The following is a 144179-nucleotide window of genomic DNA, read 5'->3' as shown; positions in this document are numbered from 1 at the left end:
CAGTACTTGTGGCCCATGGTTGAGGCCCACTTTGATTTATATGTAATGCCCATGGGTCGAGGCCCATTTGATGCATTAGGGGCCCATGGGTCGAGGCCCATTAAGATGTAATGGGGCCTATGGGTTGAGGCCCATTTGATGTACATATGGAGGCCCAATTGGCAAGGCCCATTTGACACATATAAGGCCCATAAGATTAGGCCCATTTGATACGTTCTAAAGCCCACGGGTTATGGCCCATTGCAATGCACATAAGGCCCATATAATACGGCCCATTTGATGTATTGAAGGCCCAATGGGATATACCTAAGGTCCATTGCAATGTGCAATCCCAACATGATTTATGTAATGATATTTATGACAGCCGTGCCTTGGGAGCAATGTTGGTTTGACGTCCACATTGCAAGTATAATGTTGGTTAAATGTCCGCATTATGCCTTTCCCTAGGACCCATTGTTGGGCCCATGCGTGTAATGTGTAGGCCGTCTAGGCCCATCTTCGTTATGAATATCATCTATCCCATATAACATGTTTAGTTCCATGATTCATGATCATATGCATCATATGTATGCTCGATATGAGAAATGACTGATCATAGCATATGCCTTTGGGCAGATTGTTTAGGGGCTCCCGTACAGGGGGTGTTGCCCTACATGAGCGCACGATACGAGCAGGATTGCTATATGACTGGATAGTGTGGTTCATGCATTTGCATTGTGTGATATGGTTACTGTACGCCCTAGCGACATCAGGGCCATAGCCTCCACAGACGCATCCTGGTTGGCAGGATTGGATACCGAAAATACTGTTCTACATGGGGTGCGATAGATATCCCTGGGTGAAAGTCCCTAAATCCTTATGGTACTAAGAGGTTGCTCCAACGTCTAGACCGAGTGGGTGCATGAGCGCTGAGTGCCGATTACCAGACGGTTGCGCTTTCCACTGTGTCATGGTCGGTTGGAAGGGGGTGCGGCCTTACCCGCCCGAGAGTAGGGGGCAATGCTAGGCTGAGTCTGACCAGCTCGAGGAATGGGTCCGCTATTGACGAGCCCGATATTGGCAGGCGGATAGTGAGGTCTTTTCCACTCACCTTATTGCGCACTATAAGGCGGCAATCTGACTTGGAGTATACTAGACCCCGGTGATATTCCAGATTTTAAGTTGTATTGATATGTGGACTTAGATGAGGATCTGTATGCTTGAGTTGCATTTCGCATTGCATGGCCTTGGTATGGCCGACATCATTCTTTGCACCGCATGGCCTTGGTACGGCTAATGGGATTCTTGGCATTCATCAGCATATTCCGCATTACTCTGATACTGCATAACTACATTACCACCTTGAGCATACACTTTCACCACCCTCTAAGCTTTCTATAAGCTTATGCATGACTGTTGCGTGCAGGTGACGTTGGATTGCAGCAGCGTTGAGGCTTGGACACGTGGCTGATCATTTTGGAGTTTTTGTTCATCATCATTGTATTTCCCTTTGTGCTCATTGTACTTGTAAAGTTTTTTATCATAGTGAAAATGTGATGGAGTTTTTGGGTTGTTGTTTGTGGGTTATGCCTTTGGTTATGCTTATTATGAATCAAACTAATGTTGAAAATCCTCCTTGTAGCATCCCAGGATCGGAACCTGGCGAATGGACGCTGGGAGTTGAGAATGGGGTTCTATGGAGGCTGTCGGTGCCGGATTCGGGGATCGAGAATTTTGTGAGCCCGGTTTCTGAGTTTGGGGCGTGACACTATAGATATCCCTAGGTGAAATTTCCTAAACTCTTATGGTACCAAGAGGTTGCTCCAACGTCTAGACCGAGTGGGTGCATGAGCGCTGAGTGCCGATTACCAGATGCCGCGCTTTTCATTGTGTCATGGTCGGTTGGAAGGGGGTGCGGCCTTACCAGCCCGAGAGGAGGGGGCAAAGCTAGGCTGAGTTTGACCAGCTCAAGGAATGGGTCCGCTATCGACAAGCCGAGCCCGATATTGGCAGGCGGATAGTGAGGTCTTTTCCACTTACTTTATTGCGCACGATGGGGTGGCAATCTGGCTTGGAGTGTACTAGACCTCGGTGATATTACAGAGTTGACCTATATTGATATGTGAACTTAAATGAGGATTCGCATGCTTGAGCTACATTTCGCACCGTATGGCCTTGGTATGGCCGACATCATTCATGTCTTGCACCGCATGGCCTTGGTATGGCTAATAGCATTCATGGATTCATCAGCATGTTTCACATTGCTCTGATACTGCATAATTATATTACTACCTTACGCACATACTTACATCACCCTCTAAGCTTTTCATAAGGTTATGCACGACTATTGCGTGCAGGTGACATTAGACCACAGCAGCGCTGAGGAAGGAGCGCATAGCAGATCATTTTGGAGTTTTTTATCCATTATCATTGTATTTCCCTTTATACTCATTGTACTTGTAAAGTTTCTGATCATAGTGGCAATGTGATGGAGTTTTTGGTTGTTGTTTGTGGGTTACACCTTTGGTTATGCTTATTATGAATCAAACTGGTTTTGAAAATCCTCCTCGTAGCATCTCAGGATCGGAACTTGGCGAATGGGTGTTGAGAGCCAAGAATGGGGTTCTACGGAGGCTATCGGTGCCGGATTCAGTGATCGAAAATTTTGTGAGCCCGATTTCTGAGTTTAGGGCGTGAGATTAATTGATCTTGAAGATTTGAACTTTTGAGTAGATAATTGCCAATATTTTGAAGGCATTTGCTGTCGCTGTAATTTGAACTTGATTCAAGATAAACGCATTTTTGCATGTTGTTTACTCAATATTTAAAATTTTTATCAAGCAATTGCATATTTGAGTATACCTAAAGTGAAATATATATTTGCAGCATTCTGAAGGCTACACATAGTTTATGCTTTTTTTACAGTGGAGCTGGTGTACTTTTGACTAACCATACTTTGACTAGACAAGACTAAACTGAACTGAACTTGACTAAACTGGACTAAAACTGGACACAACTTGACTGGACGAGACTTGGGCTCAAAGAGCAATTATAGTTTAGTGTCGATTTCGAGCTGGGCTCAAAGAGCAATTATAGTTTACCGCCGATTTCGGGCTGGGCTCAAAGAGCAATTATAGTTTACCGCCGATTTTCGGCTCTTTAAGTCATTGAAGCTTTGAATGCAGACCTGCTCAAGCGTTCGCTGTTGTCATATATAAACGATGATGATAGTTCTTACGCGTAGTTGGACGCATAGGGCTTGGCTAGGCTGCCTTAAATGATAAGCCACCATCACTGTCATCAACTTTATATGTGGTTAGCCATATAGCTTTATTCCACTGTCAAAAATGATGAATCAATAATTGATATTTCGTCGCTGCTAATAATGTTTAAGATAGTGTATCAGCTTGGCGATTGGCGATGATAGCAATTTCGATAAGATAATCTTTTATGGGTGATTGATGATAACAGCGATAGTTACTAATTTGGGCGATAACCATCGATACTTGACGAATTTGACGAAAATTATCGGCATATGGTGATATAATTATCGGCGCTCGAACAACCATTATCGACGCTATGCTCAATCTTAATATGCCTGATATGCTTGAGAAGCTTTGCTCGAAAATTTGTGCCATTTTTATTCATTCACATAAAAAGGAATACATGACTCTGCCTTTTGTGGTCATTTCATCTTTCTACTTGTCATGCCCCCTTTTGATTAGGAAGTATTATTCTAATAATCTTCGTAATCAAAATCACAATATCGCGATCTTTAAAAAGTATGCTGATGCCACATCACCTCATACCGATCATCCGAGATTAGTATTGCCCCCAGTCTTGAACTAATCAGGTGTATGTAATCTTATTTCTTTTTGTACATAAGCATGATGAACCATTGAGAGATTATCAATGTTTCGGAATCTCCATTCTTCTCTTGCTGTCATATACTTCCATCACAATTTCTCCCCTATTGATCATCTTTTGTAGCTTTTTCCTGAGGGCATTACAATTTTCTGTATGATGTCCAAATGTGCGGTGATAATGATAATAATTCATTCCTTTTGTATTCTCAATTTCTTCGAGATGTCTTAGCCGAGGTAATTCAATACTCTTCATAGTCAAAAATTGTTTCAGCATAGGAAGTATGCCTTTTCTTGCGAACGAATACTTAATATGGTCTTTATTTTGCCTGGACCTTTTATATATCATTGTAACCGCACGACCATTTCCATCTTCCTCATCGCTATCTCTTTCACCATCCTGATAATCTTCTTCATTTTCTTCTTTCCGAGTGATGTGGGTTGATGTTGTCTGAGAAGCCAACACTCTTTCAATCATCTTTTCAAGAGCATAGGCCTTCATAGCAAGATCACGAAATGTTTTCCAATCTTTACTAATCAGGTTGCATGCCAATTCTAGTCTCATGCCTTCTAGACACAGTTTTACTTGTTCTGATTCCTGCAGAGGATGTCGACATGATGCCCCCAAGTCCTTCCATCTGGTGATGAATTCTTCTACTGGTTCATTTTCTTCTTGGCGAATAGATGTCAGCTCGGCCAAACTAACTTCTCTATCAGAAGAGAAAAAGTTTGACATAAAAGCATCCTACATCTGGTCCCAAGTATGAATAGATCCTGAAATTAAACCTGAATATCATCTGAAAGCTCTTCCTGTGAGAGATGATCCAAATAATTGCAGACAATATTGAGAAACCCTAGAGAAATTTCTCATCTTTGTTATGAAATGCATCATATACTCTTTTGATGATCCGCTCCCATTAAATTTTTGAAAATCTGGATGTTTGAAATCGGAGGGAAATGGCATTTCTTCTATTTCACGAGGATACGGTGTCTGGTATCAAAATTTTCTATTCTGACCTTGCCTCTTCTCTAGATGAATGGTTTCGATGACCATCTGTCGAATTTCTTCTTGCGTTATATTCTGAGCAATATTAGGCGCCAATTCTCGAGATGTAACCGCTCGCAATTGTGGCCTTTCTTCTTATGGTTTAATGTTGTTCACAACAGTCACTGATGGAACATTAGGGACTCTTTCAGCTACGTGCTTATCTGGTAAAGGTTGGTGAGACTGATTGATATTTGCCGATAAAATTTCTGTTTTCTTAGTCTCCGACCATCTTGATACTGAAGGACGAAGCGAGTGTCGCACTGCTAACGCTGTTGAAGAAGATGAACTATTGTTTGATTTGAAACCAGTGTACTGTCACTTCGAAGGACTAGCTGACTCAGATCGTGGTATTCTTAATATATGAATTTTCTTGGAATCTTTTGCAGGAGGCGTTGTAATCGTACATTCGCCAATCGCGATGACTTTCTCTTTATTCTTTTGAACCCGTAATGATTCTGTAGAAAATGTCTGTACAGTTCTAGTTAACAATACTGGAAGACCTTTTGGGGTGATGGGCCTTTCTATTTTTCTTGTATGAAATGATTGCATGACCAAGACGGGACTGCATCTCATAGTACTTTGCATAATTAACCCTGTACTTGGCAGGATGATGCTTCTTATAGAGGTAGATCAAACTTTTCATCTTTTGGATATTATTATCCTCCCTCCTCCTTCGTCTTCTTGAGCTACTGGTGAAACAGAAATCATTCCGTCCATTATATGAAATTTTCTATTCTTGATCACAGCGGGTTTTGCTTTCTCGGGTACTTTCTTCTTACCTGTAGACAAAATATAAAATTGCAATTAGTACCCAAGTGATAAAACATTCTATCTTAGAGATGAAGGGGAGGATGTTCTCATTGAGAGTCGCCATTTTGGCGTCCATACAGACGCCAAAAAGTGATAAATGTTCTGTGAATATTTTTTAACTTATCATTAAAAAGTTCCCCAGCAGAGTTGCCATTTTATTTCGACAAGAAACGAATGCGTTTGATTTGGAAATTTTCATTCAATAATAATAAAGAACGAATGAGAGAACAATGATCACAAGATATTTTATTCTGAGTTCGCTTACATCCTTTGATTTCCCTTGATTCTAAGATAGATTATAATGAATGGGTACAATGAATAATGTAGAAAGTAATAGTAATTTTAGCAGCATTTTAATGCTTTTGATGTTCATCATAAGGGCGAATGAGCTCCTCGAAGCTTTTCGATCTTTATTTTCTTTTATTTTTCCTTCTTGCTTCTCTCTCTCACTGCATTTTTAGGGAATATGGAGTACATGAGGCTTATTTTAGGATAAAAACCATGCATCAGGACAAATCTCCTCACAAAGTGGCGCATAGACTTTTGGGTTTGGACATGCTTCTATTCAAAATGGCGTGAAAGCCTTCTCAAGAGGATGTTGCGCGGATGGTGGAACGACTTCTTTAGTTGTGCGGGTTGGTAGAACGACTTCTTCAGTTGTGCGGGTCAATGGAACGACTTCTTCCATTGCACGGGTCGGTGGAACAAATTCTTTCGTTGTGTGGGTCGGTGGAATGACTTCTTCAGTTGCACAGGTCACACAACAGTTTCTTCAGCAGCTTCCTCAGTTGTGCAGGTTGGTGGAACGACTTCTTCTGTTGCGTGGGTCAGTGGAATGACTTCTTCAATTGTGCGGGTCACACAACAGTTTCTTCAGCAGCTTCTTCAGTTGTGCGGGTTGGTGGAACGACTTCTTCCGTTGCATGGGTCGATGGAACGATTTCTTCCATTACGTGGGTCGGTGGAATGACTTCTTCAGTTGCGTGGGTCGGTGGAACGACTTCTTTAGTTGTGCGGGTCGCACAACAGTTTCTTCAGTTGTGCAGGTCGCACAACAGCTTCTTCCTCTCCCTCTCTTACCTTCCTTCCTCCTTGTCTTTTAACCAACCAACCCCTCAAATGTGGCACAGGGAAGGGTATTTATAGGCATTCCTCTCTTACATAGTGGTGTTCACCACCACTTCTTTCTTCATACAACTTCCACCCTCCTTCCTTACATAGTGGTGTTCACCAACCCCTCTCTTAAATAGCAGTGATCACCAACCTCTTCCTTAATACAAGGCAATGTTCATCCACTCTTTTTTACAAAGATAACCCTCTTCACTCCTTTTTTACCAAAATACCCCTCTTTGCTCATTTTTACCAAAATACCTCCATTTACTTATTTTTACCAAAATACCCTCATTCACTCATGTTTACCAAAATAACCCCATTCACTCATTTTTACCAAAATACCCCTCTTCACTCATTTTTACCAAAATAAGGAGCGCACAACCCTGGGAAGGATCTACACCATGGAATTCTTTAACCAATGCAATGGACATGCAATAGAATATTTTTTGTGCCTCAACAGCAAAGGAGTTAACTTTCTTATGACTACTCCTTGTTTATTTTTTGATTTGACATGCGCCACATATTTTATCCATTTTCTTCAATTTGGGTAGACCTCTAATCAGATCGGCCTTGCTCAGTCAATATAAATTTTGATAGTTCACATGTCCAAGGCACTTGTGCCGTAATTCGGTCTCATTGGTTTGGACCATGTAACAAGATAATTTAGACGAGCTAGAATCACTTACAATATATCAATTCTCAGATGTTCTTCGACCATTCATTATCACACAACCTTTCTCATTTGAGATCTCGCATCCTTGATTAGTAAACTTAACACTGTGCTTGTTATCGTAGATTTGAGAAATACTCAAAAGATTGTGCTTAATACCTTCTACAAATAAAACATTTTTAAAAGGAGGAAGGTTAAAAAGTTGAACCGTACCTTGGCCAATTATTTTACAGGTGCTTCCATCACCAAATGTAACTGAGTCATCAGTCATTTCTTTGTAGTTAGTGAATAAATCTTTGTCCCCTGTCATATGTCTTTAGCAACCACTATCTAGGTACCACTTTGATTTACTCGAAGCCTTGAAGGCAGTGTGGGCAACCAGACTAGTAACCTTAGGAACCCATTGCATTGTCATTTAGGGTTTTGGAGTACTGTTGGTTTTCCTTCGCTTATGATTATTATTAACTCTCACATTTGAGTTAGATTTGAGAAGCTCCTTGAGTAAGTCCACAATCTTCTCAACTAAAGGATTATAATTTTGATTTCTAAAGCTAACATTGTTAGCATTAACTTTGGGAGCTTGAAAAGATTTTAGATTTTTAAAGCCGTTTTGATTCAAGCCCTTTCCTTTTGAGTAAGAGGATTCTCCTTTAACAAACCTAGTAGATATAATCTTATTTTTCAGAGGCATGTGTTTATCATAGCCCAGACCCGATCTATCTCCACGGTTTCTAGATGCGGTTAGTAACTTTTCAAGTTTAGGGTCTCTTCGGGCATACCTCCATTTAGCCTTTGAAATCAAGAGGGAAGAAACTTCAAGTTTTAGTTTCTCATTCTCTGATCTTAATTTTTCAAGTTCAAATGTTTTGAAATTCAAGTCACATTTTTCTTTTTCAAAACAGTCAGAAATATGCAACTTTTCTAAAACAGAGTTTTCAAAATCCTCTTTTAATTTTAGAAATTTCTCTTTTTAAAGTTTTAGCTTGACAGCAATCTTACAACTCTCCCCTGATAGGCATCCTGAAGTTCATCTTCATTTTCAGGCTCACTCCTCAAATTTTCATAATCAGATGTATCGCAACTATCTGTGAAAGTGACTCTGGCTAGAGTCATTAAAGCCTTGACTTCACTTGTAGATTCGAGTTCTGAATCTCTGACTCAGAAAAAGCTTCAGAGGAGGACGATTCATCCCATATGGCTAACATGCCTTTTCTCTTTGGCTTGTCCCTTTTTTGAAATTTATTTGCCAAATGCCCATATTCATGACAGTTGAAGCACTGACTACCTTTTAGAGATTTCCAGTTTTTAGATTTATCCTTTTTCTTCTCAGAAGGTTTTTGAAAGTCAACTCTCTTTTTACTTTTAAAATCTTATAAAACTTTTTAGCTAGCAAGGTCATGTCATCTTTTAAGTTTTCACAATCAGAATTATCATTACTATCTTAAGAAATACATTTGGATGATTTAAGGTCTATAGACTTACCTTTTCGAGCTTTGAAATTCAACTCATAAGTTTGAAGTGAACCAACAAGTTCCTCTACCCTCATATTATCAATGTCTCTAAGTTCCTAAATGGCAGTCACCTTGGAATTGAATCTCTCAGGAAGTGATCGCAGTATTTTTGCACAAACTTTGTTTTCTGGGATGCTATCTCCAAGACCCCACATAGAGTTAACTATGTCATTTAGTTTGGTATAGAAGTCCATGAATGATTCATTTTTTTCCATACGAATTTTCTCAAACCTAGTGGTAAGGATCTGAACTTTAGACTCATTTACTATAGTTGTTCCCTCATGTGTCATTTCAAGGATGTCCCAAGCTTGTTTTGCAATATCAAAAGATATAATTCTTTTGAACTCATCAGGTGATAGTGCACAAGTGATTGCATTTAAAGTTTTGGCATTAGTATTGCTCTCATTTTTCTGAGGTGTGGTCCATAAATAATAAGGCGATACTTACATGGACTTGGTTCCATCACTACCTAGAACTTCAATCATTGGTGGTTTCCATCTAGTCATTGTGGCTTGCCACACGCTTTCATCAATAGATCTCAAAAAGATCCTCATCCTAGCTTTCTAATAAGCATAGTTGGAGCCATCAAACGGTGGTGGCCTAGTGATAGAAAGGCTATCAAAATTTGACATATTGAAAGCTCTAGATCGATTAGATCAGGAAATAAATCCAATGCAATGAGCTATTAGGCTTTGATACTACTTGAAAAGGGCGAGCTCTCAGTCTTAGAGGGGGGGTGAATAGGACTATGCCAAAAAAATGCGAAATATAAAAGCAGATAGCTAAAACAAATATCAATCTCAATTGCAACAATATTGAGAGGTTGATACAAACGTTGTTCAAAGGACAACCTTACACCAAAAACCAAAGTTTATGGTAAGACAACCTAATGTCCTGAACTCAGTAAGGATCAAAAACTCAAACCAAAGCAAGAAGCAATAGAAAGAAATCTAACTATTACAACATTCACCACATGTACATGAAAATAAATACAAGCAGTACCACATCACATACATCATCATCATCATCCAAAACTCTGAGAATTATAATGGTTCGTGTGTGTACACCACCTGTTCTCAAACAGCCACACCTACTCCACTCCCAATATCCACACCCACGGGATATTAGCTTTCACTATGAAAGAAGGTTTTCCAAAGTTCACCTTAAAACCTTTACAAATGTGTTTTTCAATTGGGCTTACACAATCAAAAACCCCACGCTGAGATTTTCTGGCTGATCTCAGTCAAAACCAAAAATGAAGATTTTTCTGGCTGAATCTCACAAACCAAATACAAAAATTGTAAAATACTTATCTGAAGATTCTTCTTCAATGTAGCCCGGTAGAACCATTTCTTTGAAGACGTATATGTTCAATGTTCAATCTCACAAATGAACGGGTTCTAGGTTCTAAATGAATTTTAAATTAAATCCAACCTTGGGCTACTTTGATTCAATTCCTTGGATCTCAAAAGGGGTAAAACAAAATTCCCTTTTATCAAATAAGATTGAATAGCAAGAGATCAAGAAATTAAAAACCAAAAAAGTTATATAAAAGAATCTTAATTACCATATAATAGCTTCACAATAGTGGGGACTTAGTTCTCAGAGTGATGGCTTGAATTAGCTTGGAATGAATGAAATAAGCTGAGAACAGTCTTCTATTTATATACTGAAAATCGGTTTCCTCGACTGGTCTAAGCTCTGCCTCGACTGGTCCTGGCAACAACCAAATTTCAAAAATTCTGGCGCGATCGAACAAAACTCATCCCCGACTGGTCGAGTGACTTGTTCGACTGGTCGACTGGCCTGCTCGACTGGTCGAGAATGGTACTCGACTGGTCGAGTAGGGCTCAAAATGGTTGTTGGAGTTTGAGTCGAGCCCTGTTCGACTGGTCGAGCCAGTCTCCACCACTGTTCGAACAGGGTGCTCGACTGGTCGTGACCCAGCCAGAAAATTTTAAAAATTCTTAACAATTCCTGGACTGGTCAAGAAAACCCTGGACTGGTCGAGCCAGTGCCTGGATTATTCGACAATGACTAGGACTAATCGAAGCTAAGCCTATAAAAAGCACAATGACCCAAATAGAGTATGCAACATGAATGACCTAAACCTATGGTCTTTCTAAGGTCAATTGTACCTCAAATGTGAACATTGAACTTGACACTGCAGTGGATTCAGTAGATAGTATCCTTGAAGTACTTGTAGCTTGAACTTGTTTACTTGAAGCTTGTTCTTGACCATGTAATGCACTTGGACTTTGATCTTACATTCAAAGTAGTACTTACAACTTGGTCTATCACTTAAACTTAAAATAGTTCTTAAACTTGAACTTGATCTTGAAGTAGAACTTGAACTCGAACATTAACTTGAACATAACTTGAAATTGATGTAGGACTTGAAGGTGAACTTTCCATCACTTGAAGGTGAACTTTTCATCACTTGAAGAAGTCCATCTTACCAAGGTGGTTTGTCAATACAAAATTTGACAATACAAGGTGCATGATATATATCATAGCACTTACAATAAGCTCAGGAAATAAATCCAATAGAATGAACCACTTGGCTCTGATACCACTTGAAAAGGGCGAGCTCTCGGTCCTAGAGGGGGGGGGTTGAATAGGACTATGCCAAATAAAAAATAAATACGAAATATAAATGCAAATAGCTGAAACAAATAACAACCTTAATTGCAATAGTATTGAGCGATTGATACAAACATTGTTGAAAAGACAACCTTACACCAAAAACCAAAGTTTATAGTAGGACAACCTAATTTCTTAAACTCAGCAAGGATCAAAAACTCAAACTAATACAAGAAACAATTGAAACAAATCTAGCTATTACAACATTCACTACAAGTACATGAAAAAAATTCAAGCATTCACTACACATAAATCATATACATCATCATCCACCAAACTCCAAGAATTATAGTGGTTCGATGTGTACACCAACTGTTCTAAAACAGCCACACCTACTCTACTCCCAATAATCATAACCCACGTGATATTGGCTTTCGCTATGAAAGAAGGTTTTCCAAGGTTCACCTTAAAACCTTTACAATTATGTTTTCAATGGGCTACAACAATTAAAAACCCCACGCTGAGATTTTCTGGCTATCTCAGTCAAAACTACAATAGAGATTTTCTGGCAATCTCAAAAACCAAAAGCTGTAAATCAAATACTTATCTGAAAATTCTCTTTTGATGTAGCCTGGTAGAACCGCTTCTTTGAAGATGAAGATGTCCAATGTTCATTCACACAAAAGGAAGGGTTCTAGGTCTAAATGAATTTTAAACTAATCTAACCTTAGGCTACTTTGATTCAATTTCTTGGATCTCAAAAGGGCTATATCAAAATTCTCTTTTATCAAATCAAATTGAAGTAGCAAGAGATCAACAAATTAGAAATCAAAAGGCTATAAAAAGAATCTTAAATTACCGTACAATAGCTTGACAATCACGGCGACTTATCTCTTAGATTGGTGCCTTGAATTGGCTTCGAATGAATGAAAAAACCTGAGAAAATTCCTCTATTTATAGGTTGTAAAACAGTTCCCTCAACTGGTCTAAGGTTAGCTTCAACTGGTCATGGGAGCAACCAAATTTATAGCAAGATCGAATAAAACTTACCCTCGATGGCACTTGACTAGTCGAGTGGGGCTCAAAATGGTTGTTGGAGTTCGAGTCGAGCCCAGCTCGACTGGTAAAGCCAGTGTTCACGACCGGTCGAGCAGGGTGCTTGACTAGTCGAGGACCTACCAGAAAATTCTAAAATTTTAAATTTAAATCCGGACTAATAGAGAAAAACCCTGGACTGGTCGATCCGGAGCTTGGACTAGTTGAACATTGACTAAGACTAGTCGAAGCAACTCCTATAACAAGCATAATGACCCAAATTAAATGTGCAATATGAATGACCTAAACCTAAGGTCTTTCTAGGGTCATTTATACCTGAAATGTTGAATATTGAACTTGTAGCTTTGGTAGATCCGATAGATCTTCTTCTTGAAGAATTTGAAGTTTGAACTTGTATATTTGAAACTTGATCTTTTTCTTAACTATGAAGTGTACTTGAACTTGATCTTGCATTTGAAGTAGCACTTGAACTTGGTCTAGAACTTGAACATGTAATTAAACTTGGTCTTGAACTTGAAGTTGATGTTAGACATGAAGTTGATGTAAATAGAATAGTCTTCATGACTTGTAACACATCTTCGTATGAAGGTGAACTCTCCACCATGAACAAGTCCATCATTCCAAAGTGGTTTGTCACTACAAAATTTGACAATACAGAGTGCTTAATATATAACATAACACTTACAGGTATACTACCAATTCAAGTATGTATGCCTTGGTCTTCTCCTTCTCTGCATGGTTGAGTGTCTCTATCCAGATTAAGTCATTTTGCCTCGCTTGTTTTCAATCCACCTCAGACCTGAAAACACATGACTGCAGCTACTTACATTCATGCATATATGGCCAACTTTGTAGAATCTTTAGAAAAGAAGTTAAAGCTAATGAAAAGATACTATTTGCATAGTACAATGCAAGGCCAGCATGTCCTAGTCTCTGATGATTGTTAAGGGGCCATTTGGAAACCACAAAATAAGTTAATTTTTCTACTTATAACAGTAAATAAGTGACTTATTTCAAATAAGTAAGTTTGGTGTATGATTAGTTATAAATAACATTTTTACTTAAAAGTACTTAATTTTCAATTTTTTTAACTTTTCTACCTTTCGTAAGTTGCTGAAGAGAGGCATCAGGAGAGATGAAAGAGATAAGAAGCTGAAAAGTATGTTGTTTACCAAACATACTTATCTTCTTAATAAGTAGAAATTAAGATAAGCTATTTGTGGCATAAGTAGCTTACCTTAAGCAACTTATGATCCAAACGTACCCTTAAATATATACTTAAGGGACTTTGACCGTACTAGCATCATGATATTGCCAAATGCCCCAACAATTGGTAGGCTCAAACAAATGCCCTAGCTAGCCTCCTTGCACTTTTTAAAAAAAAAAATAAGATGAATTTACCCTGAAAATTGCCCCCATGCAGAGAGCATTGTGCCCATCAAGGCATTGAAGCGAGAGGGAAGCTGATTACACGTGCTGGGTAAACTCTATGGGGCTCGCTATGGTGTTTGTGAGAAATCCACCTCATCCACATGTTTTGTCAAATCATTTTATGTCATAAGCCCAAAAATGATGCAAATCCAAAGCTCAAGTGGGCCACACAACATAAAACAGTGGATATTGTATGCCCACAATTGAAATATTTATGGGGCCGTAAAAGCTTTGGATCAGGCTAATATATTATTTTTTTCAATCTATCCCAATGATAATGACCTTATGAACATTTGGGCCATTTTATGAATAGTTTGGATTGCATATAAACATTAAGGTTAAGCTCAGAAAGGTTTGAATGGTAGGTAACTCATTTCCATTGTTTCCCATTGTATGGCCTACTTGAGTTTTGGATGTACCTAATTTTTTGTCTCATGTTTTAACATGATCTGAGAAAACAAAATGAACGGAGTGGATTTCTCACAAACATCATGTTGAGCACAGCATAGCTTTCGATGCAAAAAACTTCCTTTGAAAGGCATTAGCTGGAAATCCACGCCCATGTGATGGGACGTGATGCAGATTGGATACCACTATGGGGCCCACTATGATATATATTTTCTCCACACGTCCATGCATTTTGAAATATCATTTTAGGGCACAATCCTAAAAATGGGGCATATCAAAGGCTCAAGTGGACCACACCATAGAAAGTGGTGAGATTGAAAACCTACAGTTGGAAACTTCTTAGGGGCCACAGAATTTTTGGATCAAGATGATATTTATGTTTTCCCTTCATAAAAGTCTACGTGACCTTTATAACGAGTTAGATGGAAAATAGATATCACGATGGGCCCAAGAAGTTTTCGATGGTAGGAGTTTCATCACCATTGTTTCTTGTGGTATAGCCCATTTAAGCCTTTGATCTGCCTCCTTTTGGGGTTCATGCTTTAAATTGTTCTGTCAAAATATATAGATAGCATGGATAAATTATATACATAACAATGGCCTACAACAACCAATAGCGATGGCCAGTGGCCATTCACTCCCAACTATTTCCTTATGGTGGGGTCCACCTTATCTGTGGATGTAACTCATTCTTTGGCCATATAAAGTACTGAGATTGAAAACCTACCATTGAAAACTTCTTTGGGGTCACAGAATTTTTTGATGTAATTTAATCTTTAGCCCATTACATTAAATTAAATTTTGAATGTAATGGACGAAGTAGATTCGACACATATCCCATTGTGGGCTCCACAACCCTTAACACATGACAACCTAGACACTTAACACATAACAATCTCGACCTTAACACATACTCGATAGTGGGTCCCATAGACGATGTCCTTATAGTGTTAAGGGTTAGGGTCAAGGTTGTCATGTGTTAAGAGTCTATGTTATTGTGTGTCAACCTCAATCATTAACACAAAATAACCTCAACTCGTAACACATGACAACCTGGACCTTTGACACATGACAACCATGACCCAAGCCCTAAACACATGATAACATATACCCTTAACATATGACAACCTAGATCCTTAATACATGACAATCATGACCTAAACCCTTAACACATGATAACCTAGACCCTTAACACATGACAACCCAGACTCTTAACACATGACAATCCAGATCCAAATCCTTAACAATGACAACTCATACCCAAATCCTTAACACATGACAACCTAGACCCTTAACACATGGTAATTCAGAACATTAACACATGACAACCACTTCAACCAGGGCAATACATTATAAAATTCAAATTTTATCTCCTTCATTGTCTTTCGCAGGACAACATTCATCATTCTCTACCTCAAATCTCTTCTGACAATAACTTCTCCCCATGACAATAACCATAGCCATCCGTCTCTATCCACAAGTAAAAATGACTTCCATCTTAAAAAGGCCGAGCTAAAAGTCCTAGAGGGGGGGTGAATAGGACTATGCCAAATTAAAATTTAAATGTGAAATTTAAACAAATATAAATAAAGATAGCAATTAAACAATCCCACAATGCATAAATGTAAAACAACCTCAATTGTACAAGTATTGAGAGATTGATACAGATGTTGTTCTAAGGACAACCTTACACCAAAAACCAATGGCTTATGGTAGGACAACCTGATTCCTAGAACGGTCTGTGTATCAAAATCTCAAACTGATACAGAGGAATAAAGAAATAAATAGTAAAGAAAGATATTAAGCTATTACAATATTCCCACACTTGCAAAAAAGAAATTACAACATTCTCTACAAATGCATAAAGGGAAATTACAACATCCACAAAATGAAATAATCAATTAATCAATCACCACAAGATCAGAAATTATAGTGGTTCACTTGTGTACACCAACTATTTAGAAAAATAGCCATACAAATACTCCACTCCTAATATCCTCACACAATGGATATTAGCGTTCACTATGAAATAGGTTTTTCAAGGTTCACCTAAAACCCTCACAATTATGTCTTTCAAATGGGCTTACACATTTCAAAAACCCCACACTCTGAGTTTTCTGAATCACCTTAAACAAACCAAAAGAAAGAGATTTTTCTGGCACAATCTCAAAGAAACCAAAGTAATAATTGATTTACAAAACTGTAAAATACTTATCTGGATATTCTCCTTTTGATACAGCCCGAAAGAATCAATTCGGAGTACAAGTTCAACATAAATGTTTAATGTTCGCACTCACTTATGAAAAGGTTCTAAGTTCTAAATTCATTTTAGATTTAAATCACCTTGGGCTAGCTTGATTTGATTTTGATTCCAAGAAATGAAAAAATTTTAATCCCTTTTTCAAATAAAATTGGAATGTAGAATACAAAATCAAATGCAAAAAGCTAATTAAAGAGAATATAAAATAAGCACTAAATAGCTTAAGAATATCACTAACTTATCTCTCAGAGTGGTGTCTTGATTTTGCTTAAATTGGATATCAAACTATGAAAATCGTGCTCTATTTATAAGTATAGAAATCGTTCACTCGACTGGCCCAAAGGTTGGCTCGACTAGTCGAAGGACCAACAAATATTTGAAATTTTAGGCGCGATAAGATCAGGCCGTTCCACGACTGGTCAAAGGACCTGCTCGACCGATTGAGTGGCCTCCACGACTAGTCGAGTCCTGTCCACGACTGGTCGTGTGGGACTCATTTTAGTTGTTGGACTTTGAGTCGAGCCTGCTGAACTGGTCGAGCATTGTTCACTTAACAGGTCGAGCAGTCTTCAGAACTGGTCGAGGCAATAAAAAAAATTCTGAAAATTAGTAACAAACTTAGGACTAGTCGAATCAGTGCTTGGACTAGTCGAACATAGTCTAAGACTAGTCGAGAAATAGACTATGCACCTATAAAGTGACCCAAATAAATTATATATTCAAAATGACCTAACCTATGATCAATTTAGGGTCATTCATACCTTATAAGCGATATATGAACATTGAATCTTCTTTTGCTTCAGATGATAGTTGTTCTTTGAAGTTCACAAAGCTTGAGATTTTGACATATGATGAAGCTTGAACTTGAGACTTTTTGAATCTTGAAATTGAAATACATTGAAGCTTGAACTTGAGACTTTTTGAATCTTGAAATTGAAATACATTGAAGCTTAAGCTTGAGGTACTTGAGTTGTACTTCACCTTGAGCTTTGAGTACCAAAGTAAAGACTATTGTCTTGCCTTAGATAAAGCTTTGAAACCTTGAACTTTGAAGCTTAAAGGAGTGAACTATCACATGGTGTTGTACTTGAACTTATATATCTCTTGATCTTGCATTTGAAGTTCTTGAGGTAAAGACCTTTGATCTTGTACATGAGATGCACAGTCTTGAACAAGTAGATGAGCTACACAAGACACAGATTCCAAGAGGTTTTGGCACTACAAAATTTGATAATTATGGAACCTAGAAAACATAGCACTTATACATCTCTAAAAAGATGTCATTCTACAATAAAATAAAATAAAATAAATCTATTAAAAATGTCTTTTATGTATCAATGGCTTCTATCTATAAAAAAAATGTGGCCATTAAAGTAAGAACAACAATTTTTTAAGGCCATAAAAGTTGGTGGTAGTACCCATAAGTCGGAGAATTTGATGACGGTGAATATATGCTGAAAAATGTAGTCAGAAGGAGTGGTGGTGGGTTCCTGAAAGACATGTTTGAAAAGGAAGAAGAAATCCTAGGAAAACAACAAAGAAAGAAGAAGAAGAAGTTCTATAGGGGCACTAGGTTCAAAGTAGGGCCATTTTCACTCAATAATTATCTAAATAACGATAAGAAGGCTAGCCAAAGAATATATTTGAGAGGTTAGACTTTAGGAAGGTTTTGGCAATACCATAAGGCTAATATGATCAAAATACCTATACTCAATAGATGAAGTCGTTAATTATGGAAAAGTCTATTTTACCTTGAGTGCGGATCATCTATTTCCAGCGAACTATGGCTCCCTGTTTCCTGAAATTTACTTGGTCCACACCATTTGTGCTGACGTCAGCACAACACTTTAATGAAATAATGACCAGTTTACAAAATATTGCTTGATTAAGAAGAAAGATTACATTTCCAACAGCTGATTCAAGAATGCTTACCTACCACCCAAGATCGGTGACGTTGGGAAGCCGATTGCGTAGTGTTTACTGAGTAAACTCAGTCAGGTCCACCTTGATTTATTTATTTTATCTGCTCCATCCATCCATTTTCCTAGATAATTTTAGTGTTTGAGCCTGAAAACGAATCATATAAAATGTTCAAATGTACCACACCACAGGAAACAGTTGATTTGAACGTCTATAGTTGAAGTTTTGGATCAAGCTTATATTTGTGTTTACCGTTCATACATGTCTTTATGATCTCATGAACAGGTTGGATGACAAATAAACATCACTGTGGGGCCTAGCAAGGTTTTAATGGTGGAAATCATTATACCCACTGTTTCCTTTCCAGTAGTATGATCCACTTGATCTTTGGATATGCTTCAAATTTGGAATCAACCTTAAATTATATGGAAAAACAGATGAACGACGTGGATAGTCCATATACATTCAAGGTGGGCCCAACTGAGTTTACTCAGTACGATAAGAGCATACTGAATAACTTAGTACGCAATCTGATTTTGGTGACATTGGTGGGACCTGACCGTGGCCTACCTCAATGTATGCTTATATATCTACGCCCTCCATCCATTTTTATTTTTTTACATTTATTGTCCAAAAAATGAAGAAGATACAAATCTTAAGTGGAGAACATCACAGGAAACATTGGTCACCGAACGGCCACCATGGAAAACTTCCTAGTGTCCATGGCTATGTTTAATTGTCGATATTTGTGTATGTTTCATTTGTTTTCCATTCCTTAAAATGAGCTGGCAAAACAAATATATAACATAAATATACAATACATACATCAAAGTGTGCCCCATGATAATGTCCAACTCACATCCTGGTATCTGGGGTTGCAACAAAGCTGCATTACTTTTTCAAGACCAGATTGCATGGTGTAGCAAGTAGCACCCATGTTGGTGTTATGTACTAATACACAATCTCCAGGGGCAAACCATGATAGATGTGTCTTATCCATGGTGTCCATCAATTTTTTCACCTCATATTAGGGCATGAGCCAAAAAAATATCCAAATCTCAAGTGGATCACACTGAAACAATAATGATTGAATGCTCACCATTAAAAACTTCCTAAGGCCCACTGTAATGTTTATTTGCCATCCAACCTCTTGATAAAGTCACAAAGTCATGGATGAAGAGAAAATACAAATATCAGCTTGATCCAAACTTTTGTAGAGCCACCAAGAAGTTTTTAATGGTGGGCGTCCAATCACCAGTTTCTTGTGGGTGGTCTACCTAAGATCTAGATCTACCTCATTTTTGTGCTCAGGCACTAAAATGATCCATAAAAATGGATGGACAACATGAATAATATGCATACATCATGGTAGGACCTACAAAGCTTTTCCAGTAGCACGTAACCGTCCATGGTGCATGCTGCCCTAGGCAATCTAAGTATCATCCCTCACAGCTAACCATAATAGCAAATGGCTAATTGGTGCATCAAGTTGGACTCAATATGATATTTATGTAAAATAAACCCCAACCACTAGGTTTTTGAACCCATGTTGGGCTATGGGCCCAAAAATCAATTCCATTTATCATTCACAATGACTTGGATATAATGTAAAAGGCTCTGCCAATTTTCATGGGTGTGGCCCAAGTGATTCATGTCCGGTTACAATTTTCAGGGCACTGGCCTTGATTTTTATTTTTATTTTTTATTTTTTTTGCAATTTAGTGGTTAGAGGAATTTCATACAAGTATCATGGTGAACCCTTTAAAATCAAGGGTATATATCTCTCTCCCAACTATTTCCTTTAGTGCGGCACACAAGAATCACATGTCATTATGATTTTTTGCCTTTATGCCCAATATGAGACTTAATAACAAATGGTCATAGTGGATCTTACAAAAACATTATGGTGGGCCCTATCTAAGTCAATAACTATGTTTCATAGAAATATTTTTTTGTAAGTAAACTCCGTATACAGTTGAAGAAGTTCTATCAGACAAAGTGATGGGTTCCACTAGACAAGGTGACTAGATTGTCGGATAAAGTGATGACGTTTCACTAGACAAAATGACAGAGTTACCGGACAACGTGACAAGATCCATTATACAAAGCAACGGGATTCTGTAAGACAAACCGACGAGGTTACTGGACAAAATGACGGGGTTTTACTAGATGAAGTGACGAGGTTCCACTAGACAAAGTGACAGGATTATAGGATAAAGTGATGGAGTTTTACTAGACAAAGGGATGGAGTTTCCAGACAAAGTAACGTAGTTCCACCAGACAAAATGATGGAGTCTTACTTGACAAAGTGATGGAGTTACTGGACAACTACAAGAATATTCTACTAGACAAAGTGATGGGACTGTGAGATAAAGTGGCGTGGTTGCAGTAAACAAAGTGATGGGTTTTATTAGAGAAAGTGATCAGGTTGCCTGACAAAGTGGTGAGGTTCTACTAAGTAAAGTGACGGGGTTGCCAAAAAAAGTGTCATGGTTTCGTAAGACAAATTGACGAGGTTGTCGGACAAAGTGATGGGATTTGACAAGACAAAGTAATGATATTACTAGACATAGTGACGGGTTCCACTAGACAAAGTGATGTAATTGGTAGACATAGTGATGGGTTCCACTAGACAAAGTGATGGAATTGCTAGACAAAGCGGTGTGGTTACACTAGCTAAAGTGACGAGGTTCTCTTGTAACACTCTGGGCTAACAATACTTGAGTACCAAATATCTTGGAACATCACCAAATAATTTTATTTTATCAGTGACACAAATAAATGTGCACACACCCCATTACACTCAAGAATCCTGAAAATTTATGCACGTAACCCAAATTTTGGGTTGGTGTATCCATGGTCCATTAGGCCCATAACTGGGGTTAGGCAATCTAACACGTAATTACCAGGTCATTTAATCAATGGGGATAACACTGGTGTCCGTCCCATCCAAGCTAGGAATTCTTTTAACCATTAAGATCAATAAGGAACAGCATCTGATCCACATATTGTAAGAAATCAACATCCGTGACCCAAAACTTAGCATTATGGCCCACCTGAATTTCGGTTCTACTTGACAAATGGGTCAGGGTCCTAGTAGACCCACCAAAACCCAATGATTGGTCTGGATTTAAGACAGCATAGTGGGCACCACACAGTGGTTGCAAGCGTATAGCTTGCGTAATCCCGCAGTTCACCGAGCCAAGCCCATGGTCAAACCGGTTTTAACCTGATGCCGCCTGAAGAGGAAGCTCTTCTCTCCCCTTTTTTCGCTTAGTAAAAATTTTAACATATAGTGTCTATGTTCTTCGATCGGTGGCCCATCTACACAGTCGAACTGGACAATCTGAACTGTCTATTTGACCCTGAGGATGGACTCGACCAAAGCATGGTCACTACTCACGTGGTTTCATGCGATTGGGGGGCACAAACTCGACTGCGAGAGGTCATTTTATCAAATACGGCATCAACTCTCCTAACAATCTACGACAACTAATCATCTCAGCCCTTCCATTTGAGAACATCCATCTGGGCACCCATTCACTACTATTTTTTTGGGTTTTCGTATGTGCTTGTTATGCGACGGAAGGAATCTTCCTATGGCAATGCGTGGCTCAATCTCGATCACCCAAGAGCTTTTAGAAGCTCTTCCGACGCATAACTAGTGTCAATTGTAGGGCTAAAAGTAGCATATCTCATTGGGCTAGAGGTTCTGTGAGAAAATCCTCCTCTACATGAGAAATTAGTTGCAGCTGAAATTATCAGAACCCACCATACATGTGGGAAGTTGTAGAAAATGGTGGGGCCCATGGTGATCAGTGAACCCATCTGGTCCATCCAGAAGCATTAGATCTGAAGACTATAAATAAAAAGTCATCATAGTTGGCAATTTCATCTTCTTCATTTGAACGAAAGACCCATCGTGATGAATTGGGCCCCATTGCCCATTGCTCGATTTGAAGCATTCATCGGTAGACCCAACCTTTCTACCTAATCAAGCGGTATTTTGTAAACTGTTTTTTATTTTATTAAAGAGTTGTGCTGATGTTGGGTGATCGGCACTCTCAACCTTTGGTTCACCGCTGATATTTCTGTTTGACACGACATTAGCGTCCTCCATTTTTCCCCCTTTCAGCTGGTTTGAACCTCACTACACGAGGATGCATGAAGATGAGTGGGTCTACATGGAGTGTATATTGGTGATATCGAACCCAAACTATGTTGGGCCACACAACGGGAACAGCGGCACTGAACGCCCGCCATTGAAACATCTCGGGGCCATTATGGGTGATTTTGAGCTTCATATCTGTCTCATTTTTTGTCTCATACCCTAAAATAAGTTGGAAAAACAGATAGTAGGGGCCCCATGTACCATTAGAGTTAGGTTGGCACGGCAATCAACATAAACCACCGTGCGAGCCAAACGTTTGGGGGACCGTGGACATTTATGGGCAGAGGGTGAGGGTTGCTTAATCGTATGTGGTCCACCACAATGTTTGTGACAAATCCACTCCATTCATCTATTTTGCCACGTCATTTCAAGGCCTAAACCCAAACATGAAAGAAATAAGCAATATTGTTTAGAAAATAATTTAAAAGCAAAGAGGTTTTTAGTCCATAGCCTAAAAGACAGGCAGCCCAATTAATATTTTAAAAAAAATCCTTTTTTTTAAATCCCAATGGTTAAAGCACAAAACTCTATGTGACCATTTCTATATTTTTGAATACTAAAGCAAACAAATTTTTGGGCTCACATTGATAGACGATGTGGACCCATCCGTAAATAAAGGGCCCACAAAAAAAAAAAAAAAACCAACATCAGTAATGCATGACAAAGACATTATATTCTAAGATCGCTCTAATACGGTCGATCTTGTACGTCTTACCCAGGGCGTAGCCCCTGGCAAACCGAAACAGACCACTCCCTCCAACCACAGGCATCTCTCTCACCTTAAAAAATACGGCGTTCCTCCCAAGCACGCTAAGCGTGCTCCCCTTATACTTCCCTTCCACAAATACAAAGTTCATAGCCATCAGGAATCCAAGCCCTTGCTGCGACGAGGCCGCGTACATCCCTTGGGCTCTCCCCACCATCTTCGACATTGGATCAGGGCCATTCGTTAGCGGGTTGTCGAACATGGTCACTGCGCCGAACCCTGTAACCGAGGTGTTTGTTGATGGCCCTGCAGCAACTTGGACCGCGGTGCGGTTGGGACCGTCGATGACTTCGTGGAAGTAGAACTGTAGGTAGCTGATCTTCTCTTTCTCGAACTCTAACATGAGACGCTCAACATTTGATGGTGATTGGTGGGGTTTTGCAGCGGCAACAATGGTGAAGATGAGGAAGAAAGTGATGAAGATTATGGTTTGGTAAGGGGTGTGAGCCTGGGCCATGGTGACTTTGGTTTGGGAGGGTGGACGGCATGCAGTCTCATATTATATGGGAGTTATTTGATGCTCTGGCAGTGCATGACGCTTGATACACAGGCAGTCAGAAATTCAAAAATGTTGGCATATATTAAGTTGAATCGACTAAATTGTGGAACCCACTGACCCTCCCCGTCTGTGATTCATGGACGGTTGTTTGTTGAAATAGCACCATTGATTTTTATTTTATTTTTTAACTTTAATAGATGTCCACCAATCCTATATATATAACCATGATGCATCCAAACTAGGACCATTAACTTTGACGGTTTAATATAACTTATTTGCCATGCATGCAATTTCTGTGCAATTTATAGGTGCCTGCTTATCATCCGCTATACTCAGCTAGAGTATCAAAAGCCTTTCTCTTTTACCGGTATGTAATGGGTAGGGCATGTTCATCACGCCTGAGAAGCGGGGAGAGGAGTAGGTGTGGCCCTGGTCCTACCCAACATGGTGCATTGCTGACTATGGGGCCCATATTGATGAATGTATTGTATATCATTGCTGTCCATCCGTTTTTCCAATCATTTTAGGAGATGATCCAATACTAATTAGGATCGAAATCTTAGATGAGCCACACCACAGAAAAATGTGGTGATTTACCATTAAAAAGTTCTTGTGGGCATGAAATTTTTTTGATCAAGCATATATTTGTTTTTTTCCCTTCATCCAGATTATTTGAAATTATCAACAGGTTGGATGGAAAATAAACACTATTTTGGACATTACATAGGCCCTAGAAATTTTTTAATGTTGGGCGTTCAATCACTACTGTTTCTTAAGCGGTCCATCTGAGAATTGGATCTACTTTATTTTTGGAATAATGCCCTAAAATGAGTTGAAAAAACGGATGGACGGAATGGATATACGATACATACATCAAGTTCGTCCCCATGGTCAGGGCCACACCGTGTTCAGTGAGGGCGGGACGTACCTAATCCACTCTTTGGATAGAGGGAAAGAGAGGGAAAGAGAGGGACACGCGGACGCGACTAACCTGTGCTCCCATGGGAAGTTCCTGTGGTCGGAAGTTATGTGGGGCCGACATAGATTCCCGTGACAAATCCACTCCGTCCATTAGTTTTTCAAAACCACAGTATGGCGGGAAAAAAAATACGATGAAAATCAAAATACTCAGGTGGGCCACACCACACAAAACATTTAAACAGAAGCGTCCACCGTTGAAACCTTCCTGGAGCCAGCCATGATGTTTATAATCCATCCAAACCGTTCATATGGTTAATAATACTCAGATAAACTGTATGTACAAATATCATCCTGATAAAAAATTTCTGTCACTCCCGCAAAGTTTCCAATCGTAAACATTCAATCCCCATCCCTTCATGTGATGCGACCCACCTGAGTTTTGAGTCTTCCTGATTTTTATAGTCCTGTAGTATTATGGTCTTGCCGAACTGTTAGACCGATTGGATTTTCCACTGCCATCTTCTCAGGAACCACATAGCTTCCGACCACAGCAACTTTAGGTTGCCAGGGGCACAGGCAAGTCTCGTAGGTGTTATTGGGAGAGTAGCAGGTTCAAGGTGTATACATGAGAGAAGAAAAATAATACTAGGTTAAAATATTTATAAATAACTAATATGCCTCGAATAAAAGTTACATAGCATCAAAATCATGTAAATACCCTTTCTTATATTTTAAATCCCTTCTAATTACCTTCTTAAAATCGAAAGTTGTTAATTCTCTGCTTCATGAGTAGCTACTCACCTAAGTGTAATAGTGATGATAATTCCATATGCTAGTCTTAAGGCCCGATATGGCAATTCCAAGGATCTTGGACGTTCATATAGCTGTTCCCATGTGAATATTTGTTAGATCAAGAATCCCACTGGTCCATTTATCAAGTGGGCCCACTACAACAACAAAAAAGCCATTAACTTCAATTCAAAACGATAAGTAAAAAGATTAAAAACTAAAGTTAGAGCATTTTGCCTCAATTTTATCTTAGTTGTCCAAACCGAGATTATAACCCCGTGGCTAAAGGCTTTAGCCTCATTTTTATCAATCGAGGCTAAAAAGAGTTTTATAGCCTAGGTTCTTCAAGAGAAGCTAAGAAACCCTAGTGGGGGTGGCTATCAGTGAAGCATGAGCTGACGGTGAGTATACTAACAATCTAAGTAAAAAAAAAAAAAAAGCTAAAGAAACCTCATTTAGCTTCAATTGCTTTGAAATGAGGGTAAGACTAAATCTAAAATTTAGGCTCAATTGACTGGAATCGAAGCTAAATATATTTTTAACCTCAGTTTTCAACAACCAAGGCCAAAACCTTTAGCCACATGAGTTACAGCCTCAATTTGGGTAACTGAGGCTAAAGATGTATTTAGCATCTATTAGCATCAAGCGGGGTTAAATTCAATTTTTCTCTTTAGTTCTCAACAACTAAGCTTAAATCATTTATTTTAATCCATTCAATACTTATCCATAATTATTCATTCATTCAATCAAATACAATCATTTATTTTAATCAATTTAAAAAAGTACAATACAAAGAAAAAAGTTACCTATCCATTTAAAGTTCTCACTGACAGCAAAAAAAAATTTAGTAGACTGTGACAGAACAGCTTCAACCTAAGTAAGACCTACCTACCTGCAATTGTTGGAAGAGTTGCAACTTCTTCCTTTAATTAAGCAATTTCATATTTCTACTTTATCAACTCTAGCCTGCAAACATTAGAGAACCTTTCAAGCCTACCAATTCTGTTTAAATTGGGCAACTTGTCCGGAGTAAGCGGTTCCTCTAAACTCGACATTATGGAGCTGGAAGTCAAAATGAAAATTTGGACCAAATATACATGACATGCAAGTACTCCATAATAAACAATTGCGCAAGCCCTAAATGCCAGCATTAGATCAACAACAGTGCATGAAGTATCGATTCATCTGAGACAAGAAGATTATCAACCTCAATTCAAGAATTCAAGTACCTGATGTAAATGGCAATAGAAACTATATGAGGACAGGAATACAATTGTCTTACACATGCTTACAAAGGTTAAAGTAACTGAGATTGTCAATTCTTTCCTGATGGTTTACATAGAGATGTATCCTTAGGCATGTTTGAATGTCTGACCAAAATTGTGGCAGATCTAGATCTTTCTTAAATTGAATTTAAAAATCCTGCTATTACTCTGGACCTAATCACAATATGTCTCTGGAAGAACCTGAAGCATAGACACTGCAAACTTTGGCAGAAATGCATCAATTCTGCTCATACTAATTAGTCCATGCACCCAAAGGGACCTAAACAATTCAGCAACCATCTCAAGTGACAAAAAGATACCCCTAAGGTTCTCCCGGCATTTTAGATCACGGGCATTTCTACGAGAAAAATATGTGCATGTGAAAATTTTCACAATGGAAGATCCCTAGATAGATGATGCAATTAGGATTGAAATCTAACTAATTGTAACAAATCTGCCTTAGGAAACTAAAATTGTATTTTTCACTTAGAAGTTTCTTCTTTTTCTTCTTCCTGTTTTTTTTTTTTTTTTTTTTTAAAAAGACAACCTCAGGCAATTCATTTTTGAAGGAGCTTCTGGCAGGGATTGGGAAGTTGACAGTAATTGCTTTCAAATAATTATTAATCATAGAGTTTTTTACTTTCAAGTTGAGTCGAGTTTTTGGCCATCTTCGAGCTGACCTAATGGACTTTGAAGTCGTGTTCTTGAGTTTCAAATGCATTCATAGAGTTAGTGGTCCTCAAATTGCAATTGCACTCACCGTGAGTTTAACTTGAAAGTAACATGATTTAATCATTCATAAAAATTAAATTGTTATAGGTAAGGATGGGCTGACTAGAATATTGTTATATTTTGTTTTAAAATAATATTAAAATTTAAATTTTCAAATTTTCGTTGATTTCTCTCCTTTTTTAAAAATTTGTGGTACTTTTGAGTTGTGGGTTTTGTCCCACATCGGATTTGACAAAGTAAACTATCTTATATATAAGATAGTCTTTTTGCCTAGGGTTAAGCCCCTTTCAGGGGGCATGTGAATTTGGTCCTGTGGGGGGTTATGCCAATAGCTCTAATTTATGTCATTGACCACACACGCGCGCGCGCCGAGCCGAGTCGTGCCGTGCTGTGCCGAGCCGAGTCCGTGTGCGTGAGCGCGACGCGACGCGACAGGACGGGCTGGGCTGGGCGTGGGCGCGGGTGCGGGTGCGGGTGTAGTGTACTCGCGTGGGTGTGTGTATGGGTACTCGCAGGACTGTATGTGCGAGAGTGTACTCGCACTTGCGCTTTTTCGTTTTAAACCAGAGAGATGCATCCCTTCCGGTTGGTCGCCCCTGTTGGGTTTAAACCCAATAGACCTAACCTCTTGTAAAGGGTGTTTATGCACCACTTCGGAGTCTATATAAAGACTACCGATTTCAGGTTCTAAATACGAAAAATTCTTCTCTTATAAAACGCTCTCTGATATTTGGATTTAAGCATTTTTCTACTGAGTTCATCGCTGAGTCAACTCAGCACTTTCGGATTAAACTGCAAGTGGTTCAAGCCCATGTACAGTGAGTGCACCGCTGGGACCGGGTCATAATCGTTGTATCCTGGAGGTCGATTGCTCTGGAAACCTGTTGCACTTGGGACGCTGTCCAAGGGGAGCAAATTCGATTTCAAGCCGAGTGACTCAGTCACGCCTCGACTCAATTCAATAAGTTCTTCTTTCTCAAAATTTTATTTTCCTTTTTTTTTGTTCTCGATTTTAATAGTCTATTTAATTCAACCATATATTCCAACAATCTTGAAATCGAATTTGTTAAATTACATAGACTATGACTACAGTAATAGTAAATGCTTCTACTGAGTTAGCCAAAATCGAACCGTTCGCTGGACAATCATTTAAACGGTAGAAACAGAAACTGATGTTTGATCTGACCACCCTGAAAGTTTCATACATTTTATCTGAATCATTTACTATAGATCCAACAAATCAAACTGAAATAACAGATGAAAATAATTATAAAAACTATATTATAAACTCTTTATCCAACGAACTATATGATGTGTATACTTCTTACGTGTCTGCTAAAGACATATGGACTGCTTTAGAAAAGAAATACATATTAAAAGATGCAGGCGCTAAAAAACATGCAATTACTAATTTCCTTCATTATGAAATGACAGATGATATACCTGTCACAAATCAAATTCACGATTTTTAAAGTCTAGTTCACGAACTATCGACAAAAGGAATTAAGTTAGATGAAGCATTTCTGTCAGGAGCGCTAATAGAAAAGTTACCGCCCTCGTGGAAAGAATATAAAAATAGAATGAAACATAAAAAGAACGGTGTTTCTTTGGAAACCACTATCGTACATATACGAATAAAGGAGGCCAATAGAATGAGAGACCAAAAAGAAAATAAAAATTAGATAGATTCAAAGGCGAATCTTGTGGAATCAAGTTGGGCAAATAATAAGAAAAGGACAACTGTCATAACTGTGATAAACCTAGACATTATGCAAATGAATACAGGCTCAAAAAGAAGAATGCAAACAATCAATTCAATAAAAAGGGAAACTGCTACAACTGTGAAAAGCCTGGGCATCATGTAAAAACCTGCAGGCTTAAGAAAAATAAAGATAAGCCGCAGGCTAATCTTACAGAAACAGGCACTGAGTCTGACATAGTAGTAGTTGTAGTGTCAGAAGTCTTCCCTATAAACAACTTGGAGTGAGTGTTAGACACTGGTGCAACTAGGCACGTGTGCAAAGATCGTAGCATGTTTACCTCCTACCAAGTATCAGGAGATGATGAACAGGTGTTCATGGGTAATGCTAGAACGTCTCCAGTTGTAGAGAAATGGAAAGTACTTCTGAAACTTACTTCTGGAAAGACTCTAATGTTGAATGATGTCTTACATGTATCTGACATTAGAAGAAACTTGGTCTCTGGTTCACTCCTCAATAAAGCTGGTGTTAAGTTAGTATTTGATTCAGATAAGCTTGTAATGACTAAGAATGGAACTTTTGTTGGTAAAGGATACTGTAGCGATGGTTTATTCATTGTAAATGTATCCAATGATAATAATAATAAGACATCCGGTTCTGTTTATATCGTTGAACATTTTTATCTATGGCATAGTAGATTAGGTCATGTGAATGTAGTATCTTTCAAGAAAATGAAAAGATTAGGTTTATTACCTAATATATCTAATGAACGATTCGATAAATGTGAAACATGTGTCGAATCAAAATTCATTAGAAAATCCTTTAAACAAATAAAAAGACCATCTGTTCTATTAGAGTTAATACACAGTGACTTAGGTGATTTTAGAAATCACATGTCTAGAGGTGGAAAAAGATATTATATAACTTTTGTAAATGACTACTCTAGGTTCACTAGAGTATATTTGTTAAGAAACAAAGATGAAGCTTTACATGCTTTTTCTAAATATAAAATTGAAGTTGAAAATCAGTTAAATATAAAAATTAAAAGACTTAGAACAGATAGAGGAGGTGAATATAAATCTTCTTAATTTAGAGAATTATGTGAAAAGAATGGAATAGTTCACAAAACTACAACTCCTTATACACCAGAACAGAATGGAATAGAAGAACGTAAGAATCGAACTCTAAAAGAGATGATGAATGCCATGTTAAACAGTTCAGGCTTACTCTCAAATATGTGGAGAGAAGCAATTTTATCTCCTTGTTATATCCTAAATAGGATTCCTTCTAAATCTTCTGAACTAACATCATATGAACTTTGGAAGAATCATATTCCTAGTTATAAATATATTAAAGTGTGGGGGTGTCTTGCTAAAGTAGGATTGCCTGAAACTAAGAAAAGAAAATTAGGTTCTAAAACGATCGACTGTGTATTTATAGGATACGCACAAAATAGTGCGGCCTATAGATTTTTAGTTTTAAAAACTAAGAATAATATTCTAGATCCTAATACAATTATAGAAGCTAGGGATGCAGAGTTCTTTGAGAACGTATTCCCTATGAAATCTAAATCTATAAGAATAAAGGAAGTCAATGAATCAGTTATTGCGTCTACTAGTAAAAATGCTTACGAGAAAGTAGTAAAAGAGATACAACCAAGAAAAAGTATTAGGGTTAGAAGAGAAACTAACCTAGGAGATGGTTTTTTCACCTTCTTAGTAGAAGATGATCCTACAACTTATATAGAAGCAATTAACTCTCCAGATGCAACCTTTTGGAAGGAAGCAATAAATGACGAGTTAAAATCTATTACATCTAATAACACATGGGAACTTGTAGACCTACCACCTGGAAACAAACCAATAGGCTGTAAATGGGTGTTCAAAAAGAAACTAAAACCAGATGGAACTATTGATAAGTTTAAGGCTAGGTTGGTAGCGAAAGGCTTTAAACAAAAGGAAGGAATAGATTACTTTGATACATATTCCCCTGTAACTAGGATTACAACTATTAGAGTCTTAATAGTGATAACCTCCATATATAAACTAGTGGTACACCAGATGGACGTTAAGACGGCTTTCCTAAATGGAGACTTAGAAGAAGAAATATATATGGAGCAACCTGAGGGTTATAAGATATCAGGTAAAGAAAATAAAGTATGTAGACTAATTAAATCACTATATGGTTTAAAACAGGCTCCTAAACAATGGCATGAAAATTTTGATGGTGTTTTAAAATCAAATGGTTATCATATAAATGATGTAGATAGATGTGTATATAGTAAAATTTCTGAAAATGATTATGTTATTATATATTTTTACGTTGATGACATGCTTATTTTTTAAACTAATATTAAATTAGTTAATACAACTAAGAAATTCTTGTCATCTAAGTTTGACATGAAGGACTCAGGAGAGGCTAGTGTAATCTTGGGTATTGAAGTAACCAGGAAAAATGATTTTATTATATTATCTCTATCTCATTACATTGAGAAGATATTGAGAAAGTTTAACTATTTTGACTGTTTACCTGTCAGTACTCCTTATGATTATAATGTGACTCTCATGAAGAATATAGAAAATAGTGTATCTCAATTAGAGTATTCCAGAATAATTGGTAGCCTTATGTATCTAACAAACTGCACTAGACCACATATAGCTTTTGCAGTAGGAAGGCTAAGTAGATATACACATAACCTTGGAAAAGAGCATTCGAATGCTTTGTCTAGGATTTTGAAATACCTAAAAGGCAGTATGGCCTATGGTTTACTTTATACCGGTTATCCTTCTGTATTAGAAGAATATAGTGATGTTAACTGGATCAGTGATTCAGATAAGACAAAATCTACAAGTGGATATGTTTTCACTTTAGGTGGAGGAGCAGTCTCTTGGAAGTCTACCAAGCAAACATGTATCGCTCGGTCGACTATGGACTCTGAGTTTATTGCCTTAGAAAAGGCTGGAACAGAAGCCGAGTGGCTTAGAAATCTCTTAGCTGATATACCATTGTTGCCAAGCCTATATCGGCCGTGTCTATTCATTGTAACTGTCAAGCAGCTATAGCAAAAGCAAATAGTAAAATATATAATGGAAAAAAGCAGGCATATTAGACTCAGACACAACATAGTAAAACACATGTTACGTGATGGAGTCATATCCATTGACTTTGTGAGGTCAGAAAAGAATCTAGCAGATCCTCTAACCAAAGGACTATCTAAAGGGTTAGTCAATGATATATCGAAGGGAATGGGGCTGAGCCTAATATATGAGCTGCCAGTGTCAGCAACCCAACCTATACAAGTGGAGATTCAATGAGATAAGTTCAATGGGTAAACAACAAGACACGAGGTAGACGATTGCACTGAGTTATATGAGCCCCTTCTATGGTGTACAGTGCAATGCAGAAGGATGAGTTTTTAGAACTCTTAATGGATCCATAACCATATATTTGGTGGTGTATACAGTTGCTGCATACACTTGATGGAATTCACCTATATAGTGTGGAGGTGGAGGTCGCTTCCTATGAGAATCTAAGCGAATTCTCTAGAGCACTCATGAAATTCAGATAATGGTGTATGGCCGAAATGCACCGAACCGCAGAATCACTTACAGAGGAAGAGTTGCGTGAGTGTCATGTACTTGCGATCTACATTAAAAAGGATTCAGGTTCAAGACTATAGTGTCACCTGATTCCTGTGGACCTATCTTGCTTACTCTAATGTCGGTTCAAGTCTATGGTGACACCGGCACCATTGCACAACTATTACGCTTTAATCCGAAAGAGTTTTATTTTAAAACATGCGAGGGATTGTTATATTTTGTTTTAAAATAATATTAAAATTTGAATTTTCAAATTTTTGGTGATTTTTCTCCATTTTTTAAAAATTATGGTACTTTTGAGTTGTGGGTTTTGTCCCACATCGGATTTGACAAAGTAAACTATCTTGTATATAAGATAGTCTTTTTGCCTAGGGCTTAAGCCCCTTTCAAGGGGCATGTGAATTTGGTCATGTGGGGGGCTATGCCAATAGCTCTAATCTATGTCATTGACCACACGCGCGCGCCACCGAGCCGAGCCATGCCATGCCGTGCCGAGCCGAGCCGAGCCGAGTCCGTGTGCGTGTGCATGTGCGTGTGCGTGTGCGTGTGCGTGTGCGCGTGCGCGAGCCCAACGCGACGGGACAGGACGGGCTAGGCTGGGCGTGGGTGCGGGTGCGGTGTGAGTGTACTCGCGTAGGTGTGTGTATGAGTACTCGCAAGACTGTATTTGCGAGAGTGTACTCACACTTACGCTTTTTCGTTTGAAACTAAAGAGATGCATCCCTTCCGGTTAGTCACCCCCATTGGGTTTAAACCCAATGGACCTAACCTTTTGTAAAGGGTGCTTATGCACCACTTCAGAGTCTATATAAAGACTACCGATTTCAGTTTCTAAATACGAAAAATTCTTCTCTTATAAAACGCTCTTTGATATTTGGATTTAAGCATTTTTTTACTGAGTTCATCGCTGAGTCAACTCAGCACTTTCTGATTAAACTGCAAGTGGTTCGAGCCCGTGTACAGTGAGTGCACCGCTGGGACCGGGTCATAGTCGTTGTATCCTGGAGGTTGATTGCTTTGGAAACCTGTTGCACTTGGGACGCTGTCCAAGGGGAACAAATTCGATTTCAAGCCGAGTGACTCAGTCACGCCTCGACTCAATTCAATAAGTTCTTCTTTCTCAAAAGTTTATTTTCCTTTTTTTTGGTTCTCGATTTTAATAGTCTATTTAATTCAACCATATATTCTAACAAATACCTGAGTGTATAGCACGCGCCATGTAGGTTAGGTAAGATCCCGGCCCCTGCCACCGACTGAACTCTTATCCGAGCCAAGCATTGACCAATATAGAAGAAACATTAAGCATGGAAGGAGATCAACTTAGTTTCTGCTCCCAAGCATTACCTTTACGACAAGCTCGAGGACTAACCATGATGGGTGCCCAGCTAACCTCCCACTATCGCGACCAACAATTATATGCCGACTCGACCTTAAAGATAGATCCTGACCACGATCAATGATTTTGTTTGTTCCACAGGACCTCAACCAACTTGACTTAGAGGTCAACATCGGTCATTAAAGGCCAACCACAGACCTCGATCACCCCTCCTGTGAGGTCGGGTTTGGCCGTTAATCTCAGACTCCTCGGAAGCCGATCACTTGGTGTCGTCGTATTGAGATCTTCCCAAGATCCTCGCCTGAGATCTCGGAAATATAAGGGCAATATATTAGGAAGAAGATCCCTTCTACAATTCACACCTGCCAAGTAGGGGAGTTTCCCATCTATGTAACGGAAATAATAATAATAATAAAAAAAAAAAAAACCCATCTACAGTGAGAGGTTGGCACAAAAATCCTAATTCAATTTTAACGTAGATCATTAGTTCTAACTTAAGTATAGGAAGGCTCCCTTGCCATAGACAGGGTCCCCATTTGTCAATTGGTGATTATAGGTACTCAACAAGTTTAACAGGTATGACCAAATTTCAGCATTGATGAGTAGCATGGTCGTGGTCACGGTAAAGGTGACGGTTGAGGCCAATAGAGCTTTGACATTAGCTAGCTGGTTGCAGCTGAGGTCACTTGCCAAATCGGTGTCTAGGCATATCCAAATATCAGGTGGACCACACTACCACTAAAAAAAAAAAAAAGAAGAAGTGGTGAATGATACACACACACATTCATGGGAAATGGTTCAATGAGGTCTGACTTCATGGGAAGTTCCCATGAGGTTAAGCTATGTGGGGCCCAACGTGATGTGTCTAGAATATCTACCCCATCAGCCAGATGTACCGTTCCATGATGGGCTACGGGCTTAAAAATCAAGTCAATCCATGACTTAGATGGGCCACACCAGAGATAACAGTTGAGAGGGGTTATCCTCCCATTAAAACATTCATAATCATTTATTGGACGCACTGAGATGTAGTTCACAAATCCATCCCAGCCATTGTGTGTGTCCCACTTCGATGATGGGTCAAACAAAGTTTCAGTCGCATCCAAAACTCAGGTGAGCCCTACCAAGTGTTTTTATATGTTTTCGCATGCTTACACATGATTTTAGATGGCATGGCCTACCTGAGTTCCGTATACGGCTGATTTTTGAGATATCCTGTAAAATAAAGGGACCCATTAAATGCACGTGTAAATGTTCAACATACATTAAGGTGGGGCTCACACAGCTCGACCTCATGAGGTTTACCTCACCGTACCATTTATATATAGAGTACATTTATATATAGAGTAATGATCACACACAACTATTTGTACATTGCATTTTCGTCTAACTAGCTATGCATTTAATGAATTTTTTTCTTAATTAATGTAAGTAAATGCTTCCATTACCAACTAATTTCATTTTATCATGGAAAAGCAGCCGTGGCTTGGGTGGGCCACCATGGTGTGAATGTAAAATCAACCCGGACCACCACGTATGTCACTCCATCTTAGATCAAGGTCTCCAAATTTATCCCCATCCGTGGTTAAAGAGGACCACATGATTGGAATCAGCGTACATGGAAAGATTCACCCTCCAAACAGTTTTGCCTAGTGTGGCTCAAATGAATCATGTATGAACCTAATGACCTAGGCTTACTTTTGGGTGACATCCAATGGTTGGAATAGATTTCACAGTTTCGTCATGATGGCCCCGTAAAAATTAAGGGTGGATGTTTCTCTCCTAGTTATTCTCATTGGTGTGGCCCATCTGAATCACAGGTTAGCTTGATTTATTGGCACTAGGACTGTTCCTTGATTATACATCAAATGGACCGAGAGGATCTCATATGTAGTTTAGGTCTATAAAAAAATCAAGGATGGGAGTCCGTGTAGTATCTGTTTCCAACACACTACCATTAGGCGTAATTTAAGGCGGTAGTTAATGCTCGTAATGTTGGCGGTCGCAGATTAGCTGCTGAAGTAATGTCACCACGTTCTGTGAGCCCCACCATGATATATGTGTTGTATCCACACCGTTCATCCGTTTGAAGAGATCACTTTAATGCATGAATCAAAGAATGATGTAGATCCAAAGCTTAAGTGAACCCCACTACAAAAAACAGTGGGAACAATGATGCCCACTGTTGAAACCTTTATAGGGCCTACCATGATGTCTATTTCAGATACAACCTGTTTATAAGTTAATCACAATGGAATAAGGGAAAACACATATATCAGCTTCATCGAAAACTTTTGTGGCCTCAGGATGTTTTTTAAAGGGTAGGAGTTCAATTCCCAATGTTTTATGTGGTGGGGTGCACTTGAGCTTTGGATCTATCTCATTCTTTGTCTCATGCCATGCCATAAAATGATCTTTCTAAATGGACGGACGGTGTGGATATAACACATACATCATGGTGGGCCTACAAAACATTACTATAGGCCTCGGGGAGTTTTTAGTGGTGGATAATCAACGCGTACTCTTTGCGAAATTTCTAACTGTACGACCCATATATGGCCCACCAACCTTTTGAAGCCCACTTGCTTTTTAACTCGCAAGAATAAGCCGCAGCTGTACGGCCCCATTTCTCGGGTCGAAAACGCCACTGCTTTCCTTCCGAAAGCGGATCGCCTGGTGCTCGAAGATGAGCGCTGACGCTCCTCGAGTACGAACGGTTCAAAAGAGATCAAAGTTACATGGCCCACAGTTATGTATTTATTATATCCACAACGTTCATCCATATTTCGAGTTCATTTCGGAGCTTTATCAAAAAAAAAAAATCATATCCAAAGATCAACTGGACCACACCACAAAGTGCAACGAGAAAATTGATTTTCACTGTTAAAATTTTTGTAGGGCCCACCATAACATTTATTTTCCATCCAATCTATTCATAAGGTCACAAAGACCTGGATGAAGAGGAAAAACAAATTTCATAATGATCCAAAACTTCTGTGACCCCTAAAAGGGTTTCGGTGGTAGACGTTCAATTCCCCACTGCCTATTACAGTGTAGTCCACTTGATAGTTAAATCTGTCTTAGTTTACATCTCAAGCCTTCAGATGAGCTCGCCAAATAGATGGACGGTTTGGTTATAACACAGACCTCATGGTGGGACCCACAAAAGCAATAGGGATTCCATCCCAAAAAAAAAGGGGCCACCGGGTAGTCTAGCAGGTTTTTTTCTTTCTTTTTTTTTTAACAAGGAGAACTTTTTCTCTAATACATATTTATGTAAATATTACTTAAATATGTATATTTAAGTATATAAAAATATCTTTCTATCTTTTAATTCATTTCTTTCTTTCTTTATTTAACAAGCATATCTCCTAAATTACAATGAGTTACTTGAGGAACCATATATGATTTTAGGGCAGGAGAAGCTAATTTAGCCAACCAACGTGGTTATTTTCCAAGATTTCATCACATTGATGGTCGAAAATCCATTTCATTCACTTCGCGGTCAATTTCATTCACTTCATAGTCAATTTTAATCAGTTCGCGGTAAATTTCATTAACTTCGCAATCAATTCCATGTATTTCGCGGTGAATTCCGGTGAATCCCCCTCACTTTATGGTTAATTCTATGCATTTTGCAGTCAATTCCCTTCACTTTATGGTCAATTTCATGCATTTCGCGGTGAATTCTCTTCACTTCACGGTCAATTTCATTCATTTTGCAGTCAATTCCCTTCACTTCGCGGTCAATTCCATGCATTCGTGGTCAAATTCGGTGAATTCCCTTCACTTCATGGTCAATTTTATGCATTTCATGGTCAATCCCCTTCACTTCACGCTCAATTCCATGCATTTTACGACCAATTACATGCATTTCACGGTCAATTCCGACAATTCCCCTTCACTTCATGGTCAATTCCCTTTACTTCACGGTCAATTCAATGCATTTCACGATTAATTCCCTTCACTCACGGTCAATTCCCTTCACTTCACAATCAATTTCATGCATTTCACAGTCAATTCCCTTCACTTCACGGTCAATTCCATGCATTTCACGATCAATTCCATGCATTTCATGGTCAATTTCCTTCACTTCACGGTCAATTCCCTTCACTTCACGGTTAATTCCCTTCACTTCATGGTCGATTCCATGCATTTCAGGGTCAATTCCCTTCACTTCATGGTAAATTCCATGCATTTCATGGTCAATTCCCTTCACTTCACGGCCAATTCCATGTATTTCACAGTCAATTATATATATTTCACGGTCAACTCCCTTCACTTCACGGTCAATTCCATGCATTTCACGATTAATTCCCTTTACTTCACAGTTAATTACATGCATTTCATGATCAATTCCCTTCACTTCACGGTCAATTCCATACATTTCACAGTCAATTCCCTTTATTTCACAGTCAATTTCCTTCACTTCCCGGTCAATTCTATGCATTTCACGGTCAATTCCCATCACTTCATGGTCAATTCCATGCATTTCATGGTCAATTCCCTTTACTTCACGATTAATTCTATGCATTTCACAATCAATTCCCTTCACTTCACGGTCAATTCCATGCATTTCACAATCAATTCCCTTCACTTCACGGTCAATTCCATGCACTTCAAGGTCAATTCCCTTCACTTCACGGTCAATTCCATGCATTTCACGGTCAATTCCATGCATTTCACGGTCAAATTCCTTCACTTCACGGTCAATTCCATGCACTTCAAGGTCAATTCCCTTCACTTCACGATCAACTCCATGCATTTCCCAATCAATTTCATGCATTTCAAGGTCAATTCCCTTCACTTCACAGTCAATTCCATGCATTTCACGGTCAATTCCCTTCACTTCACAGTTAATTCCATGCATTTCACGTTCAATTCCATGCATTTCACGGTCAAATCCCTTCACTTCACGGTCAATTCCATGCACTTCACGGTCAATTCCCTTCACTTCATGGTCAACTTCATGCATTTCACGGTCAATTCCCTTCACTTCACGGTCATTTCCATGCATTTCATTGTCAATTCCCTTCACTTCACGGTCATTTCCATTCATTTCACAGTCTTTTCGCTTCACTTTATGGTCAATTCCATGCATTTCACAGGGTCGACCGGGTCTATATGGGGTCGACCCGATTCGGCTAAAAGCTATTTGGGCTCCACTTCTTCTTTATACCGGGACCCGTTGAAAGCAATTGGCATGAAGGTCAATGCAGAGGATGTATGTGAGATAATTTCGGAGAGTCTAATATTAAATTCTTAGAATCGCAGTATATTAAGAATCTATAGTTTCCTAAACAAGTTTGAGTGGAAGCCAAAATCACAGGATAAATCTATAACTCAGGCATGGCCCAAAGAGCTTTGAGGGGGAACGGGGTCGACCCCATCTGGACCCGGACGACTCCATCTGGACCCGTCGACCCCGTCTTGCTGGCACTAATTCGGGGTCGACCTTGACTCCCTATCCCACCCTGGTTGGCTTTTAAAATTTGTTGTTGTCCTCACTCTTTGTTGCAATATTTTCCTAGGCTTTTACATCTGTCACTACAATTCAATGGGCATAACGTGAAATTCAACAAGCCTAACGTGAAATTCAACGAGCCTAACGTGAAATTCAACGAGCTTAACAATAAATTCACCGAGCCGAACATGAAATTCAATGAGCCTAACATGAAATTCACCGAGCCGAACATGAAATTCACAATATTAACATCTTCTATAATGATTAACTACATGGGTTTAAAATTTTCAAGTTTAAGTTGAGAAGAATGTCGGGGTAGCCTAATCGAACTAAAACTTAATATCTATAGTAAAAATGAAAATAAAATAGGCTTTCAGCCATCAATATGATGGAATCTAATAAATCTACTAGGTTGGTTGGCTAAATCAGCTTCTCTAACCCCAAAATCATATATAATATGTCGAAAAACTCATTCTAGTTTGCAACATACGACTGTTTTAAGGTTTGACAGACGTGCAGCAAGTCGAGGTCGACCCCAACTGGACGGTCAATTCCCTTAACTTCACGATCAATTCCATGCATTTCACGGTCAATCCCGGTGATTCCCCTTCACTTTACGGTCAATTCCATGCATTTCATGGTCAATTCCCTTCACTTCACGGTCAATTCCATGCATTTCACAGTCAATTCCGGCGATTCCCCTTCACTTCACGGTCAATTCCATACATTTCATGGTCAATTCCCTTCACTTCACGATCATTTCCATTCATTTCACGGTCAATTCCCTTCACTTCACGGTCAATTCCATGCATTTCACGGTTAGTCGCGACGATTCCCTTTCACTTCACGATCAATTCCATGCATTTCATGGTTAATTCCCTTAACTTCACGGTCATTTCCATTCATTTCATAGTCAACTCCCTTCACTTCATGGTCAATTTCATGCATTTCACAGTTAATTCCCTTCACTTCACAGTCATTTTCATTCATTTCATAGTCAACTCCTTTCACTTCACGATCAATTTCATGCAATTCACGGTCAATCCTGGCGATTCCCCTTCACTTCACAGTCAATTCCATGCATTTCACGGTCAATTCCCTTCACTTCACGATCATTTCCATTCATTTCACGGTCAACTCCCTTCACTTCAAGGTCAATTCCATGCATTTCACGGTCAATCCTAGCGATTCCCCTTCACTTCATGGTCAATTCCATGCATTTCACGGTCAATTCCCTTCACTTCACAGTCAATTCCATGCATTTCATGGTCAATTCCCTTCAATTCATGGTCATTTCCATTCATTTCACGGTCAATTTCCTTCACTTCACAGTCAATTCCATGCATTTCACGGTTAATCTCGACGATTCCCCTTCACTTCACGGTCAATTCTATGCATGTCAATTCCATGCATTTCATGGTTAATTCCCTTCACTTCACGGTCATTTCCATTCATTTCACGATTAACTCCCTTCACTTCATGGTCAATTCCATGCATTTCATCAATTCCATGCATTTCATGGTCAATCCCGATGATTCCCTTTCACTTCACGGTCAATTCCATGCATTTCACGGACAATCCCCTTCACTTCACGGTCAATTCCACTCATTTTACGAACAATTCCCTTCACTTCATGGTCAGTAAACTGCAAGTGGTTCGAGCTCGCGTATAGTGAGTGCACCGCTGGGACTGGGTCATAGTCGTTGTATCCTGGAGGTCGATTGCTCTGGAAACCTGTTGCACTTAGGACGCTATCCAAGGGGAGCAAATTCGATTTCAAGCCGAGTGACTCACGTCACGCCTCGACTCAAAAATATAAGTTTTTTATCTCTAAAATTTATTTATTTTTTGGTTCTCAATTTTAATAGTCTATTTAATTCAACCAAATATTCCAACATACATGAGTCTAGCCGAGCCGAGCTTTGCCTAGCTCGTGCTCGACTTGGATAGCTCGAGTCTCAGCTTGTGCTCGGCTCGGCTCGACCTTCGAGCTTGAAACAGCAGCTCGTGGTTGGCTTGGCCACTAGATCGGTCTAATCCGAGCCGAGTTCGAGCTGACTCCACCTTCCACTTCTTCTCACGGTAACAAGCAGCCATTGCAAGAACTTGCAGCCAATTGGATCCGTTCTTTTTGCAACAATCTTCAGTCATGAGAAGAGAAGAGCAGAAGTCAGAGACGCCGGAAGAAGATGATTCTTCATTGCAACTGCTGTAGGAAGCAAATGCAATAAGAAGTGAGAGAGAGAGAGAGAGAGAGACTGAAAGACGATGGGGGAGGACGTTTGGAGGAGAGATTGGAGAGACAAATAAGAGCGGTTGCAGCCGTATGTTCAACAGGAGATGGAAGAAATGCTTCCATAATCCCGACAGTTGTAGATGGCGCAATCATCAAAATGTTTTGAATTTTTGGGATTAGAGCAGGATCCGATTTTCACTTTAAATCTACAGTCGTGGCAATGGGTTAGGGTTGTTGGGTTGGGCGAGCAGGGTATATATTCACTTAAAACTCATTCTGAGCCGAGTCGAGCTAGGTCCAGCTCGGAATCGACTCAAAATATTCCGAGCTCGCAAAAAAAGGCTCGACTCGGTTCGAACAGAGTTTCAATCTGAGTCGAGTCGAGCTTTTTCGAGCCAAGTCGAGCGAGTTACCGAGCTAACTCTGCTCATGTACAGCTCTAATCTTGGGATTGTCGGACATTTTTGGGAACAAACCATCCAAAAGGTCCACCCTTTATATTTGCACAGGGCCTACAATGATCTGTACCACTAAATCTACTTTGATCATTGGATGTGTAATCATGTGCAAGGTACGGAGCTAAAAAATCAGGTTGATATGTGATTCAAGTGAGCCATATTAATAGAAACAGTTGGGAGAGACGTCCACCCTTGATTGTTACCAAGCTCACCATGATGAGCATGTGAAATCCATTCCAACCATTGGATTCCACACCAGATTCTAAGCCTGTTGACTAAAATGAAAGCTCATAGATGATTCAAGTGAAGCCATATCAAGGGAAACAATTTTCAGGGTAACCATTCTTTGTAGATTGTTTTTACTTGTATAGTCTATTTGAACCACTGATGGGGCTGATTTAATAGCCCTGGGTGTAGCATTAGGTAACTTAGCTAATGGCTAAGGTGGATTTTACATAAGGGTGTACATGAACCGAGCTAGCTCGGTTAGCTCACTTGACTCAACTCGAAAAAGCTCGATTCGACTCAGTTCGAAGCTGAGTTCGAGCCGAGTCGAGCTAATTTTTTTAGCTCGAAAATGAGTTCAAGCCGAGTTCGAGCAGGCTATAGCTCGGCTTGACTCCACTCGGATCGAATCGAGCTCGAATCGAACTCAGATCGAACCAGTTCGGTGACTCAGTTACTTTGCCATTGATGTTGCTCACCAAGTGTTTGATAAAATGACTCAACGAAGTGTGGCTAGTGGCAAGGAAGGTATTTACATGAAACAGATACCCTTTTTTTCTTGGTTTTTCTTGGTTTCTATGTTGTTTAGAATGTGTTTAATAAAATATCTGTAAAATCATTGCTTCTGTTTCACATACAGATGGGTTTTGAAGGTGCAATCCAAGTGTTTGTGGAAATGCCTCAATGACGAACTCGACTCGATCTTGGCTCGAACTCAGCCCAAGCTAGCCCGAGCTGCTGGCTGAATCGAGCCGAGCTGGCCAATCAGGCTTGAGGACCGAGCCGAGCTGAGTTCGAGTTGAGGTCAGCCAGTGGCCGAGCCGAGTTGAGCAGAGGCCAACTCGACTCGGTTCGACTCGATGTACACCCTTGATTTTACATGAATACCGTGGTGGAGCCATCCCAAGCAAGTAACTCCTTTTCCTCTTTAAAGTATCTTTTCCATGGGCATAATTCATTAACATTAATTAGCATTAATTCAGACAATGTGTGAGTGAGTGTGTGTGTGTGTGTGTGTAGTAATGATCTCCTGCGAACCATACCACAAGGAATTTATGTGCGAGTGTTCATGTAAGCGATAAGATAAGGAGAGTAGCTAGGATTCAGCTGCATTGAGAGAGGGAGAGTCTTTTAAAAAAAGACTCTTTCCTACACTCACGGAGACACTTTTGGAATTACAAGGGCATTTTAAGTAAAAGCCTTTCGTTGGAAGATCCTGTGCAAGGATTATGTGTGGGGCCCACTATGATATTTGTGATAAATCCAACCCGTCCATCCATTTTTCGAAATCATTTTAGGACATGCAATAAAAAATGAGGAGGATCCAAAAATTAAATGGGCCACATGAGAGGAAAAAATGGGGATTTAGTGACCACCGTTAAAACATTCATATGGCTACAAAAATTTTGTATCGGTTTATGTTCGTGGTGTTTTCATTTCATCTCAGTGAAAATGACCTTATAAACGGCTTTGATGGAATATAAACATCAAGGTGGAGCCTAGGAAGGTTTCAACGGTAAGCATTCTTTTCCCCACTGTTTCATCTCATATGGCCCACTTGAATTTTGGATCCTCCTCATTTTTGATATAATGTCCTAAAATGATATCTAAAAACGAATGGACGGGTTGGATTTCACACAAACATCACAGTGGGCCCCATAGAATCCTTCTGCGAATCTCCATGGGAAAGGATTTAGAAGGAAATCCGCGTCCCTGGGTTTAGTGTAAGACCCGCATCCTAGATTGTACTGTTCTGTAGGCTCCCCCGGTCCTCCCGGTCGAATTCCAGCCACCCGCGATTTGTAGACAGTATTTGCATACAACCCTGAGTCGTACCCTGTCAATCTGAGTCGGCTCGACCCGAGACATGTATCCTTGCGACTGCGCCGTCGCCGTGGTTCCGATGCCACATCTTGCGCGCCAAGGCGATACCCAGGCCAGGAGATGTGGGCCCGTATTCAGTTCGAGAAAAACGCCGCACATTTGCAAACCCAAAAAAACATGTCCCATCAATCAATCACATCACATCTCATCATGTCAAGTACAAGAGCAACCCCAAAGTCAACTCTCTCTCTTACAACCCATACCCAGTCAAGTACACCCATCTATCACTCACCATCCCTCTCTCTCCTTACATCACATCTCTTTCTCATCTCTCTCTCATTTTCCTCCCAAGCAACCATCTAAGCTGCATGAAAGAGCTTTGTGTGGCCCACTTCCTATCTCTCATCTCCACCATTGAAGCTTCATCTCAACCCTTAAACCTTGTTCCTTTGGAGCTAAAGATGAGGAGAAGTCCGAGAAGATCAAAAGTGGGTGATTTTTGTGTGATTTTGATGATTAGAGGGCGCACATATAGTGGGACCCCTCTTGATGTATGCATTGTTTAAAGAGGGACCCATAGTGGCGGGATCCCTCCGCTACTCACGTCTCTCTCTCTCTCTCTCTCTCTCTCTCTCTCTCTCTCCCCCTTTTGATGTGTAGCCCACCACGATTCATGTATTTTATCCACGCTGTGTGGGGTGGCCCACGTGTGGACCCCACCTTGATGTGTGGTGTCCGCACCATCTAACGAGGGACCCACCAGATTTATGTATTTTATTCACCATCCAGCTGGGACGATGGGACCCACCTAGCTGTGTGTGATGTGGATAGGCCCACCATCCAGTGAACAGGGCCACCGTGATGTGTATGATCCACACCGTCCGTGGGACGCTGCTGGACACTGTCCAGTAGTTGTAGGACTGCCCATCCTGATGTTTGGGTTTTATTCACACCGTCCATCTATTTCTTCCAGCCCTCCATCTGTAACGGTGCAGATCAGCACCTCCCTGATGTATGTGTTTCATCATACCATCCATCTATTTGGATGTGGACCCCACCATGGCAGCGTGTGGGGCCCACCTTGTATCGATGTGTGTATCCTCACCGTCCAGGGATTGGACAGTGGTAAGTGGATTGGCTGGGCTACCGCACACCAGCTATTAGCTGCTGTATTGACGAGCAACAAGTTCTGTGCATCTGATCATGAGGTATGTATTATACCATACCGTCCATCCTTTTTTTTAGCAGCAGACGTATGGGGCCCACCCCACACGTGTTGCACGTGTGGGATGGGACCCACCTTGATGATGTGTAAACCCACACCGTCCGTCTGTTTTGCCAGCGTGGAACCCACCTTGATCATGTGTATTTCATCCTAGCCGTCCATCTTTTAGGACGGTGGGCCAGCAGCTTCAACTGCTACATCATGTCAGCAGCCCTGTGGGTCCAGCATGGTGTATTTGTCATCCAAACCGTCCATCCAGTTGGTGAACTCATTTTAAGGCTTGTGGAGAAAATGAGGCAGATCTATCAGGTGGACCACACTTTGATGTATTTATTGTATGCACAGTCCAGCAGATCTAGACGGTGGGCCACACCTAGATGTATTTATTATATCCACAGTGTCCAGGGGGTGGGGCCCACCCTGGTATGTGTTTTACCCTGGCTGTCCATCTGTTTTGCCAGCATGGGACCCACCTCGGATGTATGTGTTCTATACAAGCCGTCCACCTATTTTGCCAGGGTGGGCCACCATGATGTATTTATTTCATCCACTCCACCCAGATTGTGTTGGACGGTGCTGGACAATGTTTGGACAATGTCGATTTACATGGACAGTGTTTGGATAGTGTCGTGGGCTCCATCGCGATGTATATTATACCCACGCGGCCCATCTGGTGGGGCCCATTTGCTGTGTATGCGGGGCCTTCCTGTTATGTATATTAGGCCCCATGTGATGGGGCCCACCTTGGTGTACGTATTCTATATTCACATCGTCCACCTTTGGACGGTACCACGTGGGGCCTACCATTGATGCATGTATTGTATATTTATGCCGTTCATTTGTGCGACCTATCATGATGTGTGTGTTGCATGCACACGGTTCATCCACTTTTTTAGGTCCATTGGTACGGCTCATTGATGTAGCCCACTTGATGTATATAAGGCCCATTGGTGCAGCCCATTGATGTGGCCCACTTGACGTATATGAGGCTCATTAGTGCGGCCCATTGTGATATATGTTAGGCCCATGTCATGCGGCCCATTGTGATGTGTATGAGGTCCAGGTATGTGGCCCGTTGTGATGTATTTGTCGCCCATTTGATAACGCCCATTATGATGTATTTCCGGCCCATTTGGTAAGGCCCATTATGATGTATTTATGGCCCATTTGGTAAGGCCCATTGTGATGTATTTCCAGCCCATTTGGTAAGGCCCATTGTAATGTATTTCCGGCCCATTTGATAAGGCCCAATGAGATGGATTTTTCGACCCATATATTGCGGCCCATTTGACATATATGGGGCCTATGTAATGTGGCCCACTGTGATGTACATGAGATTCATGAGTGAGGCCCAATGTGATGCATATGTAGCCCATAAGTGAGGCCCATCATGATGTGTATTGGGCCCTTAAGAGAGGCCCATGGTGATGTATATTGGGCCATTGTGTGAGGCCATGGGCCCACTATATGTTTGGCTCTAAGTGGGCCATTTCTTGGGAGCAATGTTGGTTAAATGTCTACATTGATGGGTAATGATGGTTAAATGTCCTCATTGTGACCTTCCCATAGGCCCTTTGTTAGGCCGATTATCGATGCCGGTTAGTGATACCAATTATGAGTATGTGACAACAAAACATCATGATACATGCCCATACGCATTATCTGCATGTTTGTTATGAGATGTGATTGACCATTGCATATGTCATTGGGCAGGTTGTTTTGAGATTCCCTGATAGGCGAAGATTGTCTCACATGAGCACATGGTATGCGCAGGATTAATGTATGACTGAATCGTATAACTCATGTATCTTGCATTGTGTGTTATGATTACTGTACGCCCTAGCAACATCAGGGTCGTGGCCTCCACAGGCATATCGTGGATGACCAGATGGGACACCGAAAATGTTTGGTTCTAGCATATAGGGGCCATAGATGTCCCTGGGTGAAAATTTCTAAATCTCCATAGCCAGGAGACGCCCCAACGTCTAAACCGAGTGGATATATATGAGCGCATGAAGGTCGTATACAAATAGGACGCATCTCCCACAGTGTCATGGTCGGTTGGGAGGAGGTGTGACCGTACCCGCCTGAGTGAGGGGCTAATATCTAGGTTGAGTTTGACCAGCTTGAGGAATGTGTCAACTATCGACGAGTCGGGCCCAATATTGGCAGGCGGATAGTGAGATCTCTTCCACTTATCCAGTTGTGCGCTCGAATAGGGGCGGCAAGCTGTCGTAGAGTATAATAGACCTCAGTGATGATTCCGGAGATATACAGTACTGATATATGAACTTATTGAGCAGAAGTTGCATACTCAACATTTTACTCATTCATTCATTCATTCACTATCCACTCGGGCTGGTGGTGTGCAACTAATTGATATGTGTACCTTCGCAATGGCTAGGATTTCGGTTAGGGCGTGCAACCAATCTGAGGTCAGGAGTTTACCACATTGAGTCTATTTATCCAAATTTAGGTATGGGACTGGTTTGGATATAAGTCCCTTGTGATGGACCCCGTAGCCTGCGATACTACGTACTATCAACCCGACTTCACACTCCAGCTAGGTCATTTCATTCACACCGCATATCGCATACTGCATCTGTGGCATATGACATTTTGAGTTACTATGTTTCTGCATTTATATTGTCACGCCCCAAACTCAGAAACCGGGCTCACAAAATTCCCGATCGCCGAATCCGGCGCCGACAGCCTCCGTAGAACCCCATTCTCGGCCCCCAGCGCCCATTAGCCAGGTTTCGATCCTGGGATGCTACAAGGAGGATTTTCAACATCAGTTTGATTCGTAATAAGCATAACCAAAGGCATGACCCACAAACAACAACCAAAAACTCCATCACATTTCCACTATGATCAAAAACTTTACAAGTACAATGAGCATAAAGGGAAATACAATGATGATAGACCAAAAGCTCCAAAAAGATCTGCTACGTGCTCAAGCCTCAGCGCTGCTGCGATCCAACGTCACCTGCACGCAACGGTCGTGCATAAGCTTATGGAAAGCTTAGAGGGTGGTGAAAGTGTACGCTCAAGGTGGCAATGCAGCCATGCAGTATCAGAGTAATGCGGAACATGCTGATGAAGGCTAAGAATACCATAGCCGTACCAAGGCCATGCGATGTAAAGCATGAATGATGTCGGCCATACCAAGGCCATACAATGCGAAATGCAACTCAAGCATACAAATCCTCATTTAAGTCCACATATCAATGCAGCTCAAAATCTGGAATATCACCGGGGTCTAGAACACTCCAAGCCAGATTGTCGCCCCATCGCGCGCAATAAGGTGAGTGAAAAAGACCTCACTATCCGCCTGGCAATATCGGGCTCGGCTCATCAATAGCGGACCCATTCCTCGAGCTGGTCAGACTCAGCCTAGCATTGCCCCCTACTCTCGGGCAGGTAAGGCCGCACCCCCTTCCAACCGACCACGACACAGTGGAAAGCGCAACCATTTGGTAATCGGCACTCATCGCTCATGCACCCACTCGGTCTAGACGTTGGAGCAACCTCTTGGTACCATAAGGGTTTAGGGACTTTCACCCAGGGATATCTATCGCACCCCATGTAGAACAGTATTTTCGGTATCCAATCCTGCCAACTACGATACGTCTGTGGAGGCTACGGTCCTGATGTCGCTAGGGCGTACAGTAACTATATCACACAATGCGAATGCATGAATCACACTATCCAGTCATGCAGCAATCCTGCGCGTATCGTGCGCTCATGTAGGGCAACACCCCTGTATGGGGCCCCTAGACAATCTGCCCGAAGGCATATGCTATGATCAGTCATTTCTCATATCAAGCATACGTATGATGCATATGATCATGAATCATGGAACTAAACATGTTATATAGGATGGATGATAATCATAACAAAGATGGGCCTAGACGACCTACACATCAGACGTACGAGCCTAACAATGGGCCCTAGGGAAAGTCATAATGCGGACATTTAACCACACTATACTTACAATATGGACGTCAAACCACCATTGCTCCCAAGGCATAGCCCTGACATAAACATCATTACATAAATCATGTTGGGACTGCACATTGCAATGAACCTTAGGTATATCTCATTGGGCCTTCAATACATCAAATGAGCCGTATCATATGGGCCTCATGTTCATCAAGTGAGCCACATCAATGGGCCACACCAATGGGCCTTATGTGCATTGCAATGGGCCATAACCCGTGGGCCTTAGAATGCATTAAATGGGCCTAATCTCATGCGCCTTATGAGTATCAAATGGGCCACACCAATTGGGCCCCATATGTACATCAAGTGGGCCTCAACCCATTGGCCCCATTACATCTTAATGGGCCTCGACCCATGGGCCCCTAATGCATTAAATGGGCCTAGACCCATGGGCCTTGCATATACATCAAAGTGGGCCTCAATCATGGCCCACAAGTGAACTGAAATGGGCCTCCCATCACCAACAAAATATATATAAAATAATATATAATATATATATAGTACATAAAATATTATATATAATATAATATTAGATATATCCATATATATATATACACACACACACACACACACGTACACACCCACACACGCACGCATAAGAGCACACAATCATCACAGTGGGCTCCACACAATCATCACAGTGGGCTCCACCGTCCAGGCGGACAGTGGAAATGAAACACATACATCTTTGTGGGCTCCATGTGGGGCCCACCATAATGTTTATATTCCATCCAAACCCTTGATAAGGTCGCATGGACCTAGGTGAAGGGTAAAAACAAATTTCATGTTGATCCTAAACTTCTGTGGGCCCTAAAAGGGTTTCAAAGGTAGAGGTTCAATCTCACTGTTTCATATGGTGTGGGCCACCTGAGCCTTAGATCAAGGTGATTTTTGGAGTGGGCCCTTGTCAGGGGGTGGCCCACACGATGAACGGGTCAGATGAGAGATAAACATCAAGGTGGGGCCCACGGCTACAGCCGTGGGTAGCTGTCCGCCAGCTCGTCCGCTGGACGCTGTGCGCAGGCAGCTCCTACTGCCGTCTGACACAGCAGCAGCGGCTGCTGTGTTGATGATTTTTTTTTTATTTCTGTTTTTCTTAGGATTTTGCAGGTGGGGTCCATATTTTGACAATCCACACCGTCCAATGGCATTCCATGGCTCAGCACGAGCAAAACAAGTCCAATATCGGACATATTTTGGCGTATAGGAAATCAGGAGAGGTTTCAATGGTGAAAACCACCATTTGGTATGGTATGGCCCACCCGAAGGTCTAATTGATCCCATCTTTCGGCTCAATGCCTGAAATGGGGTCAAGAAGGGAATGGACGGTGTGGATTGAATACATGCATCAAGGTGGGGCCTACATGAGTGGACCACCCCAAAGCTTGGGAAAAAGTTGATATTTGTGTTTCTTTCCAGCAACGTCCAGCGTCCCTGGACGCTGGACTTTCCATATTCGTTGGAGGTGGGCCCTGCTTAGGTGGGCCACCAAGTGATGGATGGCATGGTACTACACATATAAGGTGGGCCCCACTTATAAATGGTTTAGATAAAATACCTACCTCATGGTGGGGTCCATTCAAGTGGGCCACATAACCTCATTATCATAAAAAAAATAAACTAAAATAAAATAAAATAAAAGAGAGAGGGATAGAGAGTGAGACCCGCGTGATGGAGGGACCCCGACACTATGGGCCCTCCCTTGCACTAAATCATACATCAAGTGGGTCCCATTACATGTAGGTCCATGAAATCAAAATCCAACGGTGGAGATCCCTTCTCCACTTAGAATAGACGGTCTAGATGACCCTAAGCATGTAAGGAAATAAATATCATGATGGGGTCCATGGAGAATGGCCCCATCATGGAATGATCATGATGATCCAAGTAGGCCATTGGCCACATCTTAGGGTCCAAAGTGAGATCCAAACCATTGATCGGTTGGCCTCACTTGGCCCATCTTAAAAATATCAAAAACTATCCTATCAAGGCACCCACCACTTGATCTTCTTGCTCCCTTGGCTTCCTTAGCTCCTTGTGCTTCTCTTTGATGGAGGGAGATGAAAAATGGATGGTTGAGATGAGAGATCTAGGGATGGAAAGGTGGGCCACACATGCATTTTCTCACCATGGGAGGACTCATACGTATGGGATTTTTGCTTATGGGAGAGTTTGAAATTGAGAGAGACTTGTAAGGGAGAGAGAGAGAGAGTGATGGGTGATGGAGTGATGGATGGGAGTGTAAGAGATTTTTGACTTTTTTGGCAAAAGTTGTAAGAAAGGGTATGGGTGGTGTAAGAACTTTTTGACTTTGGGGTTTGCTTGGAAAAGGGTGAAAGGTGATGTGTACTTGACATGATGGGATTGATGGGATTGATTGATTGATGTGACACCTCGTAGAGATTCCCTCGAAATTCGCACGCGCAGCATTTCCTCGCACTGAACGCTAGCCCACAACTCCCGACCAGAGCATCGCATCAGCGCGCGAGTCGCGTCATCGGAACCGCGGCAATGACGCGGTTGCTAAGGTACAAGCCCTGGGTTGAGTCGACTCGGGTTGACGGCATGAGAATCCAGGTCGCGCGCAAATACCGATTAAGGGTCGAAGGTTGCCGGAATTCGACCGGGAAGACCGCGGAAGCCTATGGAACGGTACGGTCTAGGATACGGGGTTTACATATATGGCCTAGATACTGCTGACGGTATTTGTGAACTCATCAGGAATTATATATTGCATTGTATCTTTGGTATCTGATATTTGGTTCTCTATAACTCCTCATTTGCATAGCTGATCTGCATTGCTTACTCTGAAATTGTATAATTCATGATCTTGCCAGTATTTCTGATATTGTATGATTATGGCCTTGTATTGAATACTTGACACTTACCTTATGTACACACTTACACCACCCTCGAAGCTTTCTATAAGCTTGTGCACAATAGATGCGTACAAGTGGCGTTAGGTCGCAACAGCGTTGAGCTTGGAGCGTACAGCCGTTTTCTGGAGCTTTGATTTTCGATATATGTATTTTCCTTTCAGCACTGTATTCAAATGTTTATATTAGTGGATATGTGATGATGGTGGTGCCTTTGTGATTTGGGTAAACTTGTGGTTATGCTTCTTACGAGATAAATGTACGTTGAAAAATCCTCCTTGTAGGATACCGGGATTGGAATCTGACGTATGCGCGCTGGGAGCCGAGAATGGGGTACTACGGAGGTTGTCGACACAGAATTCGGTGATTAGAAATTTTGTGAGCCCGATTTTTGAGTTTGGGGCGTGACATTTGGGAAACGGACTGGCTACTCCACGCTACCGGCCAATGGCAGGTGGTCAGTGTTATGTGGGCCCCACTATGATGTATGTGTTTCATCTATGCTGTCCATCCATTTTTCCATCTAATTTAAGGGGTTTAGCCCAAAATTGAAGCATATCCAAAGATCAAGTGGATCATGCCAGGGGAAAAAGTGAGGATAATGATTTCCACCGTTGAAACCTTGTTAGGCCCCATAGTGATGTTTATTTATCATCCAACCTGTTCATAAGATCATACAGACATGGATGAATGGAAAACAAAAATATAAGCTTGATCCAAAACTTATGTGGCCCCCAAGAAATTTTCAAGAGTAGAAGTTCAATTCAACTGTTTCATGTGGTGTCGTCCATTTGAATATTATATATACTTCATTTTTTGGATCAAGCCATAAAATTATCTAGGAAAATGGATGGACAGAGAAGACAAAATACATAAATCATGGTGGACCTCACACAGTTTACTCAGTATGCTAAGCAATCCCCTTCTGTCTGGGAAGGAAGCGGATTGGCTGGTGTACCACACACCAGCTATATAGCTCATGTAGATACGTGTCGCGTGAAGACAAGCACCGACGCTCCTCGAGCTCCGAGTTGTATGAACGGCTCAAAGGAGATCAGAGTTACATGGCCCACAATGATTTATTTATTATATCCACACTGTTCGTCCATTTTCGAGATTAATTTAGACCATTAAACAAAAAATGAATCATATCCAAAGCTCAAATGGACTACACCAAAACTAGCAGTGAGGACAATAATTTTCATCATTAAAAAACTCGTAGGGCCTACCATAACATTTATTTTCCATCTAATCTGTTAATATGATCACAAATACATAGATGAAGAGGAAAAACAAATTTCATATTGATCAGAAACTTCCATGACCCCAAAAGGGCTTCAATGGTAGACGTTCAATCCCCAAATGCTTTTTTGCAGTGTGGTCCACTTGATCTTTATATCTGTCTTATCCTTTAGCTCAAGCCTTAAGACGAGCTTGCCAAATGGATAGACGTTTTGGATATAACACATACCTCATGATGGGACCCACATAACTTGTTGCCGTTAATACACCAGGTATATAGCTGGTGTGTGGTGTGGTACACCAGCTAATCCGCTTCCGTCTCGTAGTGGGACGCGGATTACCTAATGAGAGATTGAGCAGCTGAAGTGATGTCACCAAGTTATGTGGGTCCCACCATGACGTACGTATTATATCAACACTGTCCATCCATTTTGAGAGATCATATGATGGCATTATCCAAAGAATGATGCAGATCAAAAGCTCTAGTGGACCCCACCACAGAAAAAAGTGGGGAGAGTGATGCACCTGGTTAAAATCATGCCAAGGCCCACTGTACTGTTTATTTGACATCCAATCTGTTGATTAGGTCATGCAGACCCATATGAAGGGAAAAAACAAAGATCAGCTTGATCCAAGAGGATGTGGATTGCGTCCTACCCTGCCCGGACGTTAATCTGTCCGGGCAAGGCTCTGTGGGGCCCACCATGATGTAAGTGTTTTATCCATGCCATTCATCATTTTTTTCAGATCATTTTAAAATATGAGCCAAAAAATGAGGTAGGTATAGGAATTAAATGGACCACAAAGTGGGGATTGAATGTCCACCATTAAAAACTTCTTGGGAGCTGGAGAAGTTTCGGATCAAGCTGATATTTGTTTTTTCACTTCATCCACGTATGCATGACAATATGAATAGGTTGTATGGTAAAAAAAACATCACGGTGGCCCTTAGAAAGGTTTCAGCGGTGGTGTGATTACCACTGCAGCCTTGCCCGGACGAATTACCGTCCGGGCGGGGGGGGGACGCAATTCGCATCCGATCCAAAACTTTTATGGCCCCCAAAAAAATTTTAACGGTCGACGTCCATTCAACACCATTTCCTGTAATGTGGTCCACTTAAGATTGAGATATACCCCATTTTTGTCTCATACCATAAAACGGTCTAGAAAAATAGATAAACGACATGGATGAAGCACATACATTGTGATGGAGCTCACACGGCACCGACCACCTCCCATTGGTCGATGGCGGGGGAGTGGCCAGTCCGTTTCCCAAACCTACGAGTCACGGATTTCTGCTAAAGCCTTTCCCGTGAAGATCCTGCGAAAGGATTCTACGTGGGGCCCATTGTGATCTTTGTGTCAAATCCAACCCGTCCATTTGTTTTTAAATATCATTTTAGGACATTATACCAAGAATGAGGATGATCCAAAATTCAAGTGGGCTATACGAGATAAAATAGTGGGGAAAAGAATGTTTACCATTGAAACCTTCGTAGGCTCCACCTTAGTGTTTATATTCCATCCAAACCTTGTAGCCATATGAATGTTTCAATGATGGTCACTAAATCCCCACTGTTTCCTCTCATGTGGCCCATTTAATTTTTGGATCCTCCTAATTTTTTATCGCATGTTTTAAAATGATTTCAAAAACCAGATGAATGGGTTGAATTTATCACAAACATCATAGGGGCCCTACATAGAATCCTTATACATGATCTTCCAATGAAAGGCTTTTCCATGAGATCCGTTTGTAATTCCAAGAGTGTCTCGTGGATGGTAGGATAAAGTCTGTCTTTTTAAGAACCTCCTTCTCTCAGTACAACGAATCCGCTTACATGAAGGTTCCTACATACGCGTAGTTTGCGAGAAGTCATTACTTTATATATATATATATATATATATATATATATATATATATATATATATATATTGTGTGTGTGTGTCCCCGTGTCCAGTCACGTGTGACGTAATACGATTGGATGGATGGCGGATAAAACAAATACACCATGGTGTGCCCACAGATCTTTTCCAGAGCTACACTTCACAATTCGAGTCCGTACAGAACCGATTAGGTACTACCATATCCGGGCCACCTATAGTCTCATGGGACCCATCCAAATCTTAAAACGATGGATAAGAAGCAAGCGATCCTAACCGTCTAACAGGAAGCCATCAAGTGATGATGGCTAGAAAAATCATCGGCAGTCTAACACAAGGATCCATTTCAGATGAAACAGAGCCCTGGATTTGAACGGTCCGGATGGCCATACATTTTTACAACATCTAATGCAGATGGCATAATCACAAGCTAAACGGTGGTGAACTAGTAACTTAGTTCACGGCCAGCTTTATCTGTTCATTCTAAATTCTAATGAAGTATATCTAGGTTTTGTAATTAGTAAGTGCGAGGGAAAGAAGGGATGGCCGTCCAAGCTCCAGTCGTTTGGATGCCCAACGCCCTCACCACCATCCATCATCATCACCATCATCATCATCCCCTGCGGGTCAGAAGCAAGGTGGGCCCCACAGCCCTTGCAGCAGCAGCCGCCGCATCACCACCTCCATCCTCTACCATTCTTCAGGTACTACATACAATGCATTTGAAATGATACTCTCTCTCTCTCTCCGTTTGTCTGTCTTTCTTCATTTCATCCCCATCCAATCTTCATTTACAGATCTAGGGCCTGTTTGGTTGCCACTTAAAAATGATTTCATCTCATTTTAGTTAATTATGTATCAGAGATTATAGTTTAGGGTGTGTTTGGTTGCACCGAATTTCACGAATAGTTGACCCCTAGTGGTAACGGCACCACCATACCTTAATGGTGGTAGTGGGCTGTTGTGGGGCTCACGAAAATATTGCACGATATCCAACTCGTCCATTAGATCCATCACCTGATGTCACCCTCAGGGCCCAAAAATCAACCCAATTCATGAATCAGGTGGGCCACAGCTCACTGAAACGGTTGGGAGGGGACACTCATGATCAAAGATAGTAAGATCATAATGTTGCAAATTTTAAGATAAAAAAGAAAATAAAGCGATAAATCTCAAAAGGAATAATTTTTCAATAGAAACTGCCAAATTTATAGATTATTTCCTACCATTTAGTAAAGAAAATTAGGCTACTAATCCTCTTAAACATAAGCACCAAAATTCAAATATTCAAATGATGCTATTAATCCTCTTAAACATAATCCACTGAAATTCAAATATTTAAATAAGATTCTAATTCAACCAAGGGCCACTATACTGTGATGTGCCGTCGTGTATGAGCCATGCATGTAACATTTCCTCCCCCATATAAAACCCTTATCCTCAAGGGTTGAAGCCTGATCCATCCATGGCGTAAACGGACACTTGTCGTTGTTTGCCTCTGTCTTCGACAGTTTGTTCATCATTTACTGCGTTGAACCCGATAATGATGATGAGTTGGGCTTGGCATTGATGACCAGGTGTGAACTGCACATCGCAATTGTAACATAAGCCTATCTTCTGTCATTCTATAATTTCTGCCAGTGTTAGCCACTTAGTTACAGGCTTGCTTTGGCTCGGGGTATCATGATTCATGTCTGATTTTATTGTTGAAGGTGGGGCTTTGGAGACATGCCATTGCATTGCAAGTTGGTCTTCCTCGAATGGCGCCAACCGGTAGGCATACCCCAAGTTATTTGGTTGCAACGTCCAAACTCCTACCTGGATCTCATCCTGTAATCTGGAGATGAAGCAACTGATCAACTAAGATTTGGGTGATTGTCCCACCCAGTTCAAATGCTTTTCAAACTGAGCGTGATAGTTGGAGACAGTATCTGTTTGTCGTAGTTTAGAGAGCATGCATCCCGGATTGTCATAGTCCAACAAACCAAATTGGAGACAAATGACTTGAATGAATTGACTCCATGATAATTCACCCATGGTTTGTCTGACCCATTGGTACCATTCAATCGCATCGTCGATGAGATGAATAGAAGTGAGTTGCACCGTTTCATCATTGAAAATGTTGTTGTAGTGTTGCAATTGCTTGGCCACACAAACCCAACCAGTTGGGTCCTGGCCATCAAATTTCAGGAACTCGACACAGTCCGTCCGTCCTTGGAAAACCGTGGATCTTGCAGGACGTGCACCATCTTTGGAATTCCAATGTCAGGAATGACTACCTTCATTATTTTTAAGGCTATCGATTTCTTGGCTCCACTATTCATTGGATGATTTCACCTAGAGGGCAATCTTATCCAAGTTTGCATCAAGTCTTGACAAAAGGGCCTTCAAGTCACCAATCTCACCTTCGAGCTCCTTAACGGTGGGCACAACATTGCAAATTTTAAAATAGAGAAGAAAAGAAAGAGATAACTTTCAAAAGGAATAATTTTTCATTGGATTTTCCAATAGCAACCACCTAATTTATAGATTATTTCCTACCATTTAGGAAAGGCAATTTGAATTCAAATGAAGCTACTAATCCTCCTAAACATAAGCAACCATAATTCAAATATTTAAATGATGCTACTAAACCTCCTAAATGTAAGCAACTAAAATTCAAATAATTTCCTAATTCAACCAAGGGTCCCTATCTTGTGGTGTGTTGACATTTATGGGCCATGCATGTAACAAACACCCACCCTTGATTTGCACTTGGATTCACTTGCAATGCCAAGCCGCTTGATTTTTGGCTCACCCTTCATTCAAGTCAGATGAAGTGTCTGAATCATGGTATTGAAAAATGGTTACATTATGGCCCTGTCGGCCGTTACATAAAGGAAATGATCACCCCTGTTGCATGATTTAGGTGTGACTCGGTCCGTTATGATAAAAACGAGTTGTATCATCTAATACGAGGCAATACGCTTCGTATCGGCACTGTTTCATGGCCAATATAGCTGTTACAGGCTTATATGACCATGAAAGGCTCGTTATTATTTATTTTATTTTATTTTATTATATATATATATATATTAAATTTCATTTTTTATTCATTTCAACCATGAAGGAAGCTTGGAAACTGCTATTAAACTAGATTTATGAATATTTTGAGGACACAAAATTTGAGTGGAATTTGATGAACCAAAGCATTATGGACCATACTTGGAAAATATCATAAGAAGGGTTAAACCGGTATTGTCAAAATCCTATGATTTACAATTTACAATATACGATTTTAGTCAAATCTTAAGAAAAACGATTTGAATCCCAACCTTGAATCCCTTTTTATATGAATCCTACAATTGTATAATCTAAATCCTACAATTTACGATTCAAATTATACTTGTTCTCTTCTATTTCAAGCTTCTCTTGACTTTCATTTTATGTTTTTAAATTGGTGGGGGGCTTTAGAAATCATTTAGAAAAGGTAAATTATTTTATTTGTTGTTTATAAGATTAAATGATATATATTCTCTTCGACATTAAATCATATAGCTTTTTTTGTGATTTCTTACTTCTTAACTAGTCGAAACACCAAATTAATGTATGACTTACCTGTAATGTTTTATGGATGGTTATGATCATATGTTGACTTATATGTATTATGGAATGATGTTTAGAAATCAAAATATCTTTTTTCGTCGGTCTACAGTATCAAAGGTTGCTTTTCCACTGTGATTCTACATTCAAGAAAGGTAACAAGAACATAAATTAGTAAAGGACCCTCATATGTTTTTTTAAAGTGAAATTTCTTAAAAGACAACAAAATAAAGGAATAAGAATCCTTTAGCACTATCATGACATGGTATTACTTGGTGCACATTGATGACAAAAGGAAGATTTATGAGTTAAAAAAAATAATCTGTTTATTTATATTTTTCATATTTTTCAAAATTTTAAGAAAATTGTAAAAAATCTTACGATTTGTGATTCAATACGATTCGACCCCTACTATGATTTGCGATACGATAACGATTTTGACAACATTGGGTTAAACCATCACCTTTTTCATTTTCCATCTTTTTGTGTTTTATTTAGAGGTTTCGGACCCTAATCCACGAAATCATGCTTGATTTGTGTTCAATTAGGGCCTATCTGGTTGACTTTCAGTATTTCAAGCTGACACTGCCGACAAACAACATTCTTACCAAAGAATGGCTCGTTGCAACATCAAATACATGTCCAAAAAAAAATACATATTTGAGATCCTCAAATTTTTATTTTTATAGAATTTTGCCAATAATTTTTGAGATATTTTTCCTAGAAAGGCCGTTTGTTACATGGCTGTGTTGGCTGCTACAGAGCCAAACTGTTTGTATCTTATCGGCCATCAAGTTGACTGATACGCTGGCTGATACCGTTACGTTATACCTTGGTTTGAATGGCCTTATTCCATATACACAACACACAAATCAATGTTTGGCATCCCCTCTTAAATTCTTCCCTGTGGTGTGGTCAACCCGAGTTTTGGATCAGCCTGATTTTTGGGCTTAAGGCCATAGGTGGGGACTCATCTAATGGATGGGTTGGATGTCATACATGCATCGTGTGGGCCGTACAAGTTACAACAGCCCAGTACCACCATAAGATATGATGGTACTGTTACCACTAGAGTGCATCTCTTTCATGAGATATCATGAAAATTTGCACCATATTAGATTGATAAGTGATAATCACGAAATATCATGATATTTGGTGCAACCAAACACAGCCTTATATAAACTGTTGGTTATCAAATTATTTTTAAGCCCTACCAAAAACCACTAATGCATAATTCTTGTTAACTAAAATGAGATGACTCATTTTTAAGTGGCATCCAAACAGGCCCTTAGGATCTTAGACATCTGCTTTCTACACCCCTTGCTTTCATGATTGACCACTATAGTGTTATGAAGATGCATTCTTGGACCATTTTTGGTCATTGTATTTAATATCCTTTTCTTTTTTTTCGGGGATCAAAGCACTGACATGGACTTCCCAGCCAGAGACCTTGGCAGTTAATGCCAATGAAGTGTTAGAAAAAGAAATGAAGTTGGTCTTGAGCCATAAATATAACTGGAACAAAATCAAGAACATGCCAGAACTTTTTTCCTTAAGGGTAATCTGGATATTAATAAAGGAGAAGATTACTAATACAACAGCAGGTGGACTGCCCTGACCACTGCAATTTAGATAACAGTTGCATGTCTACAACTCACTATGATCAAATCATAACAACTCTACAAATCATTATCAAGAATCAATATCTGAGATCTTGATGCTCCCTCTTCAGCAAGCGCATCAACGATGTTGTTTGCCTCTCTTCCCACATGTGAGAAAGCCACCTGCCTCCCTCTGCACACATGGCCTCATCAACCATATCTGCAATCCTCCATGGACTCTTCTCCATGGTCACACAGGCTGTTTCATTCAAGCGTGTGAGGGTGGGTAGTGTCTTCCTTCAGAAGCAACACATTGCATCGATGCTTGGTTATGGTGGAAAATGGACAATGGTTCCTGCATCTTATGGCACAAGTATGGATAAAAAATAAACTAGATGAGGAAAATTTGCCTCGCCACTTGGAACGTTGGAATTTTATAAGGTAAAAGCACGGAGTTGGTGGATACAACGTAGAGGAGGGTTGATAAAGCATGAATATATAAGATAAAGTGGAAAGGAGCAAAAGCCGAAGTGATTGGTGATGGCTAGAAGTTGTATACACAAATGGATAATACTAGGAATATGGAAGGGAAAAAGGATAGTTCTAGATAAGGACTCGAAGAATAAAATGGTGGAGGTTAGGGATGGGCTCATGGAAGCTAAATTAGCTCTGGTTGAGGGGATCAAACTTATGAAACTTGAGGGTGGTGGTGGTGATTGAACAAAGTACACCAACTGTCAAGGGGTCAAACTTATTGAGTCACCCCCTGTTTTCTGTTCCAGATCGAGTGTTTCGGATTATGGGTCATTTGCGATCTAGATTGCTATTTTTAGCGATCTGAAGTTACAGTTCTTACTATTGCATAAGTTATTGCAAATTTCTTATACGATTTAGAGATTTATATTTCTATTTATTTAGTTGTTACTTATAATATATGCATGTGGGATCTAAATAGTAACATTCATTATTTCACATGTAAACTGCAATTTGAGTTCATGAGTTCATGTATAAAACTATATTTCTTATGTAATGTATGTGTTGGAGTGACACACATGATCCTACCCCTAGCATACGATGTATTGGCAGAGGTAGCATACCACGTACCGAAGAAACCCACAATCTAGGTAACCTTGCTATGAAGCTCTAGGAGAGGGTGGTTGAGCCACGACTATGACAAGAAACAAGGATATTAGAGAACTAACTTGGCTTCATGTCAAGGAGATCACCAACCAAAGCTACGGGCTATTGATTGAAAAATATAGATGGAAGAAGAATCTAGACATGGTTTTTATTAACTTAGAGAGAGCTTATGATGGATAAGTGGGCGGTTATGTGATCAATATTAAGGAGCAGTGGGGTCTCCAGAAGATGTATTGACATTATTAGAGTCATGAAATAGAGTCTTGTTACAAGAGGAAATGACTTGTAGTGGGATGGATGATTTCCTGTTGCAGTACGGCTTCGTCAGGGGCGCCCATTAAGCCCTTGCCTTTTTCTACTCGTTTTAGATAAATTAATGAGCTATTCTAGATGGATCCCTTTGTGTTGGTTGCTTGTAGATGAGGTAGTGTTGCTCGATGAGATGAGAGTTGGCAATGTTGATTTGAAGGTTTGGTGTCTAGAGTCTAAAGGTTTAAAGATTATTACAACCAAGAAAGAGATGGTATATTATTTGGAATTCAACTTTAGTAGTAATAGTTAGAGATGTGAAGCTTTAGCTTAAAATCAATGACCAAAAGATTCGTTAAATTTATTTGTTTCGTTATTTTGGCTCTAACTATTCAAAATGATAGAAGGATTGAAGAAGCTGTTTCCAATAAAATTAGAGTTGGTTGCATGAAGTGGAGATATGCCTTTAGAGTGTTGCGTGATCATTGCATGCTAATGAAACTAAAGGGAAATTTTACAAGATAACTATTCAACCCAAGTATTGAGCAAAGTGGCAACATGAGCAAATGATGAGTGCTGCAGAGATGAGGATGTTGACATGGGTGTGGGAAGATTGGGAAGGGTCGAATCAAGAATGATGCCATCCAAAACTAGCTATGGTTAGTCCTAATGATTATAATAATCTAAGCCTTATCCCTATTAATTAAGGCTAGCCACATAACTTTTGTTTCGCGATGCCACTTTATCAAGGGCTATAATTTCAGTTAGACCATAGGTCATCAAATCTTTTCTTACTACCTCCACCCATGTCCTTTTGAGCCTTCCCTTGCCCTTTTGGAGCCTTAAAATTTTACCAACTCACTGCTTTTAACCTATTTAGTTCTTGGTCTTTGTTTCACATAACCAAAACCATCTACAGGCCTGTTTGATAAAACTTATTTTCTTTACTTATCACTGAAATGGGCTATTTTCAGTGATTTTCCATGATTTTGGCTATTTGTCAAATACAAAAAATGAAATGCTTAATTCAGATTTTCACTGAAAAAATCGGGTTTCTTTTAAGTTTCCTTTCACATAACACTTAACGTGGAAAGCAGTAAGTGATTTTGAAATTTTTTTTTTTCTAAATGACGACTTTACCCTTCTATTAACTTCCAATGCAAGCTTTGACTGGACTAATTATGTGGGGGAGAAGCTGTGTTGACATGGCACACCTTTTTGCCCCCATCATGATGCATGTGTTATATCCACACTGTCCATCCATTTTGCTAGATCATTTTAGGGCATGAGCCAAAAAATGAGGCAAACCCAAAGCTCAAGTGGACCACGCCAAAGAAAGTTGTGGGGAAAATGACGCCCACTGTTGAAACCTTCCTAGGGCCACCATGATGTTTATTTGCCATCAAATCTGTTCATAAGGTCACATACCTATATGAAGGGAAAACACAAATATCAGCTTGATCCAAAACCTCAATGGCTCCAAATAAGTTTTCAATGGTAAATGTTCAGTCCCCATTGTTTTCTATGGTATGGTCCACTTGAGCTTGGGATCTGCCTAGGCTCACGACGTAAAATGATTTAAAAAAATGGATGGACGGTCTAAATCTAACACATACATCATGGTGGGGCCTAGAGAACTTTGCCATGTCAACACGATAGCGGATTGGCGACTGACGCGGTTTGCAAACGGGCATAGATTTATAGGCTTGCCGCAGGAAGTTCCTACACTCAGAAGCTAGGTTGGGCCCACTGTTATGTTTGTGAGAAATCCACCCCATCCATCTGTTTTTCAAACTCATTCTAGGACAACAGACCAAAAATGAGGGGGATTTGGAACTCAAGTGGGCCACACAAGAGGAAACCGTGCGGATTGGACGACTACCGTTGAGACATTTGTAGGGCCACAGGAGTTTCGTATCAAGCTAAGTTTTTTTTTTTTTTTTGTGTGTGTTTTAGGTTCATCCCATGGGAATGACCTTGTGAACGGTTTGGATGGCATATAAACATCAAGGTGGACTCCAAGAAGATTTCAATGGTAGGGATTTCATTCCCCATTTTTTTCCTCTCATGTGGTTCACTCGAGTTCTTAATCCTCAACATTTTTGGTTTTATGTCCTAAAATGAGTTCGAAAAACGGATGGACAGGGTGGATTTCTCACAAATGTTATAGTGGGCCCCACCTAGTTTCCAGCACAACGATAGGTTGTCGTGGAAATTTCGGGTCCATTGTGGATGCGGATTACCTATTGACACTGCCAGTAGCGAGGTGGCTACTGGACGTTGCTTTGCGGGCCCCACCATAATGTATGTGTTTTATCCATGTCATCCATCCATTTTGGATAATTATTTAAAGGCATGAGCCCAAAAATGAGGCAGATCCAAATCTCAGGTGGACCACACCATAGGAAAACAATGGTGATTGAGCACCTACCATTAAAAACTTCCTAGGGCCCACTGTAATGTTTATTTGCCATCCAACCTGTTAATTAGATCACATAGACCTAGATGAAGGGAAAAACATAGATATCAACTTCATCCAAAACTTTTGTGGCCCCAAGAAGTTTTTAATGATGGGCGTTCAATTACACCACAATTTCTTGTGGTGTGGTCCACCTGAGATTTGGATCTATCTCATTTTTTTGCTCATGCCCTAAAATAAGCCAGAAATTTGGTGGGACGGCGTGGCCATCTAATTTTTTTTGGGATGGCCTAGAACACATATACAATCCTCAGGCGGATTGCATATGAGGGGGTGGCATACTTAGGTTGCATGGATTGTTCATGACATTGCTCTATGGACCCCCCTGCCATAATTTATGTGTTTTTCCATGCCGTCCATCCATTTTTTCAGCTTATTTTAGAGCATGAGACCAAAAAAGAGGTCAATCCAAATCACAGGTGGACCAAAACACAGGAAAAATGGTGATTGAACGTCCACCATTAAAAACTTCTTAGGGCCCACTGTAGTGTTTAATTGCCATCCAACCTGTTGAGTAGGTCACACGAACATGGATGAAGGGAAAACACAAACATTAGCTTAATCCAAAAACTTTTGTCGCCCCAAGAAGTTTTTAATGGTGCACGTTCAATTACCACTGTTTTGCTATGGTGTGGTCCACTTGAGATTTGGATCTGCCTCATTTTTGGGCTCATGCCCTAAAATAAGCTAGCAAAATGGTGGGACAAGTGGATTTCACATAGACATCCACGTTTGCCATCTCATTTTTTTTTGGATGGCTAAGGGGATGGCATATAGAGGTAGGTTGCATGGATTGTACATGACAGTGTTCTATGAGCCCCACCATGATTTATGTGTTTTATCCACACCATCCATCTATTTTGCCAGCTGAGACAAAAGAGGTTGATCCAAATCGTAGGTGGACCAACTTAAAGTGCTGAATTTTTCAGTACTTCTAACTACTAAATTCAGCACTTCAAGTTTTCAGCACTTAAATTAATTTCAGACCTTATTTTTCAGTTTACTAAATGGCTCCTAAGTCTACTCTCCCTCATCTTATTACGTATTAGTGCTACTACTGATTTCCCTCGAATGCACTCGTTTCTAATTCTATTCTTCCTTGTGTTGCCGCTCATCCAACTCAATATCCTTATCTCAGCTCTACTCATCCTATGAGCTTGTTGTTCCTCAACTGTCCAACATTCTCTCTGTGTGTGTGTGTGTGCACGCGCGTGCGTGCGTGCTTATACAGGAAGCCCATTGGACTACAAAGTTTGTGTTGTACAGTGGTCATTTTGGGAAACTTCTTGGTCAATAACCCAACTAATTCCTCATTTCTACTCCTGTTGTTACTAAAATTGCACTCCATATACTCTGTTTTAGATTTAGTCCGACTAATTTTAAATCCTTTAGATTTTAAAGCACCCCTCTATAAATCTAGCTTTATATTTATGCCCTCCCTTATCTTGTATAGCTTATAAGTTTGATCCCATGATAGTTAGTGCAACTCTTATGTCTCTTTTATTTGTATAAATAGGCACCACGGTAATTTTCCTCCATTTGTCTGCCATTTTCGTTAATCGTATAATTTTATTGAACAACTTTGTCAACCAAAATAACACACTTTCAAACCTCTAGTGGTATACTATTTGGTTCCAAACCTCTTTCTCAAAGCTTCTTTCACTTCAAATGTCTTAATACTACATAAATATCCATGGACTCCAACATCATTGATAAAAGTGTATTTTACAAAAAACTACGTAATTCATATAGAATTTACATTCTAATACCTTTTTCAAAAAAGTTTTGAATAAGTTACCTCATCAATCCAAGTAATTATCATTGGGGTACCTTCCATCCGATTGATTAATGGGTGGTTCGGGTCGGTGATGCAAGCAAAGGGATTGTGGCTTGAGCGGGTGGGCCCCACCATGATGTCTATCTGAAATCCATGCCAACCAATAGGTGCATCATCCAAAACTCAGCTCCATCCGTGATTCAAGTGGACCCCACGATTGGAAATAGTGCACAAGGCAACACTCACCCTCCAAATTGTTTCCCTTGGTGTGGCTCACGTGAATCGCAGATGGGCCTGATTTTGGGGTCGTTGCCTAAATTTTAGTGTGGCATGTAATGGTTGGAGTGGATTTCATGTAATCATTACGGTGGACCTTGTAAAAATTAAGGGTGGACGTCTCTCTCCCAATTGCTTCCTTTGGCGTGTCCCCCTTGAATCGTGGGTCAACCTGATTTTTTTGCCCTAGACTTAACAAGGGATTACATATCTCTAATGGTTAGAGTGGATTTCACATAAACATTATGGTGGGGCCCATAAAAAATCAAGGGCGGAGTCCCTCTTCCAACCATTCCCAGAAAAGGTACTATGAGGTTGACCTCATGGGAGCTTACCATGAGGTCGAGCTATGTGGGCCCCACCGTGCATTTAGTGGGGTCCACTCTAGGTAATGGGATGTCCCAAAAATCAGCCATATATGGAACTCAGGTGGGCTACACCATCTGAAACCATGTGAAATCATGCCTAAAACATCTAAAAGCACTTGGCGGGGCTCACTTAAGTTTTGGAATGGCCTGAAATTTGGTGTGACCCCTCATTCAAGTGGGACACATAATGGATGGTTAAATGTCTGAACCTCATCTCAAATGGCCCTATAAGCAATCAGGAAGGTCTCAATGGGTGGGCATCCACTCTTAACTGTTGTCCGTGGTGTGGCCCACCTAAGTCATGGATTGGGTTGATATTTAGGCCCTTCGCCCACCATGGAAGGGTGCATCTGATTGATGGGGTGGATGTCTGACACACATCATGGTGGGGCCACATAACTCAATCTCATGGGAAGTTCCATGGGGCCGACCTCATAATACCTTTTCCCTTTCTGCTCATATATATTAAAGAAAGGAATTTCATGGGACACCCACCCTTGATTTTTGATGGGGCCCACTGTGATGTGTATGTGAGTTCCATTATGACCATTAGATGTGTAGGACGAGGGATATGAAGGTTTTTTCACTAATGGAAAATAGGACCTTAGGATTTTTTTTTGGCAAAACAAGGTTTGTAAAAGCTTATCCTAGCTCGGCAAGGATATGATAATGGTCACACATGCATGCATACCTTTATGTTAACTCCGCTTGCCAGCAACAAGGTATTCCGTAATGGTAACAATGGCTGTAACAGCCACCACCGTTACCCTTACGATACAGGGTGTAATAGCCATTATGGGGGCCGCATTGATTGTTACGGTCTCTCTCTCTTTTCTTTTTTTTAATTGAACCCACCCCCCACCCCCTAAAAAAAAAAAAAAAAAAAAAAAAAAAACTGTATTGGCCCCGTAATAGATCATTACAGGGCTGTTACGGCCTTTGCGGGGGTCATAGCGGGCTGTTACGGGGGCTGTAAACAGCCTTTATGGGTCTTTTTTTTTTTTTTTCCTATAATGGCTGTTACAGCCTTTATGACCCTGTAACGTGTAATGGTTGCTACCGTTACCTTTACGGCACACCATGGCCAGCAATGTGCTAACAGGTCTCCAGTGCAGGTGGGGGGTTGATGTCAGGTAGGCTGCCGGTCATCAAAATTTACCAAGCAATTAGGGGACATCCCTATGGAATGTGATTTGCTGTATATGTTAGCCACCTGAAGCTGCCTTCAATTACAGTGGGTCAATGTTGGTAACATCTTCTTGGTATTGGGGCAATGACAGCCTTCAGTTGGTCTGTCTGAACTGCTCCCATGTTTGTTTAAATTTGTAGGAAACATGACATTCATCGTAGGCTACCTCTACTAGATCTATTTTCATCTTTCAATGGAAATGAAAATATAATTTAGATGGAAAACTCTGCAGATTGCTGGTGGAAAGGTTCCGAGTTGGTACCACAAAGAAAATGCCAAACTTAGTGGTAACGTATCCGGGGATGGCCAAGGAGAACTTGATTGGATTGATTTGGAAGCAGATCTCTATCACTGGACAAAGCCGCTGCGTCCTGTGCAGGTACAAACAAGGTGTGAGCTTTTGCAACTGATCATGTGGCAGTACTTGATAATATGAGATTCCATTGCCATCTGCAAGCATGTAATTCTTTCTATAATATGCCTTACAACTCTGTCCTCGTCTGGTATCAAATTTCTGCAGTGGTATCCTGGTCATATTGCAAAAACAGAAAAGGAACTCAAAGATCAACTCAAGTTGATGGATGTTGTCATAGAGGTTCGAGATGCAAGGATTCCCATGGCCACAAGTCACCCACAGGTTAATTTGTGTATATTATTATCATCATATCGTCTTTGTCATCGTCATCATTTTATTATTAGGTTCTGTTTCATCTGTACTGGTTGAGCCTGCAAATTGATTGTGCCTATGAATATCTTGAACTAAGCCTCCCGAATAACATTTTGATTGAGCAGATGGACTTGTGGCTCGGTAATAGGAAAAGGATTTTAGTTTTGAATAGAGAAGATATGATATCCACTGCTGACAGAAATGCGTGGGCCAGTTATTTCTCAAGGCAGGGAGTGAAGGTCGTTTTTGCCAATGGGCAGCTTGGGATGGTATTTGGACAACACACTCTCAATTTCAGGTTGTTCAATTTCTACACTGCATAATTGTGTGCTGATTCATTGGTGAATTGCAGGGCACTATGAAGCTAGGAAGGCTAGCAAAGTCATTAGCCATTGGTGTGAATGTTAAACGTAGAGCAAAGGGACTCCTTCCTCGTCCGGTGAGGTTTTCTGAGATCTTGAATTACTGGACACTTCTATGATGCTTCTTTATTGTTCTTACAGTGACCAAGAATTTTGCTGTTGTCAAATGTGTTGGCAATTTGCATGTTCTTGTGAAGATTAATTGGACAAATTCTTCTTTTATTCTTGAAATTTCAAAAGGAATCTGTAGAGGATCCAACTATATTTATGCATGTGCTGATGTCTGAGATTAAGTCATCTTATGCTAACTCATCTATATTATGGCATTGGTACATGTCAGGAAGGGACGGTTCCATCACTGAATTATTAAACCTTCCATCAAGTTATTATGGCAAACTGTTCTGTTTTGAGAGGTGTTTCTGTACAGAAAGAAGAAGAAGAAATGCACTAACTTGCAAATTTATGATCTGGTACATAAGGATTCTCTGAATTTAAAGGAAATGTCAGTATGCAGGGAGGAGCCATCTTTAAGAAACATATATGGTTTTCCTTGATACGTCTCGAAAGTCTGTATGTCGAACAATTCCTTCCCCATCTAGTCCTTGTTGCAACCTCCACAAAAAAGGTTGCTACCTTTCCATAGGACAAAAACCAACCAGCCAAAGACAAAAGGGAAGGAGATTTTCCCTTTTGTCAGTGTAAGCCTTGGTTACCTGGAAACATGTAAAGTATTTAGTTATCTGAGGATCAGGTACAAGGGATCCTCTAAACCCCAATTTCTTAGGATAGAGACAAGGCAAGGATTGGTTACAAGTTACGACTCATAAATACAATATCGTTGAGATATTTAGCGTATTTTTTTGGTCTAACTGGCACTGTCCCTCTCTAAAGTTCTAATCATCAGCGCTTCCGGACATCAAAACTTCCTTTTTCTCTGTAGTAAAAATGGGTGATCTCACTCATTGTACTCTGAAGATCCTCAAAGTACAACAGTTTCCAATCACATTTACTTTTTCGACCAAAGAGGATTACTATCCCTGTTTTAGTTTAGTTATCAAGAATCTAATGGTTCACTAGAAATCCGTCCTCTTAGCAACTAATTCACGAGAGAAAGCAGGCCAAGTTGGTATGAACAAGAAAAACCACACAAAGCTGGTTGACTCCGTGGTTGATTTCAGGTTCTATAGTCTTTTGAAAATACGATTAGGCACCCTTGCCCTACTTTCGTCAAAGTACTTTGGGAGGTGCTTTTTCTCGATCTTTTCTCTGTTACCGGACTCTGAAATCACTCTTTCTTAGGCGGGGACAGGATTCGAACCTGCAATCTTCAGGTCATGAGCCTGATGAGTCGACCAATTCCTCTACCCGCTTGTTCCCCTTTCAGTTGTGGAACCCACTTCAATCACCCGAAATTAGGAAACCCACCTCAGATTTGAAGAAATTCCGCAGCCTTTCAATCTGGGAACCCACACCCCAAATAATGGGAACAGTGGATCAGTCCTGCTCGGTTCGAACATGAGTCCCATTTGGCTCTTTCTACCTCAGGGAATCAAGAATCAAGGATAGGTACCAGTCCATCTGCATCAATGGTTCTACCACTGGAAGGAAAAAGATGAGTTACATGCAAGCTCAGTTGTATATGGGAGTAGTGAAAATTTTAGGGAAAAAAATCTCATTATCAGTGAAGGCTGCCAGAGTGAGTGAGTTCAAGTTGAAGGCTCTAAAAGGGCAAAGGAAAGGCCTAAAAAGATGTGGAGGTAGTAAGAAAAGACTTGATGACCTATGTTCTAACTGAAGTTATGGCCCTTGATTGAGTGGAATGGCAGGAAAGGATTCATGTAGCCGACCCCAGTTAGTCAGGATAAGGCTTAGATGATGATGATGGCGATCTGTCAAGGGTGTCAAAAAGAAAGAAAGAAAGAAAGAAACCCTTCATAACAAGCTGGGTTGTTCTGATTTGAGAGGCTGGTGAGACAAACCTAACCAGTTTCTCTTGCATGTTGTCAAGTAATTTTGTTAATGGGTTTACTCTACCTTCTTGGTATTCTTCTGCTTTTTCTAATACTTGCACTTTAGTGTATTGGAGCTCGTGCCTATGTTTCTTTAATCATTGTGGTATGATGGCTTGCTAGCAATAGCTTGGTCAATCTCCTCTTGTCTCAGTGAATACTGAAGTTCTTTCCAACAATGCATTTTGTCCCAAGCTAATGTGTCCTCCCATCTATTACATTTTGTTTCAATGATAAACGAAGAAATAAACAAATAAGAAAATAAAAATGTAACCTGAGCAAGCTCATGTAGTTGAAGTCATGCAGCAGCTACTGGAAAACACATTGGAATATCTGAAATTATACAGCTCTTGAGGTCCCCATAAATTTCTATGGTTTGTCTTCTCACGCTTCAATATGCAGAATTTGGCGAAAATCCAGCTACAGACTTGTGATACAATGTCACAGAAAAATGCACCCCTAGAATAATTCAACGATCTTTTAAATTAAAAATATTGAATTGAGCTTCCATTTGATTTACAAAATACAACTCTTTCTGTAGAAAGGTCAAGGATTAGTTTGGGCTGTCGATGGGCCAGCCTGGGCCAATCATATATATACATACATTATGTAATATGTATAGATTTGTATATATATCTCTCTGTGAGTGCGTGCGCACGTGTGTGCCTCAACCAATTCCACCCACAGCCTGTTAACAGCCCCCACAATACTACATATTAATGAACAGGAGATTTAAACCAAAAGGAAACAAACTTTTGAGGCTATCATATGTGGATCTCTAAATCTTTGGTAGCATTTAATTTAATATGAACAATATACTTGTTTCTCAATGGGCTTTGGTCATGTTCCATGAAACACATAGGCTGCAGTAGTCTCCCTTATTGATGAAGCTTGTTTAGAATTTTCAAATTTAGTTCAGTGATTGATGTGTCATGATCACCATCTTAGCTGTCTCAGCTATTTGAGGGTCAGGGATTGATGTGTAACTTCATTATTTCAATTTTCTGAGCATTCTTTTATCATGGAACAGGTCCGAGCTGGAATTGTTGGATATCCAAATGTAGGTAAATCATCTCTAATTAACCGTTTGCTGAAACGCCGAATGTGCACAGCAGCTCCCAGGCCAGGAGTCACAAGAGAGTTGAAGTAAGCTCTTTCTTTTCAATACATTACACAAGAAGTAGGATGTCCACAAGAATAAATAAATAAATAAATAAATAAAGAAGTAAAGAACAAGGGAAGAGAGAGAGAGAGAGAGAGAGAGAGAGAGAGAGAGAGAGAGGATGTCCACAAGCATGATAAACAATGTATCCTTTTTTTTGAAAGGTATAGACTATATATCTTATGTAACATTTCTTTCTAATTGGGAGGGTTTTGGAATCTTTTCAATGATGAATTCATGAATTCTTAATGTTAAATTAAAAAAATAAAAAAAATAAAAACAACAAGAAGAAGAAGAATGAATTCATGAATTCTTGAATCTTGATGAATCAAATGTCTAATTGATGTCTCTCTCCTACTTATTCTCTCCTTTCTTCTTCTACGAAAAGATGGGTCCGTTTTGGGAAAGATCTGGAGTTGCTGGATTCCCCTGGAATACTGCCAATGCGAATCAGTGACCAGACTGCTGCAATAAAGCTGGCAATGTGTGATGACATTGGGGAGAGATCATATAATGTGGCTGATGTGGCTGCAATTCTCATACAAATGCTCACAAGGTTTCCATCAGTAGGTATGTTCTTTTGTTTTATTCCTTTGTATTTTATCAGTTCCTGAAGTTACCGAGGAGATGTAACCATTTGAAAGAGGTCCAAAGGAGGACAGAAACTTACAATATGATTTGGTACTTTTAAGGGATGGATCATAATTAAAAGCTACAAGTAAGATCTTAAGTTAATAGGACCATCTTTAGTCAACCAGCAGTCATGAGGACAGATAGAACTAGTTACAAGGTTACATATGGAGTATAACTTTTTATTTAACAATCGATTACCAAACCATGATCCTTGCTTGGCAAAAATTGAGGATAGTCTCCATCGAGCATCTTATGATTCCCCTCAACATTAACTTGAAATTGGTGCGGTTAACTGTGTTGCTTCTGCTCCTCTTGCTGCTCCACATTGATGGAGTAGTATAATTATTTCTCCAATGGCAAAAGATTTTTTTAAGAGATTAAAAAATTCAGTAGATGTTATTAGAAATGGGCATATTTTAGAGAAAAACAATTGCATAACTGGTAGAAAAGCAACTAATTTTCTAACTATTAGTAATCTGATCTCGCTGCATTTCCGAGCATTGGACTACTTAAGCATGGAGGATGGTTAAGTAGGACCCACTATAAGATAATAGGGACATCAACTTACAGTAATAAGTCTGTCTATGCTCTATAGACGCATGTTTTATTCTTGTGGAACAACTTCTGGTTTGACCGGTATCTGAATAACTTTGGTATGTTTGAAGATTCTTCTTCTTCTTCCTCCTTGGGTACTATTGAGGTTTACAAAGTCAGGCAAAACCTGGATAACTCACACACACTACGTCTCTACCAGCACAACTAACAAGCCAGAGACTAGGTATTGGTACTCTAGGACCTGATCCTGACCTGACCCGAACCCGACCCACTGACAGCCTTAAAAATGGGGTCGGCTTTTAACTGGTAGATTGGCAAAACCTGGATAACTCACACACACTGCATCTCTACCAGCACAACTAACAAGCCAGAGACTAGGTATTGGTACTTTAGTACCTGATCCAGACCTGACCCGAACCTGACCCACTGACAGCCTTAAAAATGGGGTCGGCTTTTAACTGGTAGATTGGCAAAAGTATTACGAAGGCTGCCTCCAAGACACAACCTTCATCTTTTACCTGGCTCTGGGAACTGTCCTTGTCAAAGGCTCCCATTGCATGTGTGGACTTATCTGCTTAGCAAAGCTCTATTCCATAGTTGTTGTATTCACAGCATGGTTAGTCACAGAAAGCTGATCAATAGGACCAAACTTACAAGAGCACTTGCATATGCTTCACCTGGCCGTCTTTCTTTGCTTATTCTTATACAACTTGGGCACTGAATGCAAATTCTTCTCTTTGACAGGTTCAAAAGCCCTTTACAGCCGTTACAAGATTGACCCAGATGGCTACTGTGGTAAAATGTATGCTTCCATGGACCGGACAGTCTTTCCTGCTTAGACCATTATTCTTCTTGTAAAAGACCAACTCGTCTGGTTGATGAAAACTTCATTGGTTGCAGATTTGTTGAGAAGCTTGCGCTTCAATTGTTCAATGGGGATGCCAGTCAAGCAGCATTCCGCGTGCTGACCGACTTTCGGAAAGGGAAGTTTGGTTGGGTTGCACTAGAGAGACCTCCACAGGTAAGGCAATTGGATGGATGATTCTGGAGTTTGATTACTTCCCGGTTATCTCCAATATCCAACTCAAATGATTCTAATATCTAATTGTATTCACAATATAGTGTTGGTTATTGTAAGTACTGGGATTTTACAATCCTGCTCTCGGAGATTTGTACAAATTTGTATATTGCATGAAATGCCCAAATCTTGTAAATTTTGCTGTTTATCTCTCATCTACAAGTTGTGCTGCTAAGTTCAATGCTTAAAAGGTGTTGTTAAATGTAGTCGATCCATGAACAAGTGCTATATGAGCGCTCTCGTTCCCTGCGGGCTTTTTTATTTTTTGAACAAACCATACACTGCAGGAAGTAGATGTGTATTCATGGGCTAGAATACGATGTGCATTTGGCAGAACTCCTTGGGTGTTGGCAACTCATACACCATACATGTGGCTTGCATGCCTATTCAGACCATCCAAATTGTAGGTCCCATTGTGGATGGAGCATAATAGCCTACAAATCACATGGGTTAGAGGATCCCATCTGTCCAGCGAGTGAATGTTTAAAAATAAAATGATCAAGGGTCCAAATGCGAGGGATCAAATTCAATAGGGGATTCGATGCTGTTTTGTGAAGCGTATGGACATCATATTGGCATCATCAAAGCCTTCCTTTGCTGCTTCAAAGGTGTCTGGACTTGGGGTGAATTTTATAAGGAGCTTCATTGCCATGGTAGTCATGGAGGAATGGTTGAAATGCTTGCCAATTACCCAATCTACCATCTTCTCCCTGGTCAAAATGCTGGCTAAGGTGTGGCTAGAAGCTAGAAACCCAAAGCCATTTCCTTTTGAGAGGAGATGGTAACAGATTCCATTCTTGTTGTAACTGGTAAGATGTGCAATAGTTGAAAGACAGGCAAATATGTAGAGAATCATGGAGTGAAAGTAGGTTATTCGTTATGAAAGTTGATGCTTTGTGGAGGATGGTGATTGCTTCCAAATAAGGGAGGGGAGATGGGGTGGGTCCTGGGCTTAGTTGCATGATCCTTCTAACTAGGTGTGCTCTAGCTTCAAAAAATGTGCTATGGACTCATGTTCCATGCTTCTGCTTCCTATCCATTTATTTTGAAACAAATGCTTCTCCACTGAATCTATTGCTGCTTGGCTTCATAGTTCATACAGCTAGTTGCACGAATTGGGGTGGCAGTAGTTTTTCAGCAGGCTAGGCTGGCCATTGAGCTACAGGCCAGTCAAGGTTATACCCTTATCCAAGGGGAGAAGTTTCACCTAGAGCTGGGCATGGGACGACTAGACTCGTCTGACTCGTTCAAACCTGACTCGATCCGAACCGAGTAGACTTTGTCCAATCCGAACTCAAACTGAGTCGAGTTCGGGTCACCCAGTAACTCCAACTCGGTACTGACTTGACTCTATCCGAAACTTGACTTGTGTGTGCGTGCGTGTCAGAACCCAAATCGCGGGTGCATCTATGTTTTGGGTTGTGATTTTAGCCTGTGGTTACATGTTGCACCCGACCCGACTCGACCTGACTTGGTACTTGTGACTGGGTCGGACTCTGTCCAGATTAGTCCAGGCCAGACCTGGATTCGGATTGCGTTAGGCATGCTGGACTCGGTACTGAGTCGGGTCGAGTTCAGGTCAGGTCTATTTCAAACCGGATCAAGTCGGGTCAGCCCTAACTCGATCCCACTCGACTCGGTACTGAGTCACAAGTTCTGATCACTGATTGTGCTTCCTTCCAATTTTCTAACCTCAGCAATTACAAGGTGCATTATCATATGCAGTGCTCACAGATTCAAGGTCCATCCACCACAGGCCCATGCGAGTGTATGGCATGGGATACCCTACATGTGGGACACCACACAATCAGTGATCAGAACTTGTCCTCTGGTGGACCCTGCAACCACACTGCATGAATGATCCTCTGAGGGAGGGTCTACATGATGGGCCCAACCCGATTTTAATGGGTTGCATGCATGCGCGCACACATTAATGATTTTAGCGACAAAATGAAGCTCCTAAACTGCACTCATGTGACAGAGTCTACTCACACCATACGTGTCTAAGTGACATAGGTGTGCAATCCAATCCATCCATTGGGTGGGCCCAACAATATAAATGCACTTATTTTTCCACCGACCCAACTCAAAACCTAGATCCAAACCCTACAAGTACCTGAACCCAACCATATCCTGGTCCAGATATTCAATCGAGAACACGACTCGGAGCCAACAAGACCCAAAGCCGCTTACCGGGTACCAGTACTAAAGGACCCACCCTTAACCCAACCGTTTCATAGCCCTAATTTCCTACGAAACCATCTCAGAATGAAAAAAGAAAAAGAAAGAAAAAGCATTTGCAAATGTAAATTAGTCACACAGGGCAAAGGTCATTGCTTGGACTAACAAAAACCAACAGAACTGCATGGTAGATTTTGTGGCCCACCTTTGTGCCCAATAAGTAGAAAAAAAAATATATAGAATCATGGTAGAAGGAAACCCCCTTTCAGAACCCAATCTCCTACATTTCTTTGGCAGCCCAACAATCCACTCTCATTCTCTTGTACAATGCAAATCATCCATGTTCATACTACCATCTACTTACAAAAACATCCATCCTCCTATCACTCAGCATCTCCACTTATCTTTACATAATCTCCTCTCCTAACATGGCCCACATCTGGTATATCTGTGGGATTCTTGATACATTCCATCACCAATGGAATCCGCTTGATGTATGCATGCACAGACAAGTGAGGGTCCACCATGCTATATTTTACAAGCTTCTAAGTGTGTCCACTCTATCGATGACATCCAACGCTTTGATTCTGTCGATGTCGAAATCGATGGCAGGAATGGTGGATGAAGGCCTTGTATCATCAAGCTCCTTATTTCCACTTATTGGGGAATGGCTGCTACTCTTACTCAGCCGATTATACGTGCTCAAGCTGGTCTTGGCAGTAAAGAATTCCTGGCTTTTGCTTATTCCTGGGGTCAACTTCCTCAAATTCACATCCCGTAGCATCGCCTGGTCCTCGAGAGTTAGCACAGAAGTTGGCGAGCTCGGCTTGTGGACCAACAGCATTGCCGTTGAAGTCTTCTGGGTGGGGGAGCGAATTGGGGATTTGATAGGAGATCTCACGCCACCGTTGGCACCTGACCGTGACTGGCTGATGAGAAGGTGAAGCCATACTACCAATTCGAGTATGTATGCTTCAGCCTTCTCCTTCTTTGCATGGTGGAGTGTCTCTATCCGGATTAAGTCATTCTGCCCCGCTAGCTTTTGGTTCACCTCAGACCTGAAAACACATGACCGCAGCTGCTTGCATTCTAGCATATATGGCCAACTTTGTAAAATCTTTGGAAAAGAAGCTTAAAGGTAATGAAATGGTTACCAACTCACCCTGTGTTTGCCCATTCTCCGACCCAACCGAAACCATGATGTGCCCTGGTTTGTATCAACAATTATAGCCACGAATTACACACACAGATTTTGATAAGCAAAGGCTTAACTGAAAAATAGACAGAACGGAAGAAACAGAAATAAAAGATGTCCAAAGTAGATGTTTTACTTGGTTGTGTTGGTGGCAATTGGTACAAGCCACTGCAGAGTCCTATCCATCTCAGCTTTGATTTGAGGAACGGTGAGCTGCAAGCATATGTTCAAAAGAGAGAATTAATAAATAGCGGAAAAGATTGTGTACCCAACTTGCAAGAGCAAGTGCATCCCTTGCAATGTCGTATCACAGTGGGAATCCTAGGGGTTGTTGGGCAGCATACATTTTTAGGAAGGTAGTAATTGGAATCCAGGATTTTCAATCCAAATCATGTCTAGCACACCCCAAAATCCTGGATTCCAAATCAAACTTGGTAAATCCTCAAATGGGGCCCTTCTAAAATCCAAGAGACAAGGTGGGATGCAAAATCCTGATTTTCAATTCTCCCCATCAGTCATAATAACTGCTCTCCCCTCCTCTCTTTTAGGGTCCTCTTGAGTCAAAACAAGCTGCCAAACATAATTTCAGGATTTCCACAGGATTGAAAGTCCAGGCAGCAAAATGCGATTGAAAGAATGCACAATCAAGGTTTGAAGATCCAGGATTTGGATTCCTGAGGCAGAATCCAAATCTATGCTACCAAACGACCCCTTAATATGTATTTCAAATTGGAATTTGAATATGGAATTCCACTTTGGAACACATGTTAGGATTCATCATCATTGAATGGGGAGAGGAGTGAGCCAAATTCAGGTCCATAAATAATATATAAATGTGCATCCTCTGATACAATAAATAGACTCTTCATCTACACCAATAGGCTTATTTTTCTTAAAAGTAGCTATAGATGGAAGCTTGGGAGTCAGGTATACCTCTTCCTTGACCTGAAATGATAGTAACTTGAAACGTAGTGCTGACTTTATACTAGGTGGCAGTCCTTGGTACAAAGTGTCCCTGGTATTTGGAGGCACGGAACTAGACCGTGATACCTGAATGCATCCAGATGATCCCTTAGCCAAATAGTTACCACCCATTTCAACAAACACTATTTTTCAAAACCTACTCAATGAAAAATATAATAGTACAGAAGAAATGAACCTTTTAAAAATCTCAAAATTCTGATCATATGCCAAGAGTATTCTGATTAAAACAAAGCTTCCTGATAATTTGTGCAGCCAAATGCTTGAGTGGGTTCCGTGCTATGTTGTGCAGCCATTCTAGGTGTTTCATGCTTGCAGTTTGTTCATAATTGCCCCTCTACGACCTTATCACTTGCTCACCCTTTGGGAGTACATTTAATAGTTGGGCTGCAAGTCACTGGTTGGGTCTATTGTGGCGTGCAAGTGGTGTTAATGTGAGCCTCTTGTCTCAGGCATGTAGGTTAATGCAAGCGGCATCCATTTCTGGCTTATTTTGACATAGGAGGCTTGTATTTTTTATTTTTTTGAGAGAACAATTTTTTTATTAGAAGCCTGCAAAATCAGGAAAAGAATACAAACCCACACAATGCAAAGAAAATCTTGAAAAAGCCGCCAAGACGGCCTAAACAAAGGCAGACCAACTTGACACAAGCACTTCAATTGAGTCTAATGGCCTCCTCCACCCCCGTGATTACATTTCGAAAGCATCCACCATTTCTAGCAACCCCCCCCCCCCCCCCCCCCCCCCGCCCCCCCGCCAAATGACCCAAAAAATCGCTATAAGAGTCAGCCTCCATGTGGCTTTACCCACTTTACCCACTACTCATGCTAAGAAGTGAGCCCAAACTTTTGAAGCAAGTATACAATGCACAAACAGATGATCGATCAATTCTGCACTCTCCACGAACATTAAGCATATATTGGGAAGGGTAAGAGCTCTCCTTTGAAGATTATCCACAGTAAGGACCCTCTTACACCCCACTAACCAAACAAACACAACAACCCTAGGAGGAGCTCCGTAGAACCATGGAAAGGGTGGGACAGAGGAGAAACTGATTCGCCCAAGCTTCTCAAAAGAGACCAAACAAAGAACTTTCCCGAGGAGTGGCACTTCCAAACCATCAAGGCTTGTACATAATGTGTAGAGACTTCTAGAATATGCTAGTCTTGTAGTGTTATGTAGAGACTTTCAAAGTAGCATCCACTATAGCAGATTTGTGTAGAGGTCTCTAGAAGTTTCTAGAGTTCTCAATAGAGATTTGGTGATAGGAGAACTGTGGAAGAGTGTAAAGTTTTAGGATGAATACCATATGGAACCATCCCAGCCACTGAAGTATGCTTCTAGAGATTTCCTAGACCTATATCTATGGGAGTCCACATTTGGGTCTTAGTCCTCAAGGTAGTAATCTTTTCTCTGTAGTACGATACAAGCTTTCCCATTCTACTCTCTTGCTCTCATACATCCTTTGCTAGTTCTTGGGGTCAAGCACTTAGTGGTGCAAGTGGGAGGTAGGCTGACTCAAGTAGCGTTGGGGCATTACACGAGTGCCACACAAGTGAGAGTGCTAAGGATTTAGCAAGTTTATGACATTGCCATGGCCAGCTCCAAGTGCCTAGCAAAAGAGGAAGGTTGATGTCTGGTGCAAGGTGTTCCGTTGTGGTATCGGTGGGTGTAACGGTGCCCACCGTTATTGATACGGATACGCCCCGTATCGGCCGATATGGGGCCGTAACGTTGCAATTTTATTTTATTTTTTTTTGTCAAAAAATTATGAAAAAATATCCATTAAATTTGAAATATTCTAAATATTCCAAATATGCATTCATTTATAATTTGGAACATGTTTATGGTGGTGTAACGGTCCACTCTTTGGTGAGAATGCTATATCAGGCTGTCTGATGGATTTATGAACCTGACAACCTGGAATTAATTGCAAACCTTTTATATTTAGTTTTCTAACTATATAATATCTATATAAATTTACTATAATGAATGTAATACCAAAACATCTTATATTTTCAAGTTTTCCTTTTATTTATAATGCTAGTGCATTGCATACTTCGTGACCCACATACATTTCATTTCAATATATATAGTTTAGGGACTTTTGTACCCTATTATGTAATTCAGATACCTAACAACTTGATATCATTTTCCCCCATAGATCTTTAAAAAAATTAAAATTAAATTGAGGTAAATAGTGTTGTCGATTCGGGGTTGAATTGGGGACCATTTGATGCCCCAAACTAGCCCCAAATTAATGCAATCTATTGACACTTATCCCACTAATGGATTGGTGGACATTTATTGGACAGTGAAAAATGAAAAATATCAAATGGTCCTATTTCAAAAACAAGTGTCTGCAAACTAATGGTGAAAATTGTAGGAGTAATTTAATTTTGGGATTGTGACTTAGCAACGATGGTCCTAAAATTTAATTGGTTAATTTTGAGTTGATATATACCTCATGTATAAACTTTTAGGGCCATGTACTGGGGTCCACTCAGTTGTGTATTATGTATCCATGTCGTCCATCCGTTTTGGCAACTCGTTTAAGGGAATTGGAAAAAAATAAGGTATATCCAGATCTCAGGTGGACCACTAGTGGTCCAGGCAGGCCACCTCGATGTATTTGTATATCCATGCCATCAATCTGTTTTGCCAACTCATTTTAAGGCATGGTACAAAAATTCAGGTAAATCTAAATCTTCGGTGGACCACTAATGAGTATCCCTTTAAAAGTGGGGCCCACCTCAATGCATTTGTTGTATATCCATGTGGTCCATCCCTTTGCCAACTTATTTTAGGGCATGGTCCAAAAAATGAGGCTGATCCAAATCTAAGGTGGACCACAAAATAAGGATTTAATTCCCACCATTAAAATTTTCTTAAGACTTTTTTTTTGGGGGGGGGATCAAGCTGTTATTTGTGTTCTCCCTTCATCAAGGTCAAAGTCTATGTGACCTTATCAACAGGTTCGATGGAAAATAAACATTATAGTGGGCCCTAGGAAGATTTTAACAGTGGGCATTCAATCCCAACTGTGTGGTCCAATTGAGATTTGGATCCCTTTATTCAAAGGATCGTGCCCTAAAATGAACCTGAAAAATTGATGGACAGCATGGATATACTACACATAAATCAAGGTGGGCCCCACATAACAAAACAGTGTTGCGTCCATTGTGCTACGTGCACCGCATAGCGTTTAAAAAGAAAATTGAGGTGCGCAGTCCATTCATTTTTCCAAGACCGAAATTGAAAAGGGGAGAGAGAGAGAGAGAGAGAGAGAGAGAGAGAGAGAGAGAGAGAGAGAGAGCAGTCCATTCATTTTTCCAAGACCGAAATTGAAAAGGGGAGAGAGAGAGAGAGAGAGAGAGAGAGAGAGAGGGAAACCGAAAAGAAAAGAGGTAAAGAAGAGAATTGAAAAGAGGGAGAGAGAGGAACACGAAGAAAGAAGAAGAAGGGTTGCCGCCGTAGCCGCAACAACTGCAGCAACCGAACAACAACAACAAGAAAGAAAGAAAAAAATAAAAATAAAAAATTATTTCCTATTTTCTTTAGGGTTATGGCCCGTAACAATTGTTACGGTACCGTAATGGCCGTTACAAACCCAAAAAATGGAGGCGCCCCGTTTCGGGGCCATATCGCGTAATGGTACCAACCGTTATCGTTACGTATCGGCCGTTACGTAACCAATTTTGAATACCTTGGTCTGGTGAGCAACCAGCCATAAAACTTTTGTCCATTTGGCCACTCATTAAATGAGCCACAACTTAAGGTAAATACCATCTTTCCCACTAACATGCCACTTGTGTAGGACATCTATAATTGACAATGGTAAACCCCACCATGACGATCACCCTTCAAAATAAAGTTAATCCCATCACTCGGTGGGCTGCGCCTGCATGTTGATTCAAACGATCAATTGTCTATTGCTTTTTTTATGGTATGACCCATTTGATGACCCGACCTTTCTATGCCAGGCAATCTTCATGGTGGGGCCTACCCAAGGTATTCAAAATTGGTTACGTAATGGCCGTAACACGGCCGTAACAGCCGTTACGTAATGGTAACAGCCATAACCGTTACGCGTTATGCGGTCGAAACAGCTGTACCGGCCGTTACAGGAAAAACAGGCCATAAAGGCCCCATAACGATTCCTTTAACAGGTTTTTTTTTTTTTCCAAAAAATAAAAAAGGACCATAATGGTCGATATGGGGGCCATAACGGCCGTTACGGCCCGTATCATAACGGTAATGGTGGTGACCATTACAGCCACTGTTACCGTTTTGGAACACCTTGGGCCTACCATTTCCATGGTATGAATCCTCACAAGTGACATGTTGACATGAAAGATGGTACAACACCACAAGTTGTGGTGTCAATGCCTGTAGGTGATCAATTCTCATGGTCGTTAGAGGTGTCATAATTTGGAAATTGTTTCCTATGTTATTACTTAGTAGTAGTGGAAGAAATAAATAGCACGATCTTCAATAACAAGTCCTCTTTGGGGAAGGAATGAAAAAGAAGACTGTTTCTTCCATTCTCAGTTGGGCATTATTTAGGCCTGAGTTCAAAGGGGTTCTAGGAATATCTCCTTCCTGATTGAAACATAGATATAAGCTGCAAAAAAAAGGCCCCAAAGCAAAGGCTCTTTTGGTTTCTTCTCCAAGCCTCCTTTTGGAAGCATAAATTTGATGCTTGTTTTCTTGGCAGTTCAGAAACCTCCAATATTGGAGGTGTTTTGACAAATGGCAAATGAGAGAGCGTCTTGTCCTTCTCTCGACCATGTGTTGCAATTGGATCTATAGGGAACTTCAATTTTACAGGAAATTCAACAGGCCACTCATGGGCATGGGTTGGGCTTAGGCAGGCCCTGGCCCAGCCTGTTGACAGGCCTGTACATGAATATGGCTACTACAACTTTTGCGCACAACCTTGAAAATTTATAGCACGAGGCTATGTTGCAGGAGAACAGATGCAAGTATCGGGTAAGAAGGCCAGGTATGGCAGATCCTCTAAAACCACATTCTCGATAAATGGGTATGGCAAGGATTGGTTGCAACTTACAACTCATAAGTATAATTAATGTTGAATATTTTTCCCAACAATATTCACAACATCGGCTTGTAGCTCTTTTACTAAAATTACTCTACATCGAGAAGATTAGTAGGTGTAGAGTTACAAAACCCAGGAAGATCCACATTTCAAGGGACACCAAGGAGAATTCCTCAATTTTCTTTATCCTCAGCTGACTCATAGTTCAAAAACATGACGCCCCATCAACTCAAAAAGTCCACTGAGTTGGGTAAACTTGAAGTCTCAGCAGAAAACTCAAGAAAATCAACGAAATTCAGTATCACTTTTTTTTTTTTGAACAGTAGTATAACTACTTTTATTGTTATTATTATTATTATTTAAAATATAATAAATGTAATAGTTAATAAATAAGTACAGGATAAGAAAAAAAATCTAGAAAAACAACAAAAACCTGGAAAATCTAAGAAACATCCAGTTGACTCATAAAAACTAGAAAACTTGGGAAAACTCCCAAAAATAATAATAATAATAATAAACAAATAAAAATACAAACTCAAATCTCAATTACATGACTTTTCCATCAGTCAACTCGTGATCCCAACTAGCCAAGTCAGCTTGATTGAGTTTCACATCAACTTGGCAAGTTCTTAAAGTATGATCTTAGAATCCAATTCGTTTCGTCCAGTATGAAAGGAGGATATTGGGCATATATAGGGTTAAACGTGGCAACACTGAAAATGAACAAAGAAAATGAAAAGTGACAAATGGGAAGATCATGAACCTTCAATAAAAAGATTAACATAAGAAATGCCACAAGACCATGACAATGCATGCCCAGATTCAGGAATACATGCCAAACTACAAGCACAACCAGAAGTATCCAAACACCCAAAAGGGTGCACGCAATTCAAGCCACAGAAATTCAGTAACTAAACATTTTTTTTTCCTTTTCTTTTGGATCCCATAATTAAATAAATCACTGCAATAAATGTTTAAAGGTTCTTTTTAGTTGTATGCATGGACAATCCGTTAATTTACTTAAGAGACCACTACCAATTTCAGTCGATTAATTTTCCTAGGAGATCACAATCATCATATTAGCTAGAGAGAAGGAGACCTGAATTAGTAGGCTACATGGTATAATTTAAAGAGTAAAACAAAACATGAACTCACAAGAGTATCAATTTGACTGATAATATTTGCATAGTGCAATGCAAGGCCAGCAGATCCGAGTCTTTGATGATCGTTGAGAGATCCCTTCACTGGTTTATCACCATCTACAACATCACCATAGCAAACAGATCATTGATTAAATTGAGTACAGACTTGCAGACCAGCAACAGTATTGAACTCTATAAGAATCATGCAATGATTTTCTTTTCTTTTGTTTTTTCTTTTTACAGAGAACTAAGCAATGAAAATAGAAGCTTATAGATGGGCTTCCTAACAAATTCCAATATACACACAAGGCAAGTGGTATAAGATGGGACAAACAAAAAGATTTACAACATAGCCATGGACGCGACCTATGTTTCATGGATTCTTGTAAGTGGGATATGCATCATGTGTAAAAGAATCCGTCACCGGCAAACATACAAAGTCTTGGGATATACACCATGATCTTTCTCACAGACGAATCCTGTCAAATCCAACCATCTAGAAATCTAAAGACAGTCCTCTCATCTTATGTTTTAATCCCATTATCCAGATTTTCAAACTGAATCTTATAATTTAATGATTCATGTTTTCAAACCATATGATTCAATGGAGAAAAAGGGATCATGGTTGTGGGTTGAACCATGGCTTATAAAAATCTCTCACACTTGCATTAAATAATTGTGAGAAGGAAATTTTAGTTTTTTTTATCTATGAAATATACTATGCATGACAACACCAACAATGATGGTTATAATGGAGATAAAGATGTCAAAACAATTTGACATTCATGGAAAATTTGACGTACATTGATATTTGTGTGCTTCCCTTTGAATTGTTTGGGGCATTTAGCTTTAGAACTTGGAAGTTGAAAACTTATTATTATTTTTTCCTTCTTTTTTTTTTTTTTTCCTAAACCCAAATTCCAAATGAACAAATCTTACGGAAGGCAGCAGTAGGGAATGTTCCACAATGGGCGAAAACCAATTGTTTGAGGCTTTTAGCTTTAGAACTTGGAAGTCAAAAAACTTACTATTATTTTTTTCCTTTTATTATTATTATTATTTTTTTTAAGGTGATGATTTTATTGACAAGATAGAGTCGAGAAATCTACACTGAAGAGAAGACAAAAGGGAAAAAAAGAAGAAGCCAAAAATGACCAACGGCCCAACACAGCCAACTTAAAATTAGAGCTGGGCATCGGTCCGGATTGGATTGAATTGGGTTCAACTCGATCCGATCCGAAATGTCAATGGTTTGACCCGAACTCAATCCGATCCGGAACCGAGTCTAGGTTACTTGCCTCGAACCGATCCGATACATGATTCGCCTGACCTGAACCGTGTCCAACTCGGTCAGAGAAACCGAGTCGGATCGAGTTGGGTACGATTCAGATCGTATAAATTTAATCCAAATGTTTCATGCAATGTGGTCCACTTCAACCTTTAATATATGCCATTTTTTTTCTCAAGGCCTAAAATGATATGTCAAAATGGATGAACGGCTTTGATAAAACATATACATCAAGGTGGGCCCCACATGGCTCTGAAAGAGCTTTCCATCTACCATATTCATGTTTTTACCGGATGTTGACGTGCACTGCAAGAAATCGCATGAGTAGCTTTTCAAAATCGGATTGCGTACTTACTGAGTACGCTTTTATCATACTAAGTAAACTCAGCTGGGACCACTGTGAATGTATGTGGTTTATCCACACCGTCCATCCATTTTTCCGGATAATTTTAGGCGTTGATCCCAAAATTGAAGTAAATCCAAAACTCAAGTGGACCATGCCACAGGAAACAGTGTGGAATAATGATTTCCACCATTGAAACCTTCCTAGGGCCCACAGTAATGTTTATTTTCCATCAAAGATGTTCATATGATCACAAAGACATAGATGAAGAGAAAACACAAACATCAGCTTGATCCAAAACTTTTGTGGCCTCCAAGAATTTTTCAATGGTAAAGGTTCAATAACACTGTTTCATGTGGTGTGGTCCACTTGAGCTTTAGATATACTTAATTTTTGGTCTCAAGCCCTAAATTTATCCATTAACATGGATGAACGGAGTGGATAAAATAAATAAATAATTGTGGACCCCACAAAGTTTACTCAGTACGCTAAGGGTACTGAGTTACTCAGTACGCAATCCGCTTCCTTGCTTTTCACGCAAGCACAACTTGCAGCCTTGCACAGTTGTGATTTTGTATCAACATGAGCGAGTTCTGTGGGTCTAATCATGGGGTATGTGTTATATCCAAACCGTCCATCCATTTGGTGAGCTCGTATTAAGGCTTGAGACGAAAAATAAGACAAATCTAACTATCAAGTGGACCACACGAATTGTTTAACAGTGAAAATCATTCTCTGCTACTATTTGTGGTGTAGTCGAGATGATCTTTGGATATTATTCATTTTTTGGATAATGTTCTATAATGATCTCTAAAAATATATGAACGGTTTAGATATAATAAATACATCACTGTGAGGCCCATATAACTTTGATCTCCTTTGAACCGTTCGAACAACTCGGAGCTCGAGGAGCGCAGACACCGTACTGGAAATGGATGGGCTACTCGCCTACTCCCCCTGCCACCAGCCAATGGCCCGTGGTCGGTGCTCTGTGGGCCCCAACATGATTATGTGTTTCATCTATGCCCTCCATCTATTTTTATAAATCATTTTATGTTTATTAGAAAAAAAAATGAGGTATATAGAAATTTCAAGTGGACCACATTGTAGGAAACAGTGTTGAATGAATGTTGACCATTAAAAACGTTTTGGAGGCCATAAAAGTTTTTGATCAAGCTGATATTTATTGTTTCCTTTCATCTGGGTCCTTATGACCTAATCAACAGATTAGATGTCAAATAAACAGTACAGTGGACCTTAGGAGGATTATAATGGTGGATATCCAATCATTATTGTTTTCCTGTGGTGTGGTCCACCTGAGATTTATATCCCTATAATTTTTTTTATATGAAGCCCTAAAATGATATGTAAAATGAGTGAACGGAATGGATGAAACACATACATCATGATGGGGCCGGATCGGGTCGGATCGAATCCAATCGGATCGGATTCCGAATCGGATCGGTCCAAGTAGGTATAGATCCGAACTCGACCCAAAAATCTTTCGGATCTGGACTGTCCTACTCGATCTGCACCGATCCAGGCTGTCGGATCGGGTCGGATCTAGTCGGATCCGGTCGGATCCACCGGATCGGGTCAGGATTGCCCAACTCTACTTAAAATTATACGCAATCTACCCAAAACTCGACATTTGAGTAAGCTTAACAAGATACCGGCTCAGGCTGCTTGTCACTGTTTCAGAAACATCTCTCATTCCTCTCTACCCATAGACCAGCTAGAAGAGATACTCTCCAACGTTTCCCTTCCGCTTTGAACATGATTCCATCATGCCAGGCTAGAAACAGCTCGCCAATGGTTTCTAGCATCACCCAATGCATTTGAGATAGACAAGAAATTCGTTCCATATAGCCTTAGCAAAAGCACAATGGATGAAGAGGTGGTTACCCATTACGTGGATATTGAGGATCATCGTCTTTTTTGGAGATTGTCCATCATGAGAATTCAAAAAGTCGCAACCTTCGAAGGTCTGCAATATGACGATGTGAACTTGGTAGGCACTTCCACATACCTTTCCCCCGAAGCACAGATCGCCTCACAATAGAATGAATGGACAAGAGAATTTTCTCAACTTTTCCCATCTCCATTCCCACCCATCTTTGTTATGGGAGGACAAACTCTGAGACTGAAGCAGTGACATCGAGCCTATCATGTCTTCAAGTTCTTTTTCAAACAGATTTCTCCTGCATGATGGAGTCCAAACTATAATGTGATCTCTTAAAGCACTGCAAAGAGACAAAAGGATACTTGGATTTGGAGCTAGCCTGGCCAATCTAGGGAAAAACATATTTAATGGTCTATCACCACACCACATCCTCCCAAACTCTGATGCGAAAGTCATCGCACAACACACAAACCACACCTTAAAATACCTCACTACCGTTATGACCACCTTTCATATCGAAGATGCCCTGTAAATTGATGCATCCTTGGTAAACCACTTCCAGGTTCCATGCAATATTTACTAGCAACCAGCTTCTTCCAGCTACTATTGTCTTCAGTCCCAAATCTCCACAACCATTTACCTAAGAGCGCTGAATTCATGGATTTCGACTCTCTTAGCCCTGGCCCACCCTCCACAAGTGGTCTACAAACCTCCTTCCACTTAAGTGAAATTAATGTTTGCCTTCCACCCTTTGCCATAGGAAATCACATCTAATTCTTTATAGTCTGTTTATCACCACCACTGGACATCGGAATAGCGGCATATAATAGACCGACATGCTATACATAGCTGACTTCGTAAGTGTAATTATGCCCCCCAGAGATAGATGCAAACTTTTCCATCTTGAGATATTTTCTTTCAATTCTCTCAGTGACCTTACCTCACAAATGTTTAGCCGGCTAGAGAATGGGTTGGAGTACTATAATGTTTTTGTAATCTTCATGTGGCATGATCGAACATAGAAGATTGTACACAGCATCTCAATGGTATGCAATGCACGAACAAATGATCAACTGATTCTGCATCTTAAAGGCACATAATATAGACAAAAACAATGATCATATCATATGCCTTTTCATCCAATTGTCAACAGTTAGAACTCTACTTCTACCCACCAACCAACCGAAAGCAATAATCGGTGGTGAACCCTCATACGACCAAATGAACTTCGACGACTCTAGAGAACACCTACCTGTCTCCACACCCACCCGTCTCCAAGAAAATGATCAAACAAAGAATCTTCCATTCATTCCCAATCTCCACACCCACCTCTCTCCAGGATATAAGGGAACTTATTTTGCAATAAATTAAGCAAGCCTATCATCCTCCTTTGATTCCTCTTTAGGTAAAACTCCTACAACACAGCAAAGCCCATGCCACTTTCTTTTTTTTTTTTAAAGATGACGATAATTTTATTAAAAAGGGGGATGAGAAATCCTCACAACAAATTACAAAGAGTTCCAACAATAAATACAAAAGAAAAGGGGGGGGGAAAAAAAAGGCCACACTACGGTGCAAAAAGGGATTTAAAATCAAGCCCATGCTATGACTTCTGATCTCACTCTCCTAAACACATCATTAGGAAGCTTATGCCAGTCTTGAAGCATATATCATTTTATTATGCCAATATTGACCATAAACTGGCGAAGACTGAAAGCCTCCAAAGAATCTTCTCTTTTAACTAAGACTAATCCCAAGTCAAGCTAAGAGGAAATCTCCAATGGAATCCGACATCACCCACTCACACTAAAATAGATAAAAGAATCGATTTCACACAATGTTGTCAAATCACATATGTCATTGCATACTTGCATAGCATATTGCCCTAGCTTGCTTTTTTTTTTTCTTTTCTTTTTTTTTTTTTTGAAAAAAAAAAATATGTAAAACAAAAAGGAAAAAAGGAAAAAAAAATAAAATCAAAACTTTATATTTAATTATTAAAAATTTCGAACATAAAATTTTTATTAATAAATGATAACTTGATAACTTGAACAAGTTGTAAGTTACAAGTTACAACTTAATTTACAATTTACAAAGAAAAAAGCACAACTTGCAAAGTTACAAGTTTCAACTTAGTGACTTATAAATTTAATATATATAAAATAAACATACTAATATATGCTACTAGACACATTTATGATGTTTGGATACATGGATTCAACGGTCTTTATTTTTTTTACCATTGGACCTATATGCAAACCTATATGGGACCAAATGTTAATGTCCTTAAACTTTGGTACTTCCTCAGGTGAAGTAGGGGAGAAGATTGCCTTAAATGTCTAGCCTCGTCTTGTGGGATCGGGCTTTGTGCTGTCGGAAACCAAGGATTTGAGGTTCTCAAATACCCCTGAAGGTGGAGGAATATGGTCTGGTGGGGGTAAGCCCAATGATTACCCTCTTAGTAATCATTTGAAAAGTAGGATGATGAAAGGAGGTCATGAGGACTACAAGCCGGGCAACCAATTGCAAAACTGGTTAAAGTAACTTGTCACCCCCTTTTATGCGATCGCATACTTATCACACAAAAAAGTATGCCATTGCATACTATCCTGGATCGCATATGCCATGATGGCATATGTGATCCTTTTGGGAAAAAAAATGGCATATGTGATCGCATATTCGCACGCGTCATTGCACATGACAACAATGATTCCATGCACCGCTAAGGCAAATTTGCAGTGTAGCAATAAATAATCTATAGACCTTTAAGTACACTATGCACATATTAGGGGTGACCACGTCCTTTTCTCTAAGTTATACAATGTAAGCCCTTTTCCCTTATCAGCCAACCACACAAAGGCAATAACCATAGGGCACTGGGGACCTTTGTAAGATCTAATGTGCTTTGGGGTGACCTCATTTTCCTGATGCCCTGTAGAGCTAATTGTGGTATAAAAAGATTGAATCGACAATTGCTACAATCCCAATGGTTTAAAGAGCCTAGCTTGATGCATTCCATCAGTCCTAGAGCTTTTGGCATATTGGTTAGCTTCTTAACAATTGGTATCAGAACCAATACCACGTCCCGTGTTTGAGTCACTGAGGGGGCAACCTGGACCAGAATGAAAGCCACCATGGCGTGGAAAGGGCTACCTGAGCAACCAGAGTGCAACTGCTAAGTGGAAAGGTTTACCTAGATAACCAAAGTGCAACCGCTAAGCCCTGGAAAGGGCTACCTAGAATAGAAGCCAGAGTGAGTATCGCCACAGAGTGGGCCGCCTTGGATATCGGCTGCGGAGCGTGGTGGAATGTTACGATCCCAATGATTTAAAGAGCTTAGCTTGGTGCGTTACATCAGTCTTGGGGCTTTTAGTGTGTTGGTTAAGTTCTTAACAATAATCTTTCCGACTTCTCCCATCTCCACACCCATGTGTCTCAATTCATAGTACGCAGAGCAAATTTATGGAGTGTGTCTAACATTTGCAACATTTCCCCTACTTCCTCATCTAGTAAATATCTACAACCCGAGGAAGCCCAAATTACTTGACCCAATCCTTGGATCCACTGCCTCGAATACAAAGATTTAAGTGGCCTCTTGGATTACTAAGCATCCTCCTAAATTTTGGCATGTGAGTCATTCCCTATAGAGAATCCGATATCTTTGTAAAAATCATTTGCCAATTTAGATATGTTCCACCACAATGCCAATGCTCTATATAAAGACAATTTCCTAGAGAACAAACCCCCTCCTCTATTCCGTATTTGCATGCAACCCCTAGTCTCCATAGACCTTTCTCTTCCATCTCGAAGCGCCACAATCATTTACCTAGCAAAGCAAGATTTATATATCCGGACCCACCTTCCTTCACTGGCTTGCATTTTCACTCCGTTGCATTCGATGAAACATGTGCTTGATTTCGGCCCCCTACCACATATAGTCCCTCCTGACTCTTTCCAATCTGCTAATGGCACTGGCCGAGCATGAAAAAGAAATTGGTAATATAGTGGCATGATGGAGATAGCTGCTTTTATCAAAGTGATTCACACCCTAACAGAGAGATAACTACTTTTCAAACCAATTTTCTTTCAATTGTCTTAATGACCTATCCCACAAATGCTTTGTGGAATTTTTGTTAATACATGACGGGAGAACCAATTATGACAATGGTAGACTACTTGCTATAGTGTAAAATTGAAGCTAAATTCTCCATTTCCTTATGAAATAACCTAATACCTAGTATTTCGCATCTACGAATTCTGATCTTAAGTCCTGACACCATCTCAAAACATCGGATAATTTTGCACTGATTGTCGACCTGCCCTTCATTAACATTAAATAAAAATTAAAATTAAAATTAAAATTTAAAAAAAAGGAATGTATCATCAACGAATTGAAGATGAAATATCTAAAATGATGCATTTTCTACCTTGATCCTATTCAACAACCTCACACTACTACCCCTCTTTCCAACGTTCTGCTCGAAGCCTCTACCACCATCACAAATAAGAAAGGAGAAACAAGATCCCTTGACGAAGCCCTCTTGAGGGCTTGAAGAATCTTTAGGAGAGCCATTGACTAAGATGAAGAATATTGTTGAACTGGCACATTCCTGAATCCATTGACACAAATTTAAGCCACACCCTAATCTTCCTAACATATCTTTAATTTCAAATTAACATGGTCATAAAACTTTTATAATGTCCATCTTGCATATGATCCCTTTATCCATCCTGCAAAATAAAAATCAAATAATCCTTTTATCCCTTCTCTTGCATTTCGAATTGATACTCCTGAGCTATGAGTGCATCATTGAGGATGAGTCTAACATGGATGAATGTTCCTTAGTCATTGGACATCACTTTGCCCAACACCCTTCTAAATTTGGAAGCTAGTATTTTAGCAAGGACTGTATAGGCCCAACAATTAGGCTAATGAAACTAGAGTCCCAATCACTCCTCGCCCCTTCTTAGGGACTAAGGCAATAAAGAAGCCCCCAACTTTGCAGAAAGCCAACCTCTTCATAGAGCTCTACAATAAAAGCAACTAAATCCTTTTTAACATCCACCTAAAATATCTAAAAGAATGCAACAGGAAAATTATCTAGTTTGGGTGCCTTATCCTTTACCAAATACCACACTATTGTTTTGATCTCCTCTTATATTGGCTTCTCTTGACTTTCCTTTATCTATATCTGAAAGCTAGCTAAAATGAAAGGTTGTTGAGCTTAAGCCTTGTCCACCTTTCTCCCTAAAGCAAGTTGGAATAAAAATTCACAATAACTTTGCTAAGTGCTCCTTTTTCCTTAATTCTTCCCCTATCTATGATCAAACTATAGTGATATAAACAACTCCCTTGGCTGCTCAAAATTGAGAAACATTGCGATATAAACATCTCCCTCTACAACACCACCTATACCAACCTCAAGAACACACTAGACCTATCTTCACACCAGGTGCCCTCCCAAAAATGAATGTGAGATTCATCTCCAACCATAAAAGAGATTTGTTCTTGAATGTATTCGTTATCCTATAGATAGCCTTCCAAGAGCCTTTCTTAAAACCATCCTCTTGCCTCCACACCATACCTAACAATCAATTACTTCCAAAGATTATCCTCCTCTATTTTAAATCTCCATACCATTTCCCCATAAGTGTTTCATTAGTAGATTTGAGATCTCTTATGCCCACTCTTGTCGGCTTGCAAACCTTGTTCCACTGCATTAGATGAAACTTTTATTTTCCAAACCTCCACAGAAAGTTACACCAAATCCTTTACACTCTAAACATGACATTCGTCGGACATTAGAATATGTATTAAAGGGGCAAATTTGACATTGTGGCCTTGATCAAAGCAATTCTACCCCCCAACGACAAATACTTGCTCTTCCTACTAAATAAAATTCTTTCAATTACTTCGTCTCAGAAGTGCTTAGTGGGCTTCCTAACGCAAATGGAGAGCCCCAAATAAGTCAATGGAAAAACAGCTACCTTGCATCCAAATACTTGCATAAGACTTAACTTCTCCTCAAATAGTCCAATTCCTAATAACTAATTATATGAATATTCACCTTAAGACTCGAAAAAACTTCAAAATGACGATTAATTTTCCTCAAATCGTCCATATGAGAAGCCTTTGCATCACAGAAAAAAGAAAAAAGAAAAAAAGAATGTCATCCACAAGTTGTAGATGGGTTGTTGTAGATATTGCATTAGCCACCTTCAACCCATTGGCAATCCAACATGAGCCGCTCTTTCCAACATTCTACATAGCGGTTTTGCCACCACAATGAGCAAAAGGGGGATGACGGATCTCCAAGATGAAGACATCTTGACCCTCTAAAGAAGCCTTTATGCGAGCTAGTTACAAAAACTGCGTATCTAGCAAATCCAACTTCTCCATCTCATACAACAACATGACATGAATAGAAGCTCGCATTCCCCTCTTCCTTAGTTTTAATGTTATACTATAAGATAAGATGAGACCTTACATTCCTCTCATCCACAGATAGAGGCTCGGTTCCTTCTTTGATATCGGTTACTTGGATATCATTAAGGATTTTGTCTTTGGCTTCTTCCAACTCCTTGAAATGTTCTTTCTTCCACTCTTTAATCTTCTCTTTCAACAGCTTAAGCTTAAGCATGAGTTTATGACCCACACATCCCTCAGCTGAGAACAAAGACCACCAATTCCTCATCCATAGGGAGAATCCTTCTTCCTCAAGCCACATAAACTCAAAACGAAATGGGAGTGGGCCCCAATCCACCTCCTTAGCTTCAAGCATGATGGAGCAATGATCAGAAAAATGACAAGGAAGATTACATGATTACACGAAAGGGAATCTCTCCACCCAATTAATTGACACCAGGAACCAAACCAATTTAAACATGTCCGCTCTTGTCCATTGGACCATGTAAATTTCACACAACCCATATTAAGATCCATTATCTCATTCCTTCTCAACTAATCTGAAAAATCCCTCATGCTTTTAGCGATATGGCCTCTCCTAAGCTTCTCGCAAGAGTCCTGCCACCTGTTTCTTAAAGCATCAAACTCTTGCCAAGATAAGTTTGTTGCCTTACCCAATTATCGACCCATAGACCGCCTTGAAGATCCATCTAAACCCACTTGACGCATTCCTTAATTGAATGGGAATTGAATACAATCCTACCCATTCGTCCTCCTTTGCCTAGATGTCTGGGTTTTAAATTATCACAATACCACTTGTTGCCCTAACCGCATCCTACCCATTCATCGTCATCTACTGCCACATCCCCTTCTACAACCTACAAAGGATTGGTTGATAGTAAGAGTTCTTCTTCTAGAGCATTTCCATTGCCAACTATTGCCATAAGCCCTGACTCCGATTGATCTTCCACTCCAAGAAGAAATATGCTCCACTAATCGCTTGAACTCCTCTTAATGTTTGTTATCATGGCTCTTTAAGGCACAAGAGGATTGATAGAGAGCATTACTATTCAAATTTGTTACATTCCTGATCTCCAACAATTGCCATCTAACCCGAATATACAAAATTGTTTTGAGTGGCCATCCATGCATAATCCAAATACGCTGCCAATGGGACAAATGTAACTAAGAGCCCGAGATGTAAAGCCTTCCTCCTTTGAGATGTGCATGTCTGCCCTTCACTCTTTAAAAAAAAAAAAAAAAAAAGTCTGCCCTAGCCACTACTTCCGCTTCAAGAACTACTAGGATTCACTTGTTCATAAACAAGCCTTTCACTAATTGGATCCAACACAGGGTCTGTCGAGCCTCCCTCACAGAGCCCTCATTCGAATTAAAATACTTAGGAACCATGGAAATATTGGATCCAACATGGGGGTCTGTCGAGTCTTCATCACAAAGCCCTCATTTGAATTCAAATACACAAGAACCTTGGAAATAGGAAGAGACTCGAGAAAGGGTAAAGGCTCCAACTTCCAAGCCTACCAAGCACAATGAGGAGAGGTGCACCCAAAAGAAGCTTTAAATTTTTTATACATGGGAGCTTAACCACATGTAGGGGTGTACACGAACCGAGCTAGCCCGATTAACTCGCTCGACTTGGGCTGACCCGAAATTGAGTTCGGGTCGGGACGGGCAATTTTCTTTGGCCCAAAACTGAGTTCGGATATGTTCCAGTTCAGCCCGAAACCCGACTCGACTTGGCCCAACTCGGCCTATATATATATATATATATTATTTTTTCCTAAATTCTTACCCAGTTACCCTAACCATTTACAGCAATCCAGGCCGTCCAAATCGTGGGTCCCTTTGTAGATGGAGCAAAGTCCCAAAAATCCATGACAAAAGCCCTTCCCAAAAATCAAGGCCATTCAAGTTACCTGCTAAAGCTCTTCCCATGGAGTAGATGGAGCAGAGTCAAAAAATCAAGGCCGTCCAAATCGTGGGTCCGAAACTGGCCCAAACTCACCCGATTTGCTGACCGGGCCGGGTTCAGGCTGGACATGTTGGCCCGGTGACCTGGCCGGGCCGGGTTGAGCCCAGTTTGACTCGGTTCAGCCCGATGTACACCCCTAACCACGTGTGGGGGGAGCAACAATCAAGGAAGAGATAGGAGGACACATGGCTTGTAATAGCAGTGTACTACCATTGCAACCATACTAGGAGCCTCAAAAATCTTGACAGACAAGGTTGCCTATATCTCATGGTCCACGATACACCTAATTTGGTGATCTTCACTCCACCGACATGGAAATGAGGGGAACTATCCTTGGATCACAGTTTATCATCTTATTCTCATTCTCTAGCAATTGTTTGTCATCTCACTGTTGTTGTACTCCGTTCCTATTCCACGATTGCCACAACCGAGATGTTGCCTATTCCGATCTCCATTGATTCCAACAACTTCGACCATTTTCCCTTTTTTATCTTCATTCAAAGATGGTTTAGAATCTCTCTACTCACATATCGTAGATCTAAAGGTCATTGTTCAGAGTATCTCCAATATTATCAAAATATCCACAATATTATTCATATCTCCAATTCAATGATACTGATAACACTGGGATAAAAAAATTCCTGGTATCAGCAATGTACGCTAAGTATTGCCAATGTATCGATATCGCCAATATTTTCGACCATGTAAATTCCAAGTGTCGCTTGTATCGCCAATATTTTCAATTGTGTAAATTCTAGGTGTCACTTGTATCAACAATGTATGGACGATATTTCGATAATATTGCCAATGTATCAATATCACCAAAAAAATTGTTTATTAAAGAAATTTCCATTTCAATTTTTTTATAGGCGCATGGTTGTATGCAATATTCAAATTATCAATGATACTATTCTTAATATCTCGTATCAGTATCATTGGTGATTTCGAGACCACAGACTTTCGTTTCCTTTCCAGTCGTCGATGATTTCTCAGAAAAAATATCGTGTATTGTCGATATTCTAAAATATCAATGGATGTTTGAATGGAAAGTTGGATGGTTGGGATTGATGGGATGGTTGGCCTGATTTCTTACGACAACACGTGCTTTTAAGCCCCCATTAAATGGAAACTTATTATCATGTATTATTTTTGTAATTTTTTTTATTCCTAAATAGGGGTGTCAATGGGCCGGGTTAGTGCCAGGCCAAGCTCTGTCCAAGCCCGACCCACATTTTTCAATGCAAGTCCAAACCCGGCCCTACCCCGTGACAGGCCGAAATAGTCCTATCCCAAGTCAGGCTTAGAATGTATATGTAGGGCCCAACCCGAGCCCACTTGAAAGATACCTTGCCAACAAAACCTCCCTTCTTATGGAGCATATTCATGGAATTAGGGGTTGTAGAAATTGTTGTGAAGATTTTCAGAGAGCTTAACAAAAAAGAAAAAACCTAAATACCTTGATAGCAATGGCCTTCGCCTCCACTACTCAGCTTTCCTCTCTCCAACTCCATTTCTGCCAACAACAGTTCTAGCCCTAAATCATTATAAGATGGAGAATGACTCTTCCATCTCAACCCCATCTTCTTCTTTCTTCGGAAGAAGGCAGTTGCAACAACTTCAACCCTAAGTCATTATAAGATGGAGAATACCCTTCTCTCTTTGCCCCCTCTTCTTCTCTCCAAAAGAAGGCATGCTTCCCACCCCTCTCTCTTCAAAACCCTACCCCTCTTTGGAAGGCTTGCTTCCCACCATTTTCTTCTCCAAAACCCTATCCCTCTCTAGAAGGCATGCTTCACACCCCTCTTCTCTCCAAAACCCTACCCCAAAAAAAGACATTGTAGCCCGAATGGGCCGAGCTGACGGGCTTTTAGACATCCCAACCCGATTTAAAAAACAAGCTTATTTTTAAGCTGAGGCTAGACCTCAGGCCTGATACTCCACCCCGAGCCCAGCCTAAGGCGGGTTAGGCCCAGAAGCTCAATGGGCCAACCCAGCCCATTGATAACACTATTCCTAAATATGCAAAATAGTGTATTTTTGTATCTCCTGAAGTTTCACTAAAAAATTCCATTGTTTTCCGTATGTTCCCCTACATTTTCAGTCATTAGCGAAATCAATATTGTTTTTGTATCCCCGGCCAGCGAAACTTGTAGCAATACCTATACTTTGAACACTGTTAAAGGTAGCAGTAACCCTTAACAAAGACCTATCTCCTTCATCCTTCTCGTGTCCAAATTTTCAGAGGTAAACCCCATATTTGCCCAAATGTCCTTTTCTCTTCAAAAAATGATTTACCCAAATATCCTCCTGCCCTATGAGAAACCGGTTTGACCACTTTCAGATTGCATGCATTGGCCCATTGCGAAAAAAAAAAAAACTCATTTGCATAAAGAAGATTTTCAATGTCTGCCTAAGGACACAAGGAAATCCATATTTCATATTGGTTATTTCCTTCATCAAGCAGCCCTTCAACAAGCTGTAGTGAGTTGTGAGTCTCAACCCATTTCGCCACCTCTTCAATGGAATCTCCATCAATCACCAAAGCTACCACACACCATTTAAGGGCAAACGGCAAATTTTAGACAACTTCTGTAGATACTCTCAAAATAGGGTATTCCATGCTTGAACCGGCAATTTCTTCCTGATTTTCCCGATTTAAAGGTCTATGGCCATTTTGGAGAGCATCATGGAACAACTTCCCTCCCTACTATTGAAGTTCTCCTCCTTGACCGACAGTTTTCCGACTACCTTCAATCACAACCTCTGGAGTCTTCATCGTTTGAGATTTCCTCACTCTAGATAATGTTGTGTCCCCACCCTTTTTCTCATCGAGGATCTATAGTCCATATTTTGCCCTATGCACCACAAGACTCCCGCTAGAGAGTTGTTCACCACTAAGTTATATAGAAGTTTCATCCACCTCTTTTACCTCCCCCAAAGCGCACAAAAATAAAGCCTGGAATTGTTGTTAAAAATAGATGTCGTAAATCTATTGCTCGACCAGTCGAGGGACTGACTCGACTAGTTGAAGGTCCCTTCGACCGGTCGAAGCCCGTTCGACTCGAAGTCCAGCAACAATGTATTTGGATTTCAGAGATGCTCGACCAGTCGTGGGTTATGCAGACTGCGTAAATTTGAAGTGGTTTCCTGACTTTTCTAAAGTCGGTGCGTAAATGGAGTTTCCTAAAATATAAATATGGGTCTCTAGGGCCTTTCTAAAGTATTCTAAGGCTTTCTAAAGGTATTTCAAGGGTTTCTAAAAGGGTTCTAGTGTTATCAAAGGGTGTAACAAGGGAGAGATTCAAGGTTGTTCGAATCGGGTAAGTCCTCTCTCTTTGTAATTTCTTTTTTCATAGTGGATTTGTCGCTTTGTGCCGTGGTTTTTTCCCGAAAGAGTTTTTCACATTAGATCCTTGTGTTCTCTTGTAATTGCTTGGTGCTCTTGGATTGTTATCCTAGATCCATATCTATGTGATTGCACAACACAAATCCCAACAAGTGGTATCAGAGCTATCGTTGGGGCACAGATCTGAATCCGCAAGATTAGCAATAATGGGAAGTACTACGTATGATATTGAGAAATACTCAGGCAAAAATAACTTTGAGTTATGGAAGATCAAGATGATCAGTTCCTTAACCAAGTAAGGCGAGAATGGTGCTCTTGAGGCGAGAAAGTCTAGTATGACTGATGATGATTGAAATACTCTTGATAAGAAGGCCTTATCCTCAATCCATTTATGTCTCATGGATGAGGTTCTCTATAATGTTTTGAGGGAGAAAACTGCGGCTGGTTTATGGGCTAAGCTAGAGGATATCTATGCGAAAAAATCCTCTGAAAATCGCCTACACTTGAAGCGGTAGTGGTATAACTTCAAGATGGCAGAGGGTGGAGATCTGGAAGCCCACATCAACAACTTTAATAAATTAGTTTGCAAATTGTTGGATATGGAGGAAGCGATCAAAGATGAGGAACAAGCATGTATGTCGCTGAATTCTCTTCCAACATCATATGAGTAATTCAAGGACATAATGTGCACCATAAATAAAACTCTGAGTGTCGACGCCGTTATCTCAGCCTTTCAAGGGAAGGCCATGAGAAAGCTAAACGGCAACATAGGGATATCTTCCGATGCACTAATTACGAGGCAAGAATTCTGAGCGAGATACAGGATCTTTAAGACCTAGATCCAAATCCAAGGGCAAGGGCAAAGGAAAACTAAAGTGCTTGAACTGTGGGATGTCTAGACACATGAAGAAGGATTGTACCAATCCTAAAGCGAAGAAAGAAAATTCAGCGGCTTCTTCCAAGGAAGCCAATGTTGTCACATCTAATGAAGAGACAAGTGGTGGTGATGTATTATCTGTGTCCATGATCGGACACTTGCACGACAATCATGGAGATGAGTGGATCCTCGACACAGGAGCGTCATATCACATGACTCCTCATCGGAGTTGGTTCGCCAGTTACAGATAATGCGATGGTGGACATGTTTTTATGGGCAATGACAATGCCTGTAATGTTGTGGCTATTGATATGGTGAGCATCAAGATGTTTGATGGGATGGAGCGTACATTGACTGACGTCAGGCACGTTCCTGATATAAAGAAAAGTCTGATTTCTCTCAGTGCACTCGAGGCTATAAGGTGCAAGTTCACTGGTATTGATGGTGTCCTTAAAGTTTCAAAAGGGGCACTCGTGGTTATAAGAGTGCAAAGGCACGGAAACCTTTACAGGTTAATCAGGAACACTTCAGCAGGTGGAGCGGCAGCAGCTATTGCAGATTTCACGTCTCTACGTATGTGGCATGCTCGTCTAGACCACATGAGCGAGCAGGGCATGAAGGTACTATCTGATCGTTGTTTGATTCCGACTTTTAAAAATTCTGATTTAGATATATGCGAGCATTGTATATATGGTAAACAATCTATATTATCTTTTAAATCTGAAAAACATGTATGTAAGGGAGTGCTTGATTACGTGCACTCTGACGTATGGGGGCCATCACTAGAAATTTCCGTTGGGGGGTTATCATGGTTTGTTTCGTTCATTGATGACTACTCCAGGAAAGTTTGGGTTTATTTCACGAAACGTGAATCCGAAGTTTTCACCATATTCAAACAATAGAATGCAATGGTGGAAAAACAGTCAGGGCGAAAAATAAAGGTTTTAAAGACCGACAATGGTGGAGAATTTACTTCCACTGAGTTTAATGATTATTGCAAAGATGAAGGGATCATCAGGCACAACACAATGCGCCACACACCCAAGCAAAACGGTATGGCTGAGCGAATGAATCGGACTCTCCTGGAGAGGGCCAGATGTATGTTAAGTAATGCTGCGTTGGGCAAGGACCTATGGACAGAGGCCGTTAACATGACTTGTTATTTGGTGAACCGGTCTCCTTCAATGGCAATTGAATGTAAAATCCCAAAGGAAGTATGGAGTGGTTAAAAAATCGACTACTCAGATTTGCATATATTTGGTTGTGAGGCTTACTCTCATGTACCGTCAGTTGAGAGAGATAAGCTAGACCATAAAACCAAAAAGTATATTTTTGTTGACTATGGTATTGGTGTGAAAGGTTGCAAGTTATTTGACAAGATCACACGCAAGGTCATCACTAGCCGAGACGTCAAATTCGATGAAAGCTCTCTATTCCACAAAAATGATCAAGAGGAGCAAGAGGAACCAGAAAGGTTGATCGTAGACGTTCAGATTGATACAGATAATAGTCATGCAAAAATAGATGCACAGATAGGAACAAGATCAGGTGGAGTAGCCACCTGTGAGAAGGAACCCACCGAGTGATCGTAGGTTACAGGCAAGATATAGGGACGACTCTAATATTGCATATGCTCTCGTTATAGATGAGGGGGACCCATCTACTATTCAGGAAGCTCTCAGTGAGCCTGATGCAGAAAAGTGGAAGGCGGCTATGGACAATGAGATGGACTCGTTGCACAAAAATCACACATGGGAACTGGTGAAGCTTCTAGTGGGCCGAAAAGCGATTGGATGCAAGTGATTATTCAAGAGAAAACAGGATAGATAAAAAGTTAGATTGGTAGCTAAGGGTTATGCTCAGAGAGATGGAATCGACTTCATAGAGATATTTGTGCCGGTGGTTAAGCAGGTGTCTATTGGATTCGTGTTGGCGCTGGTTGCCCAATACGATCTCGAGCTGGAACAAATGGATGTCAAGACTGCATTCCTACACGGGGAGTTGGAAGAGCAAATCTACATGAAGCAATCAAAGGGCTACGAAGTTAAAGGGGCAGAGAAAAAAGTTTACAAGTTAATAAGGTCGTTGTACGGCTTAAAACAGTCCGCCTAGGCAGTGATATAAAAAATTTGATTCTTTCATGTTGAGTCAGAAATTTACTTGGAGTGAAAACGATCACTGTCTATTACAAGACACTAAGTGATGGCAGATTCACCATCCTAGTATTGTATGTTGATGATATGTTGATCGCCAATCATTATATGTCTGAAATCAATATACTGAAGACTCAATTATCAGGGACATTCGAGATGAAAGATTTAAGGGCTACAAAGAGGGTTCTCGGTATAGATATTCATAGAGACAGAAAGAGGAGCAGGCTTTAGCTATCACAGGCAAAATACCTTAAAAAGGTGTTGATCAAGTATGAGATGGACCAAGCAAATCCGGTGAGCGTTCCACACGCGGCTCACTTCAAGCTTTCCTCAGAACAATGTCCTAAATCAAATGAGGAAAAGCAGAATGTCTCATGTGCCTTATTCAAATGCGGTTGACAGTTTAATGTATGAAATGGTCTGTACAATACCAGATATTTCACAGGCAGTTGATGTTGTGAGCAGATACATGTCAAATCCCAGCAAGCAACATTAAGAAGCAGTGAAATGGCTACTTTGATACATTCGAGGTACGAAAGACTACGTCGTAACTCTTGAGAAGACAGACAAAATTTGTAGGGTATGTGGATTCAGACTACGCAGCCAATGTCGATTCCAAAAAGTCTATTTCAGGATACTCGTTTGTACTAGCAAGTAGAGCAATCAGTTGTATGTCGAAGCTTCAGTCTGTGGTGGCTCTTTCCACGACCGAAGCAGAATATATGATAGCGACAAAAGCGTTTAAAGGTGTTTGGCTCAAAGGCATGATAAATCAGTTAAGACTTCAGCAGGAGGCCGTGCCGGTTAACTGTGATAGTGAGAGCGCTATCAATTTGGCTAAAAAATTTTCTTATCACTCACGTACTAAACACATTGATGTTCGTCACCACTTTACCAACAAGTGCCTGAGGAAGGAGGTATAACACTGGAGAAGATTCACACCAGCGTGAATCCAGCAGACATGCTCACCAAGGTCGTTCCTACAGAGAAGTTCAAATTTTGTGCAATTTCTCTGGGCTTGGCGATGGCGTAAAAAGGACGGAGTGTGCATGAGAAACATTGATTGAAGCTATGATGAGATGCAGAGGTGAGAGAAGAGGTCAAGAAGCTACACGGTTGAAGATTGAAGACATGGTAGAGATTGTTGTTAAAAACAGATGTCTTAAATCTGTTGCTCGACCAATCGAGGGACTAGCTCGACTAGTTGAAGGTCCCTTTGACTGGTCGAAGCCCGTTCGACTCGAAGTCCAGCAATAATGTATTTGGATTTCCAGGACGCTCGACCAGTCGAGGGACAGGCTCGACCAGTCGAAGCCCTAGCTCGACTAGTCAAAGGTTACGCGGAATGCGTAAATTAAGCAGTTTCTGGACTTTTCCAAAGTCAGTGCGTAAATGGAGTTTCCTAAACTATAAATAGGGGTCTCTAGGGCCTTTCTAAAGTATTTTAAGGCTTTCTAAAGGTATTTTAAGGGTTTTTAAAAGGGTTTTAGGGTTATCAAAGGGTGTAACAAGGGTGAGATTCGAGGTTGTTCGAATCGGGTAAGTCCTCTCTCTTTGTAATTTCTTTTTTCATAGTGGATTCCCATCGCTTTGTGCCGTGGTGTTTTCCTGAAAGGGTTTTCCACGTTAAATCTGTGTTCTCTTATGATTGCTTGGTGCTCTTGGATTGCTATCCTAGATCCATGTGTGATTCTGCAGCACAAATCCCAACAAGAATAACACAGAATGTCAAACATGGATGATGACCTCCATAACTTTCCTAAACTTTCCAAAAAACGTTGTACAAGTTCACTTCTGACCATTTCTCCAAGAAGTTGTCTATGAACAAGGTTTGGAGATTTCCTTCAATCTGTTAAGGTGCCCTTTTACCATCACGAGAAGATCTTCTCATCGAAAAAGGCACCCAAGTCCATTGCCCATCCGTCGTATATTCTTATCAATGCAACATAGCACGTGACTAAACTAGTCGAGTGTTACATAGAAAGTAGTAGAAAAGCACTTGTGATAAATTTTAATGGGTGAAAGTTGAAAATTAAAACCAAGTTGAGAGAACATTAGAGATCACTCAATTCTTCATTTTCTTTAAACAGTGATAATTGTATTGATGAGAGGTCGCATCCTCAATATTTACAACGAAACAAAACTAATAAAGAAAATTACAACTTAAGCCAATTATCCAATATGGGAGGTTTTTAGCCCAACTATAAACCTCCCATACTTGCCCCTTCCAATTTCTGAAGCATCAGTCATTCCTTTCTAACCATAAGAACTATATACCCAAAAGAAAGCTAATGCACCAAACTTTTTTCCTAACCTTCCCTTTCCATCCTCCATGCCACATGAGAAAGAAGAGATCTATAGATTTTGGCATCACCCATGATACTCCAAACAAGTTGACATTCTCTTAGCAAACGGACAATGAAGAAAAAGATGGTCCACTGATTCTTCATTTTGATAACGCATCAAGCAGATATTTGGGAGAACCATCATTCTCTTACAGAGATTGTCAATTGTTAACACTTTTTTGCCAACTAGCCAAGCAAGCATGGCAACCTTTGGGGGAGCACCATAGTACCATATGAAACCTATCAGACTGACCTCTTCTCTATTGGCTCCTCCACTTAAAACACATGAAAATGGATTTAATTGAGAATTTAACAGATCTGTCTTTTAACCATTTCATCGAGTCCGCCTCTGAAACCATCGGATGCACTTTGGACAACAGATCAAGTAGCCCAATAAGCTCTTCGACCTCTTCATCCTCAAGATTCCTTCTACACAACAAATCCCAAATCACTTCATCTCCTTGAATTGAAAAAAAAAAAAAAAAAAAAAATTATCCACCGACAAACCAGCCTCTAATGCTATCCCTGCTAAGCGTGGAAAAGCTTCACTCAGTTTATGGTCCCCCGCCCATATATCCTCACAAAATCTAATGATCCTTACATTCCCCACTAAAAATCCCATTCCTTCCCAAACCTCACCTTTAATTGACGCCACCAATCCCCAAATAATAGATGCCATGTACAATGATGAAGACTTTCTCCATCTACCCCTTTCATCCGCTCCATACTTCTTACCTACCACCTTTCTCCATATTGACCCCCCTTTTGATCCAAACCGCCACACCCATTTTCCTAACAAAGCCAGATTCATAATCTCCAAGTTTCTTAAACCAGCTCCCCCTTGATCCCATGGTTCACACACATCCTCACATTTTATTAGAGATTAAATATGTGTTTTTCTTCCACTCCCTCCCACAAGAAGTCCCACCTGATCTTTTCCAACTTATTTAATATCAATTTTGGACACTTGAATAATGACATAAAATATACCGGGAGGTTAGACATTGTTGTTTTGATCAAAGTTAACCTTCCACCCAATGATAAGAGCCCATTCTTCCTTTGGGATGGCTTTCTTTCAAACCGTTCTATCACTTTATGCTACAATTGTTTTGTCAGCCTCCCTATACATAATGGGAGCCCAAGGTATGAAGTAGGAAAGGAGCCCTCCCTACAACCAAAAATCCTTGCAAATTTCCCCACCTCCTCCTTAAAGATGCCCACCCCCAATATCTCGTTTTTCATGATGTTTACTTTAATCCCGACAACACTTGAAAACAAACTATGATTGACATAAGATTCTCCACAATTTCTTCATCTACCTCACTCAATAATAAAATATCATCTGCATAATGTAAATGTGACACTTGAAATTCCGAATTGTCCAACCTAAATCCCCTCACCAATCCCCCCGCCGCCTCTTCGTCAATCATTCTACCAAGCACCTCCATTACCACTAAGAATAAATATGGGGAGAGGATCCCCTTGTCTCACATTCACGAATCCAAGACCGTCACTTCGGCCCACTATCCACCCTTCCCAGGATATAATCTAAGAAGACCCAATCTATGTGATCATATGATTTTTCAATATCTAACTTAAATCTTACCCCTTTCGACCCTTTTCTAATGCATGAGTGTACGCATTCTTGAGCCATCAGCACACTATCCACTATCTACCTCCCCACCACAATGCTTCCTGTGTTAAAGAGATAACTTCTCCAATAATCTCACAGAATCTAGAGGTTAACACTTTCACAAAATTTTGTATGGGCTACCCAATAGACTTATTGGTCGAAAGTCTATAAGACTCTCGGCTCCTTTTTTTGGAATCAATACTATGAATGTAGCCCCTAACTCTGATGCTATGCTTCCTTTCTCATAAAATTCATTAATGAAACCCATCACATCCCGCTTAACTAGCTCCCAAAACTTTTGTAAAAACACTATCAAAAAAGCATCCGGCCCCGGGGCCTTATCGCTTCCCAGTTCTTTTACTGCATTCACAATCACTCAATTCTAATGTTTTCATCAAAGACAAAATACAGATAAGCACCATATTTAGGTCCCCATTCATGCAAATCTTTTTATTTGATAGTTCCAATCCATCTTGACTCCCAAGTTCTGATGGATTTGTAAATCTTGTTTCAAAAGATGCATGAATCATTGTAGACCATGGGACAATGACCTGAATGAGTACAAAAAATATACACAAATGGCTAAAATGCTGCTCAATCGTGGCGAGGAATAGAATAAAAGGACATGCTCGTAAATAGGACTAAACTATACGCCTTAATAAACACCCTCTCCAGCATCCCAATGTTACAGAGTAGAAAGATGAGATTAAGAGGACAACCAATCCACGTGAGGTAGTTGTCTATGAAGTACCAATGATATTGGACTTCAAGTACAAAATGAAGTGGTTTTTTGTATAAAAAATATATATATACACTTTGAAGACTTCTCAATTTGAAATAACTTCCCCTTCATCTGGATCTACCTCTATATGCTTCCAGCAGATATTAGCCAAATAACAGCCCAAACACACTTCTTTGGTTGAGTTTGATCCAGCATATCAAGGACAGGAAAAACATTGACCACTACTCTTTCTACAGGGTCATCAACTTCACCACTTCCCGCATCACATCATAAGGTGGTCGTGGCTTCTCCATATAAAATGTTTCAGTTTCACCTTGCTTCTTAGGCCTCTCTGATATGCACTGCGATTTAAATGGAAGGGATAATTTCATCAAATGGCACTTCATTGGTCGGAGTAGACATAGCCATCATGATCAACCATCAAAATTAACGTTTAAAACAGTTGAAACATTGGCCACATCCCTAAAGTCATCCACAATGGGCTTTTCATGAGTAATTTCATTTTAAATAAAGAGGGCTTACCTATTACATTGTCAATAGTGATAGCGGTGGTCCTCGTCATGTGAGTTTGAATCCAAAAAAGGAGGCAGAAACAGATGGTGTAGGGATTCTGTAGTTGTGAGTCCAAAGTGGGACCAGGAATGGCACCTTAAGTAGAAGTTTTTTGGCTTGTACCAACTGAGGTCTATCCTGTTGTAAGCTTTTGATTTTAATGTTAGATTGATTTTCTCTAAGCTGATGGAGGAAAGAAGATGAGTCATCAAAAAGAACTGTCCGGATTACCTAGTCTGGCAACAGGCAACTTAAAAGATGATAATCGCATTCTGCAAGCCAATCATAGGCCACAATTCTTTAAAGTAGAACCTGTGCATCAATGGGCATATTTATGTCACCTTCTGGATTATACAATCTTTCTCCCAGTAATCATAGCTACAAGGGAATGGGCATCAGTACCAATCTCCTAAAGGAATGTACCAATGACTGTGGTCTTTCTGGACTAAGGATAAGTTTCAACATGTTCTGGAGCTTTTTGGTTGTGGAATTAAAGAAGAAGAATATGATGGTGATGGTGATGGTGATGGTGATGGCGATGATGAGAAAAAACAATGAATTAGACAAGAATAAGATCTCAAATAAATACCAGCATTCCCAAAGGCATCATGGATCTCTACGTGTAGGAAGTGGACAGTGTCCACAAGCTTCTCCATGACCTGCAACACACAGTACATTAGTTTGGTTTTTTTTTCAGAAATATGTTTTCTTACAACAAGCCAGCCCATTACAACAAGGATAGTGAGCATCTGAGGAAGCATTTGATTGAAGAATTCCTGCAAGGCCAGCGGCTGTGGGGGTGATCCCTTTCAGCCAGTGCTAGCTTGCTGGTTATGGAACATTGTGTCTGAAGTTGTCTTAATTTCGGATGTTGCATCCTGCTTTTCCTTTCCTTTTTTTATCTTAATAAAATTAAGCCAAAAAAGAAATCGACAGAGAAAAAGTAAACAATATTTTCACTGTCAAAACATATGATAATTCAATCATTACATTCCTCTCCCACACATTAGAGAAGCTGAAATGAGAAGTACCAATTGGTTACCTCTTCCAAATTCTTGGACCAAAGTGATTTCTTCTTTAGACTCTTTACGTGCTTCTTTTGGCTTTTTAGCTCAGCTCTTAAGATTGCAAGGCTGTCTCCTACACATCGAGGAAAAGGATATCTGGCTAAATGTGATAATTTACCAAAATAGGACATTGCAGGGGAATGTTTGAAAAATAACAAAAAATGAAAGGAATTATCACAGCAAAGGAACATATCATGCACGTCATGGAATAGAAACAAATCTTGGATTAGGGATAGAAACTGTTTCGACTCGATCAGAATCATTAGATGTTTCAAGGGGACTTGCTTCATTCTCCCCAATTGAGTCAAGTAATTGTCAGACGATATTTCAAACCAATGCCATGTCCCATTGATATAAGTTACCTGAAACTGAAAAGCTAACCCCCAGGAAATGCACCAAGTTGGTCGATGTTGTTAACAAATTAAAATCATGTCTACAAGTTGATGGCATCCAAATTTATTTTAGAGTTCATAATCTTTGCATGGCAAGTGTAATTGCACATCTTGCAAGGAATTATGAAAGGGATGCCATGACATGAGTTTTTAAAAATAAAAAAATTAAAAAAAAAAACAAAAAAAAACAACAACCTTCTTGTATAGAAAACTGAGTCTTGCCTTTCTAAAGATCAGTTGATGGGATAAGAATGAAGCCTATGTCTTGCCTTTCAAATGAAGGGCACTACCATGCAGTAGAGGGGAGGCTGACAGGATAACAATGAGGCCTATCTATCATGGTTTCCAAGCATAGTGCAAAAGCAGCTCACCTTTCTGAACTGCATTTGAGTTCTCCTCTTCTTGAAGTTTCCGCCGATAATCTTGTTCAAATCTGTCCAAGGCATGCAACTCATGGTACAATTCCTGTGAACAAAGGAGGTTTAATCATTTCCCTTCTTGATGCATCACAAACATATAGCAATAGTCCAGTAAGCTTGCATGAGTCAATCATCAAAGAAAGATGGAAAAAAATTGTTGATCATGTATCTATGCAAGGCATGATTATTATTAAATTTCCTAAACTAATGTGGTAGCTATAAAGTATCAAGCAAGATGAAAAATACTAACAGCACAAGGGCCTTCATTGGCACTGCTGAATTCTTGAGTCCCAATGGATGACTGAAAAACAGATTAGGCATAGAAATATTGGCCTCAAGCAAGTCTCTTCCCACATCAACATAATCAGCTTGACTTCTTGCAGCAATTTCATGTCAGCCCACCTGATGAGCAGACCAGCCTGATCTCCGGACCATGGAATTTACATGATGGAACCGTGTGATGGACGGCTTGGATCTCAAGCTCATGTCCTATGCTGGCACATTTGTTGGCATGTACATGAACTACCTTATACATGCATGTGGCATAGCAAAATCCCTACTTAAGATATCGCCTAGGCATGTCAACAAACCTGGCTTTAGAAAGCCAGCATGTTCAACAATGACATCGCTTCAAACAATATGCAGTTAAAGCCTTCATGCAATGATCAGTAAACATGATTATAAATCAAAAAGCATAATGTTTCCCAGTTCACAAATGGTTCAATACTCACAGCTGTATACTGAACAAAAGTCATCAAATGTTGCATCACTGCTTCAGCCTCCTCTTTCGACTGCCTCTGAGGAACAAGTTCATATCCCAGTCTGGAAAATCAATAAAGGAATGGCAAAACAAAAACATGTGAAGACACGAATGAAATGCAGCAGACTGTAAAAGCTAAAGCAGATAGAAATCACTCCAATTACTTGTCAAAATAGCGTTCTAAGTGGTGCCATTGAGGATCTTTACAACGGTTTCCAAAGCGAACCACTTCTCTCGAAAATACTTTCAACTCTTCCCTGTAGAATTGCATGATAAATCAAAAGGAACATCTCCCCTTTAAGAAGGATGTAAAATCTAGTCATATGGCAAGCATATCCATGTGGAATAAGATCTTCCATAATTCAATGGAAAAGATATTATCAAAACAGAGTTTTACTAAGCCCACTCGCACCTCTACATGTGACCACATCTACTGAACTGGAAAGCGTGTAGAACATCCAAGCCACGCATCAGATGGGTAACACCATGTAGATGACCTGGAGAAATATTCAGGATGGTCAATTAGGCAGGGGGAATGTGCATGTGAAACGTGGAACATTGGAGAAATCTTTTTGAATTGCCCATTGTGTCCATACATGTTTGCCACACCTGCTGAGTCAATTGCCCTGATTGTTTTACCAAATCATCAACACAGGAGCCTGTCTGATGCATGGATCACATGTCCTACATACATGCGTCTAGAGGAGAGTTTGAACTTGGGAAAGCCCTATCAAAAAAATATAGTTAATCATGCACTATTCACCTCTTGTCAGCAGCAGCAATCCTTAGTAGTTCATCTATATCTTTGGAAATTAGAAATTGAACACCTTCAGAAGGAAGCACCACTTCTTTCAAATGTTTTATGTTTTCCTCAGAGAGGGATTGCAAGAGATTGGAACCCTTAACAATTGTGTTAGCAACCTCAAAAGCCAAAATAGCTATTTTATTGCCTTTTGTTGTCACCCCTGAGGCAAATCCACTATTGAGGTTCAAATTCGTCATGCTACTCCCAAGTGTATCCAATACTTCCACTGCTTTCCCAAGCCCAACAGTGCCTGCTCTACCCAACAGGAAGCTCATTTCTGATACCTATTGCACATCATAAAAGCTATTAAATGTACATACAACATTATTTCAATAAAAGGCAATATAAATCAACTTATCCTACAATCATGGTTCATGTATATCATAGTTTAAAAATTCAAACGAGTTGACCTGAATGAGTCGAATCAATGAGGAACTCTTTTAGATCGAATTTTGTTGGGTCCCTTTCAAGATCTTCTAGGTTTAGATTTCCAAGATCTTCTGGGTTTAGATTTCCAAGATCTTCTAGGTTTTCCTAGATTTTTCTTCCTTTTTTATATTTTTATTAATTCACACATTTTGATGACATATATACCTTAACCAGCTGTGCTATATGGGGCAGTGTGTTTAGCAGTTAGAACTTAGAAGTCAACATGAGCATAGATAGAGTGCGACAGTGAATGAGGCCTTCTGAAGCAGCATATGCCAATACAGGGAAAAATGATGGAGAGCAGATTGAGATGGTTGACTTATGTGCAATGAAGACTGAGGAGATGAGAAGGAAATTGATAAGGATTGACAGGCCTGAAAAGAGGATGAGAGGAAGACCTGAAAGGACTTGGATCGTGATGTTCGAACTTAAAAGGAATATGAAGGCCTTAGATAGGAATGATTGGCAAAACAAAATTTGTAAATCTGACCCCAAATAGCTGGCACAAGGCTATGATGATAATAATGATCATGGCAATGATTTAAAAATGAGAGAGAGAGAGAGAGAGAGAGAGCTCCAACTTCATGTTCGATCCATTGGCTCAACATACATGAGAGAGAAAGAGCTCCACCTTCATGTTCTATCCATTGGCTCAACATACATGGGCATGAGTCTATAGCATGATATCCATGATTGTAACCCTTTCTTTTACAATTACAAAAGGCATATAACGTTTTCCAAAGGGATTGAACACATCTTGAGCGAATCAATGATTTTTTTTTTTTTCACCTTTGGACACTAGGCAAGAAAGAGCAAACCTCACAATGGGTGGTAATACAATGTAGAACATTCCCCTCTAAAGTGGCCACAGATCCAAGCATTTTGTTCACTTTCAGAAAACAGGAACACATGCTAGAAATGTTGCATTCTTCATAAATTTATTGTTCCAAATGAAATTGCGCTATGTAGCTATTCTAACTAGAACCGTTAAGGGTGTATTTGTTAGTAAGATGGAAAATATATTGTAGAAGGAAATAATGTAAAGATAATCATTGGACCTTTTCTCTTTCATTTGTCTTTTAGTGATTAGAAGGGAGAAATTATGAATGGAAGAAAAAAATATATATATCCATGAATTGTTAAATATTTTAGCACTGAGATGGCTTGCTAATTGCTTATGGATGAAAGAAATGAAGCAGAAGATGTAACGCTTGCACCTTCACAAGAGAAGGTTTCTTACTTCTTTAGAAACATCGAATTTTTGGATGTTTTTTTTTTCTTGTTCTTATCTTTCATTTTGGCTGGAAAATTGAAATGCCTTTATGGATTAAAAAGCTGATGAAGTAAAAGCCTGTTTGTTCTTACCAAAAACTAACATTGAAGCCTTCACATTTTGGAAATTTTATTTTCTCCGCAAATTAATGTGGAAAATTTATTGTAGTTGATGAGAAGAGATACGTCGAGCCAAATGAAGTAGATGATGTAACGCTTGCACCTTCACAAGAGAAGGTTTCTTACTTCTTCAGAAAGATCGAATTTTTGGATTTTTTTCTTGTTCTTGTCTTTCATTTTCGCTGGAAAATTGAAATGCCTTTGTGGATTAAAAAGCTGATGAAGTGAAAGCCTGTTTGAACAACCAGTATTGGGGATGACTTCTCAATGCAAAGGGAGAACGGGAAGCTCCTTAACTAGAACATTGATCATAGATTTCGCCCTTCTACTAACTGAGCAAGCAAAATGCCTTGCCTCAACTCGAGCCATCATTTTGGACAATTTCTTTGAATCTTAGTTGCACAAACCTTCTACCTAGGTGTGACCTCCACTTCAATCTCTTCTCGAATCGAACACTCATTGACTCCAGCCTTGGATCTACATTTGGGGTTTTACATTTTTTCAATTTTCATAACATTTTCTTAAAGTTTATGGGCAATTTTATTTATTTTTTATTTTTTTATTTTTTTATTTTTTTAAATGTTTGGCTCCCATATTGTAATCAGTTCCAGGGGGGGGGATGCTGATAAACCCCCTAAAAATGATACTTGGAACCTTCTTACCAATGGACATGACAATTGACAAACTATAAGCCACAAACAAATGTCATTGTAAAAGAATCATTGAATGCAATTCCACCAATGTCACCTGCTGCTAGGCCTAAAAAAAGGTTGGCTTCCAATGGTGTTGAGGAAATCCATGACATTTGTTTGTGGGTGGGGGGGATGCTGATAAACCCCCTAAAAATGATATTTGGAACCTTCTAACCAATGGACATGACAATTGACAAACTATAAGCCACAAACAAATGTCATGGATTTCCTCAACACCATTGGAAGCCAACCTTTTAAGGCCTAGCAGCAGGTGACATTGGTGGAATTGCATTCAATGATTCTTTTACAATGGAATTGTTGAACATATTGAGATTGTGGATGAGTTAAACGAGACATTTAGAAAGGAAGAGGTCCTGTGGTGTATATTGTTTGGAGATGACACAGTTTCAGTTGACGAGATGAGGGAGGGGGTACCACATACCTAGAACTATAATGGGATACTTCAGAATCTAAACATTATAAAATTAGTCGGACTAAAACAGAGAAAATGGATTACAATTTTAGTGTTGATAGGAGTGGAAATGAGGAATTGATTAAGATTGATAACCAAGATGTACCCTAAAATGACCATTTTCGATGATATCTTGGGTCAATAATTTATGCAGGCGGAGAGATTGAGACGACTATTGCTCATAGAATTAAGGTTGGGTGGATGAAGTGGGGATTTGCCTTTGGAGTTTTATGTGATTGCTGCATACAAATCAAACTAAAGGAGAAATCAAATAGGATAGCTATAAGATCAGCCATGCTTTATATGACATAATATTGGACAATAAAGGAACAACATGGTCATAGGATGAGCACAGCTGAAATGAGGATGTTGAGATGGATGAGTGGCAAAAGAAGGCTAGAATCGAAAATGAATGCATTTGAGGGAACTCAAGAGTGGCATCAATTGGTAATAAGATGAGGGAAAGAAGACTTAGATGGTTTGGCCATGTGCAATGTAGACCAAGAACTGCATTGGTTAGGAGTGAATGGGTTCAAGTTGGATAGGGGAAAGGCAAAAAGGATGTTGATGGAGATAGTAATAAAAGACTTGATGATCTGCAGTTTGAGGATATGGCCTTGATAAAGTGGATAGTGGAACAAGATTTGTGTAGCCAACCCCAATTAGTTGGGATAAGGCTTAAATGAAATATGATTATGATGATTGATATTGTGGAGAAAATCCCAAGCTTCATTAGTTCTAGAATCCATATCCCGAAAAGAACCTTAGAAAGTCTTCACTCTCAGCCCTTCACAACATCCAGTGGGACCCTAGTTCTAGCTCCTATTATATTATTGAGAGCATAACCGTCTTAGTTCAGCTTGAACAAACCCGGTGAAGGGGAATCCAACTCTAAATAACACTATATCTATAGCCATCATGACAATTATCCCCCAATCAAGACAAGTAATGTTCAAAGAAAGACACCAGAGGTCCCACTCAATTTGCGATACAATAACGATGTATTGATATTTCGATAATATCGCCAAAGTATTGAAATTGCCAAAAAAATATGTTTATTAAAAAAAAATTCCATTACAATTTTTTTTTTATGAACGCATAGTTGTATGATAAAATGCATGTTTGTATGTGTGTATATGCATGCATGCATGGATGAATGGATCATGGGTGGATATATGTATGGATGTGTGTATGTATATGTGTGTGTGCGTGCATGGATGGATGGACGGATCATGCAGTGTGTTTATATGTATGTATGTGCTTGCATGGATGGATGGATCCACCATTTTCCCCAATGTTTCCCTGAGTCAACGATACATGCTTTTAGGTCCCATTACAAGGAAACTTATTATTTGATTCCTAACTATGCAAATATGTGTCTTCTTCACTATTATTTGATTTTCCACCATTTTCCCCATGTTTCTCTAATGTTTCCCTGAGTCAGCGTTACATGCTTTGAGACCCCCATTAAAGAGAAACTTATTATGTATGCAAATACGTGTATTGTAGCATCTCCTGAAGTTTCTTTTTTTAGGGGCAGCGAAATTTTATTAGAAACATCAACCCGCAACCGCGAGGCAAGAAAAGAATACAAAAGAAAAAGAAAAACAACAAAATCCCTAAGACGGCCATAAGCGGCAGTCCAAAAAGAAGAAAGCTATCGAAAGACAAACCACTCCGAAATAGTCACTTTGACAACCTCCATTACCGCTTCAATGAATCTAGAGACATTCTGAAATGTTCTCCTATTTCTCTCCTCCCAAATGGCCCACCACACATCCGGTAGGGAGATGCCATATAGCCTAATCAATCTTCCCTCCTCCACTTCCGTGCCAAGCCTATAGAAGGGTCCTAACACATCCCAGCATGACCCACAACACCTCATACACAATGAGAAGATTCTCCCACACCTTGGAGGAAAAAAGGGCATGAGATAAACAAATGATCAATGGTTTTCACATCTTACATGCATAAGCATCACATGTTTGGAATAGGCAGCGATCTCTTTTGGAGATTGTCTAGTCAGAACCCGCTTTCTTCCCACAAGCCATGTGAATGCAGCCACCTTGGGAGGGGCTCCATAGTACCAGAAATGATAAGCGTGCTCCCCTTGTGTTGCACCATCTCCCCTTGAAGCACGGATCAACTTGTAAAGAGATTTAACAAAAAATCAACCTAAACTGTGTGCACTCAAAACCATAGAATCCTAGTCCCTTGATGGAGCAACATGTTGTAAACAGGCTAAGAGGGAGATCAGATCTGCCATTTCTGCATCAAAGAGATCCCTTCTACAAGGAGGGGTCCAAGAGAAGGAAGGTCCACTTCTTGAGCAGTAATCCCTCACGCATCCAGAAGATGAATCAAGAAGTGTGAGGCTAGGGAAATTGTCTTAGAGGAGTATATTGGACCAGAAATCCTTCCAAAAATGAATCCTGGAACTTTCCCCCAAAGAGAAGGAAACACCTCGTAGAAACATTGAGCGCAGAGCCACAATACACTTCTAGATGTGAGAAGCTCGATAGAGCGATGACTTCTTAGTCTCCTAACCCCTTTCATGAAGGTCATACTTGCTTGCCACTAACTTGCGCTGAAAGCTTCCAACCTCAGTACTAAAATGCCATAACCACTTACCTAGAAGGGCATCATTCATACTGCATAGATACCGAACTCCTACGCCACCCTAGTCTAATGGCTTGCAAACTTCTTCCCATTTGAGGAGGTGGAACTTAAACCCTTCATCAGATCCTTTCCAAAGAAAGTCTCTATAAAGTTTGTCCAGTTTCTTGCACAGCGAGGTGGGACACTTGAAAAGCGACATAAAATAAATAGGCATATTGGAGAAAGTAGTCTTAATGAGTGTAAGACAACCACCTAGAGAGAGATAGCGGCTGTTCCAAGAAAATTTTCTTTCAATTCTATCAATCACCCTATCCCACAGGTGTTTGATTGGTTTTCCAATGCACGGCGGCAACCCCAAATAGGATGAAGGAAATGACCCAACTTTCCATCTGAACGACGAAGCCAACCTTGCAGTTTTGGCTTTGGAAAGAAGGACACCCCACATCTCAATCTTGCCCACATTAATCTTCAAGCCAAAGACTCATTCGAAACAAATAACGACTTTCTTCAAATTATCAAACATAAAAGGGTGTAGTTCAAAAAAGATTATAGTATTGTCAACAAACTGGAAGTGTGAGACCCGATCGCCCAACTTAGACACCCTAAAATTGCTAAATAGATTATATTCTCGCCCTTTTGCTAGTAACCAGCTGAAGGCTTCTACAACAACTAAAAATAAGTAAGGAGAGAGTGGGTCCCCTTGTCTAAGACCCCTAGACGGTTTGAAGAAGCCATTTGGAGACACGTTCACTAACACCGAGAAGACGGGGGGGGGGGGGGGGCGGCGGCTAATGAATGCCATCATCCACTCCATTTTGCTTCACAACCCAACCTTGCCGGCATATAGTCCAAGAAATCCCACTCGACATGGTCACAAGCCTTCTCCACATGAAGTTTGCAGACAATTTCGGCCTTCTTGTCACGGAAATCAAAGTCAATGCACTCATGGGCTATAAGGGTAAAGTCCAGAATTTGACGTACTCCCACACAAGTCCCCTGGTTGGGGGAAATGATGCTTCCCAACACATCTCTAAATTTGGAGGCAAAAACTTTAGCCAAAATTTTATATGGGCTCCCAATAAGACTGATAGGCCTAAAGTCCTTCAAGCCTTCGGCTCCCTCTATTTTAGGAATAATAGCAATAAAAGAGGTTCCTAACTCAGGGAAAAGCCTACCTTTCGCGAGAAATTCCTTAACAAAGTCATCCACATCCACTTTCACAGTCTTCCAAAAAAATTGAAAAATAGGCAAGCAGGATTTGTTAGCCCCAAGGGCCTTATCGCGGCCCAGACTGTCCACAACCTCTTTGATTTCTGAGTCAATAACCTGACACTCCAAAGATGCAGCTGAATCTTTTGATAAACTATCAAAATGGAGATAATCTAACCTCGGTCAGGCCCAACGGTCACTTAACAGGAGCTTTTGATAGTACCTGACAATTGCCTCGCAAACCTTTTCTTTCATCCCAATCCTAGAACCATCAACAACCAAGGATCTGATTTTGTTATTTCTAACTCTCATCAAAGCTATGCGATGAAAGAACCGCGTATTCTTGTCACCCTTTTTCAGCCATAGGGCTGTAGAGCACTACCTCCACTTGATTTCTCCTTAAGTTTCATTGAAAAATTCCACCATTTTCTCGTGTTTCCCCCTTTCAACGATACATTTCCAAGTATTAGCGATAATATCGGCGATATCAATACATGTTTCCGTATCCCCAGCCAACGATACATATAATGATACCAATACTATGAACACTAGCTAGAATGAAGATCTAGCACATAATATTGTCGGCCTCTGAGAAGGCCCTTCTATCCATGTAGCTGAAAGTTGAAATGGATCATGACATAGCCCAAACCATGTTGAGTAGTAATGTAAACTTATCTTCCTATAGAGAATGTGAACACGCATGAAGAACCGTTTCTTCCCACAAATAAAGAGCATGGCTTTTTCCTTTCAATTTCAAATTTAGTTGCATTGATAGAAGATGTTGCAAGTAAACATGGCAATGGACCTGGGTGTCCCTCGCTTGACCCTAATTCCCTAAGCCCTAGCCCTAACTAGGCTAAAAAGGCCTTGGCCCTAGCCTTCCAAGGCCAGCCCTATGAGGAAGAAAATGAAATGATCAAAGGTTTGAAATAGTCCAAATCTAAGAAATTTTTTGCAACATCCCCACTATCCATGACGAATCCCTCATATATATGGTTTTGGTCATAGAAACATGAACCCATATCCAAAAAAAAAAAAAAGCGTTTAAACTACATGTGTACATTGAATGGCACTGGCCACAATTGTCTTTAAACTGGCCATTCATTTTGTATAATTGTAGCCCACTTAATGATTGAACTAGGCCGACAGGCCGAGCTAGGCCACTCGTCATTGGGCCCAGCCCAAACATGGGCCTAAATTGCAAGCCGGGTCCCGACCCTCGAGCCAAGTTTAGGGGCCCAAGCTAAGCCACCCCCAGCTGTAAAATGTGTGAATGGGATTAAGCGTTTAAAGTTTGAACTTGGTTACTGCTTTTTCACAATTAAGTGCACTTGAAAGCAATTGTTTATTTCTACCAACACGGCCAAGAAAACAAAGGGGAAAAAATAGTTAGAAACTCATGTTTAAGAGACAATTGGTTCTGGCAGGAATCACCTAATTTGGAGTACATGCTGTAAAATTTGTAGGTGTATAAGTTAGGAACACAGTGGCTGTACAAGCTGAAATAGAAAATTATAATAATGATATAAATAATTAACAACCTAGTAATGAATGCTACAATGGATCACCAGTAAATTATTCAAACTACTCCATTTAGAAATCCTATTGGCCATCCACTGGCCTTGTATGAGAGTTGGAGAATTTTCCTATTTGCATTACGTGGACCACCTCTAAGGAAAAAAAATAATAATAATAGTGAAGACCAGGCTAGATGGATCCTTCAAAATGATCATACTACAAATTCCCAAGCAACAAGCAATTGAAAAAACACGACGCTTAAATATCATAGACACTCCTTCACTTTTATGATGTGGACCCATGAATCACCTTCATTACACCCTTTGCCTCCAAAATATAGAGGTTTTCTGTTTTTTTTTTTCATTTGATGATGCCATTGGGTTCGCTGTTACCAAGTCATGAGAAATATTTTCATCCCACATGCTCCCATAATCAACAATACGTACAAATGCCTCCAGGATATTGCCACAATAGTCTTCTGGTGTTCTTGGGCACAAAGAGGGTAGGTGATTCAAATTGCATGGATTTGGGAGCTACAAAAGTTGGCATCAAACTCTCTCATGACTCCATTGCAGGGATTTTAGAGCTACGAAAGATGGATCCTCCAATGAAGTTTAGGAGTATATTTGAACCACACATCCATAAAATTTATCAATCATGTTCTAGGTATGGTGTTGAAGCAAAACTAAACAGCAAACACAATCCAACTGAATGAATTGTTTACGATTGTTCAGTATTTCATTAAATATGAAAAGAAAGGGAACATAATAAGAACCAAAAAAGACTAACTGCAAGAAAGCACTTGCCTTGGCTGTACCCATTTTTGCAGCTGCTGCCGACTTCGACTTAGTTGACCTAGACTTGTACGACAGAGCCCTGCCCAACTGCTGCTCCCCAGGCTCCACATCAACGAGGTTGTTATTCCCATATTCAGATGCATTCCTCTCAGAAAATGAGACAGGTTCTTGTAACCGCTTATCCATAATTTCCCCAAAAAATGGTGGATTCAAATCACCAACGGTCTTTGATGAGAACCCTTGCGGCTGATGCCCCATGGATTCATGATCAACATGTCCACCGGCGTTTGGGACGCCTCCTCCCAGAGTACTCTCAGTGGTGGAACTTCTCGAGCAAAGTCCTCCCATTCTGCTATGATTGTATCAGCACAGTTCTGCTTCACACATCCAATGCAAAAGAATGATATAATCAAAAGAAAATCGATACTTCGCCAAGAATTGACAGACTTTGTCTGGCTTTAAGCAAAATGGATTCAAATTGACAAGATATCAACAAAGCAATCTGTTTTCACTCGTATAATGGAAAATGAGATAGAGCACCGAAACCAGGAGTGTCTCTAACCATGTGATCCTCTCCGATCCTGGATTCCAATCTGACAGCCCACCGGAATGTGACAAAAAAAAATCCACCCGCGATGACTACTGAGGATCATAACTATCCACCCACCCTGTAGATAGTATAACCAGTTCAAATTCAAAAACTACACACACTGAAAAAAGTACTGATTTTTAGAATCAAGAGAAGGAAGTAAGAGGAACCCAATTCCGCTAAGTTCAGTGGCAATTCATCCACCACAGACATGGCATACATGTACTTCAATTCAGACCGTTAAAATCATGGGTCCTGTTGTGAATGGAACATAAGGAAAAAAAAAAAACCACAACAAATGGACAATCCTAACCATCTGATTTCGCCCACCGAATTTGCACCCTAGACCATCTTCATTCTAGCCGTCCATTTCACACCACCAGTTGGATGATGAATAATGTCCAAACAGCGTATTCAGCTATGCCCCATCCACAATGTGGACGGTCTAGATTCACGTACGTGTATATGCCACACACGGCACACGAGTCACAACCGTTTAATGCATTGATAAATCATTCAGAGAAACTCATATCCATCGGCTAAAGAAAGCAGAGATCGAATCAATGAAAATGAAACCACTTCCACAGACAAACTGAAATTAAAAATTAAAAATTTAAATTTAAAAAAAAAAAAAAATCTCCACCGACATTTAGCATCATGAATGGATCATAGATCATAAATCACACGCGAAACCAAATCAAATCCAGTCAGTGATTTTTGTACCACGTCTTTTGTATGGCTAGGATCGTTCGATCGTTGTGATTTTTCACCTAGGGTCAATTTATCAAGCCGTGCGATGAATCAATAGCTCGGATCATCGCAGAGTTTCACGCATCCCATCCACACACACGGAGAGAGAGAGAGAGAGAGAGAGAGAGAGAGAGAGAGAGATTTACCAGCAAGTCAGGAGAGAGGGAGGGAGAGGGAGGGGAGTTTTGCTTTGGTGGATGTTGCCGAGAAGGAGAAGAAGCAGCGAGTTTACATTAGCATTGCAAACGGGACTCGCGCGCGTGAGATGAAGAAGAGGTACTCGCTGCACATGTGCGACGCGGATTGGGGTACCTTTGGGTTTGTACCCTAAAATGATATGGGCAAATGGGTGTACGGTGTGGATAAAATCCATACATCACAGTCCGTTCCTACGTAGGGACGGGCGTCCGACCAAGGCCATCGACTTCTTCGAGGAAAACCAACCGTTCAATGAAGATGGCCACATTAGCTGGTACGTTTTGCTAACATGCAAGATGACCGGCATCGACTTTGCGTAAGAGCATGTTCTCTCTCTGCCCCACGTGATGGACGGTACAGATCTCTCATGCGAGTACTAGGGTCGCACGTGTATCGCGAGAATACATCACCATGTCACTCGCGCGGGTCCCCGTTCTCAGTCTACAAGCCCAGAACCCATGGGAAAGACCAACGCGCTGGCACTAGGTGAAGCTGGTCAAACCCAGCTTAACCATGGTTGACAAAATGACACACTGCCCTTGGTCTTATTCCACCCGACTAATTCGGATTGACTCATGTAGGCTCACGTAACAGCTCTCTACCGTACACGTGGCATATATTTGCAAAAATCTGAACCGTCTAAATTGTAAGGCCCGTTGTGGATGGAGAATGATCAAAGATTCGAATTCGACCAGTTTTAGCAATTTGATATCGTCTATTTAATTTGGACCGCCCATTTGAGTTATGTTAATTGTATGGTTAGGATTTTTTGTTATGTACCTTTTTACTTTAATTTACCGCTGTCCTTAGTTGAGAAATTTGTGTCGAGGTGGGCTCCACCTGTCTGTTCATTATTCTTCCAAATCATGCCAATGTGGAGCATGTGTAATATATATAGACCAATCATCAGGTGGGTCCCACCTTATATATGCCCTGGCCCAATAATCAAATTATTGCGACAAGGACACGCTAGCCCACCTTATCAACAGTCGAGATCTTGCGCTGCCATGCTGGAAAGGGTTGGGCTGGTTTGCTGGTTAGTCTGAACGTAGAGTACACGCAGATGTTTATGTATACTTCGCAGAGAGTGTGGCCTAAAATAATCATGCAGTAGACCAAGGGCTTATCATCACTTGAAGGATTTGATTTTTCATTATTTGATTAGACGGGAGGTCGCTGCCAGTGATTAAGTCACGCATGCGCCAGTGCAAGAAAAACAACCTGAGGCCGTTGTCAAAGATAAGCCCTGTCCAGTCCCTTAGGGAAACGGGTCGGTGCTCTGTTGGCCCCACCATGATGTATGTGTTTCATCCATGCTATTCATCTATTTTTCTAGATCATTTTATGATACGAGACCAAAAATGAGGTATAGGCCAATCTCAAGTGGACCACATTACAGGAAACAGTGTTAAATGAACCTCGACCATTAAAAACATTTTGGGGCCATAAAAGTTTTGGATCAAGCTGATCTTTGTTTTTTTACTTTCATCTGTATCTTCATGACCTAATCAACAGATTGGATGTCAAATAGACAGTACGGTGGGCCTTAGGAGGATTTTAATGGTGGATATCCAATCACTGTTGTTATCCTGTGGTGTGGTCCACTTGAGATTTATATCCCTATCCTTTTTCGTTCAAGCTCTTAAAATGATCTGTAAAAATGGACGAACGGAATGGATGAAACATATACACATGGTTAGTGCTAACACTTGCCATGGGACTGGTGGCAGAGGGAGTAGCCAAACCGTTCTCCTTGATAAGGTACTTCGATAAAGCAAAACAAGTGGACTGAGTACTTTTTTATTTTGTCAATTATTATACGTGTGTGTGTGTGAAAAATGTGTTATTATTATGGTTTTACGACAGCTAAATCAAATGCAAGGATCATTGTTGGAATGCAGTTATATTAAAGAAATGGGTAAATAAATATTATTATAGTTAACCATGGTGTCATTGTAAAAATCTTAAATTCAAAAACAATATTATTGTATTCAGCGATGAGTTTATATTAATGTAATTGTAACTTTGCTAACGATAGATTAAATATGTGAAATTGCGGCCAAATATAAATGTTACCAATAGACAAATACAATAACTTATAATCATTGTACTTTTTATTACGTTAAAATGCTAATTGATGAAATAAATAGGCCTTAAAATGTTTTAACAATGAGTGTTTAATTCATGTTGTTGCTTCATTTTTTGGACCATGCACTAAATTAAGTAGGAAATTTTGAAGAACATCATGGATATATAACACATGCTTCAAATAGGTTCCATCATCAGGAGAATGTGGCTAACATGATAAAACTTAGTATGTTTCGGCATCCTCACTCACACCTCATACCTAGACTCATAAGAGTTTCAATATGAGGTCATTGTGGTGAAAAAATCACCGTGTTGTGAGTGCATGGATGTGCATAGGTTATAAGTGTGTAAAAAAATAAATAAATAAATAAATAAAATCTAGTGGCCACACCTCAAAGAATAGTAAGGGTAATGACATCCACCATTGAAACGCTCTTAAGGCTTATCATAATGTTTATTTGTCATCACCATGTTTGTTTATATGGTCACACTGGCATGGATGAAGGGACAATACAAATATCAACTTGCTTTAATACTTTTATAATCTTACAAAAATTTAAATGGTAGGCATTCAGTCTCCCCTATTTCTTGTGATGCAATCAATTTAAACTTTAGATACACATCAATTTTAAACTCAAGCATTAAAATGAGTTGATAAAATAAATGGCCAATATGGATGAAACATGTGCTTCATAATAGGCCCTACAGAGTCCAGTAAGTAGGGATATTAGTATCTTTAATCTATGGTAACCATTATTGGAAGAGAAAAAACTATTAGAGGTGGGCTCACCTCAACACGGTTGAGTACTGCCCTCGCCTATACCAAATTTAGTACAAACAACCTGGTGGGGATTTAATTGGAAATGTTTTAATGATTGGCATTTAGTCTCCACTCTTTCTTGTGATGCAATCAATTTAAACTTTTGATACATATCAATTTTGAACTCAACCATTAAAATAAGTTTAGAAAATAGATGGAAGGTGTGGATAAAACACATGCTTCATAATAGACCCCCGCAAAGTCCGATCACTAAGGATATTGGTAGCTTTGATCTATGGTAACCATTTTTGGAAGAGAGAGAGTTGTTAGCGGTGGGCTCACCTTAACACGGTTGAGTACCGCCTTTGCCTGTACCAAAGTCAGTACAAACAACCTAGTGGGAATTTGATTGGAAAAAGTTTCAATGGTAGGCATTCAATCTCCATTATTTCTTGTGATGCAATCAATTTAAACTTTAGTTACACATCAATTTTGAACTCAAACATTAAAATAAGTGAGAAAATAGATGGACGGTATAGATGAAACACATGCTTCATAATAGACCCCCCACAAAGTATGGTCACTAGGGATAGTGATTTATGGTAACAATTATTGGAAAAGAGTGAGCTGTCAGCGGTGGGCTCACCTCAACCCGGTTGAGCACCACCCTTGCCTATACCGAAGTCAATACAAACAACTTCGTGGGGATTTGATTGGAAAAGTTTCAATGGTAAGCATTCAGTCTCCACTATTTCTTGTGATGCAATCAATTTAAACTTTAGTTACACATCAATTTTGAACTCAAACATTAAAATATGCTGAGAAAATAGATGGATGGTATGAATAAAACACATGCTTCATAATAGATCCCCACAATGTCCTGTCACTAGGGATATTAGTAGCTTAGAACTATGGTAACCATTATTGGAAAAGAGAGCTATCAGCGGTGGGCTCACCTCATCACGGTTGGGTACCATCCTTGCATGTACCAAAGTCAGTACAAACAACCTGATGAGGATTTGGTTGGAAAAGTTTCAATGGTAGACATTTAGTCTTTACCATTTCCTATGATGCAATCAATTTAAACCTTAGTTACACATTAATTTTGAACCCAAGCATTAAAATAAGCCAAGAAAATAGATGGAAGGTGTGGATGAAACACATGTTTCATACTAAACCCCCACAAAGTCCAATCACTAGAGATATTAGTAGCTTTGATATATGATAACCATTATTGGAAAAGAGACGGCTATCAGCGGTACTCACCACGACGCGGTCGAGTACCACCCTTGCATGTACCAAAAGTCAGTACGAACAACCTGGTGGGGATTTGATTGGAAAAGTTTCAATGGTAGGCATTCAGTCTCCCCTATTTCTTTGTGATGCAATCAATTTAAACATTATTTACACATCAATTTTGAACTCCCACATTAAAATAAGGTAAGAAAATAAATGGACGGTATGGATGAAACACATGCTTCATACTATGCCCCCACAAACTCCAATCATTAGGGATATTGGTAGCTTTGATTTATGTAACCAATTTTGGAAGAGAGATAGCTGTTAGTGGTGGGCTCACCTCAACGCCATTGAGTACCATCCTTGCTTGTACCAAAGTCAGTACAAACAGCATAGTAGAGATTTGATTGGATGGTAGCCACCGCCAAAAATCTACGGATAGGGTCCGCTTAAGCGAAAGTTGTTCGGGTTTTGGCAAGAGCAAACCTAAATCCGCTTTAATTATGTTGGTAAGTGTTAACTGATAAATCTTTAACAATAGCTTGTCATCCAATCAAATTCTAATATATTAAAGGGAGAAAGCTTGATTCAAGAAAAATGCTCAATCCGGACCAACTGAGGTATGACATCACGGTAGCTTTTAATCCAAATCGTCTAAATCAAATGATAGATGTTGATGGAGCACAAAAAAATCAATGACGGGCGATCGTAACAATGCGGTACATATCAATCAAACCGTGATCGCAATGTCCAGATTAGATGCACGTCTCATATATTAAACGGTTACGATCGTCTGATATTCCGGGCTAAGCCCCATCCATGGAGAGACCCATAAATTGGATACTCTGGATTAGGGTTGTACACGAACCGAGCCAGCTCGGTCAACTTGCTCGACTCGGCCCGAAAAAGCTCAACTCGGAACTGAGTTTGATCCGAGTCGAGCCATTTTTTACAGCTCAAAAATGAGTTCGAGCTGACCCCAGCTCGACTCAGTTATATATGTATATATATTTTTTTAAAAAAAAAACAACCCTAAAACTAAAACCTTATTCATTTCTACCCTTTTCAAAATACTGTCACTCCCTACCTCTCTCTACTCCCTCTCTCCCTGCCCTAATCTCTCTCTCTCTCACTCTCTCGTCCGACACCCTAATCTCTCTCTCTCTCTCTCTTTCTCTCTCTCTCGTCCCGGACGTCCCGGACCCTGCTTGTCCCAGAGGCCCACGTCCTAGACCCTGCTCGTCCTAGAGACCCTCTCACCATCCAATCTTGGTCTTCGACCTGCAGAGGCCCACTACCGACTCACCCACTGGTAAGGACATGGACCCCACATTCATATGATTTAGCCAATGTTAATGATCTATACCCTTTTTGAATGCTTTATATTTGTTAGCAATTATTTGATACGCTAAAATATAAGTATGATGGATATAATAGTGGGCCCATGTATTGCAAAAGACGTTTGGAGGGTTTCCGAATGATGACTGAGAATGATGACTCAGTCATTTCACTTCCATGAGATGTGCAGAACAATGATCTCAAGCCTGGTTTGAGAGAAAACAAATCTTCCAAATTCAGAATGCACTTTCACCGATATTCCATAATGCTGGAGCTTGAACTCGGATCAAACTGGTTCGATTCTTGAGCCGAGCTGGACATGTTGGCTCGGTCACTGAGCCGAGCAGAGTTCAAGCTGGGTCAGTCTGGTGACCAAGCCGAGCCGAGCTCTACTCCGGATTGGTTTATGGCATGGACACACGTATGATCCGACATTGCCAGAGTATCAAATAATCCCAATTGGGATTTGGGAAGTATGTATCTGCCACACAAGCTCGTGTAAGCTGGTCATGACCACTCAGCCTTACGTGTCACACATGCATCAGATCCAGACCGTTCATCTATCTGGCCTCTGCTGCAAATGGGCCATGAGCCAAAACTATGCGAATATTATTAGTCTTCGCTGCCAATTGGAGGACTTTTTCCAGTCTAAATTCAACCGTTCGTTGCATTTTTTTTCTAACCACACACTTGCGGGTCTTGAAAGTTTGCCAATAGTGGCTAGGATCACCAGACTCCTTTTTTACAATATGGACAGAATATGTTATGGAACATCAGATGAACGGTCCGGATCATGTATTAGTGACGCCCACCTCGATGTATGTACTTTGTATCCAAGCGCTTTCATCCATTTTTCACCTATCATTTTAGGCCATTATCCAAAAACAATGGGAAGTGGATTGGCTAGTGTACCACACACCAGCTATATGGACGGTGTAAATACGTGCGGTGGGAAGACAAGCGCTGATGATCCTGAGCTACGAGTTATACGAACGGTTCAAAGGATATCAAAGTTACATGGGCCCCACAGGATGTATTTATTATATCCACACCGTTCATCCACTTTTTGAGATTATTGTAGAGCGTTATAAAAAAATGAATCATATCCCAAGCTCGAATGGACCACACCAAAAATAGCCGTGAGGATAATGATTTTCACTGTTAAAAAATTCATAGGGCCCATCATAATGTTTATTTTTCATCCAATCTATTAATAAGGTCACAAATACATAAATGAAGAGTAAAAACAACTTTTATATTGATCCGAAACTACTGTGACCCCAAAAAGGTTTCAATGGTAGACGTTCAATCCCCCACTGCTTTTTGCAGTGTGGTCCAATTGATCTTTAGATTTGTCTTATTTTTTGGGTCAAGCCTTAAGATGAGCTCGCCAAATGGATGGATGGTTTGGATATAACACATACCTCATGATGGACCCACAGAACTTGCCGACGTCAATATATCAGCTATATAGATGGTGTGTGGTACACCAGTTAGAGCTGGGCATTTCTGACCCGATTCGGTGGATCCGACCCAATCCAAACCGAACCGACGGCCTGGATCGGTGCGGATCGAGTAGGGCCAATAAGATCTGATCGTTCATCGGATTGAGTTCGGATTAGTGGCCAATCCGGACCGATTCGATTCAATTGGATCCGATCCAAATAATGTTCATTCAACACTATTTCCTATAGTGTTGTCCACTTGAGATTGAAATATACCTCATTTTTGGTTTAGTACCATAAAATGATTTAGAAAAATAGATGGACAACATAGATGAAATAAATACATCATGGTGGGACCACATAGCACCAACCATCAGCCAAGGGAGTAGCCAATCCCTCTCTTAGCTTATGGCTCGAGGAACACATCGAGCACCGAGCTTGACAAAGAGAGAGAGGGAAATAGTTTTATGCGGTCGAGCTCATGGGAACTTCCCATGAGGTCGAGCTGTGTGGGCCCCACCGTGATGCGTGTCGAACATTAACACCATACATTTTATGGGTCCCCTTTAAATTATGGGACATCCCAAAAATCAGCCGTATACGGAACTCAGGTGGGCCATACCATCTAAATCATGTGAAGACATTTCTAAAACATATAAAAGCACTTGGTGCGGCCCACCTACAATTTTGTTGCATCTGAAACTTGGTCTGACCCTCATCCAAGTGGGACACACACAATGAATGGTCTGGATTTGCGAACCACACCTCGGTGGGCCCAAAAAATGATTATGAATATTATAATGGGAGGGTAACTCGTAAACGAACGTGAAGCATTCACGGATTGGTATGGTCCACTTGAGTTTGGATATGCATCAATTTTGGGTTCAACCACTAAAATGATATGGAAAAACGAATGGATGGCGTGGATAAACTACATGTATTCACGGTGGGACCCAACAGAGTTCACTCATTACGGTGGATAAACCACATGCATACACTGTGCAAGGCAGTTTCGTGTTGTGCACGTCAACACAGGATGCGGATTAGATACTGACAGGTTGAATAGAAAGTCGGCTACTGAAGTGACGTCACCAAGTTCTGTGGCCCCACTATGATGTATGTGTTATATCCACATCGTCCATCCACAGCCTGTTCAAAAGTTAAAAAAGACATGAAATAAGGGAAAACACAAATATCAACTTGATCTAAAACTTTTGTGGCCTTTAGAAGTTTTTAACGGTGGGTGTCACTGTCCCACTGTTTTGTGTGCTAGGGTCCATTGGAGCTTTGGATTTAACTCGTTCTTTGGATATTGCCCTAAAATGATCTCTCCAAATGGATGGAAGGTGTGGATACAAACCATATATCATGGTGGGGCCCACGAAACTTGTTGATGTCAGTAGCTAGTCTGGCTAGTCGCTACTCAACCTATCAGTAGCTAATCATCGCCCGTCAACATAGCAGGTTACAGGCTATGTAGATACGTGTCGTGCAAAGGCGAGCAGAGACGCGCCTCGAGCTCCGAGTTGCACGAACGACTCAAATGAGATCAAAATTACATGGGCCCCACAATAATGTATTTATTATATCCATACCGTTTATCCATTTTTCGTGATCATTTCAGAGCATTTGAGAAAAAAATGAATCATATCTAAAGCTCAAATGGACCACATCGAAAATAGCAGCGAGAATAATGATTTTCATCGTTAAAAAATTCGTAGGGCCCTCCAAAACGTTTATTTTCCATCTAATCTGTTAATAAGGTTAAAAATACATGGATGAAGAGGAAAAACAAATTTCATATTAATCTGAAACTTCCGTGATCTCCAAAAGGGTTTCAATGGTAAACATTCAATCCCCCACTATTTTTTGCAGTGTGGTCCAATTGATCTTTAGATCTGTCTTATTTTTCGGCTCAAGCCTTAAGAAGAATTCTCCAAATGGATGAACGGTTTGGATATAACACATACCTTATAGTTTAACCTACAAACCCAACCCGATTCGACTCGGTTTCCCTGACCAAGTCGGACTCGGCTCGGGTCAGGCCAACCGTGCATCGGATCGGTTCGAGTCAGATGTCCCGGACTCAGTCCCAGATCGGATCGAGTTCGGGTCAGCCCATGTAGGTTTCGGACCGAATCGAGTTCGACCCAATCCGATCCGACTCGGCCCAATGCCCAGCTCTAAGACCAGCTAATGGGCTTCCAAAAAATGAAGCATATTAATTAGGTGGACCACACCATAGAAAACAACATTGATTGAATGCCCTACCATTAAAAGCTTTTTAGTACACACCTTAATGTTTTGGAATTGCTTATTTTCCATCCAATCTTATCATATTGATAAGGTCACATAAGTCTGGATGAAGGGATAAAAACAAACATCACTTTGATCCAAAACTTTTGTGGCCCATTAATAATCAATCACCACTGTTTCCTAATCGGATCTGTTTATTTTTTGGGGTAATTCCTTAAAATAATATAGAAAAACGGATGAACGATGTGGATAGAGAATAAATACATCAAGTTGGCCCCACCATAAGGCCTGCACTGTCCTCCAATTGGTGGGACCACTGTAGTTCATTTAGATGTCCCACGATCGCCTATTTTACAATCATGCTTTTTGAGTAATCTTTGGGTTATAATCCTTAAGGGGTCCTACTTCCTGGATGGTTCGAACATAAGGTACGTGCCATGTCTACATTCTTACTAAATACACTATCTATTTGAGACCTACTATTTTGCACGGTCCAGATTGAATGCATGTAGGGGTGTACATCAAGTCGAACTGAGTCAAGCTGGCCTCAACTCGACTCGGCTCGACTTGGTCCTCGAGCCTGACTGGCCAGCTCGGCTCGGTTCAGTCAACAGCTCGGGCCAGTTTGAACTGAGATCGAGCCGAGTTCGCCATTACAGCATTTGCACAAACACCTGGACTGCACCTTCAAAATCCCACCGTTTGTGAAAACAGAAGCAATGATTTTATAGGTATTTTATCAAACACCTTTTAAGCAATGTAAAAACCAAGAAAAAAAAGAGGTATTTGTTTCATGTACATACCTGCGCGTTGGAATAAGAGGCCACTAGTGCTCCATTGACAAAGTGCGGTTTCCTCAATTTCTTTTTGAGAGGATTCGGCCACAACTGCAACAAAAACATGCTTCGAATCTTGCTTCAGAGGATAGATTTGATGCGGGAGAAGGTGACAGAAGTGAAGGATTTGAGATCGTGTTTGGATCGACATTTTCTGATCCAGATATCGTTTAGCTGAATGATCTCTGGTGCATATGAGAAGAAAGGTTCAGGGACTGAGTCATTTCATTAAACACTTAGTGAGTAACATCAATAACAAAGTAACCGAGTCACCATACTGGTTCGATCTGAGTCGAGTCGAGTCGAGCTGGGGCTAGCTCGAACTCATTTTTGAGCTCAAAAAATCAACTCGACTCAGCTCGAACTTAGCTTCGAACCGAGTCGAATCGAGCTTTTTCGAGTTGAGTCGAGCGAGCTAATTGAGCTAGCTCGGTTCATGTACACCCCTAAACGCATGTATGTAGGATCATACCATATGATACAGGGATTCTCAATTGTCATGAGTACACCTCATGTTCCAGTAATCCATGGGCACAGATTCGGTAATGCCTTCGCCAGGACTTAGCTAGAGGCGGACGGTCTTGCCAAGGACCTTGTCAGCTCACTATAATATATGTATTTTATCCAACATGTCTACCCATTTTGATAGGAAATTTAAGACATGAGCCCAAAAAGTAAGTAGATCAAAGGCTCAAGTGGACAACATCATACGAAGCTGTGGTGATAATAACTGCACCGTTGAAACCTTTTTTAGGTACACCATGATGATTACTCGCCATCCAACTTGTTCACAAGCTCCTATGGAGTCAAACTAAAGAAAAACATAAATATCAGTTTGATCCAAAACTTCGATGACCCACTAAGAACTTTTCAACAGTAGGTGTTCGATCCCTACGATGTACCCATAGTGTAGCCTATTTGAGCATTCGATCTACCTCATTTTTAAGCTCATGATCTAAAATGATTTTTCAAAATGGATGAATAAAGCATATAAAACACATACATTATGAGCCCTACGGAGCGGATTATCAGCATCCCTAATGCATATGATTGAATCTTGTCTTTTTAAGCTGTTTGGCCCACCATGGACATGTTGGTGTGTTAACGTGGCAAAGTTTCTTGAGCTTCGCTATAATGTGTCATACGGCATCATTCATTTATTCTAGTGTATATTTCAACCCAAAAGTAAGACAGATCTAAAACTCAAATGAAATACACCAAAGAAAACAATAGGAAAGGTCAACGTTGAAACCTTCTAAATCTACCCTGATGTTTATATTCCATCTAACTTGTTCAGGTAAGTCATAGACTTAAATGCAGGAAAAGGAAAGAAGAAAAGTATAGCATAATCCACGACATACATGGATTGTAAGAAATTTTCAATGTCATTCAATCCCCACAGCTCTGCGGTGTGGTGCAATTGAGGTTTGGATCTGTAGGGATAGACTATGCCTGGGAAATCTTCTCAAGGAAAATCTGAATATTTTGATTTCGACCCTCTAGATAGACGGTTAAGAAGAGAAACACAATGACGGTCCACGATCAAATGAAGTAGAACCGTAGATAACATTGATCATACTCCATCAACGTTGTGATACGTCATACCAAGTGTCCAGATTACGGATCGATGGCCCCACTTATCAGAACAGATAACGCGTTTATAATTTACGAAAATGCTCTTGATGTATAATATAGATTCATTTGAGATGGAAACAATTAGGGGAACGGACGAGTCGGTACCATGCCTTTTTATTTTCGCTGGCCGGAAACTTGTTTCGCAAAAAGCCATCTTTTAGGGGTCCACGTTGGTATTTTGACCAAAATACCTCTGTCCATTAAAATAAGCACCTGAAACGACAGGGATATTTTGATCTTTTTTGGGTTCATCCATACGACCTAAGTCTACTTTTGTATTTAAGGTTTCTTTTCCGTGAATGAAATTGATGGGTGATACTTGAGGTCTATATGCCTCAAGATCCCTTTGAGATGGTTGGACCTACCAAGGATTTATTACCACTGTAGATGCCACCTTTTATCCTGTGGTTTTTTATGAAACAAACGAAACTTAACTTACCAACTTAGACCTTGCACGTACGGCTAATTTGAGGATGAAAATACCCCTCCTTTTCACTGCCATTCTCTTCCTTTCCTTCCCTTTTCTCGGTCCATGTCTTAAAAAAAAAAAAAAAAGAGAGACGAAAATTCCTTTTCAACAACGAAAATCCGTTGCTTGGATCGCACCATCCTCTCACAGGATCCCACCCTCTCCATACATTTGCATTTTTTCGGTTTTCTGAAAATGGTCTTTCCACAGAAGAAAGCACGCACCACAGGTATAATGTAGTATATTTCCCTAAACGATGTAAATTTTTTATGGGCCATTGAATTGCTGGATGAAGCAGACATCTTGGTTTTCAGTTCATCCATGTAAAAATCATCCTATGAACATGATGGATTACAAATAAAACATCATTGTGGGGCATAACAGGGTTTCCACGGTGGAATCACTCTTTCCCGTGGTATGATCCACTTGATATTTGGATATGCTATCATTTTGGGCTTAAACCCTTACTTTAGATGGAAAAACGGATGAACGTCGTGGATAGTCCACATACATTCAAGGCGGGCCCTGAAAATGCCTTGATTTGTCAATTAATGTGAGTGTTGAGTCAATCAGACTGCAGAGCTGCATAGGAAGATCAATTCAAAGCGTCTGCCTCAACTGGATGTGTGTAAGCTCGCCACAGGTAAATCTAAGCCTCACATCCCATATCCCAAAACACCAAGTAAATAAAACCCTTAAAACAAGTTAGAACTTTATAGGGTTTATAAGTGAGAAAACTTTTTCGAAAACAGAAAATCTCTAAGTTTTTCTTGCTTTATCGATTTTATCGATACACGTCTCGATAGAATCGACCTACTCTGTCGATGTTCTCGATGCTTCAATGATATCATCGAAATGAGGACAAAAGTGTCCAGCAACCACATATATCTCCGGACTGATTTATCGATATATCGATCTACCCATCGATATCATCGATATTTAAATCTCGAGTCTATCAAAAGTGACTCGATAATATTGACAGACAGATCTCTGGCACCCTTGTTTTTACTTTAGAAAATCACATGAACATTGATATATCGAAGCTATTCTCGATACCATTGAAGTTCAAATCTCAATAATATTGGAGCGCTCTCGATATTATCGGTCATGGGTGCCTAGTCTTCTAGCAAAATATTTCAGGATGTTTATCTATGATCGGGGGTCCCTCGATAGAATCGATATTCAAATATTGATGATATTGGTACAGTTTCGATGTCATCGAATATGGACAGAAACTGTCCAGCAAGCTTAAACGAAAATTCTCTGAATTTATTGATGCATCGACACTCTATCGATATCATTGACATTCAAATTTCAATGATCTCGATGGTCTCTCGATCATTCTTGTAAACCTAAAATATTTCAAAGCAAGTCTCTCTCATTTTTCAAATGTCGAGGAATCGAACCTTGCATCGATGGAATCGGAGTTCGAAATCCGATGACATCGATACGAGTCGCGATTCCCTCGACTAGCTGGCAATTAGTTTCAAAAGCATATGACATTTGAGTTTGTGTCATCAAGCGGCTAGTCGATGCCATCGAGAGTATACTCTCGATGATATTGAACTCTGTCATAAATGTGACCATTTTATATCCGTTAGAACCTTTTGCCTATATAAAGAGAGCTTGTCTATTGATGCTAGGGGAGAGAAAGAAGAGAGTGTTTTTGAGTGTTTTACCTTATATCATATACCTAAAGCCCTTTCTCTCAAGGAAGTTCATCCTCCAATCCACCCTCATCATTGATATTCAATAGAGTGGATTGGGGAATCAACTTCCGCATTCAAGGATCCTCCATCTACTACCTTAATGGCAAATCATTGAGTTGGGATGTCTTGAATGTATGACCGGAATCACTCTATCTTCATTATAGGAAAACATTTTATAGAGTATGATTCCGTCTTAACCTTGACCCAACCCGAAGCCTCGTATTGGTACATCATTTGTGTTGCGGATCAAGGAAGTGAAGATTCTTCATCAACAAGGAGGAGATCTTCGTCAATGCGTTGAATGGGACTCATCCACTTATTTGTAAGTAACTAGAGTCCAGAGGACACTTGTGATCATTCCTTTGTAGGATTGGGTTTAAGGTGTTTCTCACCCTTGCAAGTCCTTTAGGAGGCTTCCGGCAGGAGTGTACGTGGTGGGTACGATGTGTGGACCCTTGCTCTATGGAGAGCATAAACATCTGGTTGAAGGTTAACCTGTCTAAAACCTTAGGTTAGAGGTGAACCGAGGGAAACATCAGGGTCTTGTGGAAGATCCTTGGCCAGTGTGCCTAAAAGTGGGTGCGTCGTGTTGACCCTTGCTCGTGAGAGCATAAATAATCAGCCTCAGTGTAGGTTGTAAAGGTTGAAGGTAAACCTGATTTAAAACCTTAGGTTTGAGGTGAACCGCTGTGAAACCTCCTTCGTAAAATGTGGTACACTCAACGGTTGAGTGTGGCTACTGGGAATGGAGTAGACAAGTAGTCGAACCATTATAAAAATGACTGTGTTTGAGATTGCTACTCTTTTGTCTGTGTGATTTGCTTTAATATTTTGACATCTGAATATCTGTGATCACACCTTACACACTTACACAGTCATATCCATCATAAACTAGTTTGAATATTGTTTACATCTTAAATAGTTTGTGATTGGACCCTCTACCAGGCTTGGAAGCCAGTAGAGTTACTTTTGAGTAATCTTAATATGTGTCTGCTGTTGGGATTAGTGTAATAGGATTTTAAATAAACTACAAAACTTAAAAAGTCCTATTTACCCCCCTCTAGGATATATTGACATATTCTCACTTCGACCAAAGAGGTCTTCACCGCAATTTCAATTGGTATCAGAGCGGGTCTCTCTTTAAGGGCTTCACTGCCTAGAGTGATCTTGACTGAAGTTGGGAATATGGCTAAAGGAGAGGGCTCATCGGTCACTAGACCTCCAGTATTTGATGGATCAAATTATGTATACTGGAAGGCTAGGATGCACTACTTTCTGAGATCTTTGGATCATGATGTTTGGGATATAGTTGAAAGTGGATATGTGTCACCATCTGAACAAGTTGTATTTGACAGTGGCACAACCATCACAAAACCCAAAACGAAAGAAAAATGGACGACGTTCGATAAAGAAAAACAGACTGTTGAAGCTAAAGCTATGAAAGCCATCTACTGTGCCATGTCTCAAGATATTTCAATCAAATAAGCATATGTGGGACATCTAAAGAAGCATGAGATCTATTGGAAACAACCCATGAAGGCACAAGCACTGTAAAGAGATCTAAACTTCAACTCCTGACTTCACAGTTCGAAAGTCTCACAATAAAAGAGCATGGGACCTTTATGGAGTTTTTCACAAAGTTGAATATCATTTGCAACTCCATGGGTGGATTGGGAGAAAAGGTTCTGGTGCCTAAAATCTGTAGGAAAATACTAAGATCACTGCCGGAACGGTTTAATCCCAAAGTAACAACCATTGAAGAGTATATGAATATTGATGAAATGAAAGTAGAAGAACTGGTAGGTTCCCTACAAACTTTTGAACTACACTTCAAACAAACCCAAAAATCCAAAAATACTATCCTAAAAACTTCAAAGAAAACAACAAATGAAGACAGTGGAAGTGAAAAAGAAGATGAAGATGAGGAAGTGGCTTTGCTGGCACAACGATTCGGAAAATTCTTTCAGAAGAATCGTGGCCGTCCCTCCAAAGGTAGAAAGGTGGACAACAAACCCTCTACAGGCAAATTTGGTAGAAAGACCAAAGAACCACAATGTTATGCTTGTCAGAAGTATGGACACCTATCTACGGAATGCCTAAACAGAAAAACTAAGGGCAAGGCGATGGCTGCCACATGGGATGATAAAGAAGAGTCAAACTCTGAATCTAGTGACTCAGAGAGCGATGATGACCAAAAATCTTTGAAAATTCTTATGGTCTCCACCGTTCCAATCATTCCCACAGAATCTGAAAACAAAGAAGAACAACAAGCCACTGAATCATTTCCGTCTGATAATGAAGAAACTGGAGAAGAAGAAGAAATAGAAAAGGATAAACTGCCAGATGCCTATAATCAACTCTATATTCATAGCGTCCACATACTTAGAAGACTTGGAATGTCTAAAAACAAAAAGGAATTGCTGCAAAGAGACTTGGACAAAACCTTGGAGATTAATACACATTTAATCAATGATTTACAGTAATATCACTCAGACAATGATAAGTTAGAAAGAGCAAATCTATCCCTAAAAATGGAATCATCAAATCTTATAAAACAGGTTGAATCCTTAAAAGATGAAAATGAGCATCTCTAGAATGAGAATCACACACTCCGGTTTGACTTAGAGAAATCCAGAAAATTTACTGAAATAAACTATAAATTTTCCCAAAGTGGTGAAAAACTCGAACAACTATTAGGGATGGGAAGACAAGGAAGAGACAAGAGTGGCCTAGGGTTTGAGAAAACTAAAACGAAAACTGGAAATAAAGCCCCAACAATTGAAAAACTTGCTACTTCAGGTAGCAATATGAGAACTTCTCCGATTTGTCATTTATGTGGTGATATGGGTCATTATAAGTTTGAATGCTTGACACCTAGAAGGACGTTACATAACTCTGGTCAAAATCATATTGGAAAATTCAAACCGACCAGAGAAAGACAGAATGTCAAAAGTCCACCTAGGAGAAACACTCATCCATCACCACCTAAAAAGAAAGATAGAATGAAGGAATCAATGGATCAAATAGGTGAGATAAATATAAAAACTAAATTTAACACAGTAAAAAATTCTGTCTCAAAATGGATAGTGAAAGAAAAACTAAACTCTATACCTTGAAATGACAAGCAGAGAAAGACAAGTCCAGGTCATGCATCTAGATCTGGATATTTGCTGAAATGATGCAAATTTTGCTGAGCTTCAAATGATATATCTGAGGTTCCTTCCCTCAATCTTTTGTATATAAACATTCAAATGTTTATAATTTTGTTGTGTACAGTGATTGTACATTATTTTGCTGAGTATACTATTGATTCATAGAAATACTACAAGTATACTTGAAGGGTCGTCTGAATGCTGAAAATGAAAAATCATTCATCTTCAATACGACTATCGATACGTCATTCTCGATTAATCGATAAAGGGTCGATATCATCGACGCCTCGTTGGATAAGAAAAGTCATGTGATCAAGAATGATATCGAAGATAGGATCGATAAAATCGATTAGGGTCCCTCGATATCATCGAAACAAGTATCGATGATATTGACAGATGCCACTAGATATAAGTCAGTAGAGTGCGAAAAAGTGATTTTTGCTCTAGGGTTTCCCTTCCTCTTCCCTGCTCGCTCTTCTCAACCTGATGGCTCGGTACATTGTCAGACAGCCCTAGAAGTTCCAAAAATACGGTAATACCTTTCTAATCATCAAGGGTTATTTTTTTGTGCTATTTCCGTTTCTATTGGGCTTTGTCCTCTTTCCCAAATCCTTCAAATCCTCTCTTTATCCACATGGGAAAAGACAAGGGAAAAGTGTCCGGTCTGGGTGAGTCATTAAGGTCCACTCAACAAAAAGTACTTGCTTCAAAAGGAAGCGCAAGGGCCCCGGAACGTGAGACCCCCACCCGTCAAAGATCTAGACAAACTTCACGTGGTGGGTCCCAGTATGAAACACTGAGATCACCTCCAACTGGAGTAACTTCACGTCCACCAAAATACATGGGTAGGAAGCTTATCCACGAGAGAAAGGTAAACAGGGATTGTCTAAAACCATACAATCTCGAATCCCTATTTGCTGCAATCGATTGGTTACCTGTTCTAGACTTCGGTGGGCCATGCCAACTCGAATGAACACGCAACTTCCTTGCCGTGTGTCACTCACCTGTGTCGGATCCTCCTTCCATCATGGTCTCTCTGGATGGTGATGATGTGCTGATCACGCTTGCTACAATGGCAAATATTCTTAGACTAACAATGACACCTGAGGGTCTCCCGAAAATGGACCTTAACAATGTTGAAATTCAGTCCATGGTAACTAAGTATCTTTGTTATGGTAGGGACATCCCCTGGTATCAAGGGAATGCATTGAAATCTAGGTACATGGAACTAAGATTTCAGATTTTGCACGGTATCTTCACCACAAATATATATCCCAGAAGTACCAACTAGTTCAACTTCACAGGTTTTATGACCATGCTAGTGTACTCAATCGCCAAAGGGACAAAGATCTGTTTTCCGACTCTACTTGTCTATCAGTTGGTAAACACCATTCATACATCTAGGGACCTTCATCTGCCATATCCCTGGATCATAAACATGATATGCAACGCCATTGGCTTCCCAACAACCACTGATCTGGTACTTCCTCTCCAAGTCTTCAACAAAAGTAACATTCAGAGAATGGACTTGAAGTTTCACAAGTACCCTGAGGACCCAGAAGAAGGTATTCAAGAAGAAGGGGGTGGAGGTGAAGGGGACGCTCCCATGGAAGGAATTGAAATGGCTGGAGATGAACCTCCTGGACCCGATCCAGCACCGTCAACGTCAACGCCTGGGTATGCTAAATGGTTCAAGCTAGATAGGATTGGAGCAATTCAAAAGGATGTCCACTCAGTGCACGAGAGGCTTACTGTCTTGGAACGACTGGTCCAAGGAGTACAACAAACTGTCTTACAATTGGTTGATCTGATGGCCTGTCGTCGGGACGACACGGCGCCATCCTACTCTGCTCCATAGTGGTGGTTCTTGAATGCTGTCACACACACCTCACTCCTATTTCAGCGTATGAACATTAGTATCTTTTTGGATGTTCTATGCTCTCATAAATGTATGTGATAGCTCTCTAACTTGCATAGGCTGATTTTTTTTGCTGTATATGCCCACGATTGGGTTAAATACTTATGGATATTTCTGGGTGTCCTTAAATGGGCTTTTTTTTGGGATAACTGATAATCTTCTGTTGTCTGTGGCAGTATATGTTTTGGATATTTGGATATGGCCGTTATAATTCAATATTTTTACTGCCATGATTATGTCTCATCTGTCCCCTGCTTTATCTCGTTTCTGATATGGAGTGCATGTGACTTTCATGATTATTTTACTCCTATCACTGCTCTATCTGATCTGCTATGCATACATACTTACTGCAAATGATGTCTGATTAAACTGATTTGATTATCTTACATCTATCTGTTATATGCATATTCCTCTGTATAAATAGTTATCCCACATGGTTCAAGCTTCAGTCAATATCAACTGCTATATCTTTGTCAATGACTGACAAAAAGAGGGAGAACGATTCAAACACCCTGAATAGAAATTGTATATCTTCTTGAATGGTGTTGTAGGTGTTAGGGGGAGCAACTGCATCAAAATAAGGGGAGTTTGCAGTTAGGGGGAGCAGATACTCGGTTGTGTACATGGGCTAGAAATTGTAAAATTGTGTAAAATGCATGTACACACAATTTAGGTTGTGTTTGTCTAGATACTGTTCTAGGGTGTTTTGGTATTTTGTCACGTAATTGACAAAGGGGGATATTGAAAGTGCCTTGATTTGTCAATTAGCATGAGTGTTGAGTCAGTCAGACTGCAGAGCCGCATAGGAAGATCAATTCAAAGCGTCTGCCTTAACCGAATGTGTGTAAACTCGCCACAAGTAAATCTAAGCCTCACATCCCATATCTCAAAACACTAGGTAAATAAAACCCTTAAAACAAGTTAGAACTTTATAGGGTTTATAAGTGAGAATTTTTTTTGAAAAATAGAAAATCTCTAAGTTTTTCTTGTTTTGTCGATTTTATCGATACACGTCTCGATAGAATCGACCTGATCTGTCGATGTCCTCAATTCTTAAACGATATCATCGAAATAAGGACAAAAGTATCCAACAATCACATATATCTCTGGACTGATTTATCGATATATCAATCTACCCATCGTTATCATCGATATTTAAATCTTGAGTCTATTGAAAATGACTCGATAATATCGACAGACAGATCTCCGGCGCCTCTGTTTTTACTTAAGAAAATTACATGTACATCGATATATCGAAGCTGTTCTTGATACCATCGAAGTTCAAATCTTGATGATATCGGAGCGCTCTCGATATTATCGGTCATGGGCGCCTAGTCTTCCAGCAAAATATTTCAGGTTGTTTATCTATGATCGGGGGTCCCTCGATAGAATCGATATTCAAATATCGATGATATCGGTACAGTTTCGATGACATCAAACAGGGACAAATTATCCAGCAAGCTTAAACGAAAATCCTCTGGATTTATCGATGCATCGACACTTTATCGATATTATCGATATTCAAATTCCGATGATCTCGATGGTCCCTTGATCATTCTTGTAAGCCTAAAATATTTCAAATCAAGTCTCTCTCATTTTTCAAATGTCGAAAAATCGAACCTTGCATCGATGGAATCGGAGTTCAAAATCTGATGACATCGATACGAGTCTCGATTCCCTCGACCATCTGGTAATTGGTTTCAAAAGCGTATGACATTTGAGTTTGTGTCATCGAGCGGCCAGTCGATGCTATCGAGAGTATACAATCGATGATATCAACCCTTCTCGATGATATCGAACTCTGTCATAAATGTGACCGTTTTATATTCGTTGGAACTTTTTGCCTATATAAAGAGAGCTTGTCTATTGATGCTAGGGGAGAGAAAGAAGAGAGTGCTTTTGAGTATTTTACCTTATATCATATACCTAAAGCCCTTTCTCTCAAGAAAGTTCATCCTCCAATCCACCCTCATCATTGATATTCAATAGAGTGGATTGGGGAATGAACTTCCGAGATCCTCCAGCTACTACCTTAATGGCAAATCATTGATCTGGGATGTCTTGAATGCATGACTGGAATCACTCTATCTTCC

At 40.2% G+C, this 144179-nt stretch overlaps 3 protein-coding genes and 1 long non-coding RNA gene across 11 annotated transcripts; 1 reads left to right on the top strand and 3 right to left on the bottom strand.

Annotated features, from left to right (window-relative positions):
• Window positions 1-23330: 23330 nt before the first annotated feature.
• LOC131230297 (dirigent protein 22-like) lies at window positions 23331-24046 on the bottom strand. The gene has a single exon (XM_058226152.1). It carries the CDS (start codon window positions 24044-24046, stop codon window positions 23471-23473), a length of 576 nt encoding a protein of 191 aa, XP_058082135.1. The 3' UTR covers window positions 23331-23470.
• Window positions 24047-56373: 32327 nt separating this feature from the next.
• LOC131237470 (DAR GTPase 3, chloroplastic) lies at window positions 56374-75135 on the top strand. The gene is made up of 9 exons (XM_058235255.1): window positions 56374-56570; window positions 68760-68906; window positions 69048-69164; window positions 69320-69463; window positions 69547-69633; window positions 72596-72711; window positions 73116-73297; window positions 74660-74717; window positions 74816-75135. The coding sequence occupies exons 1-9, from the start codon at window positions 56409-56411 to the stop codon at window positions 74955-74957; spliced, it is 1155 nt and encodes a 384-aa protein (XP_058091238.1). The 5' UTR covers window positions 56374-56408; the 3' UTR covers window positions 74958-75135.
• Window positions 75136-77419: 2284 nt separating this feature from the next.
• On the bottom strand, window positions 77420-123237 carry LOC131237468 (protein PSK SIMULATOR 1-like). 8 transcript variants are annotated; one of them, XM_058235250.1, is made up of 15 exons: window positions 123020-123183; window positions 122607-122738; window positions 122267-122372; window positions 121714-122081; window positions 112535-112860; window positions 111936-112028; window positions 111743-111833; window positions 110964-111057; window positions 110176-110273; window positions 109723-109792; window positions 85566-85669; window positions 79303-79419; window positions 78506-78582; window positions 78337-78381; window positions 77420-78232 (listed from the first exon to the last, which is right to left on the bottom strand). In XM_058235250.1, exons 4-15 carry the CDS (start codon window positions 122050-122052, stop codon window positions 77710-77712), a joined length of 1977 nt encoding a protein of 658 aa, XP_058091233.1. In that variant the 5' UTR covers window positions 122053-122081; window positions 122267-122372; window positions 122607-122738; window positions 123020-123183; the 3' UTR covers window positions 77420-77709. The 8 variants fall into 8 exon arrangements, with proteins under 8 accessions (XP_058091233.1, XP_058091230.1, XP_058091231.1 ...); XM_058235247.1 differs by having other exon boundaries at window positions 121714-122078; XM_058235248.1 differs by lacking the exons at window positions 122607-122738; window positions 123020-123183 and adding an exon at window positions 123190-123237 and having other exon boundaries at window positions 121714-122078.
• LOC131237469 (uncharacterized) lies at window positions 86243-89142 on the bottom strand. Its single transcript, XR_009167258.1, has 2 exons — window positions 88812-89142; window positions 86243-86740 (listed from the first exon to the last, which is right to left on the bottom strand). It is a non-coding gene; the product is annotated as an uncharacterized LOC131237469 (long non-coding RNA).
• Window positions 123238-144179: the final 20942 nt, after the last annotated feature.

Source organism: Magnolia sinica, chromosome 2 (assembly GCF_029962835.1).
Source record: "Magnolia sinica isolate HGM2019 chromosome 2, MsV1, whole genome shotgun sequence".
Lineage (NCBI taxonomy): Eukaryota > Viridiplantae > Streptophyta > Magnoliopsida > Magnoliales > Magnoliaceae > Magnolia > Magnolia sinica.
The sequence above is the reverse complement of the archived record's forward strand: the minus strand, read 5'-3'. Positions and strand labels throughout refer to the sequence as shown.

Bases quoted from the DNA above. Each gene is read 5' to 3' on its own strand.
- LOC131230297 (XM_058226152.1), bottom strand. From the start codon at position 24,046: ATGGCCCAGGCTCACACCCCTTACCAAACCATAATCTTCATCACTTTC.
- LOC131237470 (XM_058235255.1), top strand. From the start codon at position 56,409: ATGGCCGTCCAAGCTCCAGTCGTTTGGATGCCCAACGCCCTCACCACC. The intron at 56,571-68,759 runs GTACTACATACA...AAAACTCTGCAG, and splicing joins CATCCTCTACCATTCTTCAG to ATTGCTGGTGGAAAGGTTCC. The intron at 69,165-69,319 runs GTTAATTTGTGT...TTGATTGAGCAG, and splicing joins TGGCCACAAGTCACCCACAG to ATGGACTTGTGGCTCGGTAA.
- LOC131237468 (XM_058235248.1), bottom strand. From the start codon at position 122,052: ATGGGAGGACTTTGCTCGAGAAGTTCCACCACTGAGAGTACTCTGGGA. The intron at 111,058-111,742 runs GTGAGTATTGAA...CTTTGTTCACAG, and splicing joins CTTTTGTTCAGTATACAGCT to GAATTGTACCATGAGTTGCA. The intron at 109,793-110,175 runs GTAACCAATTGG...TGTGTGTTGCAG, and splicing joins GGTCCAAGAATTTGGAAGAG to GTCATGGAGAAGCTTGTGGA.